General features: G+C 26.3%; 41 protein-coding genes and 1 non-coding gene across 42 annotated transcripts; 20 read left to right on the top strand and 22 right to left on the bottom strand.

Annotated features, from left to right (window-relative positions):
• Positions 1 to 35,727: 35,727 nt before the first annotated feature.
• VNE69_02297 (putative SP-containing protein) lies at positions 35,728 to 36,105 on the bottom strand (the record flags this gene model as incomplete). The annotated part of the gene is made up of 1 exon (XM_065472851.1): positions 35,728 to 36,105. The coding sequence occupies one exon, from the start codon at positions 36,103 to 36,105 to the stop codon at positions 35,728 to 35,730; it is 378 nt and encodes a 125-aa protein (XP_065328923.1).
• Positions 36,106 to 42,669: 6,564 nt separating this feature from the next.
• Positions 42,670 to 43,527, top strand: VNE69_02296 (uncharacterized protein; the record flags this gene model as incomplete). The annotated part of the gene is made up of 1 exon (XM_065472850.1): positions 42,670 to 43,527. The coding sequence occupies one exon, from the start codon at positions 42,670 to 42,672 to the stop codon at positions 43,525 to 43,527; it is 858 nt and encodes a 285-aa protein (XP_065328922.1).
• Positions 43,528 to 46,802: 3,275 nt separating this feature from the next.
• On the top strand, positions 46,803 to 47,546 carry VNE69_02295 (uncharacterized protein; the record flags this gene model as incomplete). The annotated part of the gene is made up of 1 exon (XM_065472849.1): positions 46,803 to 47,546. One exon carries the CDS (start codon positions 46,803 to 46,805, stop codon positions 47,544 to 47,546), a length of 744 nt encoding a protein of 247 aa, XP_065328921.1.
• Positions 47,547 to 51,014: 3,468 nt separating this feature from the next.
• Positions 51,015 to 51,410, bottom strand: VNE69_02294 (homeobox domain-containing protein 7; the record flags this gene model as incomplete). The annotated part of the gene is made up of 1 exon (XM_065472848.1): positions 51,015 to 51,410. The coding sequence occupies one exon, from the start codon at positions 51,408 to 51,410 to the stop codon at positions 51,015 to 51,017; it is 396 nt and encodes a 131-aa protein (XP_065328920.1).
• A 1,154-nt stretch (positions 51,411 to 52,564) lies between these two features.
• On the top strand, positions 52,565 to 53,047 carry VNE69_02293 (repressor of RNA polymerase III transcription MAF1-like protein; the record flags this gene model as incomplete). The annotated part of the gene is made up of 2 exons (XM_065472847.1): positions 52,565 to 52,827; positions 52,891 to 53,047. 2 exons carry the CDS (start codon positions 52,565 to 52,567, stop codon positions 53,045 to 53,047), a joined length of 420 nt encoding a protein of 139 aa, XP_065328919.1.
• Positions 53,048 to 53,304: 257 nt separating this feature from the next.
• Positions 53,305 to 53,733, top strand: VNE69_02292 (calmodulin; the record flags this gene model as incomplete). Its single annotated transcript, XM_065472846.1, has 1 exon — positions 53,305 to 53,733. The coding sequence occupies one exon, from the start codon at positions 53,305 to 53,307 to the stop codon at positions 53,731 to 53,733; it is 429 nt and encodes a 142-aa protein (XP_065328918.1).
• A 187-nt stretch (positions 53,734 to 53,920) lies between these two features.
• On the top strand, positions 53,921 to 55,201 carry VNE69_02291 (cysteine desulfurase (NFS1); the record flags this gene model as incomplete). Its single annotated transcript, XM_065472845.1, has 1 exon — positions 53,921 to 55,201. One exon carries the CDS (start codon positions 53,921 to 53,923, stop codon positions 55,199 to 55,201), a length of 1,281 nt encoding a protein of 426 aa, XP_065328917.1.
• Positions 55,202 to 55,742: 541 nt separating this feature from the next.
• Positions 55,743 to 57,278, top strand: VNE69_02290 (importin subunit alpha-1; the record flags this gene model as incomplete). Its single annotated transcript, XM_065472844.1, has 1 exon — positions 55,743 to 57,278. One exon carries the CDS (start codon positions 55,743 to 55,745, stop codon positions 57,276 to 57,278), a length of 1,536 nt encoding a protein of 511 aa, XP_065328916.1.
• Positions 57,279 to 57,502: 224 nt separating this feature from the next.
• Positions 57,503 to 58,462, bottom strand: VNE69_02289 (septin; the record flags this gene model as incomplete). Its single annotated transcript, XM_065472843.1, has 1 exon — positions 57,503 to 58,462. One exon carries the CDS (start codon positions 58,460 to 58,462, stop codon positions 57,503 to 57,505), a length of 960 nt encoding a protein of 319 aa, XP_065328915.1.
• Positions 58,463 to 59,078: 616 nt separating this feature from the next.
• On the top strand, positions 59,079 to 59,336 carry VNE69_02288 (uncharacterized protein; the record flags this gene model as incomplete). Its single annotated transcript, XM_065472842.1, has 1 exon — positions 59,079 to 59,336. One exon carries the CDS (start codon positions 59,079 to 59,081, stop codon positions 59,334 to 59,336), a length of 258 nt encoding a protein of 85 aa, XP_065328914.1.
• A 243-nt stretch (positions 59,337 to 59,579) lies between these two features.
• On the bottom strand, positions 59,580 to 59,936 carry VNE69_02287 (DNA-directed RNA polymerase II 16 kDa polypeptide; the record flags this gene model as incomplete). Its single annotated transcript, XM_065472841.1, has 1 exon — positions 59,580 to 59,936. One exon carries the CDS (start codon positions 59,934 to 59,936, stop codon positions 59,580 to 59,582), a length of 357 nt encoding a protein of 118 aa, XP_065328913.1.
• A 462-nt stretch (positions 59,937 to 60,398) lies between these two features.
• Positions 60,399 to 61,904, bottom strand: VNE69_02286 (putative heat repeat protein; the record flags this gene model as incomplete). Its single annotated transcript, XM_065472840.1, has 1 exon — positions 60,399 to 61,904. One exon carries the CDS (start codon positions 61,902 to 61,904, stop codon positions 60,399 to 60,401), a length of 1,506 nt encoding a protein of 501 aa, XP_065328912.1.
• Positions 61,905 to 62,960: 1,056 nt separating this feature from the next.
• VNE69_02285 (homeobox domain-containing protein 6) lies at positions 62,961 to 63,395 on the bottom strand (the record flags this gene model as incomplete). The annotated part of the gene is made up of 1 exon (XM_065472839.1): positions 62,961 to 63,395. One exon carries the CDS (start codon positions 63,393 to 63,395, stop codon positions 62,961 to 62,963), a length of 435 nt encoding a protein of 144 aa, XP_065328911.1.
• Positions 63,396 to 63,680: 285 nt separating this feature from the next.
• On the bottom strand, positions 63,681 to 65,219 carry VNE69_02284 (T-complex protein 1 subunit zeta (CCT6); the record flags this gene model as incomplete). Its single annotated transcript, XM_065472838.1, has 1 exon — positions 63,681 to 65,219. The coding sequence occupies one exon, from the start codon at positions 65,217 to 65,219 to the stop codon at positions 63,681 to 63,683; it is 1,539 nt and encodes a 512-aa protein (XP_065328910.1).
• A 322-nt stretch (positions 65,220 to 65,541) lies between these two features.
• VNE69_02283 (uncharacterized protein) lies at positions 65,542 to 65,853 on the bottom strand (the record flags this gene model as incomplete). The annotated part of the gene is made up of 1 exon (XM_065472837.1): positions 65,542 to 65,853. The coding sequence occupies one exon, from the start codon at positions 65,851 to 65,853 to the stop codon at positions 65,542 to 65,544; it is 312 nt and encodes a 103-aa protein (XP_065328909.1).
• Positions 65,854 to 65,884: 31 nt separating this feature from the next.
• VNE69_02282 (ribosomal protein uS7) lies at positions 65,885 to 66,454 on the top strand (the record flags this gene model as incomplete). The annotated part of the gene is made up of 1 exon (XM_065472836.1): positions 65,885 to 66,454. One exon carries the CDS (start codon positions 65,885 to 65,887, stop codon positions 66,452 to 66,454), a length of 570 nt encoding a protein of 189 aa, XP_065328908.1.
• Positions 66,455 to 66,574: 120 nt separating this feature from the next.
• On the top strand, positions 66,575 to 67,243 carry VNE69_02281 (uncharacterized protein; the record flags this gene model as incomplete). The annotated part of the gene is made up of 1 exon (XM_065472835.1): positions 66,575 to 67,243. The coding sequence occupies one exon, from the start codon at positions 66,575 to 66,577 to the stop codon at positions 67,241 to 67,243; it is 669 nt and encodes a 222-aa protein (XP_065328907.1).
• Positions 67,244 to 67,275: 32 nt separating this feature from the next.
• VNE69_02280 (ribosomal protein uS14) lies at positions 67,276 to 67,482 on the bottom strand (the record flags this gene model as incomplete). Its single annotated transcript, XM_065472834.1, has 1 exon — positions 67,276 to 67,482. The coding sequence occupies one exon, from the start codon at positions 67,480 to 67,482 to the stop codon at positions 67,276 to 67,278; it is 207 nt and encodes a 68-aa protein (XP_065328906.1).
• A 539-nt stretch (positions 67,483 to 68,021) lies between these two features.
• On the top strand, positions 68,022 to 69,149 carry VNE69_02279 (uncharacterized protein; the record flags this gene model as incomplete). The annotated part of the gene is made up of 1 exon (XM_065472833.1): positions 68,022 to 69,149. One exon carries the CDS (start codon positions 68,022 to 68,024, stop codon positions 69,147 to 69,149), a length of 1,128 nt encoding a protein of 375 aa, XP_065328905.1.
• Positions 69,150 to 69,166: 17 nt separating this feature from the next.
• VNE69_02278 (saccharopine dehydrogenase (SCCPDH)) lies at positions 69,167 to 70,285 on the bottom strand (the record flags this gene model as incomplete). Its single annotated transcript, XM_065472832.1, has 1 exon — positions 69,167 to 70,285. The coding sequence occupies one exon, from the start codon at positions 70,283 to 70,285 to the stop codon at positions 69,167 to 69,169; it is 1,119 nt and encodes a 372-aa protein (XP_065328904.1).
• Positions 70,286 to 70,867: 582 nt separating this feature from the next.
• Positions 70,868 to 73,330, top strand: VNE69_02277 (uncharacterized protein; the record flags this gene model as incomplete). The annotated part of the gene is made up of 1 exon (XM_065472831.1): positions 70,868 to 73,330. The coding sequence occupies one exon, from the start codon at positions 70,868 to 70,870 to the stop codon at positions 73,328 to 73,330; it is 2,463 nt and encodes an 820-aa protein (XP_065328903.1).
• Positions 73,331 to 73,359: 29 nt separating this feature from the next.
• Positions 73,360 to 73,947, bottom strand: VNE69_02276 (zinc finger C3H domain-containing protein; the record flags this gene model as incomplete). Its single annotated transcript, XM_065472830.1, has 1 exon — positions 73,360 to 73,947. One exon carries the CDS (start codon positions 73,945 to 73,947, stop codon positions 73,360 to 73,362), a length of 588 nt encoding a protein of 195 aa, XP_065328902.1.
• Positions 73,948 to 75,360: 1,413 nt separating this feature from the next.
• VNE69_02275 (uncharacterized protein) lies at positions 75,361 to 76,113 on the top strand (the record flags this gene model as incomplete). The annotated part of the gene is made up of 1 exon (XM_065472829.1): positions 75,361 to 76,113. The coding sequence occupies one exon, from the start codon at positions 75,361 to 75,363 to the stop codon at positions 76,111 to 76,113; it is 753 nt and encodes a 250-aa protein (XP_065328901.1).
• Positions 76,114 to 76,228: 115 nt separating this feature from the next.
• On the top strand, positions 76,229 to 76,576 carry VNE69_02274 (pre-mRNA-splicing factor (BUD31); the record flags this gene model as incomplete). Its single annotated transcript, XM_065472828.1, has 1 exon — positions 76,229 to 76,576. The coding sequence occupies one exon, from the start codon at positions 76,229 to 76,231 to the stop codon at positions 76,574 to 76,576; it is 348 nt and encodes a 115-aa protein (XP_065328900.1).
• Positions 76,577 to 76,813: 237 nt separating this feature from the next.
• Positions 76,814 to 77,539, top strand: VNE69_02273 (Golgi snap receptor complex member; the record flags this gene model as incomplete). Its single annotated transcript, XM_065472827.1, has 1 exon — positions 76,814 to 77,539. The coding sequence occupies one exon, from the start codon at positions 76,814 to 76,816 to the stop codon at positions 77,537 to 77,539; it is 726 nt and encodes a 241-aa protein (XP_065328899.1).
• Positions 77,540 to 77,695: 156 nt separating this feature from the next.
• On the top strand, positions 77,696 to 78,910 carry VNE69_02272 (DNA primase large subunit; the record flags this gene model as incomplete). Its single annotated transcript, XM_065472826.1, has 1 exon — positions 77,696 to 78,910. The coding sequence occupies one exon, from the start codon at positions 77,696 to 77,698 to the stop codon at positions 78,908 to 78,910; it is 1,215 nt and encodes a 404-aa protein (XP_065328898.1).
• Positions 78,911 to 79,399: 489 nt separating this feature from the next.
• On the top strand, positions 79,400 to 80,788 carry VNE69_02271 (DnaJ subfamily C member; the record flags this gene model as incomplete). The annotated part of the gene is made up of 1 exon (XM_065472825.1): positions 79,400 to 80,788. The coding sequence occupies one exon, from the start codon at positions 79,400 to 79,402 to the stop codon at positions 80,786 to 80,788; it is 1,389 nt and encodes a 462-aa protein (XP_065328897.1).
• Positions 80,789 to 81,267: 479 nt separating this feature from the next.
• VNE69_02270 (mevalonate kinase) lies at positions 81,268 to 82,236 on the top strand (the record flags this gene model as incomplete). The annotated part of the gene is made up of 1 exon (XM_065472824.1): positions 81,268 to 82,236. The coding sequence occupies one exon, from the start codon at positions 81,268 to 81,270 to the stop codon at positions 82,234 to 82,236; it is 969 nt and encodes a 322-aa protein (XP_065328896.1).
• Positions 82,237 to 84,032: 1,796 nt separating this feature from the next.
• On the top strand, positions 84,033 to 85,058 carry VNE69_02269 (mevalonate kinase; the record flags this gene model as incomplete). Its single annotated transcript, XM_065472823.1, has 1 exon — positions 84,033 to 85,058. One exon carries the CDS (start codon positions 84,033 to 84,035, stop codon positions 85,056 to 85,058), a length of 1,026 nt encoding a protein of 341 aa, XP_065328895.1.
• Positions 85,059 to 87,208: 2,150 nt separating this feature from the next.
• Positions 87,209 to 87,280, bottom strand: VNE69_02907. Its single transcript has one exon. It is a non-coding gene; the product is annotated as a tRNA-Lys (tRNA).
• Positions 87,281 to 88,402: 1,122 nt separating this feature from the next.
• On the bottom strand, positions 88,403 to 89,218 carry VNE69_02268 (uncharacterized protein; the record flags this gene model as incomplete). The annotated part of the gene is made up of 1 exon (XM_065472822.1): positions 88,403 to 89,218. One exon carries the CDS (start codon positions 89,216 to 89,218, stop codon positions 88,403 to 88,405), a length of 816 nt encoding a protein of 271 aa, XP_065328894.1.
• Positions 89,219 to 90,276: 1,058 nt separating this feature from the next.
• VNE69_02267 (H/ACA ribonucleoprotein complex subunit GAR1) lies at positions 90,277 to 90,831 on the bottom strand (the record flags this gene model as incomplete). The annotated part of the gene is made up of 1 exon (XM_065472821.1): positions 90,277 to 90,831. One exon carries the CDS (start codon positions 90,829 to 90,831, stop codon positions 90,277 to 90,279), a length of 555 nt encoding a protein of 184 aa, XP_065328893.1.
• Positions 90,832 to 91,334: 503 nt separating this feature from the next.
• VNE69_02266 (structural maintenance of chromosomes protein (SMC)) lies at positions 91,335 to 94,400 on the top strand (the record flags this gene model as incomplete). The annotated part of the gene is made up of 1 exon (XM_065472820.1): positions 91,335 to 94,400. One exon carries the CDS (start codon positions 91,335 to 91,337, stop codon positions 94,398 to 94,400), a length of 3,066 nt encoding a protein of 1,021 aa, XP_065328892.1.
• A 1,581-nt stretch (positions 94,401 to 95,981) lies between these two features.
• Positions 95,982 to 97,622, bottom strand: VNE69_02265 (uncharacterized protein; the record flags this gene model as incomplete). Its single annotated transcript, XM_065472819.1, has 1 exon — positions 95,982 to 97,622. The coding sequence occupies one exon, from the start codon at positions 97,620 to 97,622 to the stop codon at positions 95,982 to 95,984; it is 1,641 nt and encodes a 546-aa protein (XP_065328891.1).
• A 1,070-nt stretch (positions 97,623 to 98,692) lies between these two features.
• Positions 98,693 to 99,355, bottom strand: VNE69_02264 (putative SP-containing protein; the record flags this gene model as incomplete). The annotated part of the gene is made up of 1 exon (XM_065472818.1): positions 98,693 to 99,355. One exon carries the CDS (start codon positions 99,353 to 99,355, stop codon positions 98,693 to 98,695), a length of 663 nt encoding a protein of 220 aa, XP_065328890.1.
• Positions 99,356 to 102,392: 3,037 nt separating this feature from the next.
• VNE69_02263 (uncharacterized protein) lies at positions 102,393 to 103,064 on the bottom strand (the record flags this gene model as incomplete). The annotated part of the gene is made up of 1 exon (XM_065472817.1): positions 102,393 to 103,064. The coding sequence occupies one exon, from the start codon at positions 103,062 to 103,064 to the stop codon at positions 102,393 to 102,395; it is 672 nt and encodes a 223-aa protein (XP_065328889.1).
• A 2,990-nt stretch (positions 103,065 to 106,054) lies between these two features.
• Positions 106,055 to 106,738, bottom strand: VNE69_02262 (putative SP-containing protein; the record flags this gene model as incomplete). The annotated part of the gene is made up of 1 exon (XM_065472816.1): positions 106,055 to 106,738. The coding sequence occupies one exon, from the start codon at positions 106,736 to 106,738 to the stop codon at positions 106,055 to 106,057; it is 684 nt and encodes a 227-aa protein (XP_065328888.1).
• A 4,959-nt stretch (positions 106,739 to 111,697) lies between these two features.
• On the bottom strand, positions 111,698 to 112,336 carry VNE69_02261 (uncharacterized protein; the record flags this gene model as incomplete). The annotated part of the gene is made up of 1 exon (XM_065472815.1): positions 111,698 to 112,336. One exon carries the CDS (start codon positions 112,334 to 112,336, stop codon positions 111,698 to 111,700), a length of 639 nt encoding a protein of 212 aa, XP_065328887.1.
• Positions 112,337 to 114,625: 2,289 nt separating this feature from the next.
• VNE69_02260 (putative SP-containing protein) lies at positions 114,626 to 115,314 on the top strand (the record flags this gene model as incomplete). The annotated part of the gene is made up of 2 exons (XM_065472814.1): positions 114,626 to 115,015; positions 115,075 to 115,314. 2 exons carry the CDS (start codon positions 114,626 to 114,628, stop codon positions 115,312 to 115,314), a joined length of 630 nt encoding a protein of 209 aa, XP_065328886.1.
• A 5,171-nt stretch (positions 115,315 to 120,485) lies between these two features.
• On the bottom strand, positions 120,486 to 121,169 carry VNE69_02259 (uncharacterized protein; the record flags this gene model as incomplete). The annotated part of the gene is made up of 1 exon (XM_065472813.1): positions 120,486 to 121,169. One exon carries the CDS (start codon positions 121,167 to 121,169, stop codon positions 120,486 to 120,488), a length of 684 nt encoding a protein of 227 aa, XP_065328885.1.
• An 11,865-nt stretch (positions 121,170 to 133,034) lies between these two features.
• On the bottom strand, positions 133,035 to 133,715 carry VNE69_02258 (uncharacterized protein; the record flags this gene model as incomplete). Its single annotated transcript, XM_065472812.1, has 1 exon — positions 133,035 to 133,715. One exon carries the CDS (start codon positions 133,713 to 133,715, stop codon positions 133,035 to 133,037), a length of 681 nt encoding a protein of 226 aa, XP_065328884.1.
• A 4,610-nt stretch (positions 133,716 to 138,325) lies between these two features.
• On the bottom strand, positions 138,326 to 139,006 carry VNE69_02257 (uncharacterized protein; the record flags this gene model as incomplete). Its single annotated transcript, XM_065472811.1, has 1 exon — positions 138,326 to 139,006. One exon carries the CDS (start codon positions 139,004 to 139,006, stop codon positions 138,326 to 138,328), a length of 681 nt encoding a protein of 226 aa, XP_065328883.1.
• Between the last annotated feature and the right edge of the window lie 5,173 nt (positions 139,007 to 144,179).

Genomic DNA, 144,179 nt, shown 5'->3' with positions numbered 1-144,179 from the left:
ATATTTCGCTATTAATAACTTTATGATTGTGTACTTGCTTCATAAATATTCTTTGCCCTTCATATACAAACTTCTTATTAAAATTCTATTTTTATTGTAATTATTTTTTAGCCACGTAAGTTATAGGTTAATTATTTTGCATGGATAAACATATTGAATTTTTTGTTTTTTGTTGTATTATTGGTGTGTTGAAACGTGGTTGGTGAATATTTGAATGTAAACTCTGACAAATGTTCTTATGATGTAATCGTTAATACACACTTTCATGAACCTTTGTGTTTAGTTTATCAAGTTTTCGTTTTTTAACATTTATTTAAATGCTATAATGCATATACATAAATTATTTTAAATAGATTTATAATCTTATTTCTTGTATATAAATATGTCCTAATTCTTTCAACAAATATATTGTTAGACTAAATTATATGTCTTAAATGATTGTTATATAGTGTCAGACATTTCTTGTAATTAAATCACTCAATGATTGTGTTTTAATTTCTTTTTGAAAGAATCTAATTTACTTGTTTTGAAAAATATGTTTTTACCTTGCAAAAAGAAGTAAATATTGCGTTTAATTAACGTATTTGTCCAAAGCCGAATTAATATGTTTAACTTTACTTCAATTTTTTATTTTTATGTCGATTCTGCACATAATGCGTTTCATAATTATTTTATATACAGCAAATTATATACTTACGTACTCATATGAAAAGACAAATAAATCTAAATTTCTTAAAATATTAATTATACAGATACATACGTTGGCAACCTCTAAAAAAATGTACTAAATAGTGCAAGAAATAATTTTCAAAATAACAATATTAATATTTTCTTCAGATGTGTGAGGCTGCAGACCTGCACTGACGAATCTTGTTTATAATTATACAATGATTATTGGTACTGTCAAACGTCTAAGAGTATTGTAAATAAACATTAGACATGTTTGACATTCACAAACTAAAAGTAAGACAAGTGCATGTCACATGAAGTACTACTAATTCAGTAGAACTTCGGTTTCATGTTTGTTTGATTACATCTCAAAGAGTTTGACAGTTAATCTGATTGACTATTTAAACGGAATTTACCCCTGACCTACAATTCCGATGAGCAGCAAAACAAACAAATAATATAAATCAATATGTAAATTTAGACTCATCACTTCAACTTCGGATCAGGCTTCATGCCGGATATAAGATGTGTAGATACTCCCTAAAGAAAAAAAAATTATTAATTTGTCATATATTTATTTCTTGTTTTTATGTTTAATTCTTAGGTATTACCCGGGAGTTGGCCATTCCTCAGATAGCATTCTATAATGCTTCTCCCGGGTATTAAAGTTTTATTATAATGCAAGTTGTATTATTAAATCTGCCTCCTTGGGCTTTATCTTTCCTCTTCTAAGGATGCATTGATTGATACTGCTTATTTCTAGACTCCTCTGTTCTTATTGACATATTTTGGTGGGGGTAAAAATAAAAAGAAAATATTTATAGAAAAATAAATTCTAAAAATTCATTTGGAGGGAAAATATAATAATGTGGCAAATAATACCACATACTACCTCCTGCAAAAAATCAGCAAATTAGAATACGGATTCCTCCGAAATCATCAAATAGTTCTTTTCGCCGTTTCTAAGAAATAGCTGGGTTGGATATTCTAAACCTCGAATCAAGGTATGAGTTTAACTTATCACATTTGAGCTTCTCAGATTCGCCCTTTACTCCATATCTACATATGCTAAATTGCATCTGCTGCATTTTATTTTTGAGGCAATGTTTTCTGAAAGTTCCAAGATTTTTTTTTTATTCTGATAACTATCATATTTAGATGTTGCCAAATCTTTTACCTGTTGATGGTTATCTTTAATTTTATCAGGAGGCTTGCTTCTTCCTTTGTTATTTATTTTAATATTTTTGAATATATATCATCTGATGGTATCGTATTCCCTGTCCTTTTCACAAAGTCAACTATATTAGTTAAGACTTTAGCTAGAAGATTGTCTATTTTTTATTCAAATTCCTTTTAATACAATTATCTATATTATTTATTCTTTCATTTATACATTTCTGTTTATTGATGATTTTATTTTCTTTTTGTTTCTGAATTAATAGGCAGTCGGTTTTTTTATTTTTTTATCCAATTCATCGTTAGGAATTTTTTTTATCATTAACGATTTTCCTTCTTTTTTTATTTCTCTATCGTTGGCTTTTGGTTTTTGTAGACGACAATCTCGTGTATCATGTGATCTTGCTCGATGTATAGAGCACCACTTATCACTTTTAAAGTATCTTCCTGTTTCTTCAGGTCTTTCATAATTCTCTTTCTTAGATATAAATTGAGATAAAGTCTCCCTTCCAGTTTCACCTGTAAAATAATCATTTCTTCCAGATCCTGTGAATATTTTAATAGCTCGTCCATTACCTTGTTTTTCATTCCTGATTTTAAAACTTCAATGGCAGTTGATCTGCCTAATCCTTTTTCAAAAATCTGTTTCAATCTAACATCAGATTCCTTTTTCGATAGGTTTATAGATAGTCCGTATATTTTAATCATCGACTTTATTTTCTCGAAGTAATCTGCTATACTTCTATAATTTACCTGTTTTACAGTTTCCATCTCTGTTAATAATAAAGCTACATCATTTTTTGGATATCTGAATTCTAGTAGTTCTTTTTTTTGTTTTTTAAAGCTTTTCTTATTTAGCTTATCTTTCACCTTAGAATCTTCAATCAAAGAATGGTAGATGAGTCCCATCTGCTCATTTGTCCATTTATTGGCCGTTCCTAGCTCTTCAAACAGCTCGAGATGATTTATGGTGCAGTCACGTTTTACATTTTTCAATTTTTTCTTTAAACACTATTGTAGTTCCTTCTATGGTTTTATCAAATGTGGTATATGCTTCATCATCATTTTATTTCTCAGTATTATTACTTTTTTCTAATACTAATGAGCTCATTGAGGTATTACCCGGGAGTTGGCCGTTCCTCAGATAGCATTCTATAATGCTTCTGACGGGTATTAAAGTTTTATTATAATTAAAGTTGTATTATTAAATCTGCCTCCTTGGGCTTTATCTTCCCTTTTCTGGGGATGCAGTGATTGATACTGCTGATTTCTAGACTCCTCTGTTCTTCTTGACATATTTTGGTGGGGGTAAAAATAAAAAGAAAATATTTATATAAAAATAAATTCTAGAAAATTCATTTGGAGGAAAATATAATAATGTGGTAAATAATACCACAAATTCATATTTAATATGGAAAAATATAGTTTATTCCAGAAAATAACATAATAAATACCATTGTTATAATATATATAAATAATCTTTATAAATATATAAAACATAATTATTATTATTATTCTAATAAAAATGAATTAATACGGGATATGCTAATGGTGTTTTATATTCTAGTATATTCTTAATAGGTTCCGCATTAGCATCTCCTGTTTGTAGGCAGCTTCACGGCTCTTAGTCCTTTTTAAATCGGAACCTTCACACCTCTTTTGTAGTCTATTGGAATGCTTTAGTTTGTCTTCTGTTAATCATCTTGATGTACGCTATTAAATTCTTAGAGTATTTGATAGTTTAACCTATTTTTTATATTATATAACACAACAATATTACTATTAGATTATTTTTTTATTCAAATATAAAATAAAAGATTTATTGAGTTAATTTTCAATTATGTTTAGATATTCATAGCACAGCTTTCCCCGGTATCGCTCATGGGATTCAGCTCTTCACAGACTTTGGTTTCTGTGGAATTATTAATGTTTTCCAACTTCACTTTAGCAGCTTCATTCCCCTTTGCCGACACCACTTCTTTAACAGTCGCCATATTCGCTAGTGCGCTTACAGCTCTAGCCACTTCTTCTTCTCCTGCATCCTCCTGATCGTATCCTCGTCGTCGTTCCAAAGAGATGGACTCTAGAGTCTTCTTCATCACAATAGACTGGATATATGCTTCCAGGTAGGGTTGGATTTCTAGCTCCCTGATGTACTTTCTGTGATATTTGGTCACCACTCCATCCCATGTCATTACATAAGGAACTATTCTTGTCCGGGATTTATGTATTAGTCCCAGTTCATTTGCAAGAAGGTCATATTTTCTTAGTTTTTCATTCTCAACTATAGTAAGTCGATCCTGGTTGGTTATACCAACTTCAACTATTAAAATTTCTTTCTTCTTCTTGTCAAACACAAGAATATCAGGCTTATTATGGGTTACCTTTATATTAGTGGATATTCTCGTATCTACTCTTATTTCTGCACGATCATTTTCCATGATCTCTTGTACTGAGTGTCCACGTATTTTCTTTGTCTTCTTAAACCCATATTTAATACATAGTAAGAGATGAATGCATCTAACTACCTCGTTGTGTCTTTTCATATAATCAAAACCCAACATTCGATCACACTTGGTAGCTAAATGATCCACGGTCTTCCTATGAGATCCACAATGGGGACATTGTCCCTCTTGTCCACAGAAGATGAGTGGGCACACTAGTGTGTTCTGGCCCCTGTTCTTTCTCTTCTGTGTCTACTTTGTCTATGTTTGCTATAGAGGTTTGTTTTGTAATTTTTTCGGTTTCTTCCTCCTGCTCTGTCCTTACCCTCATTTTTTCAAATATATATATATATATCTTTTTATTATACTCTATAAGTTATCTTATTTAAATTTTTAATATATCATTTTTGTTTAATCATAATATATTTAAAATATTTTTTTTAAATATTTTCCTTAAATGAAGATAATTTCAGATCCCAAAATATATAAATTAAATATTACAAAAAGATTAGGTTCATTAAATATAATAGACAAGATTAATATGAACCTTACATCGATAAAAAATACTAGAATTCTACAAGGCTTGATCTGATGATTTATCCTTCATTTAGTATTTATTGTAATATAATCCGTTGTTTTAATTATCTTAATAAAAAAAAATCAAAATTCATTACCGACAACCAAATTACTACTCACCTTCTTTTACATGGCCAACATGTTTTTTCTAAATATATTTTTTTGGTACATGACCGTTTGGAACCCGCTTTGGGAAAATGAACCCGCATTGAAAAATTAAAGGACCCCCCCCTTTCAAAAAATGGCAAGATTGACAAAAACAAATTTTGTTATAGAAGATGAGCTTTTAAGTGATGAAATGTTTTTAAACATGGAAATAAATGAAAATTTTATTTTGGAAACATTTTATGATGCTGAGACAGCGTGTATGTTTCTGGCACGCAGTTCATTAATACAAAACAACTTTTTTTGTACTGTATGCAGCTCTGAAAGGCCAATGAAATTGATTAGAAGAATAAGATTATTAGACAAATATGTTTGGAATTCACGAAACCTTGTACTACTTCTAAATCTGTCAGAAAAGACTCTATTTTTGAAAATACCAAATTAAGTTTTTATAAAATTATAAGAATGATATATAAGTATATCAAAAGAGTTTCCTTTCTCGATATAGCAAATGATCTTGAGCTAGACAGAAAAACCGTAAGTACATATGGTATGCTCTGCAGAGATCGCATAATCGAGGAAGTGACCAATAATAGCCAGAGGTTAGGAGGTCGTGATGAGTTAGGCATTCCTAAAGTAGTGGAGATCGACGAGAGTCTATTCTTTCGTGCCAAATATAATCGTGGCAATCATACCACAGGTCAGTGGTATGTAGGAGGAGTTGAAAGAGGTTCTAGAAAGGCCTTTCTCGTCCCTGTAGCTAGTAGAAATATTGCTACGCTTCTTAAGTTAATACAAGATAATGTATTGCCTGGTTATATTGTGATCACTGATCAATGGAGAGCATATGGTGCTGCATTTAGACAAATCACAGGGATGGAGCATAGGACTGTCAATCACTCTATCAATTTTGTAAATCCTAACGATCCCGAGACACTTACTCAACAAATTGAAGGATTTTGGTCTCTTTCGAAGAGAGATATTCGGTCTATACATGGAATAAACCAGGACGAGCACTATGAGTATCTTTTACAGTTTCTATGGTCTTATCAAATAGCAAAAAACCAAAGAATTAATCGACTTCTTTCATTATTCAAAATAAATCGTTAAGTCTCTTTTTTTATAATTTTTTTTATTTTTCCCTTTTTTTGAATTTTTCAATGCGGGTTCATTTTCCCAAAGCGGGTGACAAACGGTCATGTACCATTTTTTTATACTAAATCTAGATTTTTACTGATATATATATATATATATATATATATATATAAAATAATCATTCTTATTTATTTATAAAAATTTTTATCATATATTCGTTTTTATGATATTTTTATTTATTACACTCATTAAAATTATTCATTATAATAGAATGACAGTCTTTAATTTGGTATTTATATAATGTTCTAATCATTTATAACTTTACATTTGAAATATTTTGTTCTACTGATTCATCTTAATTATAACTGTAAACAGTTTATATGATAATTTGCTATCTATTTATTACTAATATATTATCTAAAGTTGAATGTTAACTAATAAAGACTTTCAAAGCTAATTTTAAACTTTGTCTGAATCAGTGTCAATATATACTTTATATGACAGATATGTAATTGCAATCAATTACCGTATGCCCAAACTTTCAAATTTTATTATATGCTAAATTTCTTATCTGATAAATTTCGCTTTTCGATTGTTTTAAAATTTTCGTAAATGTTAATGATCCTTCATAAAATAATATTTCTAGACATTCTCTTCTTTTCTCATAAAATTACACTCTTCCTAATTTTTATTTTTTTTCCATGTAAGATAAGAGAGAACCATTACATAGAATTTTGTTAACAATGAATTTGTTCTCATACGTTTAGTGTAGGAAGTTTATTCATAAATACCAATTTGAATTCTCAAAAAAAACTACAGAAAGTACATATTGTGTAATTTTTTCGTTTCAGAACATATGTTTTTGTCTATCTTTATATTACATCGTCAAGATTCACTGCTAATGAGAAACAAAGCTTTAATTAAATTCTAAATTGCAAAATAATGTACATAATTAACTTACACAAATGTCACTTATCATTACATAAATCTTTTACTCGACATTTAACATTACTAAAATTTGATCCTGCTTTCTACGGACTTCTTTGACTACCAGTTATTCGAATTTTGAAAAATGGGGATATATAATCGTATAAAAGAAAAAAAGATGATCCTAGATAAATTCTTTAGACGTTAATTCGATATTAACAAAATTCATTAAACACTGCATCAGTAATGTTTTTTTTTAAACCTGGCCTCTTTTTGAAAACACGGTCGATGTATCCATCAATTTTATTTCTAGTTGTAAGTGAAGTTGTTCATTAATAGTAAAGTTCTATTTTTTCATTTTTTAAAGCTCATTTTTACATAAAATTTTTTAATGATTTCCAAAATACACTTCGTCGTTTAAGGATCAAAAAAATTTTCAAAAAAAGTAAATCTTAATAGTCATTATGGAAAAGGCTTGGTTACAATGTTTTTTTCTAGTGACGTTAATCTTAAAGATAAAGGACTGGATATTCATTTTATATCTCATAAGTATTTTCAAAATGTTCTAAATATTCAGTGTCTACCACAAAAATATAACATTTAAAAATAGTTATTAAAAGCTACTTTATACAATATTACTTATTATTTTTTATACAATAATCAACTCTAATTTATATATAGAACATTAGTTTTCAGTTATTTTATACTCTATATGTAAATTTTTCTTATATTACACTATTGATTATAAAATTGTATTAAAAACGGTTTGTTATTTTGTTTTAAACTTAATATTTTTTTTATCCACTCTATATATATTGCTGATGCAAGTTTTATATTCATATTTATTAACTTAAAAATTTCTACATACATAGTTTTATGTCTAAAATGCAAGTTGTCTTGATTTTTAAAGAGTGTATTAGATTCACATCATTTTAACGCTTGTATTATCTTTTTAATATAGGTACGTTTCTTGTCATTTAAAAATAATAATTGAAAAATATAAATATTTCAAATTATTATATTTTATATAATTTATTTTTTGAGTAAGAATTTATCTTATTTTTGATTTTACACAGATACATTGAATCATGTTGCTTGACAAAATATTCTTAATTTATAACAAGTTGATTATATTAATTCGACATGAATTGTACGTATTAAGCGTATTTCATCTTTGTTTTATAAGGTAATTTTCATATTAATTTCTTGTCTAAATTTTATCAACAACTGATATTTTAAAAAAAAAACAATACATCTCTATTAAGGAAACAGTACTAAATTACAATCTAAAAATTCATAAAGATTATCAAATGTGTAACCTTATGTTTTGTTATACGATAGAGGATTTGGTTCGGATTTACGGAACAAACAAATAATAATGACAGTATTTCTATTTTAATAATGATATATATGATCCTTGTCCTTTATACGAGGAATGAAAGCTATTGATTCATCTAAAATAAATATTGAACTGTTTTTTAAAGAAATTGTTTGTTTAATTTTGTAAATATTAATTTCTCGCATATATATATTTTCGTTTTTAATATTATAAATGGCTTGAACATAACATCAAAATTTTTATTGTAAGAAATGACATTTCGATAATCTTTCATCTAGGGATTTGTTTTTCTGCCAAATTAAAATTGTGTACGGAATTTGGTTTTAGAAATTAGAAATAAGGATGAAACGAGTTAATTTGTTTCATGCATACTTTATTTTTTGTCTAATTATTTTTAAAGTAACTTATAATGTGAATATAATGTCCTTTTACTTTTTTTTATAGAACATAAATAAAATATGTGCATTTTTTATAAAAATTTAATTTGCAACCAAATCAATCCCAGAAAGGTTCAGTCAAAATTTATGTCTGCAATTATTTAATCCATGGTATAATTTCTAATGTGAACAATAAATTTGATTTAGTGTACAGTTTTATAACTATTGTTAGATATGTAATCTTTTTATTTGTTTTCTTTTCTATTTATATATCGTTCTCTTCTCTATTTGAATTGTCTATGATTTAGATAGTCTAATTATATGAAAACAAAAAGTATATCTATTAGGGGTGTAATTCAAAAATATATCAATTTAATTATTTTTTAGAAATGTTATATTTAAATGATCATTCACCCCATATTTGAAAAATATTTTCATCTCTGGAATATTCAAAAAATATAGTATCATAAAATATAAATTTTTCATTGTTAAGATTATATAATTTAAAAAAAAATGTTAACGTAATGAAATCTAAACATATCAAATATGAATTTGCAGATTTCTTTTATTTTATTGTATGTATGGCGTAAAAAAATATTTTTTCTTGTAATTAAAATCAAAAAATAATAATAATCTCGTTATTCCCAATGTATATTTCTTTTATTTTTCAACTTTTGTTCATTTTACCCTTTAATAAAAATATTATTTCTCTTATATCATTTATTGTAGGTCAAAATCTCTATAATCAGTCTACAGAATATTAATAATAGTACATTTACACTGACATTATATTTTAAAATATATAAGATACGTAAAATTTTTTTTTAATTTGTCTTTTATTTAATTTTTGGGGGTTTGGGCTATCTGTCTTGCCAAAAAGAACAATAGTTTGAATGTTTACAATACTTAATTTTCATCGATTGGGTTCTTTAATATAATTTGTTTATTCTTTTTACATACGGAATATTTTTTTTTTATTAATTTGTCGAAATTATCATAACTCAGAAACTCAAAATTATCTTATGTTATATTATTAAAATACGTTTTTGTTCATTATGTCAAGTCTGTACGAATAAAATATATGATGTAATTGATTCTGGGGTATTTCATTCTTTTATACATAGATACATCTGAATGTTGCAATAAATATGCTCTTATTAATACGATTTTTATTTCTTAGTATATTTATGTATATTTATATTAAGCACTTGCCATGTTTATTATATCTACACATATCTTAGTGTAAATTTATAAATTTTGTTGGCATTTTGAATTTCTAGTATTATATAATTTTTATTTTATTTTATATATAGATTTCATGGTTGATTTACGCCCTAAAGAGGGAATATTGTTGTTTTCTTTAATGTTCTAATTTTTTCTGTGCTTTTCGATCCTTAATAAGTAATCTTTCCTAGTCTTTCCCCAAAAGTGTCTTATTTAAGTAAAATGCTAATGAATAATTGGAGATATTTAAAACACAAGAAACATTTGTTATATAAATCTTTATATGTCAACATTACAGATATATACCTGCTCATTTTGCCATCTAAAGTCAATCATTTCTTTTGTCTATCGATGTGCCAGTCAATAATAGCTAATCCTCAGGGCAGGCCACGTCTCAGTGTGCAAATAATTTATCACACATAGATTATTCAATTATGTAGTATTAATTGGAATCTGTTCGAAATAAAAATTTCTTAAATCATCTAGTTCGGTTGTTAAGATAAATAGCTCCAAAACAATGTATTTAACAGTGTTTGTTGAAAAAATGATTAAACTAATTTTTAATGTTTCTCTAGTATGTATACTAACTTTACTTTGTTTGCAAGCTATAGATAGAATTAGAATTTTTTAATCGCAAAGAATATTAAGTCTACTTTTGAAGTTTGGTACTTACAATACTGTTTATTCCGAATTTTAATATCAGATTATTTTTGTCTTGTCAATATTATTATCTCTTCTTAAATATATATATACATATACAAGTGCATCTCTTCTTAATAATTAGTTGATCGTTTAAAATGTCAAGAATAGTTACTTTTAAACATTCATGATATAGCTGAGTTCTTTTGTAATGAATTATTTTGGGGTGATTATTTTCATCAATTAATTATCATGATTTTCTTCTCTTTCTTTTTACATTTGTATATATATTGTCAAGTTTGGAAAATCTAAAATTTAAATCTCTTAAATTAGAAATTATTGCATTTTAGACTAATTATTTTTTCATGATTTTCTTTTCAGTCTTATTGTATATATATATGTATATAGAATTTTCCTCATTTAAAAAATGAAACTTTCAAAACTCTAAAATTAGAATTATTGCATTTTAGACAAAATTTTTTTATGATTTTTATCAACTTCTTATTTTTTATAAATGTGTATAAATTCTTTTCATCAATGAAAAAAACAAATCAAAATTATGTCATTTTAGATAATTTTTTTTTTATGATTTTATTCTTATTCTTGGTGTTTGAATATATATACTTGTCATCTTTGAATAATTAAAAATTTAAAAGTTCAAAAAACATAATTTTGACTTATAGCCTTTATTTAATTTAAAATTTCGTATTCTCGGCGAGTAGAAGACAAGATGAAATCTTATACATGAACTCAAAAAAAATTAAGTTAACAATCCAATTGATATAGGGTATTTCTACTCACTTAACTATTACCGAATACTTGCGCTTCACTATCTCCGACGCAACCATTTTTTTTTAATTAAGAATATTTTTATATACAAGCCTCTAATCGCATCATTAAATCAATAAATATATTAAAATAAAGGTTTTAAAACCTCTGTATAGATTTATCAGATTAATATAATGTCTATATAAAAATAAAACATCTAGAATTCAGATGGCCCTTTCTCTTACACAGAACACTAAAAGCAAACTTATTAAACTTCTTTGTCTTTAATAAAATAATTGAACAGATCTCCATCTTATACTATATCTTGTTTGTATAATAATCAACTTCATAAATTTCTACATCAAGAGGGCCATAATCAGCTTTTAGATCCCTATAGAATATACAGCCATGGTATTTTGAAACACAGAAAAACAAATTATATGTAATAAGAATTTAAAGTGTGAATATATTTCAGAAATTACTAATCAATTCATTTCAAGAATTATTTTCATAATATTTGTTTAGTCTATCAATTTTGAAATATTATATTTAGAGACGTCTGTATGCCCAACAGCATCTATTTCTACACAGTGAATATAAATTTTAATTTTATTGCCATTGGGAATCGAACCTTGGACCTTCAATATCCCAAATCAAGGTGCAACCATTCTGCCAAGCACACGTATTTTAATTTTGGTTATCGTTTAAGAAAACCAATTATATTTTTAACTTCCTTTAATTTTAGTTTTCTTTCTATGCACAAAGAAACATTTCATATTAGTCATATTGAAAGATCATTAAATCGAATGAAACAAATAATAGAACAATTTACAATATTAGTTCTATGCTTTCTTTTGGAAAATAAATTATATAAGATTTTCTTTGATCCAAATATACATTTCTATATATATATACATGTTATACTAAAAAATAGTAAACATTTTACACTGCAAAAACAAGTATATGTCCTATATTATATACAAAATACTTTCATATGTGACCGCACAATTTAAGATTTCTTGGCTTCTTATTTCAATTTCTCTATTATATCTGGCAATTTTGTTATTCTTATTTTCCATACCCTCTAAAGTAAATTTTTTTAAATAATTTTTTCAACAAGTTAAAACTGTCATTTGTAAGAATATGATTAATATATATTTGATCTGCTACAACTATATATGAACTACATTCTTTTAATAATTTCGAATACAAAATTATAAAAACATATTTATGTGATTTAACTAATATTCTTTATTGAGATTTTGTTTTTCTTAGATACTGTGATGTACATTACTACAACACATGGACAGATGTCAAAAATATGTCAACCGTTTTGAAAGGCATGTCAAGTTGGGTCACACAATCAAACGAAAGTTCCATGGTCGTTACTACATTCGTAAGTACGCCAATGTTTGTGTTTAGTGTTGACAACATATAAAAGATTTATTGAGTTAATTTATCATTAAAGTTAGATTAGCACAGTTTACTTTGGTATCGCTCACTAGATTCGGCTCTTCATAGACTTTGGTTTCTGTGGAATTATTTATGTTTTTCAACTCCAAATTTTTAGCTTCATTCTCCTATACCGACATCACTTGTTCAACATTCTTCATATATGCAATTGCGCTTAAAGCTCTAGTTACTTCTTTCTCTCCTGCATAATCTTTATCGTATCTTGTTCGTCGTTCCAAAGAGATGGACTCTGGAGTTTTCTTCATCACATTAGACTGAATGTATGCTTCCAGAAATGTTTAGATTTCTGCAGAATGCAAATAAGATTTTAAAATATTAATATATATTTACACAATAATTATATAGTTTAGAAATAATGAATTCCTAAACTTTTAAAATTTTACAACTGTAACTATTATTTTGGAAAAAATATTTTAGTTTGACATTACGATTGATTTTTAGTAAAAATTTAATTAAATTTTGAATTTCTTCAAAAATGCCAGAGAATTTAAAAAATTTAAAGGCCGTATTTTATTTAAAAAATACCATCTGATCATCTTTTTAATTGAGTTGTTACTCTATAGACAAAGAAAAATTAATAATAAATTTCAAATAAAGATCATTGAATAAAGAGTAATTAACATATTTGTTTAGTTTTTGATTGTATATTTTTTAATTAATTTATAAAGTAAAATTTGTTTTGTTTTTGCTATTAAATCCTTTAAATTCAAAATCTACGCTCTTTTAAATTTTTGTTTATTTTAAATTTCCCTCCTAAAATATTAAATAAAATTTTTTTGTTTATGGGCAATGAGAAATCAAAGATTGGATTGGTGCAATAAAGAGATAAGACAAGTTTGGAATGACAATGAAGTTTTGTGAAATTAATACTACTATAAATAGAGTATTATACAATATCACATCACAAGACAGTCAATTTTTTTTCTGATAGTGTAATAATCTCTATAGTTTATGCTCATGATCTTCTATCAACAAATGATTTTTATACAAATTATATACTTCAGAAATTTGAGTCCCGTTAGTTATACCAACTTCAATGGACAAGACCTTATAGCGCTTGCGCATCCCACGTGTCGCGAGAAGTTGAAAAGTTGGAATACAGATGTATACTCAAATTTCCGAAGTATTAAATTGTATAAAAATCATTAGCTGATAAATAAGATCATGAGCATAAAGTAAAAAAAAATTACATTAACAGTGAAAAAATACGGGCTGTCACAAGAATTGTAATCGCAGCTTTTTACTATAATTATAAAAAAGCTCTTCCGCTACATGTGCTTTACTTAAATTTAGTCATATAATCTATTGATAAACATAAGGTTTCTCCGGTCATATATTTTTAGTCCGTAGAAAATAATGATTTTAATAATCGCATTTATACCTAATTATTGCCAATCAAACATAAGTATGATTATTACATAATCATTGTGATGAATGTATGCGAAAACTTCTATAGATATAAGTTTAGCATTATCTGAATAAATAATTCAATTATTAAAAGGGATATTAGAATTAAGATCAAATTATAAATATTAGACTATTTAGAAACAGTTTTACGTAGAATAAAGGTGCAATTTTAGACATTTCGAGTATTTTAATAATCCTACTTACTAATATTATTCATAGAACATCAGTCTGATGAATTTGATACATAACATTGAATTGTGTGATATGTAAAAACAAGAATATTTTGATGATTATTCTAGTATTTAATTAATGATTATAAGAATTTAAAAAGATAATTTATGAAAACTTTTAAAATGCTTAATATTTTATGTGTCCCTTCCATATACTGATATAAATAAATGATAAAATTCAAAACGATATCATATTAAGTGTTATAACACTATACGATTAACAATGAATATTTTGAATTAAGAAGTATGCATAAATATCCCTAATTCTCAATTTGCTATTAATTTAAAACAGATGTATAAGGATAAAATTTTAGAAATATCGAAAACAAAATATTAAACAAAAAAGTATTTTATATATACAATAGAAATTGTTATTAATGAGGTTTCTATATAAAATATATACAAAAAATATCAGTTCAAAATGTTGAATCCTTTTTACTTTTTTTTGATCTACTACTGATTTAACGAGTAAATATTATACGATCAGATGTAAAATATTTTCTCTAATAGAAAGATACTAACATAACAATCAGATATATTTATATATATTTCGTTTTAATTTCAGGTGGTCTACTCATCTCCTGAACAGGTTTGCCAATATTATCATATATTGAAAGTAAGTTTTTCAAAAACTATCCTTTATTAAAAGTAATTTTGATCTCGTAAAATCATGAGATATCTTAAGATCAAGATGTTTTAACTAATTTTATATCCTATATTGGGTCGCGAAATTCTATGTTATGGTACAATAAGATATCGTTGAAATATAGTTATATTTCGACATAAAAATAAATGAATCTAATTAGGATATGCTTATTGTAACTTATATTTATAGTTTAACAAGGATAGGTTCGCGTTAGCGTCTCCTGCTTGTAGGTTGCTTCTTATCTTCATAGTCTTTTCCACATCTGCTTCGTATCCTCTCCTTCACTAGTCCAGAGACCTGCTTTGTAGCGTGATCATCTGGATGTTATTTAGACATAACATATTTTTTATAAATATGACAATTCTTATTCAAGCTTATTTTTTTAGAAATTCTCATTAAATTATGCAAAAAATTATATATAATTATATAATATAAGTATCTTGATTTTATTAGATGTTATTTATTTGAAATATATCAATTTGTTCTTTTTATTTTCCATGCCATCTTTTGGAAATTATTTTAAATACTTTTTGTAGCCAATTAAATCTGTCAATTTGTGAGAATATGATTGATCAGTATTTTATTGGCTACGATAATATCTACATTTATGTATAAAAATTATAATTTTTAGATAATTTCAATGTTAAATTCATACATACGTACTTATGAGATTTTGCTATTATTCTTAATAGAAATTGTGTTTATTCTCGATACATTTATATAATCGCTCCCTCGTATTAAATAAATAAAATATAAAATCTTCATGATATTTAAATTTCGTTTTATATTATGTTAAAGTGTTGTATTTTTATAAAGTATTGTTTCCAATGGGGTATTGGTTGTTTTTTATCCACGATTATATTCTTTCTAATGTACCTCGATGTATTCCAAATAAAGAATTCATCTATAGATTCAAAAAATCTTTGTTATTGATTTATACACAAATTATATTCTGATTTGTTTAATTCAAAATCTATTTATTCTATGTGTTGATACCGGCAAAAATTATATAATTGAATGTTTTAATTACATAAAAATACTTATATATTATATGTTACCATATAGAAAGTTCTATTATTTCAATACAATTAATTTCACTGCACTAATATTTATGTATATTTTTCTTGATTTTTAAGTTTTCTATTTTGTACTTTTATATATATATATATATATGTGCAGATAGATACTTTTTAAAAAAATTTAAATCATGTATGTAATAAAGGTTTTAATTAGAATAAAAAACTTCACAATTTACTTACATATACTACATATGTTATTTTTACTAGTTTTTATGAGATGTCAATTTCTCCTTTTTTTGTTCATTATCTCTCTCATGTAAAATATACATAGATACTTTCCATTTGCCAAAAAAATTAGAAATATTGCTGATACTTAAAGATTTGTATATATATTTAGATGTAATTGTAATTAAAATATAGGTTGTTTCTGGGAGTTTTTAAAATATTTAATCATTATAATAAAAATTTTTACCAATTAGTATACATTTATTAATTTTATTCTTATGTTAGAATGTTAAATCGTAAAACGCCCACGGTTACATTAGAAACTTTTAGAATCATTCTGTTTTAAAATCTTCATAATAAGGACATACTTTGATTTACTTAAAGAAAAGATGAAACAATAAACTAAAAAGTACGCATATATATACACACATTCCTTGTTATCACATAAGATCGTACAATTATATGCATTTTCAGCTCTTCTTAATTTTTTCATATTTTTCTATATTTGTCTTCTTATATATATATATATATATATATATACAAGAAAGAGATGGAAAAATGGCAAATTTCTAAATGCTTAAAAAACAAATAAAGACACACAAAAAGTCCTTGTATAACAATATGTAAATTTATATGCCTTTTTAGCTGTTCAAATTTTTTTCATATTTTTCAAGATCTGTCTTCTTATATATATATACAGGAAGGAGATGAAAAAATAACAAATCTTTTAAATGGCTCAAAAACAAAAAAAGACACACAAAGTTCACTTATATACCAATAATATAGATTTATATGTAGTCTTAGATGTTCTAAATTTTACGACATTGTTATTTCCTTCTTATATGTTTATAAAGTTATAGTTACTTATCTATAAAAATTAACTAAAATTATTTTCTCTTAAAAATATCATCAAGAAAACCCATAGTTCTTAACTCTTTATACATATACTATACATGTTAATTTTTTTTGTTTAGAAGTAAAGTTAATTTTCTTCTTCTTTCAAGTTCATTATCCTTCTTATATATACATATACATATTTACAATTAGTTTTATAAAAAGAGTATAAGTTCTGTTTTTCTTAGTACCCCAATGATTTGATTATATTAACCAATATTTCGATACAGTATGTTTCTGTTTGTTGTTAAAATACGTTATGTTAAAGCTTTTTTAATAATTTGGCTTCATAGTGTATATAGTATATTATTGTTTTATAATTACAATTTAAAAGGTTGAATTCCTATATTTAACTATTAAAAATATGGTTAATTCTTTGGCACAACTTCTTCATACATCGGTCATCTAAAAATTTAAAGGGCCTAACAAACCATAATTGATCATCTAAATATACAAAAATATAAATAAATAGAAAATACTTTGCATTGCTTTGTTTTGCGGACTTTAATTATTTCAAAAGTTATAAATTAGTTTTTTTCTAGATAGTAAATACCTAACCTATCTAAACTACCCTGTCTATCACCTACTAAACTAAATTAGCCGTATTTCTTATAATGCATTCTCGTTTGAGTTTTAAAAAAAATTCAAAATTAAATTTGTCCTGAAATACGTACTTATATTATAAACAATTTGTTATTTAAAGTATCGTCTATAATTCGATCAATTATAATTATTAACATTCTAAAAGTAAGATTTAGTGTTTAATGCATAATAATAATAAAAAAATAATTTTCATCATAAAGCTGTATTCATTAATAATGACATTATATCATTCATTGCAATATAATTTTATGTTAGAAGTGTCTATTGTAGCGTTTTAATCTAATTCATTTAGATAAACTATTTGAATTATAACAAAATAATGTATATTTTAAGTATATATGCAATAGACCCAAGCTAAATTTTGTACTAAGTCATCTATATAGAACAGAGATTTAAAAAATTACAAAAAGTTCTACATTACTATCCTTCGATAATAAAACTTTAATAAGAACTAATTCGGTAAGGCGAAGCGCAAATAAAATAGAATCTTTTTGAAGTCCATTGTAAGATTTGTTAGGAACTCCCAGTATACGATTTTAAAGACAAGCAGATATGACATATGTAAAATATTAAATCTATTAATGTATAAATGTAAAATATCGACATATCAGATTGAATTATTATATTTATGAGTTTTATAGTCGTAAAATAATGTATTATTATATTTTTAAATAAATGTATAGTTTTATTTTTCCGGTAAACACAATGATTTTTAGTACATAATTTTTTTTACTTTCTATAACCTGTATCTATCAAATTAAAAGTCATTTTGATAATTCAAATTCTTAAAAAAAAATTTCATTATAATAGATAGCAAAATTTGAGATTTTTAATATTATGATTATTTGTATATGCACAGCAACGAAAAAAGAAGGTAAGATGTATATAAATGTAAATTGTATTATCTCTTTATTTTTTTATAAATTGTATGGATAACAAAAATAATTTGTAAACTGAATTTTATGGTATTAATATTGCATTTTATTTTAAATTTTGCTGGATACATTAAATTATCTAATAAAAAGTAGATATCTTAAATATTCTTCTATAGCAATCATTTACTTATCTAAACATTTAACCAACTCTCAAAACATTATCTACAAAGGATCTTTTTTTGTTCTTGAATATCTTCTTAACAAATATTAACAATTTTAATAAAATGTATGTTACACATACTAAAGATAAATTTAATGCACTTCCTTGTTCTCTAGATTACTCTAGATTTAATCAGATATTTTTTCTATCTTTAAATGAGTCTTGAATTCATATATCTTTAATATAAGGTTTATGTTCACTATACAATATTCATCAATAATTTAGTCCATTACAAATTTTCAATTAACATTAATATATAAATATCTACAATTTTTAAAGAATTGCAGCTTTTATTTTCATATTTGAACTAGTTCTTTTCGTAAAAAATACCACTTACATGTATGGCTTAACGCTATTGTATTTGCGATTTTGGATTTTTTTGATTCATTTGGATCTAGTATTTACTGAACCCAAATCAGGGGATCATAAAGCCGTGAATACAGTTATATAATTGATAGGATTTTGGAAAGCCTAGGATGTGTCAGTCCTCATAGTACAAAAAAATGTTTCGGTCATATAAGAGGGAGATAAATGTAGAGATTAGAATTTTAATTGAACTTTAGTATAAGGTTTGTTAAATATGATCGAATTGTTACAAAAATACAATCCATTACATCTAATTAAATTTGTTAAATCTTTAAACTTACATTTCTAATATTTTTCTTGATATCATAATTAAGAAAATAAATTTCTTTTCTGAGTAACAATTTAATTTTGTTTTGTCTTGTTATTAAATTTATAAAAAATGAAATGTTTCTTTTATTATAGATTTTCTTGTTTTATATATAATTTATAGAATTATAATGGGTTTTATATAATATTTTATAAATTTGAATCAAATAAATTTAATATAATATATAAGAGGGGGTTTGTAATTTACATTTTAGTAGCAGATTCATTTTTTGGATAAAAAATATGCACAAGAAGGCGAATAAAGATTAATAGGGAAAAAATTCAAGAAATAGTTGTGTGTTAATGTGATATTTATAAAAAATTATTTAAACAAGAAAAAATAACATAATTTAAGGCTTATTGTTAAAGAAAATTGTATGTGAAGGGTATAATTTATAAATATATATTTTCAACATCCCGCGCTGAATCTACAACTAAGTATTTTATATATTTTTTTCTACTAACTCGCTCACTACTTGGCTCTCATAAAAGAAGTGCATTATTATGTTAACAGACCATATGCTGTGCTTTACTCTTTTGCATCTTAATATCTTTTCTTGTTTTGGTCTTTACGGTTCTTTCTTTTCCGCGTAAAAAAAATTTCATCGATGGGCATGGGATTATTTTTAACATGTCTTCTTAACATTGGAACCATGATTTTATCTATCTATTTCATTATTTATTTACAACACAATTTTTTTGTTGTTTTTCTTCTGTTTTTAATTCTCTCTGGATTTCGAATACTGGTGGTTCAGCTATCTTCCCACGATAGCTTTAATATTAATGGTGATTACCACTACCCTCAATATCGACAACTTTTATGTCAGATCTTACAAGATCAAAACTGTTTCAAATAACAATCCATAGCTACTCTAAGTCTTCACATATGCAAGACATCACCTTCTCTTCTGTTAGACATCCAACACCCCAATCTGTCATATACTGCATTTTTTTTACGTCTCATGCCTCGGCGGAACTTACAACCTTTTCTTTTGTTTATGTTTGGGTTCGATCATTTTTTTTATTGTCCACCATGTTAAAGATAATTGTAAGTTAAGGGTTAAATTTATTAAATATATATTCTCAACAAAAAAATGATAAAATTTTTAATATTAGCAGTTCAAAAACAATAAGTAATATCTATAAGCGATGTTAGTTATCACTAAATTAATAAAAGTTAAATTTGTATGTTTAAATGATTCATTTATCGTATTATTATTGTATAAGTTTATTTTTTAAATTCATTCTGCAGTCATAATGTCTTATCTTAAAAAACATTAAAATCATATATTTAAATGACAGATGTTCTGGACGAATTAGATTATCCTCTTGACATCTTTAGCATAATAATTCCGAAACAATGGGTTTGAATTAAATATGAATACATTTGAATTTACGAATATGTGCATTAATAAAAAGAAGACTTTAAAAACGCATTTTTATATAAAGCAAACATATAAAATCAAGAAATGTAATATAAAAATAAACATTATTTGTTCTATATTATTATTAGATATGTATAATATATTTTTCTATTAATTTTCAATTTCCATCTCATATGATTTTTAGATTTTCCTATAGTATTTGGGGCATTTACTTTATTATTTCTTTATGTTTTTAATTAAACTTTAAATGTGTACAAGAACAGGTATTTCGATTATACGCATGTTTTACTTATCATATATATGATGTAAAATTTTTCATCGTTGGTCTTGCTATTTTGGTTAAAAACAATATAAGTAATATTTTTTAACGTCAAAACAATTGTACTCATTTTGTTTTTACTTAATTAGTTTATTTTTCATAGATAAATCTTTTTATCGTATATATATTGTTTACATAACTCATATATATTTTAAACAAAAAAATTCTGTGCACTTTGCAGACTTTTGATCAGAAAAAAGAAAATACATACGGACCAACAAACACGAAAATACAAAAAAAAAAAGGTTTCTCATAAAGATAAACTTTTTAAAGCCAATTTACAGAAGAAAAAAAATTTCATTACAAAGTTCTAGTAAAATTATTATATACTATTACTATTATGATCGTTCATATTTGTTTTTTATAAAAAGTCTTTTTTGATAATCTTTATATACTTTTTTTTTTCCGTAAATGAAGATAATATAAACCACAATTTTTAATATTTAAATGTCTTTCAGTTTATACTTTTCTTTTCATGTTGCTTTAAGATAAATACAAAAGTTTTAAATACTGTGAATTTGAAAAATATTAAACTGTCAATAATGGAGCTCGCAGTTTTTAAGCTACAACGACTATTTTAAGACAAGTTCTAGTAACAAAAGAAATAATTTAATATATATTTTTTTGTAATTATATTAATTTCTATTTTATTTTTTTAACAATTCCTTTTGTATATAATATTTCGATTTTTTTAAATTTACTTCTTCCCTTTTTTATTCAAAAAAAATTAATTACTTCAATATAACTTGACGAATTCAAATATTTGAATGAAAATTTTGAGATCTTTAAACATCACAAATTACTTATTCGATAACAATATCTTTATCTATTCTTTGTCCATACAAGAACTTTTGAATGCTTTATTGTCTATGAGGATTTATTTTCATTGTTAAAAAATTTTAGATTCAAAAAATTCATTTTGTTTAAATATCATATTGTTTTGTTACTAATAAATTTTTTCTCTGTTTATAAACTCTTTTTTATTTGTGTTATTAAATTTATTCAATCTTACACCACTCGTAAAGGCAATATAATCTAAATACATTTAATTAGGTAATACCTAACTTTTAAACATATTGTACCATAATTTGAATATTTAAATCATAATTATACAGCGTAATTTTTAATATCTTTTATTAACTTTAATCAGAAAATTTGATTTTTATTCATGTATATTTATATTGATGTATTATATGACTTAATGAAGATATATTTGCCATAAAATAAATTGATTTGCAAGATTTTAAAGAATTTATAGCTTCTAGTAATTTGTTTATTTAAATATGAATTTAAGTTAAATAAATTTACCATAGATATTTGAAACAATTTATCTTATGTTTTTTTATGTACTGTAGTATGTGTATAATTTATACCAGTCGACTCGTATGCATATTCTTTTCGTTTCAGTATCAAATAATATTAAATCTTTTATTCGGTTAATTTTTTAGCGTGATATCTATAACGACTATCTGATGTGTTCTAATTCTCTTTATCATTGTTGCTGAATATAAGTTTTGTTTTATAATACTCGATATTATTTTATTGTATAGGCTTCTTTTAAAATCTAAAATAGTTCAGACTAATGTACTCAAGTTTACATTATGAATAGTCGATTCTAAAAAGTATAAACCAATTCGTATTGTGAATGTGCTCTTATATGTTTTAAAGTTTATATTTCAAAAATCACTCTATATTTAGAACTTTATATTTTACTGCATACTAAATTATTCATAAAAAACGGCTACTATCAACATTATACTTAGTCTTCTAATTGGTACTTATATAGATGTATTTTTAGTTAATTTACTAAACTTTTAAAATCTATTTTTGATATTTATTTAAAAATGCGACATATTTATTATTTATTTTTAAATTTTTATTGTTTTTATTTTCAATGATAAAATTAGTATTTTAATTTATTAATTTTTTAGGTTTTCTGTCTTTTTTATATTGACAATACATATTGTAAATATTTGATTATAATTTTACTTTGAAGTGTATAAAATGTTCATTGTTTAGGGTATAAGTCATATGAGCATTGTTATTCTATTACTTTGTGTTTATATATATATATGAGATAATCATATTTTATCATATGAAATATATAATTGAAATAAAAAAGAATTAGTAGTACATTAAGTTGAGAAAAAAATTAATAATAAGTTGTTCAGTAAAACATGTGTTTTAAATCTGAAAATTCATAATAAACACCGTTTGTATGTAAAATATTTCTTGACTTAGAAATTCTAAGTATATGTTTTAAAAAAAATTAATATAACGAAATTTTTTTTTATATGAAATGTAGTAATCTATTCATTGTGTTTCTAAAGTTTCAACTTATAAAATTTTATTTAATTTCTGATACATTAATTTCTTAAATAACAAAAGAAAGTAATTGAGAAGATTATTCATATAAATTTTCCTGAATCAAAATACAAAAATAACAACTTATAGGTTTTTCTAGAAAAGTCCCAACGTATTTCAAATTAATTTGTAAGAAAGTTTTTTTTATACAAAGAAAATATGCATAATAAAATTAATTTGTGTATACTAGTGTTAATACTTCTAATTAAACAAGAATATGATTTGAGTTGGCGTCTTCTGCTTGTAGGAAGCATCCGCTCTATGGTCCTTTCAACATCAGCTTCGTCTCCTCGAATTAGTAATTTCAGAGATACACATTCTTTCATCTTCTTTAGCTTGATAGTCTAGATATAAGCTTGTACTGTCTTAGGGATTCTAAGTCACTTGTAAAAGATTTGTAAAACTTAGTCACTATACCGTCGCAGGTGATTATGTAGGGAATTATTTCTGTTTTAAAACCATACTAAGCACAGTTCGTTTGTAAAAACATCGTATTTCTATACTTATCGGTTTAAAGGAGATATTAAATATATATATAAATTATATTTTTAAAACAAGAAAATATAATTTAAGTATTTTTATAACCGCGATAATAAGAAAAATTATCTGATTTTTCCTTTTCTCGTTTAAAATTTTTTTCATACAGTTAAAAAGCTAATGTTGTTTGTTAATTATGTGTTGTGTCAATATATCATGTTTAAGCTAATTTAGATAGATAAAATATATAGTGTAGTGGAAAACTCAAAAATATTCATGCAATATTTATAAAAAAATTTTACCTCAGTACTATTATTATAAATGATGCACCAAATTTTCTAATATCAATAGAAATATAAAAATTTATTAAATCATTTGTACAAGCGTGGTAGGTGTAATTTTAAAGTAACTAAAAAAGCCTTAAGCAAGTCTTAAGACAATACAAAAAAGTTATTCCGATGTAATGACAAGTTAAATATAGCAAAACAAACACGATATATATATATATTGATTCTATTTATCGTGGCATTTTTTTTAAATTCAATCAAAAACACAATAATATCTTTGTTTTAATGATTTAATTATTATGAAAACGAGTTATGACATGGGCTGTTTTCGTTAGTGTCGAAATTAGAGTTAACAATACTTATAAAGTTAACGAAAACATAGTATATTAGATTTTACTATATATATGACGTTCTTATAAACACTTTGATTTTTATAATATAAACATGTTTTGAAATAAAGTAGCTTTAATATCATTTTTTTGTAATTACGGATTATACGCATTTATAATTCAATCTTTACTTTATATGTTCATGATTGTGTTATATTAAATTTACTTGTGCATTACAATGGCTTTTTTGGTAGATTTGTTATGACCTTTATTTAAGTATAATTTTTTCTGTTTTAATACAAATACTAGGTCTTTTCTGTAAAAAATAACCTGCAAATAGTAATAGAGTCATAAAAGATTATGTACAATTTTTTATTTTAAAAATTTTATAAAATATTTGCTATCTCTGATATTTAAATAATTTAGCCTACACAAATATATAAATAGCCGTTTAAACCTATACTTCTTAATTGTATCTATATAAAGAATCAAATTTTACATAAAAACATAATAGTAAAACAAATTTGGAGAAATCCTTGTGCAATATTATTGATATAATTTAAAAAAATCATTGTATTATTAACAAACTATTAAGTTAACATAATTTTAAAAATTCGATCTATATATTTTTTCATTCTAAGAGGATCCTGAACGAATTTTTTAAATTACGGCTTTTTTATAATAAACTGTGGCTACATAATGTTTGTTTTGTTGTATTAAAGGCAATTTACATTTTCATCAGATACTGTAACAACCAGTCCTTTCAATATGTACAGAGTTACAATTTATACAATTAAAATTTTGTTTTCAAATTTGTTTAGAGCGATATAATAGTAAATACAGATTATATTATAAATACTATGTTAATTATAAATCAACTCACGTGACATGTCAATATTTTTTTTCACATCTATGTCTAATACATTATATATTGTATTAATATTGCAATAAAACGCATGTATACTAATTCTTAAAGTTTATTTTTTTTAATCTTTACCCTTAATTCTAGTTAAATATAAGAAGAGAAATACAAGGCTTTGTGAAAATTAAAAAGAAATATGTAAATATATATGTTTAGAGTGTTCGATTTTATATAACAGTAAAAATTTGATTATATAAAAACTTTTATTTTCTTACAAATGAAAATTTATTTTGACAGCACAATTGATATTTAGTAAAAATTTAATTAAAATCATTTGCAGTAGTGAGGTATTACCCGGGAGTTAGCCGTTCCTCAGATAGCATTCTATGATGCTTCTCCCGGGTATTAAAGTTTGGTTATAATTAATGTTGTATTTATTTAATCTGCCTCCTTGATCATTGTCTTCCCTCTTCTGGGGATGCAGTGATTGATACTGCTGTTCTCTAGACTCCTCTGTTCTTCTCGACATATTTTTTGTGTGTTAAAAATAAAAAGAAAATATTTTTAAAAAATAAATTCTAGAAAATTCATTTGGAGGGAAAATATAATAATGTGGTAAATAATACCACAAGTAGTATCTTACTAAAGTCCAAAGTGCTTGAAAAATTTCCATAATTTTAGAATGTTGATATGTAAGAAAATAAAACGTAATTTATATGCTAAAATTCATATAATATTTATAGGCATATAAAAATAAATATTTCTTTTTATCTTTAAATGATTTGTATTTTATAAAATATTTTACAGCTGAAATTTTTTCGTTTTAAATATAAAAACGATTAGACATAATTATTTATTTTATATTTGTTTGTTTTTATTTTACTTTTCAAGCGTAAATATATTTTTCTAGTTTGAATTTAACATAAATAATTATATATTGTTAGAATAAAATTTAAAAGTAATAGACAAGATGTTTTTTGATACTTTAACTACAAGATTATCAATTTGGTTAATAAATGGTTATTTTATATAAATTTATACTGATGAAGGAATTTTTATGCATTCCATATCTATAATTATTATAATAGTCTTAAATGTTTTTTACACATTTCAGGATTTATACGCGAATTTCCATTTGTTTATTTATGGCAATAAATAAGAGCCCTTATAATATCGTGAGATCACACATAGAAATAAGTTAGAAAAATAGATTAATAATAGGAAAGTATATAATAAGTATTAAAATATTAAATAGGATTTTTACATAAATTTTAAATATATAAAGACCTTTTGTTTGCTTGTATGTGTGTTTAATGATCAAGCAATTAAGTTTTTCTAATATTTCGAAAGATTTTAACGTAAGACTAAGAATTTTTCGTAATCAATTAGATAAATTTATTAATGACCTATTAATTATAGAAATACTGAACTTACTCTGGTTAAGAATCTTGTATAGTTGTTTATAAAATATGCACAATTTTACAAATTTGTAATTTTATTAATAAAAAAATATATGGTAGAATATAAGAAAGAAATAATATATATTTCGGCATATTTGTATTGACTTTGAGCATTTTTAAGTAAGTGTTATGATATATAATATATGCTTTTGAATTTTGATTACGAAAAAGTCCTGCTTAAATTAATCAATAGATAAATAATTATACACAACCAATATAAATTAGGGAGTATATTTATAAAAGACTACTCATAATGTAAAATATGTACTGGCATAAGGGTTGGTATGTATGATTGCTAAATTAAATTTTGATGATTAACAAAAGATATTTAAATTTGTTACAATACTATTTTTTCGAGACATTAGATCATTTATTTCTCAATATAGTAAAATATACTGTTAAAAGATTGTGCAATATGATATTTAAGCGTTTCATACTTTTGTAAGTATTGACGATCATTAAGATGAATAATTTCCTCTATAATTCAGATGTGCTTCATTAAATTATTGAATTAGTTTAAAAAAACATTTGTTTTGTTAATACAAATGCAAAAATAATGAACAGATTAAATAATTTAATAATAGTGAAATTATGAATATAAAAAAGTTCGTAAATTTTTATTTAAAATCGAACAAAGTGTTGTTTGCGATTTTAAATTTGGTAATTTTAATATCTCCTTCAGCAACTTAAAATATTGTATAATTGAAAAAATTTATCCTATCTATACACAATGAACTCTATGATTATCTACTAATATTTCAAAATATATTAAAAGCGTATAGATTATCATCGTTAAATCTTTTATTCACTTTGTATTATCTGCTAGGAAGATGGTACTCGAAATAGTATTTAGTGCATTGAATCCTCTTATTATATGTAATAGTATTTTCATCTCTGTTATTAAATTTTTTACAAAACACATAATGGTAAGCGCAATCTATTAATTTTTTCTATTTAAGGATCGTTCTTATACATTAAAACTTCTATCATTTACATTTGCATTTTGCTTTTTAAAATCTTATAATTAAAATTTTTGACTTATAATATCGTTACACATTATATAATATAATTAAATGATTCTACAAACAATTTATACGCATGTTAGATATTAGATTTACAACAAACTTAAGTGGTTAACAGCTTTATTGGTCGTATAGATGTTAATAAATCCATAAAATTACGAAAGCAATTCATCTTTCCATATTACATAATTCTATAAATTTTTTTATGACTAATTATAATATAATCAGCTATATGTAATACGCTATTAATATTGATTAAAATTAAATATTATATATCTGGAAATTACGAATGTACTAGAACCTAGGCTTTTAAAAATATTGTATGTACAAAAATTATTTAATTTGTAAGAAAGAAATTTTCGATTTCTAATTAATTTGACTTCGAAAAGTTTTGCACTAGAATTCATTAAGTGTTTCTATAATATAAGTGCATCACAACAAAAAAAATTTAATTAAAAAAAGTAAAGTCATATTTTGTTTAAGATACTTTTTTCTGATTAACTTATTTTATTAGCATTAATTAAAGATTTTATAAGCATCGATTAATAGCTATCATTTTTTATTACCATATTAATATATACCATTTTAAAATATATTATATTTTTTTCTTTCCCTATTATTTAATCAAAGCAGTATGATCAATTTGTGTATAATATCATATTACTGATTACCTTCACAAAATGCACTCAAAATCTCTTCATCTGTTCCCGAGATGGTTTCTAAAATTCTCTTATTGGGCTTAAAACACGCTTTCCTGCTCAGAATCTGCCCATGTCTGATTGACAAGTTAAATTTTTCTAAGTCGTTAAGGACTCTCATTTTTATCATGCTTTTGTCAAATCAGAATATGTAGTGTCACAGTCCGGAGCGGACGCCCGTCCGCAGCGGACGCAAGGGGTAAAAAATTAAAAAAAATCTCTTCAGTGAGGATCGAACCAAAAAATAAGAAAAAATAAATTTTCTCTTAAATGACTGCCCAAATTTTGTCACGAGTTTTTAGGGGTATATTTTTGTTTTATTTTTATAATAATGGGAAGGAATAATGAAAAAAAGAGAAAAAAAAATAAACAAAATTTTTAGTACTTTATTCATTTCCAAGCAACCTAAGATCCCTAGTACTTATTTCATCTAAAATAATTCCATTATCATCTTCTCTGCATAATTTCACTTTATTAAATTGTATTATGTCGGCTACAACATAGATTTCCGCATCTAAATGTTCATAAAGCGAATGTCTTCTGGTATTGACATTGTTGTCCAGATAAGGTCTTATAAAAACTCTATCACCAATTTTAAATTCTAAAAAATCATTTCTCCACATACTTCTTTGCACCATTCTATCTGCAGCAGTTTGTGTATGAATTCTAGCTGCATCATGATAAATTTCATTTAAAAAAAGATTTGTGTTATTAAGAGCATAGAGTTGCTGTATTTCTTCATTGGTATTGCCATCTAGAACATCTGATAAACTTTCTCCAGTGCGTTCTTCGTCCTCTAACTCTTGTTCATGATTTTCGCTATTAATCGAATCTAGAATGCCTGTGATTCTAGACTCGTCCATTATTTCCCTAATGGGCCTATCAAACATTAAAGAGAATGGTGTTTGTCTCGTAGTAGAGTGTCTTAAATTATTATATGACCAGGTAACTTCTTCTCTTACCTTGGTCCATTGCACCATAATATTTTTTGTCCTGAGAGTGGATGCAATCATCCACTTTATTGTTTGATTGCATCGTTCTATCTGTCCTTGTATCCATGGACATCTAGCTCTCCCCCTTACGTGTCTTATTTCATATTTCTGACATAAATCGACAAGTACTTGATTTACAAATTCTCTGCCGTTATCAGTATGAAGTATAAAACAAGGGCCAAACGTCCTAAACAATGTTTCAAAAGCATTCCCTACGCTAATACCTGTTTTGTCAAGCAGTGGTACCGTCCAACAAAATTTGGTAAAAGAATCTACAACATTTAATAACCATTTATATCCTTCATTGAGTTCGTGATATAGCCGGAGATCAATCAAGTCTGCAACATATCTTTCCCTTGGATATTTTGATACAATTGGTCTAATAACTGGTCTAGTTACTAGATTTCTCTTTGATTGACATATTTCACAGCTATTCAAAACTCTTTGGATATCGTTTTTGGTTGCGTCGTAGACTTTTGTTTGCAATAATGGAAACAATCTGTCCCGTCCCGCATGCCCATTTGAGACGTGGATCAATTTTAAAACGTTGCTCGTTGGTGGTAAAGAATCTTAACGATTTATATAGACCTACTTTAAATCTCACCGTGAGCTCTGTGATACCATCAATTACTTCCTCAAAAAAAATAAATTTTTTTGCTTTTTTTCCTAAAAGCGTCTCTTGCTTGTCTTTCAACCAACCTTGTTGGAACGATACCAGTCTGTAAAAAGACAAAAACTTCTTGTCTTTCATTGTTATCCAATTTTATTTTCATGCCCCTAAAATTAAATAATTTTTATATACAAATTACAAAGAAAAACCAACGATTTTTTTACTTAATTTTTTACCCTTCTCAAATAAGCATTTTCCCCTGCGTCCGCTCCGGACGGATATTTTTTTACTTAATTTTTTACCCTTCTCAAGTAAGCATTTTCCCTTGCGTCCGCTCCGGACGGTGACATGTAGTAATTAGCAATTTTATTAAAAATTTAATAAGACAAAAAATTTTTAAACTGATTGAATATTCATCCCTAAAAATTAAATTTTAAAAATCACTGAAGAATCTTATTTCATTATTATTTTTTGTTATATATCCTTATTATTTTTACCCCTCATTATGGAAAATAAACACATGGGGGCGATACCAGAAAATGGGTCTACAAAGGAGGACCGTGGCCAAGAGGCTAGAATATTATTAAAAGAGGTTAAAAGGATTGTTTATGAGTTGTTTTTAGAGAAAATTGATGAGTGTGGATTTAAATTAGAAATTTTTAGGAGAGGTTCTATTTTATTGAGAAATTTTATTGTTGAGAGGATCTCGCAAGAGGGTAGTTGGAAGGAAATTGAGGAAAAATTAGAGTTGCTAGCTATTCAGGAGGAAAAGGAACAAGCGAGAAAAAAAGAATTTGAAGAGTTGTCCCTAGCGTTATGGGCTAAATTTTGTAGAAGAATAAGTTGTCTCGTGAGGAAAATAAAAAGAATATGCGTTGCTACAATTGTGGGAAGTTAGGCCATAGTGTTAGATTTTGTAGGGGAATGAGGCGAGATTCTGAAGACAGAAGAAATAAAAGTAGTTTTAATTATGTTGGTAAATGTAAAGTGCAATTAGACTTAGAGGGTAAATGTGATGACGATTCCAATTCGGACAAATGTGATTATTATAATGTTGATGGTGGGAAACGTAAGAAGAAAAATTTAGGGGATATACAAGATTATAGCAAAAGGGACAATAATAAGAGAGTTCTGTTGAGAAGGGATGTAAGAGGCATCGCGTATTTAGAGGAGATTATTGTACGGGTAGGGGGAAGAGAGGATGAAGATATTAGTTTTTGTAAGGTTGAAAAATGTATTATCAAGACTCAAGAAGGCAAGAAAGTTGTTAAAAAAGGGCAGGCTATAGCTCAGGCTTTGTTGAAGAAGACGGAAGATTATATTAATAGTTTGGAAAGAAGAAAGATAATTAGAAGGTCGACATCTGACTGGAGAAATCCCATTAGAGCGATTGAGAAACCGAATGGTGATATAAGATTAGTAAGTAATTTAATTGCTCTTAATGACATTGTAGAGAAGGATCCTTATGAGTTAACTAGGATAAGAGATGTTATTAGAAGTACACAGGGATCTGAATTTTTTACCGTGATAGATCTAAAGGAGGGGTTTTATAGTATTGAGATTGAAGAGAAGGATAGGTTTAAGACGGCTTTTGAGTTTAATAAAAAGGTATACGAGTGGAATTCGATGGTCATGGGGATTAAAAACTCACCGCAGATATTACAAAGAATAATGAATGGGATTTTTGAAAAATTTATTGGTAAGGGAATCGAAATTTATATGGACGATATTGTGATTCATAGTAAGACAAGAGAGGGTCATGACAAATTGTTGAAAGAGGCTGTGGATATAATAGAGGAGAATAGTATGAAAATTAATTTGGCTAAGGTTCAATTATGTAAACGAGAGGTGATGTTGTTAGGAGTAACAGTTAATGGCAAGGAGATACTGCCATCTGAAATAAAGCAAAATGAAGCGTTAGAATTTCCCAAACCGGAGTGTGTATCAGATGTTAGGAAGTTTCTTGGGCTGGCTGGATGGTTTAGAAATCATATTGATAATTATGCAAAACGTACATTGGCGTTGACGGATTCTCTTAAAGGACGAGGAAGTAATTGGAAATGGACAGAAGAAATGGAAAAAGAATATATTAGTTTAAGGGAAGTGATTAGGGATTTAAAAGGTTTAGCAATTGTTAATTATAATAAGGAATTTTTGTTACGCACGGATGCGAGTAATGTTGGAATGGGTGCTGTTTTAATGCAGGAAGATGATCAAGGTAATTGGGTACCAGTACAGTGGGCATCAAAAAAGTTTACGCCTACGGAAACGAGATATGGAATCAGTGAGAAGGAGATGTATGCAGTCTTTTGGGGAATTAAAAAGTTTGAATATGAACTACGCGGAAGAAGATTTAGGGTAGAAACTGATCATAAGGCATTGATCGAGATTAGAAATAAACCAGCATTTAACAATAATAGAATTAACAGGTGGATTGAAAAGATTCAAGAGTTCGACTTTAGCATTGAATATAGAGAGCCTAGTACCATGGTTGTAGCAGATGCACTGAGTAGGGTACATGAAAATGAGAAAACGCTAATGAATAAGGAGAGAAGTATTAAACAGGCACAGGGTAAATGGGACAAGCATGTTAAAGTTGTTGATGGGAAGGAAATTTGGGTATTTGACTCTGGTAGAGAAGCGGAGATTCCAAAGAAAGAATTGCGTGAAGGTTTAATTGTCAATGCTCATGAAAATTTGGGACATAGAAGTTTAGGATCAGTGTACTATGCAATGAAGTTTGAATTTTATTGGCCGGGTATGAAGAAGGATATCGAGGATGTTTTAAAGAAGTGTGAAGTTTGCCAAATATATAATAGGAAAAAGAGTGGTGGTTGTGATTTTGTTAGTTCAAGATTTTATTTGGAAAAGGTTGCTTTGGATTTGTCTGAGTTTAGAGATTTAGGGAAATATGTGTTGGTCGTGATTGATTATTATACTAGGATCGTTTGGGGAAAAGTAATAGAGGACAAACGCGGAAGCTCGGTTGTAGGATTTTTAAAACAGTTGTGTGGATCAGGAATGAAACCGGTAGAAATAATTACTGACAACGGTAAAGAATTTAATAATGAATATATGAGGAATTGGTGTTCAGAGGAAAATGTATTACATAGGAAAGTAAGCGTAGAAAGTCATAGAAGTAATGGAAGAGTGGAAAGGGTAATAGGAACCATAAGAGAAGGAATATTGAAAGATAATGCTGTGGATTTTGAAGCCAAGGTTAATAGATGTATATGGCGTTATAATAACAGCTATCATGAAGGGTTGAGATGTACACCGTTTGAGGCCTCAAGAGACGAAACGGGCCATGTTATGATCGAGAATGGACCTGAAGGATTTTATAGTAGGAGGTTTGTGGCTCGCAAAAGAGAGAAATTCTATAAAAGTCAGAGAGTTAGGGTAGCGAAGAAAGAGAACTTATCGGGTTGTAGTAAGTATGAGAAAGGAAGGTTTTTAGGATATGGTGTTATTAAGGAAGTTTGCGGAGGTGACTCGTACTTAGTTAGTTTGGAAAATGGTAGGATCGTGAAAAAGCGGCATTATGATTTAAAAGGTCTGCTTGGGATTAATGAGTTCTAGTATGAGACTACCGTCTTGGAGGGGGGATGTTATATATCCTTATTATTTTTACCCCTCATTGTGGAAAATAAACACATATTATAGAAAAAAGAAGCTAAAAGTTATGACATCTTTGACAATGGAGGTATTCAATGTCTCCATATTGTAAAATTTTTAAGTAGACTTACATGTAGAATTTGGTATTATTTGCAATTGTATAAAGCAATAAATGGCTTAGGTTATAAAATTTAAGGCAATTCCGAACTGGTTTCAGAGTAAAAACCCATTAATGGTTATATTTATTGTTGAGAATATATGTATTTACGAAATTTATCCCTTAACTTACTATTTTCTTTAACATTAATAAAAATTGAATACTAGAAACAACACTTAATGAATCTTATAGGTTCTACAATTATTGAAAAAAAATATCAAGATTGCAAGTAAGGCTATGACATAAAAATTAGAATGTCTTATTTGAAACGATTTAACAAAGAAATATTAGTGAATCTAATTGTATAATTTAAGAAGTTTACAAACAATTAAAGCCCTGATATCTTCATAAAATTCAAATATCGAATTTCATACTACTAACTAGCGTATTGATACAATAAAAAATCTTTGCAAGGCCAAACACAAAAAAAAATTATATTTCTAGCGTTTATTCCATTGGTAGTTGAAAATTTTTTTTAGAATGAAATTTTTAGATATTTTGAAGTTTTTTGATCTTTTGTCTTTGATATTTGCATTGTTTTATTGTTTTTTATTGAACTCCCTAAAATTTTGCAAACATTCTATGTAGGCTTTATTTATATTATTGATTACGGTTTCAAATCAAGATACTAAAGATGTTTCTGCTAGTAAATATTCAATTTATATGTGTAGATAATGCTTCGATTATAATGCGCCGTTTGTTTTGATAAAATATACTTGATTTTTACATACTTCGCGAAGTAAATTAAAAAAAGTCTTTTTAGATTCTAGAAACATGTAAAGTGTAATGAGTGCTTTATGAAATCAAAATTGAATTTTAGAAATACATCGTGCTACATAATTAGATAATTTATTTACAAACAATTCCCATTCATTCTTTGATCAAGCTTATAATAAATTGTAATACATTCGATTGTTCTTTTATATAAATTATCTAATTTCTTATTAAGCAGGCACAAAAAGATTTTAACTTTTTTTTTATAGATAATATTGGGGTACTTTACAAAGTTCAATTCTTTTTCGACATATTCAAAAATTTCAATTATTGGTATTAGTTTAAATGCATACATTGTTTCTAAATTATAATTATTCAGTTGTTTTTTTGTTATTGTTGAATAATTTTTTAAATTCACATAGTTTATCTTAATTTTAAAAATTGAAGTAAAATAAACAAACACATCTAACAATTCCTGAATTACATTGTAAATATATTTAGTCCCATTCAAAGACTTAATTTTCTTATATAATTTAGGAATCTGTAAATTGTTTAAATTATAAAGAAAATTATAAAATTTATATATTTGCTTATAGTGTGCGCTAATCTCTTTTTCTTCATTATTATTTTTTTCAAATGTTTTATAAGAATATGTTATTGAGTTAATTGTTAGACTTTTATGGTTGATAAATCCTGCAATTTTTTTTCTACACTCGACTAATTTTTCTTGTAGTGTTGAAATTATTTGTTGGCTTTCTAGATTGAAGGATTCAAAGTCTGATATTACATTGTTCTGTTTTTGTTTCTCTGCAAATTTATTTTTCTCTTTATTTTTAATAAGATAAAATCAATTCAATATCATTATTTTTTTCAGTATTTTTATTATCTAAATAAATATTCGTATCCTGTGTAGAATTGTGATAAGTATCATAATTGTATATATCTTCAAAAATAATATTATCAAATGAGAAAACATCAGAACAACCTGAATTCATCAGATTCGTTTCAATAAGCTCATAATCAAATGAAAGAACTGATGTATTATCTGCCGAGGAAAGAAAATTTTCAAGCTCTTCATATGGAGATATAATGTCAAGATTATATACCCCTTGATCTTCAGTTTTTTTAAATGTTCCAATAAAGTTATAATTTTCGGTATCTCCTTTTTTTGACACTTGTGTGCAACAAATTATACTAAACAGTGTAATCATTTGGGGGTTGATTTAATTTATTCAAAAAAAAATATTTTTTATACATATAGAAAAACAGAAGGCACTTAAATTATACAAATATCATCGAACATTATATTATAATATGCGTTACAAAATATTTATGTCCAAGTCAATACAATTTTATCGTAAATACTATAGGTGTATTTTTTGATCAGATTTTATTAAATATAGTACACGCAATGTGCTTAGCATTATTGTCGCTTTTAGATATTAAATTTGAAACTCTGGAATAAATTTTGAGAATTTTATTTTACTATAATAAAAAATTCGTACTAAATATCTAAAAAATGTAAAGCTATATATTTTTAAGTTTTAAAGTTTTTTCAACCACGCTTAAAGCCTTTGTCAAAACAAAACGCTGAACAGAGCGTAAATAATGTATTTCTGAGAAAATAAGTTTTTAATTACATTCATGTTTTAATATACTGCCTTTTTTCTGAAAATATAGAATTTTATAATATAAAAATATAAATACAAATGGAAAAGTTTTGGTAATTTTTACTTATAAAAAGAATTTTTGGTTAGACATATAAATACATCATATATTTATAATTCTAACATTATTTAATCTAAGGAAATTTATCACTAAAATATTAATTTCTTGGCCATGGAAGCATTTTACACTTTAAATAAAGCAATAAAGTAAAAATAAACAAGAAAGACATTGTAATAAAAACATGTATCCCCAATAGGACTCTGTAAATGCTAATTTTTAAAAATAGAAAAATCTTCTAATTCTTGGGTTATATTCTCTTGGTTTAATGTTTTTCTTTAAAAATTTACACTTTGTATCATAATAATATTAAATATTTCTTATGCCTAATCTACTATTTAATATTCTAATGAAAATCGCCAAATAATATTTTCTATGACGACGTTTGAGTCTATATTATTTCAATATCGTTTCGTAGATTTCTTGTTCTACGTTTAAAAATATAGAATTTCTAGTCTGTGGTAAAATTATAGTTTCGATGCAATATAGATGAAATGTCTTTACAATATTTTCTCTCATACATCCATTCTTCAATTCGTATCGACCAATCTCATGTAAAATAGTGATGTTCAGGATACCGTACTGCCTCGGCTTTTTAATGAGAAAGAAGTTTTGATAAAGCTTTTTATATTTGACATAGATAATCCCCCGAGCTTGAATTGAATTAAATAATTAGAAATCAAAGCATCATGTATGAATTTATTTTTTAGCAAATTAAACCTTCTCTTGTAATATAATTTATTGATGTATGCAGAAAAGACAATTTACATAAAATTCTTATATTTTGTTCATCAAAAAATGAATTTTTTGACTTTAAATTCATTAGTATTTGTCATAATTATGATCAATTTAACGGAGCAGATAATAAGAAGCCCTTATTGGGGGAATCGGAAAATGTGTTGATACTAGTGGAAGAGCTATAAATATATATGGCAATCTAAATTTTATTCGTTGGTTATATATGTGCATTATTGTTAATGTATCGTAGCGCAGGAGGCGATGAATAATGTATGTTTTAAAAAAAATACCTTTCCCTTTATTTTATGTAAGATACATTCCTCTTTTTATTGCACTGGATTGAAAACGAAAATAAAGAGAAATATTTTTTAGAATATTAAATTGGAAAAAAAAATAATGTGTATGGAAACACAAAAATTTAAAGCGTTATCTATAATGGCAGCACAATACTTGTTCCGATTTTACAACGTATTTTATTTTAGTTTTGAACAAACATAAGATATAAGCATAAAACACTTTATAATAAATTTATACATTACTAAAGAGTCTGTTGTCTAGTCATATCTATCTACAGAAAAAAAAAGTAATTTTATTTTCACAATATAACTTCATTAAATTGTAATTAATCTGTTCTAATAAAGATTTGATAACCTCAAATTTCCGGTAAACCTTTTAGTATTAATTAGTTCGTCTAAAAAAGCCTTTTATGTTGACATTCTCCATTTAATATAATATAAACATTTATATACATACTTGACATGTCCCAATCCGAAGTATGTCTCTAAGATATTTTTATGTACAATAGTTTTATTGATGGTTTTTAGTATCTAGTTCTTCCCTCTAGTGCTCGTCTTTTTATAATTTCTGAAGTTCATCTTTGTATTGGTTGTGTATGGGTAAGGACTGAAATTATATTTATAGTTTTATGTGTTTGTTGTGTAAAAAACAAACAATTCTTCTTGTGGATCTTTGATGCACAAAGATAACACAATACTTAATTGTATAAAAGCTATCTTCAACCGTTTGTATGGTACCTTTGCTGCGTCATAGTAAATATTATTCAAAGAATACAATAAAAATATGGGGGCATATAAGTAAGTATTTGATACTAGCTTCCCACTTTGAGATGACGCATTTACTTTTCAAAGTTCTTTCTTTGTCACCGTTTAAATTCTCTCTTTCAATCATTTCAAAAAAAAAACAGCAAATTTGATTGTCCATAAACTATGCAAAGGCTAACAAACAGTTTAAATATGTAACTTCAATCTGTAAGGTCGCTACATTTGTTTTTCTGAAGTTTATCTTACTCTGGTATATTGCTTCTTATTTACTTTGTCTAAAGTGTAAGTGTAAATTGCTTTAAGCTAAAGTGCACCATAGGAATATTTTTTGAACCAGGGGTTTTTTATTTTTTTCCCCTTTTTATAAATGGAGGAAGAAAGAAAATTAACAAGTAGAATAAAAGATTTATAAGCAGCAAAGACTCAAGTAGAAGATTTTCTTTGGAGTATATTGTGGTGTTTCCACCAGGGAGATGGCCATAATGTAAATAGCATTCAAGAATGCTTCTCCCTGCACCTAAATTTGTTTTAGTAAAATGGTTTTTATTAATGCTATTCCCATGTGGGTAATTAGCTGTCCTCTTGTGAGGGGGTAGGTATCTTTGTGTCCTCCCGTAGTTATTCATATTCTCTTGATTGTTCATCTTTTTTTTGTTGGGGTAAAATAAAGAGAAAATATTTATAGTAAAATATTTTCTAAAATATTCGTTTGGAGGGAATATAAAATAAAAATAAGTAATGTGGTAAATAATACCACATATATACCTAAACAAATATAGTTTTGCACTATTGGCTGATCTGTTTCTATTAGGTATAGAATTTTTTAGAGAACGCCAAATACAATCTATGCAATTGGAATGAACTCCCGCGATTGGGTCTTTATAGTGTAATGTATGGTTAATCATATGGTGTTGGTTAAATAAAGTACCTAAAGAATTATAGGCTCTCCACATATCACTATGTATGATACTTTTTGTGTTTACATATTTTAATAAAAGTTTTGTTAGAGTTTCTTTATCTCTTTTTTATGTGATCTAGTATTATTGTACGTTTGGTCATTCCAAAACATCAAAATCCTTTCACTAGCTTGCCTAGGTAGTTTTTATTTTTTCCTATCTTTGTCTCATCAAATTCTACTATTATGTCTTCTTCGCCGTATAATGGTCATTGATGACAAATACTCATCGTAAATGTACATTTCTTTAGTTTTTTTAATACTGTAGATATAGTTTTTTCAAATAACGTAAAATTTGACAAATATACGTATTGGGATTCCAAGAAAACACAGAATAAGTATTTGTAATGTTAGTAAATGACATAGTTTAGAATTACTAAAGAAAGTTTCATGTCAAATAGAAATTGTATTTCGACATCCCTTCCAAGCACAAGTTGGTAAATGCTCTTTTTTACTTACTTTACGTATTTTACCTCCACATTGATCACAAATATTAATTGTTTTATCTCTTATCAGTTCATTATATATAATTATTAATACTTCCTCTCCATCTTTCTTCCTCCATTTTTCAAAAAAAGGGCAAAAAAATAAAAAAAACCTAGTTCAAAAAATATTCCTATAGTGCACTTTAGCCTTGCTTAATTTTTGATAAAGTCGTTCTATCTGCACTGAAATCGAAAGATGTATAGCTCTCCAAATACATATCTTATTTCATATTTTCAACATAATTCAATTTTTTTGTTTAGCAAATTTGAAACATATCGGATATGAAATTTAAAATAAGAATTTTACTAAAGAACAACATTTCATAATATTTGCGTAATGTGTTGATGCAGCAAAACTTGAGAATGTTTTACAAATTTGTTAGACGGACACTTAGTAATGAGTTCATAAAATAATCGAATATCTTAAAATAAGCAGCATAGTATCACTATGAATTAGAAATAATTTGTCTTCAAACTATTTGTTTTTTTTATTGACATATTTCACACCAAATTATAGCTCTTTTTATTATTGTTCCAATACGTCTTAATTTTTGATACCAATAATAAAGATATTTCTCTCGTATTGCATAGCGTTTAGATATGCATCAATTTAAAAACTATTTACGTTGTTGGTATTTTAATTTAGCGATTGGAAAACTTGATTTTAACCCGCCTATGAGTTTTTGTGATTGCTTTGATTTTTTTTGCAAACAATCTAAATTTTAGCGCTACTTCATCTTCTTGCCTCCCCTAAAAAATAATTTATACAAACTAACATACAAAGTTCTAGAATTTTGATAAAAGAGAGCCCATATCCTCGTTATTTGATTATTTGATATTTCTTTTTTTTCCATGTAAATTGCTTTTAGAAATAAATTAATGCTATGCCTTATTAACCCACCTTGATCTATATTCGTTCTTCAAATGGGACCACAAATTTTCTATATGATTTGTATTGCCTCCATCAGCGTGTATAAAGCCAAGCGTTGTTTTTTGTATAGTGTTCGCTTCCAAAATTTCCAGAGGCTGAAGAAAAAGATAAACCATCGGTAATTATTATAGGGCCAGATTTATTTTGCGTATAAAATATCTTCAAATGCTGCTTCGTTGTTCTAAAGCACACATCTACAATATATTCATTTCCTGAATAGTCTTCTTAAGATTCAACATATGGAGATTTAAAAATTAAAATTTTGTAACCCCTTTATGTTGAATCTTAAAAAGACAATTAAAAATTCTAAAATCGTCAAAAAATACCTTAACTTTATTTTCTTGCCCTCTTTTAAACAAAAAAATGTTTAGATTTGAAAAATAACAAGATTTTTTTGTATTAATGTTTTTTTAGGGGGCAAAAAATGAAGTAGCGCCTAAAGTTTTATCTTTAGCTCTAAAGATGATTATTTCTGGTTTTGCTATCGTTCTTCAAAGGATTAATCCCTTCTTTAAGCGAACCCCTCTTGGTGCTCATCTTTATTCGTTGGTATTTACATAGCCTAAAATATTAAAAATATATATATCATGAAAATTTGAATAATGCCAACGGACCTTGTTGTAATATTTATAACATTTGTCAGTATTCTTTTTTCTTTTAATTGATGCTATATTGAAATAGATATTTGATTAAATAAATTTAAAATTGTGATAAATTAGATATTAAAAGTTCACCTAACTAGATTTAATGGAAAATAGAAGTTTAATATGACTAGAGTGGTTATATGAGTGATATGCTTCAGTTTAAAATTAGATTGTGATTCCTAATTTTGCAATTTGTAATATATAAAAAAAGGAAAATCACAAACAAAGTATATATATATGTCACAAAGGATATTTTGCTGATTTTAAAACAATAACTCCCCTCGAAGTAATGTATTTTTGCAAGAACGTATGGTTAAATTTTGTGGGTTATTTATGTAATTAAAAACCCCACTAAAAAAACGTCGAATTAATATTTTACTATGATTAAAGTGCTTGTTGGAGTTATATATGACAACACGAACAGAAAACAAATTGCCTTCTTGAAGAACTTTTTTTTCAAATTTTTCGTCATTAATTTTATTCTTTATTATGAATGAAAGTAATTTTATTTATGGGGTCATTTTGCCAAAAAATCATATACATACCTAAAATCAATCGAATGAGGTACTTTAGCCTGTGCATTACAAAAAAAATATTATTAAATAGGTCCTTTGGTTTATTTGTATTATATATAAAAATGATTAGTTTTCTCTATATAATATGTTAATATACATATCATGTTGTTTAATGCTAATTATACTATTTATTTTTATTTAAATATCATAAAAGTATTTTTCGAAAAAATAAATAATAAATTTAGACACCCCAGAAAACGAAAATATCTATAATATGTTTTTTGGCTGTGGCTTTACTTTTGCATACATTGTTTTATGTTCGTTTCAACTTTAAAATATGAATTCAAATAAAAATAAAAAGAAGATATGTTTGAGAGGTTTATGAATTCATTTTAAAGGTCAAGTTTAATGTTTTTGATTATTATCAAATTTGCGAGTTTGTTTTTTTTAATTAAGTTGTAGGAATTGATAAATTAAATTTAAGGCGATAGACTTCATAGATTTTTAGAAAAAATCAAACTACACATTTTAATCGTTGAGTTTATACATGAATATAGCTTTATATTTAGTACGTCACCGCAACAAATATGAAAAGTATGATATAAATTTTACATTTTATAAAAAATTATTTGGGCTAAAAAAAGTCAAAAAATTAATATTGTGATAATTACATTTTTGTAAGTTTTCTTTTACTTATGAAATGTTTGATAATTATACCCATATGAATTGTCTTTGTTTTTTGTTTCAGTTAAAATGTTCATTATTTCAAGAATCTATAGATGATTTCGATTTGTCTTTATTTGAAGATGGAATGTGTGAAGTGGAAAAAAATAATCAACAAAGTAGTTCTTCAAATGTTTTTGTGAAACCGCAATTATTTTTTGCAGAAACAAAATCTAATTTATATAATATTAACAGTTTTTCAAATTTATATCATGATATAAACGATTACAATAAAGGGATTAATAAAAATATCAAAAATGAGAAGTCTTCAGATGAATTATATGTGGAGTATAGAACAAGTGTAAATATTTTAGATGATTTTGAAAATCAATATATTAATATTGTACCTATACGAAATCCACATTCAATTATTTGTCCATCCCTTCTTAAGTGTAATATATATGCAAAGTACGTGGGCCCACTAAATCATATGTTTATACATTTAGATAATCTTAAACGTAATATTGCACTCATTTTGAATAGATTTATTAAAAAAGGCGAAAATAATGATGTTTTTTTGTGGTTAGATTTGCTCCAAAAAATATTTATTTTCCTCAACAGATTCGATAACATTGATAAAGATTCATATAAAAATCCTGTAGAGTCATTACTCATAGTTAATAGAAACAAGAAAGTTTTAGAATTATTGGAAATTGTTAATATACAATGCGTAATCAATAAAATAATATTAATGAATAATAATGATACAAATGAACTCATTACTAAGTCAATATATAGCATAAAATGCAAGATTGGTAACATATATTTTAATCTAAATTTATGTAAAGAACGATTAAATCTAATATACATTATTTTGACCAAGCAATTGGTTTATGAAATAGTGATAAATGATTAGTTTAAATAGATTTTTTTGACTGAAGATATAATATCACATGTAGAGATATATTTTTTATTACATGGTTATTAAAATATGCACAAACCAAAATATATATCAAAACTATATCATGATTTTATTCTAAAAACTTTACATAAAAAAGACTTAATTCAAACAAGCTATATGTTTCTTTTAAAATGTAGGTATTATTTAATTAATATTTTTTTATTCGAAAATAGCAATTTGACAATTACCACATTTCTTATTTAATTTCTTATATACTATCAAATACATTAAAATACAAAATACAGAATTTTTATTCTACTTGGTGGTGCTTTATCACCAAAAAATATTCCGTCGCACATTTAATCCTCCAAATTAACTTGATATTATTCATTAAAAAAATATTCAATACATGTCAATTAATTTAAATCAATACTCTGAGTCAGATGTGTATAAACTCTTTTTTGACACCTTATATAATGTTTGAAGTAGAATACGAAGTTGAGATATAACATAACTGTCCATAAGATGTGCAACTTAAACAATGTACGAAAAGGAAAAATTATTTAAAAATAGAATTACATTATCATCAGATGAAAAAATAAAGCTACAAAGTACGACATAATATTTAAATATAATATGTTGATGAAGGGTACTAAAAAAATATTTTAATTTTATAAAAATTTTTGATTTCTTATTGAATCATACCTAAAAATATGAAATACTATGAAGTGATCATATAAAAAAGATAAGTGAACATCACAAATAATCTTTGTGTATCATAACTTACAAATAATATTAGATTGAAAAATCCATTTTCTAATGATTTGTGCACGCAAACGCTTTTTTTTCTATATCAAGATATTTTACCGATTTAAATCGTCATTTCTTTAGTTGATTTCACCCAAATAATATTCTAATATAGTAGTTGACTCAATATAACTATCAAGGTCTTGAAAAAATTATAAATTTAACAAAACTCACGTAAAGACTGGGCCCTAAAATCACATTTTTTAGGTTTCTAATCCGGGCTTGGTCCGTAAAGGGTGGAAAGTTTTTATATAGAAATAGGGCAGAAGTCGAAATTTTACAGATTTTTTTAAAATTTAACAAAAAGATAACTCTTTTTTTATGAACCTTTTTTCTTTTTGAATGAATTTTTAAATTTATTTTTTTTACAAACACGTCTGTGGCGTAAAAAGATCAAAAATCATCTAAGATATGCACAAGCAATATCATGTCTAATAAAAGTCATTAAAAAACTAAATTATATCAATAATATGCAAAAAAAAAAGGAATTGTATTAACACAAAAACTTCGTACATTTAATGATATAGGCTTGGATACAGTGAGAAGATGAGTTGTAAAAGTTCAATTGGGCATTTTGACAAAACTTTATTTTCATATATAATTACTAAAGGTAATAATTCTTATATTATATGTTTTTTCGACGAAAGGCAGTTCAGATATAAAACAAACAAGAATTTTCATATGTAGTTTCAGTGTTATTAGGGCTAATAAAATCAAATCGGAGCATTGGGAAAAAGAAAATAATAAATATCAAAGATATTAAAACAGTTAGAGTTGTAACACAACGACCAAATGAAAATGCTGAAGCAAAATACATTTAATCTCAATATAAATATACAAGATTTATAGAAATTTGATGCTTGTAGTACTATAAACTACGGACCACGGAATTTAGACCCATACTTGTACCAACTCACGGCTCCTAGTAGGACATTATTTCAAAAATTAAATCAAAAATAAACCCACTCGTATAACTAATGCCGTGTATTTGTCTCATGTCAATCTTACATTCCGTTTTGATTAAGTATAGAGGTTTAGAATTGAAGCGAGGATACTAACAATATAATAGAAAATGCCTAGTCACGTCGAATGTGATAACATTTCTAAAAAAGCTATAAAAAACAGTGCGACCCCGAAGATTTGCAGAACTCAAATGTCAAAGAATAAGTAGAGTAATTCTAAAAATATAAAAAAATTTGTTATTGATAAAATTGATTTTAATGTTATTTGTTTTCTTTTTTTTTGAGGAGTCTCGAAAATAAAAAAAACCGGCCTCGGGCTGGTGCATCGCAACAATTATTGAACAAAAAATTGAAAAATACTTGTTTTTTATCTGGACGCACATATTTTGTGTTGATAACACAATAATTTTGTCGGAATTAGTGCAACAATTCAATGAATAAAAATCAAAAGACAATCTTAAAATATTCAGTTTTGTACTAGAATCAAAATCAATCTTGTAAATTACAAAAATTTTCATCACTGACCAACGATTTTATTATCATATGTTTATTTTTAAATTAAGGTCGGAGGTTGTTTTCAAAATATTGTAAATTCTATGTCAATTGCTTTAAGAAATTTCCATCTCCTCTTTTAAAAATGATTTTAAATAGTTTAAAAGCCAATCAAATACGTCAATTTGTCAAAAGGTGATTTGCTACGATATCCTATATTAGTATTACATATGTATCGTCAAATTAAGCCTATATAAAGACATTTGTAAAAAAAAATTTAGGTGGTTCTTTCCAAGTATGAAATTCATACTGAGGGTTATATAATTATCAAAGATATATCTATTAGCAATTTTTTATATAATTTAATTTTATTTACAACTAAGCCAATATTATCTCTCAGTAATATCAGTATTAATTTTTTTTCCAAGATAGCTTAAGCTATTAAATCAATCTGTAAATATTAAATTTCTACTAATATACTTATATGATATACTCTTGTTGCATTTAATGTATTCATAAATTTTATTATACTTTTATAATACAAGCACTAAAGTAAATCAAATATCTAGAAAATTGAATTTTTAAAACAAATATCATCAAGTAATTTAAAAAGGAAAACTATATTGTACTATAGGACTTATTATGAGCTAATATAGTCAAATATTTCATATGGACAGAGGTTTCGGTATATAAATCAATTTTTAACTCGAATTCAAAATTTAGATGTATTATTGCCGTTATGGAACGGCATATATCATTTCTTTTTGTTCATTTGTTTTGTTAATATGACACGTCATATTAACTCTATATAATTGTAAATACATAATTATATTACTAAAGGACGATTTTTTTCGATGAGTTTACAAAGTCAAAAACTTAACTTTTTAGTTTAAGCTTTAGTGCTTTTTTTACTAAGTGTTATTATGATAAAACTACATTAGTTTAATAATTATTACAGAGGTCATATGACTAAATATAACGTTTTAATAGTTGTTTTAAAATATTAAAATTTCAATTGCCCTAATTATGATGCTATTTGTTGTAATAAATCAAATCATAACTTCAGGCCAGTTAGAAAATGATTCTAATTCACATGAAGTTTATGCAACAGCCAAAAACATGACTATTTTTTTTGAAGAAAATATTAACAGATCCAAATGTTTGAAACATATCATTAAAAATGCAAACATAATTCGATACGATTCCATTGACATTGATAAGCTGTCCAAAGTATCGCATATTGTATTTAAAATATTAATGCATGATACCTCTGTCAACGAAACTTTAAATACGGTTTTTGAAATAAAAAATTATATTGAGAATGTCGAAATGAAACAATATGAAAAAAAATTTCAACTTGAAGTTGTCTTATTTTTAATAAGTCGAAAAAATAAGCTAAAATTAAGAAAAATTAATAAGTTTTTCCAAGCGTTAGCATTTAGAAGTTATAAATTAATATACTATTTGAGTCTATATTATAAAATTGAAAATAAGGCGGATGAAGCAATACTGAAATACAGTTTAAGAAATAATATCGAGATGAAGATAAATACGGAATGCACCGAAAAAATTATACAAGTATTTAAAAACGACATTCTTGGAGAAATATTTAGTAATAAAAAAGTGTTTTATGAAAGTAGTGTGGATGAAACTAACAATTTAATGAATCATGATAATTTTAGCTCTAATGATATACCATTATCGTTCCAGGGTGTTGAAGATGGATTTAATAACAATTCAATTGAGGTTTGTACAAGGCCAATTTGCGAATAATTTCAAAATTAAAAAAAAATTTTATGTTTTTTTTTGTTTTCTGGACGAATTTAGTCCACTTGCGTTTTTTTATCGTACAATAAAATAATAATTTTGAGTTTAAATTTTTCAAATTTTATACCTTGATCCAATAATACTTTGACAAAACTATGCATATATGTAGTCGCCTAAAATATATAGTAAGAGACTAACAGTTTTTTTTTTGCAGTAATCTAATTTATATTGCACAAAAAGATTTGCTGAGGAACTTTTTTAAGAATCTGGCAAACTTAAATCGCATTTTCATATGACGCATTTGTGCTCTACGATAAATGAAATAATTTTATATCAAGAATAACGCGTTGTATTTAATTTTAAATAAATTTGTATCATAATTGTACTTCAATATTTTTTATTGTGCATCTAAATGCGTTTCATACATAATAAAATTATCTTTTTCTGGGTTATTATATGATGTTTCGTCTTTTTAATATTAAACATACCAATTTTTTTATTCGAATCTAAATTTTTAAAAAACAAGGTATTTTTTACTTTGACAATATATTTGACCGTTCACGATTCTAAATAGGCATTGCTAATCTATTAATATAAAATAATTTTTTCAAATATGCTGCGCAAAATTTTACTTACTAGTCTATATTTTATAACATGGTCGTTTTCAAAAAAACACTAAAATTTTTATGTATTTAAATATTGTGGAATCATTTAGAATCCTTTTTATATGCTTTATCAATTGTTAAAATATTTTTTTGTATTTTGTTCTTTGAAATCATTAATAAGAATAATATACAAAAATGAGGCTGAAATATAGTTTATATGTGCAAAATTTAGTTTTAGGACAATAATTATAGTAGTTAACGCTACAATAATTTATTTAAAAAAGGATTCGTAAGCCCCGTTATAATCTCTTGTAGAAAATAAGCTTCAAATTGATATGGTATTTACCAAATAAATGTTTCATTTTGTAATTATATTTAAATCTTGAACAAAGCAGACAAATTTTTTAGCGACTGCACTAGAAGGGTAACGCCATATACACTTATAAATAATTCTTGGACATTATGTAATTATATTAATATGGGAGAATTTGGTAAAACTAATATTAATTAAATGTACTGGAATTTTTTTAATATTTAGGGGGGAGAAATTATTTTAATATCTAATGTTGCTATTTTTATAACTAAAAATAGGCCTATAGATATATATATACTGAGTCTTTAATATGTACAAAATTAAATAAAATGTCTAATTTAAATTAAAAAAATAAATTATAAATTTGTAAAATAATTTACAATGATCTATATATAAACCAAAAATAGAACTGTATAGTATAAATGTTCATAATATAAAATAGAAAATTAATTTAGGAATACGACGAGGTAAAGAAGGGACATATTTGTGAAGAAAAATCTAAATTTACCTCAAAACAACAATAAATTTTCGGAAAGTTTGATTGATAATAACTGACTATTTAGTAATGAGCCAAGTCTCAATATTCCTCTGGATTTTAACACAACACAGGGCGCTAAAAATAGCCTAGGGTTGTTTGAGCATAGAAGTTCACAAAAGTTGGTCAAACAGTGATTTTAATAATGCAGCTGGCATGTAAAATGAAGGAACTAAAAAGTTATATATAAAGAAAGTAATTTACAATCTTGTCGATAAAATTAACATGGTCTAGTCTGAAACAATAAAGACTCAAGGTTATTTACAAACGAAAGAAATCCGATCGCACTGTGAGAAAAAAATCCACTTCATGGAAGTATATTATTTTGATCAAAAAATGATACAGAAACATCTTTACAAAAGAATTTCTCATATTGTAAGCAATATTAATCATATTGGCAATTATTTTATTCCATGATTTTTATCAAAGAGTTTGTCGAATTTTTAACTCAAAGAACATCGTAACATTTGCTAGTTGAAACAAGATAATTGTGTAAATAAGTTGTGAATACAGGCATTCAATTTTTAATTTCATATAATAAGATAATTATTTTATTTAAAATTAACAATTTCTGTTTTATTGTAATATTGAAAGTATAAACTTTAATTTGTTGAAGAGAATATTTTTTTGCTAAGACCAAACATTATCTTGTAAATGTCATGAATGCGTTATAGGACGCAAAATACTCAAAAGAAAATAATTCTACAAAATTTGAATGACGATTTTTACAAAATGAGACCATGTTATATTTGACTTGTGAGTTTTTTATGGATAAATCAAACTGCAAGGCCAAATACAAACAATATTGTTGCTTTTTTACCCCGTACTTTGATCAGGGGCAAATATCATAAGCGTTATAAAATCCACGGTATAAGTCTTGAGTAAAAGAGTAATTTTTTTTGGAAATAAAAGTATATATTTGATAAATTTTATATAATTGATGCTTAAGATTCCGAAAGCTGGTATATGTAGTGCTAGAGATGGTAACAAAAAAAAATTTTTATGCTCAAGCCACAACGAACAAAAATTAATCATAGTAATCCGAAAATAAATATTTGTTTTTTTAACTCTAATAGTTAATGTTTTTGTATAGAACAAAAAAAACCGAAATTTTTTTTGTTTTCTCCATCTTATAATCTAATAATAAAATTTTAATGCAAGAAAAAGTTGTGCTAAAAGCGATACATAACAAGCATTGGTTTAATTATAAAAAACTATGTAAATAAGAAGAATCTAGAACGAATTATTTTTTTAAATTTTTTTACTAAAATTCTCTATTTCGAAGTTCATGTCAAAAATAATTATCATACATAGACAGCAAATACTAAATGATGTGGACTTTATAAAGAAAACTGTATTTTTTTTAGAAGAAATAGATTAATATATAATGTCTTGCTTCAAAAAATTTATTATACAACTATTATTACAAAGTCGAACGGGCTACTTCTGATATTTACTAAATTCTTATCTTTTGTCTTATTCTTGTAAGTTATAGTTCAGTAAGCTACGTCCAAAATCAAATTATAAAAAAACAATTTGCTACCATTTATTCGCCTTTTTGACAGGATGTCAAATCATTCGTTCATATATTCAGAGAATCGAGTAATGATAAATCACTATAATATAAATATATGACAAATGACATGAAAAATTTTTATTTATTGGCATGTGGTGTGCGTTGCAGTTCAAATTTTTCTAAACATTGGAATATCACTAACACAAAAAATTATTTCTATATTGAAACATAACTAATTATCTATCTAAACTTTCTTACCTCAAAGTATGATAATCATTGTCTCAAAATACGATATTCATTGTATAAAAAGGCTACTTTTTATTTCCTTTAAATTTGTTTAATTTTTTGTTTATTATTTTTTCTAAAAATTTTTTAAAATGAAAAATATTTATTAAAAATAAACAAATTTATATTGATGTCAAATTTTTCATTATAACTTTCTATTACAAAAATGATACACGTCTTAAAACATAATATAATTACTGAAGCATATTTTTATTATTTTTTACATATTAACTTTAGATCTTCTCATTTTGCTTCTACCTGCCAAAGAATCTTTTACAATACACAATATTTGCATTATTATAGTAGCTGGAATATCTTCAGCTTTTTTTATAATTTTTTTATCAAAATCTTTTACAACATCAGAATTAGAATTTCTTCTCTTTAATTCTCTTATTCTTATAAACCAGTTTTTTACTATATTTATATCTTGGTGTAGTAATATACTTAAATCAAGTAAAGTGTTATATGACGGATTATCAGTCAATTCAAATACTCTATTTAATACAGCTTTGGTAATTTCTTCTTTATAAGGATTATTAAGTCTTACTATTCTGTCAATATTACGCAGTTTTATTAAACCAAGAGCAGCGTCAAAACTTTTTGAACTTGAAAACATGAGGGTATTAGAATTTTTTAGTATTAAAGTAAAAAAATTAGCTATGATGAGTCAGATAAATAAGTACTTTGACATATTTATTACGAATTTTCAAAAATAAAAAATTTTTAACATTTTTTATTGTTTTTTTTTTGATCAATAAATAATTTTTAAAAGTTTTGAAATAAAATAAACAAAAACGTAATTTTCAATTAATTATGAATAAAACAAAACATAAAATTATCAATTTTATGTTTTTTCTTGACTTTTTTTTGAGTATTATGAATTTTATATTTATGATACTAAGCTGCTAAATTTATATAAAAGGGAGAAAAGTGACATAAATTAATTTAAATAATTAGATTCGAAATTATTAGAATTAAAATTTCAATATAATTTGTTTCCTATTATATATTTGTTTGCTAGTGGTGTAAAATTTGTTTTGTTCTATGTGACTAATTGTATTAACAATTTCCATATCAATTTACCATATTTTTACTTGTTTATTTACCAGTTTTTTACTAGTTTATTTACCATATTTTTAGTAGCTTATTTACCATATTTTTACTAGCCTATTTACCATATTTTTACTAGCTTATTTACCATATTTGCTACTGCCTATTTGCCATATTTAAAGTTTTTTATTTACAATAAATCCATCTTTTCTCGGCCAAAGTGTTTGTTTGCTATGTTTTTTTTTGATATCATTTGTTTTTATCAGTTTATTTTCTCTAATCTGTTTGTCTGTGTTTAGATGTAAACAATCTCAAATGTGTATTAATTAATTTTTTCTTTTATTCCAAAAATAGCTTGAGTTTTCACAATAAAAAGGGAGCTACTAGTGGTTGTGTTTGGAATTTCGAGTTGCTACTTATTTTTAATCTAATTTTTAATATTAAATTATAAAGTTTAATTAAAATTTATTTTTGAAGAGGAAATGTTAGAGGATGTGTAATGTGCGATTGATCGAGGAGATCATTGGTTTACAATACGTTACGTGTGTTTTGCATTATAAATTACGTTGTTAATAAAAATACATTAAATTTAATATGCAAATATACTGCGTTTATTATAGATACATCGAGATTGCGTTTATTATAGACTTAATTTACTTTTAGATATGTATTTAGATCATTAGTTTGATTTTGTTTATGTTTGTTTTTTTCTATACCCTCATGAAATATTTACAAATATCTCAAATCTTAAAAACTAATGAGATTTTTAAATCAATCCAAGAGAAACATCCTTCGTTCACAATTGATCTCGAAGTCTTTTCTTGTAAATCTTCAAAAAATGATAAAATATTTAATACCCTCCCTAAGCCTTTTCGTTACCTCGTCCAGACACTAGCCCTGGCCTACCCGGACTACGATTTCGAGAATGAAAATGCTCTAAGTTTCACACTTATGCCATACCAAGATGTAGTAAATGAGCTTATGTACTCACTTATGGTTTTGTATAAATGTAAAAAGTAAGTGTCAGATTTTGTGCAATTTATAAGTTTGATTATTGACAAGACAGTTCGACTTGATAAATGCGAGATATTTTCGTATAAAAATAGAAGTGGACCATTTGAGAATTGTAAATGGTATTTCTGTTTTTTCTTTTATTGTAAAAATGAAAAGAGAATTTTAATGTTAAATTTAAGAAGTTTGTAAATTTATATGTGTTATTATTATAGAAAATGTAAATAAAATTAGATTTGTAAAAAACTTATAAATATATCTTGAAAAAAAAACTATAAATTTTTATATATTTGTAACAAAAACTAGATGTTTTTATTTGTGTAAAAATATAATAAATAAATTGTAAAGTTCTTTTCTTATATCTTGGTAAAAAAAAAATATAAATTTTTTTGTGTAAAAATATTACAAATAAATTGTAATGTTCTTTTCTTGTTCATTTTTTTATACCCATGGATTATAAAAATAGATTGTCTAAAGTTTTCCAATTATTTGTTGATTCTCCTCATGAGACTGTCCATGTTGACGATTTGTATAAATTGTTCAGTCACGCCGGCTTCTCTTTGACAGACAAGGCCTTAGAAAAGATAAGGCAAAGTTGTCCAGAGACAGGCTTGTCTTTTAGTGAATATTTAATCCACTGTGAAGAATTACAGAAAAATGAGATTTCTAAAGAAGAATTGAGACAGTGTCTTGAATCTCTGAGTTCTGATAAATCTGATACAGTTGACGCCAATACCCTGATCAATACATTGTCAACTGGCCAATATGCACTTGATGAATATGAACTGGCGGAGATATTAAGAATAATAAATCCCGATGCGAATGGTAAAGTGAGTATCATGTATCTCTTAAGCTTAATTTATAGTAAAGATCAATAAAATAAAAGATCATTAATGTTTACTTAACTTTTATTTAGACAAAATTATATCTTCTATAGATAATTATAAATACAATATTTTAATAAGACAACATCTTTAATAAAATTATTAAACACCTCTTTGGACAATTCAAAAAGCCAAAATTTGATTATTTTTTAGTGTAAAATTTTTTATTGCCCTTTTTAAGATGAGTAACTTGAACATATTTCCAGACATTTCTGTCAATAAAATTTCTCCAAATTTAGTATCAAATACTCCAAAGAGAATATATTTAGACTCTCAAGCTACTAAACCACTAGACCCGCGTGTATTAGACGCCATGCTTCCCTACTACACTTCAATTTTCGGCAACCCGCATTCCCGGACGCATTCTTTTGGCTGGAACGCAGAAAAAGGCGTAGAAATCGCCAGGAAACAAGTGGCTGATTTACTGGGCGCAAATGAAAAAGAGATAATTTTCACTAGTGGCGCCACAGAGAGTAACAATCTCGCTCTGAAAGGCGTAGCCGCCTTTCTTAAGAAAGATAATAAACCAGTACACATTATTACTACACAAATCGAGCACAAATGTGTACTAGACACATGTAGAAGACTAGAAGAAGAAGGAGCTAAGATTACTTACTTACCAGTAGATAATACTGGTATTTTAGATCCTAAACTACTAGAAGATTCTATTACTAATGACACTGCTTTAGTATCAGTCATGGCTGTTAATAATGAAATGGGGTCTATACAAAAACTTAAAGAAATAGGTAAGATTTGTAAAGATAGAAATATTTTATTCCACGTTGACGCGGCTCAGGGAGTCGGGCATATTGAGATAGATGTTAATAAAATGAATATAGATTTGTTAAGTTTGAGTGGTCATAAAATGTACGGGCCTAAAGGAATAGGCGCGCTGTATGTCCGAAGAAGACCAAGGGTGAGAATGTTACCTCTTTTTAATGGAGGAGGCCAAGAAAGAGGCTTAAGAAGTGGTACCACTCCGCCTCCCTTAGTAGTAGGCCTTGGTAAAGCGGCCGAAATATGTTCCAAAGAAATGCGTAATGATTATTTTTATATCAAAAAATTATCCAATAAATTGAAAAATTTCATTACTAGAAATATTGAAGATGTAGTTTTCAATGGAGCAGAAAACCAGACTTACCCAGGCTGTCTGAATTTATCATTTCCTTATGTAGAAGGAGAAGGTCTTATGATGAATCTTAAAGATATAGCAGTGAGTAGTGGCAGTGCTTGTACTTCTTCGTCTTTAGAGCCTTCGTATGTCCTGAGAGCACTTGGGAAAAATGACGACTTAGCCCACTCGTCGATTAGATTTGGACTTAATAAATTTACAACTAAAGAAGAAATCAAGAAAGTGGGGGAAGACACAGTGAAAGCGGTTAAGAAACTCAGGGACATGTCGCCGCTTTATGAGATGGTGAAGGAAGGAGTAGACTTGGATAAAATTAATTGGAATTCCTAATGTAAAAGAGACGTACTAGGGGATTACGAAAATAAACATTACTTTAGTAGTTTGCTCTTATTTCTTATATTATGTTTTTAAATACTTTTTGTAGCCAATCAAATATGTCCATTTGTCGAAAGATGATTAATCCATGACAGTCAAATATGACTTTTAATTATGTTCTTTATCTTTATATTTTAGCTGACATATTTACCGCGTTGATTTAAAGGATTACTGTTTTTTAATTGTACTTGGCCTCTCTTTTTACATTAAGCTTTACTGGCCTTTTTAATATCTCTTATTTATTATGCACAGAGACTTTCGGTGATATTTAGTCCCACTGGGGATTATTTTTGTTTTGATTTATGTTTTCATTTCCTTTTATATTTGTAAACATATTTTATGCACAATTTAAATTTATTAGATTTATTATAAAGTCATCTTTCTTTTTAAGTTTATATAAATAATCAATTAATTTATGATATACAATATTGTATTTTATTAAAGATATATATCTTTTTATAACTTCTTTTTAAGTTTCTTTTTTCTTTCCCCCCTAATGAGTAGATCTTATATGTTCGACGATAGAACTCAAGAAAATAGAAGAAAACAAAGAGAAGAAGCACAAGTAGAAATCAGACAACTTAAAAAAGAAGAATTACTTAATAAAAAGAGAAGTCTAAGTCTCGCCGTATCACAAATTTCTAATTTCTCAGAAATGAGAGAAAGGCTTTATTCTAATGATCTCACTGTCCTCCACCAAGGGACTTACGAGTTCCGCTCCCTCCTGAGCGTCGAAGGGAACCCGCCAGTCCAGGCTGTCATAGACTCGGGGTGTCTACCCAGATTTGTGGAAATCTTAAATAAGGAATATGTCTCAAGTTTAGGAGATAATAAAGAACTAGTAGACAAAACTAGAATAGAATCCGCCTGGGTACTCACTAATATAGCAGCAGGCACATCTGAGCAGACTCTGTCTGTTCTCAAGGCAGGCGCCTTGCCTCTGCTCGTGTCAATGCTTTATGAGCCAAATGAGACAGTAATCGACCAGAGTGTCTGGGCACTGGGAAATATAGCAGGAGACTCTGAACACGCCAGAGATTGTATAATAAAAACAGGAGCTCTAGATATTTTAATATCTCTACTTGAGAAATATTACACTAGAGAAAGTCAAATAAAATTAGTGCGGAATATGACGTGGCTTCTGAGTAATCTAAATAGAGGAAGAAATCCTCCACCAAAATTAAGTGACATGCACAAATCTCTACAAATACTTTTTAAATTAATAAATGTAAGAGACTCAGAAATAGTCTGTGACTCATTCTGGGCTCTAAGTTATATTGTAGACGTAGAAAGCGGCTGCACTGACATTGTCCTGGGCAGTAATGTCATGCCTAAGGCATACAACTGCCTTGAAGCATATTGTGCGAAACTTAAAAATGCGACACATGATCCTCAAGACGCAAATATAGCGGCCATGTCTGTGTCTCCAATAATAAGAATGCTGGGGAATATTGCCACTGGGAATGACAACCAGACGAACGCGCTAATAAAAATGGGCTTCTTAGAATTCTTCGGCGTACTTTTCTATAGAATAGAAAATAAGAAGTCGCAGAGGCTTAGGAAAGAAATATGCTGGACATTGTCAAATATCACAGCAGGCCCTGTCGAGCAAGTCTCTCAAGTCGTAGAGTGCGACTTAATTCCAATGTTAATTGACGCTATGAACTCATATGAGCCTTTTATTCGTAAAGAAGCCTGCTGGGCACTCAGTAATGCCTTGTTTCACTGTGTAAACAAGCTTGAATGGGTACAAGTCTTTATAGACAGCGGACTTATCGAGTCACTAGTGTCATATTTAGAAATAGCAGGGAACTTAGTAGACATGCAGTCTCATATTTTAGACTGTTTTCTTTATATCTTGGAAGGTGGTAGAAAATATGAGCAGAAATTTGGTAGGAATATCGTGACAGAAAGAATGTCAGAGACTGAAGCAGTGGGGTGTATAGAATATTTACAAGATAGTGAATCTATAGAAGTATCTGATAAGGCATATAAAATAATAGTAGAACATTTTGATGGAGTAGAAAATTAAAAAAAAATAATATTAAAAAAAAATTATAGTGAAAAAAAATTTTACAACATATTGATTTAATATTTATACATCGAATTGGCTCTTGGAACATTTGTAAATCGTTTTTTAATCATGTTTACACTTTTTTGTACCATTAAAATATGTTAAACATATTTATAATATGATATTTAATATTAAAAATTATTTTTTTTATCTTATAAATATAATTTTGCAAATTTAATACTTTATTCCTTTGTAATATTCAATACTTCTTTCTTTTCTAATATCCTCGCTTTCATTTCTTTAATCATCTTATACTCATCTTCAATCTCTTCACTTAACCCAAAAAGCTTTAACTCTTTATTAAGTTCTTTACTAGCTTGTGTATCAACATACTCATACAATAATGTAGCCCGAAACATATCATAAAAATCTTCTGTACGTCTTATCAACTCAATTATATTCTTATTTATCAATTGATCTCTCAATCTATATAAATCATTAGTAACAAAATTTCTTATATCAAGAACTCCCCACGGGTATTTGCGCGTGTGCTCGGAAATATCATCAGGAGAGATAATAAAAAACGGAGGTGTGAAGTTTGAAAGCTTACCTCTTTCAGGTTTCTCTTCTTCGAATAATAAAATATTATTTTCTTCAAAAATATTTCTCAAAAAATCAAATGCTTCTTGTTTCTCATTTTCATTCAACAAATCACTTTTTGATACTACAGGAACTAAATTACAATATTTAGATATCTCTTTCATTGTTAATAAATCAGCAGGTCTTATAAAATCAATATTAGGTTCCAAAAAATAAAAACATAAATGTACTCTTTTATCACTTATCAAATCTCTTACATTCTCTTGTTCTTTATTCCAGAAATCTGTATACGAATCATGAACATATTTTATTATTGGTCTCCAACAATTATCATTATTTTTTCTGTCTCCGATATTATTAATTTCAGTTATAATTATATTAGTTTTAAACTGATTCTCAACAATAGTGCATGTGGAGACATGGAAATCAGATTTTTCAGTTGTAGTGTCGAGTAGATTTATATTGAAAAGACCGTTTATAAAACTGGTCTTGCCTAGACCAGTAGACCCTACTATCATTATATTAAAATCGATACCTTTACGACATATTCTACCGTATTTGAGATTCGGCAGATTAGACATTCCTATTCCTTTGCTACTCATAGTCATAACAAAAAACAAATAAATTTATATTGTTGCTCAAACAAACAAAAACAAATTAAAAACAAGAAAAAAAAATATTTGTGTGTAGTAAAAGACTGGATATGAGTAAATACAATATAAATATAAAGTATTTGTACTTTATATATACTTTTAATATTTCACATATTTCGACCGAATTAAATGGCTTTAATGAGTATAAAACACCACATATAAAATTTCAAAATACCTATTATAAGTATAAAACACAGCGTATAAAGTACTATTTAATAGAAAAATTTATGATAAGTTATTAGACGCTACTTTTATTGGAGATAAAACACAATGTTTTAAGACTCATGTTGCCTCTATTTAGGTAAAACATAATAAACAAATGTTTTATAATGTAAATCATTTAAACAGAATAAACAAATGTTTTATATTGTAGATTTATAAGTAAAAGATAATAAACGAATGTTTTAAAAATCATGTTACCTTTATTTAGTTAAAACACAATAATCAAATGTTTTAGAATGTAAATCATTAAGGTAAAACAGAGCAAACAAATGTTTTAAAATTTTTATTGTTACTTTTAATGTCTTAAAACACCATGATTTTATAAAATATATATGTAAATATTATGAATAAATACGAGGAAACTCTTAAAGTTGCCGAATTCGCTGAACATGAACTCGAGTCACTATTATCTGATGTTCAATTACAAAGCGAGAAACTTATAAATGTCCAGAAAAAAGCAAATATGGTTAGGGAAGGAATGTATAAGTCAAATTATATTATGGACAAGATTAATAGATTAAATAAGTCGAGAATTATACTAGGAGTAGTATTTTTTGTAATATTCGGTAGTATAACTGGATATTTTTTTACAATTAAATAAATTATAAAATAATTAAAAAACTTTTTTTTGTATAAGTTTGTTGTTCACACGCAAACAAATTTCAAACCAAATAATATAATTTCATATACATTGTTAACACAAAATAAAACGTCTAAAAATTATTTTCCACTACATAGACAGTATTATATGCTGCTATATATATAATTACGTTACAAAATCATCTACGTAGAGTCAATATTCTAAATTATAAAAGAAGACGTTACCTTATAATTTTGTATACTTTTAAATATATTTAATTACTAAATCTACTATTTTACTCAAAACTGCGTTATCTTTATTTTTCAAAGACGGTATCAACATTTTCGCTTCATCCACAGACTGTGGAAAAATCGACCCCAAAAGTGCGATTTCCACTTCATTACATCCACAATTGAACAATGAAGATCTTAAATCTTCAGCCATGCTTTTTTCTTCAATTTTACAAAATTTTTCCACATAATTTAATGTTTGTTTGAGTATTTTGTAAGATGACGATCTGTTATCTAGAGAAGATCTTTCTTTTACATCTTCCAGTAAATATTTGACTTCGGCTAATGTGACAGGGTGAGCATCTCGTAAATCTTGTTCATCAATTTCCATCATACCCCAGTTTTTAATAAAAATTAATATTTTATAAAAAAGTGAAATTTGTGATTTATAAAACACTAAAACAAATAGCAAAAGCATTTTTATTGATGAATATATGTAGGACAAAATATCATAAGATGTTTGTTTATGATCTTAGAATTTTACATAATGTCGATTTTATAAAAATCTCTTAATATCCTTGTTTTAAATCTACTGTTTATATTTCCAACTGCATGTCTTTTCTAATTTGTGTTTTTTTAATTTTAATTATTTTTTCTTAAAGAGCTCTTAACTTAATAGTGGATTTTAAACCTTCAGCAAACAAGAAAAATCTAAGCTTAGTTTTCTTGGGCATTAGCCCGTAAAAAAAGACAACTTAAAAAAACAAATGAATATAACCCTATTTATATAAAATTATTACATATTTCTTAAGACATACCAATTTCATAAATGTTTTATTTTTTTTTTTATATTTCATTTTTTATTAAATATTTCTATCTTACTGATCATTGAATTCCCTATCAATCTTATATCTTCCTCCTGGCTACTACAACATTTCATAAAAAATTTTTTTATTTTTTCAAAATCTTCGACTTTTTTAATATTCTGAGAAATTAATCTCGCCACATTTCTAACATACAAATATTCCTCTTCATATTCAAAATCTGTACACTCCAAATCCATTTTACTGACCTCATAACTCGTCAAATATTTTATATTACATTTTTTTACTTCTGGTTTTAATATTACTTGATATCTCTCGTAAACATCGTCTTTAAGTTTAATATCATAATCTTCATACAAGAATATCTCATTTATGTCTTTTAACTTACTACTAGTTTTAGTAATCTCAAATAATAAGACACAACTGTACTTCTTGTTCTCTATATACAAGTCTATAAGATCTTGTAAACCAGACGAGTCTACTTCCTGATAAAACAGCTTAATAAATCTAACTAAGTTAAAATACCATCGAGAAAACGAAGAGCCAGTAATGAAACTAGACTTTTCACTAATAAATTTCAGAATATAAAACATGCAAATATCTTTAGCAATGTCTTCTAATTCGCTAATTACAGAATAAGATAATTCAATAAGAGGCGGAAATATAACAATCTGGTCGACTATTTCTTTAATAATACTTATAGTATCCACTAAATTAGACTTATATTTCTTAGATATCATTTTATAATTGCTTTTTACAAGATTTTTCAAATCTTGTCTTACAAAATTTAAAATTTTATTATCAACTTTCATTTCTGAATACATTTGATATCTCACCTTATAAGATTCATTTTTCAAAATATTCCATACGAATTTCGCATCTTTTAGTACCAGAAGATCGACAATATTAAATTTATAAAAATATTTTTTAATAAATCCATCAGAAATATGTGGGCGAATACTCGCCCACTCTTTATAAGGAAGACTAAGAATAACTAAATCTGTCAAATTTGTACCTAAAAGACTCATTAAGACTTTTTTATCATCTAATAAACTTTTATCATGTACTAATAAAAATTTTAATAAATTATAATTTTGTCTTATCAAGTCCCAAAAAGTATTAGGACTCACATATTTGACTAATTTAATAAAATTTAAATTTATTTCTCGTTTTTTAACGAGTTCCAAGACGAAAGGCGATAAATCAATAGAAAAAAAATTTCTATTAAATGACATATTAAAATCCAGTAAAAAAAGGCTATCAAATTTATCAAGATTTCGTTCATTAAGTAAATTTAAAATGTTGTATTTTATATCATAAGATCTGTAATTTATAAAATAATGGGAGGTGTTGTAAGATATTATTTGTTTTGTAATATCTTTAGTGTAAATTCCTAAGTCTTCTAAAAAATCATGACGGAGATATTTAAGAAGAAGTGGAATATTTTTAGGACGTTGTTTGATATTATTAATAGCAAGAAGTTTATCAGATTTGTAAAGTCTGTTTAAATAAATATAAAAAGATATTGTCTGCATGAGAAAAGGGTAAACACAAAAAAAAGAAATGGATTTTATTGTATCTAGAGCTAAGATTTGTAAAAACTTGCTGCAAAATTAAAAGGAAATTTTTAGAAATTTATTTTTATCAAAATTTTATAACAAAATAAAGTAAGTTACTTTGTGTGGGAATCAATTAAAAGTAAAAGACAATGATTTCTTTTTAATACATTTAAAAGCAAATGTTTGATGGTTTTGAGTAATTTATTAGGCTAATAAGTTCCTTCATTTAGTTAATACAGGAGAACAGACCAATGACATATACTTCTATGTTAAACTTCTTTTTACCTTAGCTTAGGTATAGTGTCCTACCTTGAAAGTATTTTCAAGCCGTTTAAAAAATTCTTGTTTTGATAAAGCTAAATTTCGGCATGTCATGAAAACAGGGTTCTCTTTATAAGCTGACCTTTTTTACATATCTTGTCACGAGTCATAAAATACTAAGGTTGTTTATTATTGTAGGATTCAGCAATAAATAGATGTTTTTTTTCTAAATTTTAAACTGCCATACCTCAATATTGTTTTTTTAAGCAACATTTATATCCAACAGTATAAAAATCATGAGATTATACAATGTTACTAATTTTACATTTTAAAATGCAATTTAACGTACAAATTCAATCTCAAAACCCCTAGTAAAATCTTATCAATATTTCAAGTAAATTAAAAAATTTAAGATTGACATTAAAAACGAAATTTCTAATAAATTGTTAATTGATTTTTGACGGGAGAAAGCATTTCTGTGTTTTTATAACGAACAATCCAAAATATACATACTTGTTTTTTTATAACTCATTATTAATCAAATATGACATTTTGGATGTGGTGTCAAAATAAGTCTCGGCGTTAACTAAAAAACGAGGCTTACAAAGTTTTCTAAAGCAAAATTTGATTTTTTTAACGACACATCAATCGCCATGTCAATGACGAAAAATTAATAAAGATTGAAAATAAGTTTTTATTAATTAATAACGACATTTCAAACGAAGTTATAACTTATTGTCCATTATATTAGGAAACTAAAATTACCTTCTTCTATTGAGAATCAATCGGCTTATCATCATCTTCTTTATTCATTTCTTTTTCATATAAGGTCGCAACAGCTGCAGTGGCCAAAATATTTAAACTTCTAAACGGCATTCCAGGATATTCATCTTCGTTTTTTGATAAAGCCAAATTTTTATTTTTAATTTTTTGTCTCTGATTTTGAAACCAAATCTGTATTGTTCTCGATTTTATTTTAAGTGATCGACTCAATTCATCTCGTAATTCTGTAGACGGAAACGAGTTTTTTAAAAAACTATCAATTAAAATTTTACTTTGATTCGCATCCATAACAGTACGCACTCTTTTTCTACCTGTACCTTTATTTTTACTATTAGCATTTCTTCTTGTACTTCTTTTCAATTTATCAATATTAGTACGTGGTTTTTTATAATTCTGATTTTTTTTATATTCGCTCTTCATCATTATAGGATAAATTAATCAATATTAATAATCAAAAAATATTAAAATGTTTCAAACTTTGTACAAACCAACTATGACGTGGTGTCTGGTATTTTTAGAGATTAATTGTTCAATATTTTTTGTTACAAAAAAGAAACTAATCTAATTTATAAATAATTTTTAGCAAAATGATAAATAAAAAAAATAAATAATTTATCAATAAAAAACAAACAAATCCGAAACAAACTGTGTGGTGTTTTAAATTAAATTTCGCGTCAAATTTAATTAACAATTAATAAATTAAAATGTTTAATTGGGAGTTTTCTCTTCTTTCACACATTTACCTGCTTTTATAATTTCATCGACCATTAAAAGGCTCATTGAAACTACAGCACTATTATTTAATACACCTGATACGACTGTAAATGAATCATAAACTTCTTCGTGTTTTATATCTTCTCTTAATATTTTCACTAATTCTTCATGAATATTACTACCTTTATTTCTTAATAAATATTTTATCATATTAGTATAAGCTTGTTTCAGAATTTCGTAGCCAATTACGTCTTTTTCATTAATTTCTTGTAGTCGAGAATTAAGGAATCTAACTAGTTTCTGGTACAAATTTACACCTCCTAAAATAATTCTCTTGTCTTTATAAGTGTTATGGCATACTTTAAGAGTTCCTCTTATCGCATTATTCATCTTATTCATTTCATTATCAGTATCTGCTCTAATTAAAATGGTACAAGATCCTTTATATGGAGTTCCTTCTAAGTAGGTGTATTTTTCTTCGCCAATATTTACGACTCGCACATTTGCGCAATATCCCAAGTTTCTGACATCTAATTGAGAAATTTCACTAATAATGTTTCCTCCGCACATGTACATGAGCCTTTCCATATTGCGCCTCTTGGCTCTTCTTAAAGCTAAAATGTTGTGTTTCGCTAGAATATCGAGAGAAAATGGATCTATACCTTTTTCAGAAATCAATAGTAAGCTTTTTCCCATTTCATTTTTAATTTTATCAGCGAACTCACCAATAAGTTGCGCTTTCTTCAGAATAAACTCTCTTTCGTTTTTTACAAGTTCTTCTCTTTGTTTACTGCTGCTATAAACAAATTGCGCGTTTATTTCTGGTTTTTCATATTCTAATGACATATTAGTAACCATTACTACGACGTCAGATAATTTAGTAGGCATGCCGTAGTGCCTATTTCCGTGGTCTAAAACTAGTCCATCAATATATTTGGTATCGTTCACATCTCCTTCATTCATTTTTATAACTTCTACCATATTGACATCTTGGAATTGAGACTTGGAAATATTTTTTATAGCTTTAGTTATCATTGGTGAAATAAGTTTAGAATTCTGTTTACTTAGTTTTGTATTTAGTAAATTATAAGATAACTCGTTTAACTGATCATCATTTTCTAATCCGATAGATAAACTTTCAATATATTTCGATATGTCAGTTATACAATTTTGAAGACCAGTGCAAATTGACGTTATTGACACACCATCTTGAAAATATTTATAGGCCGAATTAAATATATCAGAACAGAGGACTATAAAAGATATACTACCATCTCCATATGTACTATATAAAGAAGCCGCGGCTTTTGTAATAATTATTGATGTTGGGTTAATAAATTGTATATCTTTACATAAGACATTGCCATTCTTCGTAATTGTAAGTGTTTGTCCTGGTGTAATTATCGCTTTATAAGTTCCATTTGGGCCCAATGAAACAGAAAATAAAGATTTTAGAGATTCGCAAGTAGCATTGTTCATTTTTATAGCTTGCCCTGATTGAGTAATCTGAGCATCAGACTGTGTAGATTGCATTTTAGGGCCAAAAAATAACGGAAAAATAAGAAGATTTACTTAAAAAAATTATATTACTAATAATGAATAAAATATTTTGTAAGTATGTAAAGAACTAATGAAATTAAAAGAGACAAAATTGAATAAAAAATATCGATCACTAATTATAAGAATTAAAATACTAAAAATCTTCCCAAAATTAGTCAAGAAGGTATTAAAAACTATAAATAACTGCTAATATTATAATGTATTTTAGATTAACAATATATTATTGCATACTTGCATTTAACAAATAAGATAATAAATGAAAGGTAGAGGCACATATTAAAAACAAAAACAACTTTTATTTTAATCCTACAAACTCCCTAATTATTTTCCCTTGGCCCAAATTACTATTTCTAACAAAATTCCGCATTTTTTCTTTATCTTCTTCATTATTAAAAATGAAAATTTCTTCAAAGTTTGTTTGTCTGCCGTTAAACGACACTACAAAAGACGGATAATGCACTGGTATTGGATAGCATATTTTTTCACTTTTATTATTAAAAACAACAGTATTCTCTCCATAAACCAGTACATAGAATGTATCTCCTAGTCCGCATTCTATAAAAGGACTCTTATTTGTTTTAAATGTAAAATCTACTCTGTTTCTCAAAAATATCATTTTTAAAATTTTTTTGCCCCAAATGGCCGACATCAAATTATTCGAAAAATATTCCTATGATGATGTTAACTGCTCAGACGAATCTATTTCTTCTTATATTAATTTATCAAGAAGATTTATTATTCCTCATGAAGGATCTAGAGCTATAATAAAAAGCAAAACTAAAGCCAATTTATCTATCATCAATAGGTTTGTCAATTCCCTAATGAGAAATGGTAGAAATAGTGGTAAGAAAAGATTAGCTAATGTTTGTGTGGAAGACGCTTTTGTTATTATTAATTGTCTTACTAAAAAAAATCCACTTCAAGTTTTAGTAGATGCTATAATAAACGCAGGGCCAAGAGAAGACACTGCTAGAGTAGGAAGAGGAGGGTCAATGAAGAGGACTGCTGTAGACGTGTCTCCTTCTAAAAGAGTCAGTTTGGCTATACAACTTTTATCTAATGGAATTAGATCTTCTGCTTTTAAATCTAGAAAAAGTCTTGCCGAGTGTATCGCCGACGAGTTAAACAACGCTGCTGCTAATAGTCAAAATTCTTACGCAGTCAAAAAAAGAGAAGAAATAGAAAGGATTGCTAAATCTAATCGTTAAATTAAAAGTTTAAATTTAATTGGTACCTGTTAAAATTGTGTGTTTCATGTGTCAAACAATTTGTTTCATCCTTTTTGTTTTTGTTTTTTTTTATAAAAATTTTATTGATTGTTTTTTAATATGAGAAATTTGCTAGATATGGACGTAAAAAAACTTCTACCATTAATTACAATAGGAAATGTTTTCAACACTTTATCTAATTTACACGATCAAGGAATAGAAGCCAATGTAGAGTCAATGTTTATTCCTGGATTTATTATATCTTTTGGTGGACCACTAATAGGAAATATAATTTACAGACAATTTTCTTTCTCACCAGATTTACTTGTCGTGTTTTTTGTTACTTTATTGATCTTCTCTCAATTACACAAGTTTAAAATTCTTAAAAAAATTGGAAAAATTTTACCAATAATTGGAACTTCTTTGTTTTACGTAAGTTTAAAAAATAATACGGAAAATCTTACAAATGTCATTTCTTATTTAATCGTATCTGACGTATTTTCAAAAATATTCTCTAAAATACTTCTTAATAGTGAATTAATTTATACAAAAAAAGATTTGAGATTTTTTATTATCAATTTGGGATTAATAAGTGCATTTAAAATCCATAAAGTACCAGATTACTTTGTTTTCGCCATCATGTTTTGTTATTTATTGATTCCGCATCTTACTTTTGATTTTAAAAAAGAAAAAAAACCCGAGAAAAAAGTAAAAGACGTCCCGGTCAATCAAAGTCCAAAGAAAAATAGAAAGGTGAGAAAATCGAGCATAGTAAATTTAGGACAATAAAAAAAAATAAAACTGGTTAAAAATTAAAATATTTAATCGTAAACATTAAATCCAATATCTTTAGCGTATTCTCTAAAACATCTTCTACAAATAGTCATGTCATATTTAAAAATTATTCCTCTAAATCCACTGCAAGCTCTGCATTTTTTGGCTTCTTCATTTGTTGCTACTTTATGAGAAAATGGGCCTTTGGGTTCATTTTGTTTTATTGGGACATCGAGAATATCAGCAAGATTCATTTTAGGGGGTGAAATTTAAAAAAAATAAAAATGCATTTGGAATGTAACGGCAAAATAAAAATGCATTTTTGATAAATTTATTGGAAAATGTCAATGATTTTGTGGCTTATTTATTCGAGCACACATTTGTTAAAGTAAAATGCAAAATCTAAATTTAAAATCAAAACTTCAAATATACCATCTGAAATATAAATTATAGTTAAGCTCACAATTTATAGTGTTCTATTAAATAACAATTATCTTTTGTAATTAATTTTGTAAAAAAATTTTCATTTAAATCTTTCTCGTTAAATTAAGGCTGTTAAGTTTTCAATTGTTTACTAATGTATCAGAAATTTGGTTTTATATTTTAGGAATATACTTGTAGTATTCAAAGTTTTACATATATTTTTATGTTTATTTATAATGAAAAAAGATCTTTAATTATATTTTACGTCTGTCATTTTATGTTCATTTTTAATTATATTTGTTTTATATTGTTTTTTAGACTAAATGATTGTTTCAAGTTCAAATTATTGCGTATATAACAACAATAACAAATGAATACCATTTATCTTTTAATTACTACTTTTTTATCCTATAAACCTAATAAATCAATAAGATTGATTGAAGATACAAAAGTAAAACGAAATATCTCTTTATACACCATAGACGACATGAACATTCCTCCTGTAAAAAATTTAAGCAGAGAAATTTTATATGAAAGTTTTATAGCAATAGATTCCATCGTCTTTTTAGTATCTGTAGGCGTAATAAAAGAAAAAGAGCTAGAAAATTTTTTACAAAAAACTGTTTTACAGGCTAAAAAACTTTTAATAATTAAACCAGAAGTTAGAAAATTTTTTAATAACTTTTCTAATACCGTCAAACTTGACAATCAATACCTAAAAAACATGTTAAACTTAAGAAATAAATATTTTGAACTTGATAAATCGCAGATAGCTCAGTCAATAACAAGAGATAGAATTTTAGAATTAGACTCTAGAATACAAAATAAACTTGTTTTAGTGGAAGATAATAAAGACAAAAGTTATATACGAATGATACAAGCATTATGTAAATCGAAAGACGGAGAAGATGGTCTAGCAGTCAACTTATTAAAAGAAAGATTTGAGTTTTACAGAGAAAATATCGATTTATCAAAATCTCAAATTTATGAATCAAAGATTTCTTTAAATTTAGGTGGCGCGATTTTCAGTCCAGCACTTTTATTAAATCTTTGTAAAAAATTAACTATTTACAAAAAAAAAGATTTAGTAAAGAAAACTATCTCTAGTTTTCTTGAATCTATAAAAATTTTACATGTGAATACAATAAATAGATCATTTATGGACAAAAAGAAACAAATAATTGAATATTTAATAAGTTGTTTAGAATTGAGACAAAATATTTATAGAGAAAAAATTGATGAAGCTTTTTACCATAGGTCAATACTTATTGAACATTTTATTAGAGAAAATGGGAATGATAAAGATTTATATAAAACTCTTGATAAATTTCAAGAAGAAGAAATTAAAAAATTAATTTTTATTTTTGAGAATATGAATGAAGACAATATGCAACGAGTAATTTTACATGAGAGTAGAATTTTAGAGTATTATTTGAATTATCTATGTGACTACCAAGAATCCACAAAAAATAAGCTTTTAGACCTTTTTAATGTATAAAAAAAAAGTAAAAATTTTTATTCTTTAATATTAAAAATAATTCCCAAATTTCTAAGTTTTTCTTTCAAATTTGTTTCTCTAAATACAAATCCAGGCGTCACTACGCCACCAGGTAAATTTGATATATTTTTCCCGTCTTGTCTTGATTTGATCATTTCATGTAGTACTAATGATGCTTGACTTATACAAATACCTGTCGTGGTATACACGTCTGGACCAGATATTACTAAATGTTTAGTTTTATAATCCAAATTCTTCATACCAACACCTTCAAAAGATAAAGTAAAAGAGCCTCTTTTTACAATTTCCCTACTAGGAGATTTCTCAACTAAATTATAACTGAAAAATTTATAAAAACGAAGTAACAAGTTTTTACCAAAGTTAAACTTGCACATTAAAGAAATCAATGCAAAGTATAAGAAATATAAAAAAATATTTCCTGTTTTTAAATACGCTTCGTATTTACATGTTTTGATATTGCACTCTCTTAGAAGTTTCTGCGTGCTAGTCACCACAAAATGGTCGGAGCCTCTAAATTTAACCACGTAAGATTTTATATTTTCATCATAATAATACGATGGACACTTAACATTTCCTCTAACTTCACTAATAATAGTATTTTTCGTATATCTTGAGATTGAATTTATTAAACTTTCCCATGTTCCAAAATTTAAAATGGGATTTTCTAATTCTAACACACTTCTAACTTCTACGTCTTTATCAAATTTATTTTTAATAATTTCATTTCCAAGATCAGCGATTAACGAATCAAAACCACAGGCCTGAATTATAAAAAGACCTTCTTTTAAGGCTTCATTATGATATTTATTGTAAATATACTTGATAAAATGTACTTCGCCACACAAATCGATGTAATGAGTCTTATTTCTGATACAAGATTTAATAATTTCCTCGCCTATCAAATGATACGGGCCTGCACAATTAATCAAAATGTTTGTTTGGGATGGCGCCTCTGTTAATTCGCACTGAATCTTAGGAAGATTTGAACTTTCTAAATTAGAAATATTTCGAGAAGCCAAACCTATTTTAAGATCATAATTTTCCAAATATGGAATTATATAACCAGCAGTATAACTACTGGCTCCGTATAGAATAATGTCATACTCTTTGTCCATTCTGAGGGCACAAAAAGAAAACATTTTAAACTTAATGTCAAAAATATCAAAAAAAACAAATGAAGAAAACAAAAAAAAAATTAGCGATTTATAAAAATATGCACGGATTTTACAATATTTGACTTATTAATGGGGTGTTTAATTTTTTTTTCAACAAATTTTACTTAAAGCTTCAGAATTGCACAATATTGATCAACATTGGTATATTTTTGATCATATCAATTTGATCTAAGTTATTATAATTTGATGTTCGTGATCGTTATATAAAATTACACAAGTGTTTTTTTAATAAAACACGTTTTAATTAAAATTTTTTACATTTGTTTTTTCGAAGCGATTAACCCGTCAAATCTTTTTTAAAGAAACACCTATGAAGTCTTTTGATATGATTAAATAAAAAAGACATTTTACGAATATTTTTGCTCAATATACATTTTAACACGTTATTACAACCAATACTATAAAGGTGTAAAAATTCAAAATTTTTTTTCATTGGTAATTAACTACCCAATAAAAGATAAAGATTTTTTATTGGTTACTAATATAAAATTAAATATAAAAACAGTATTCCCCATAGTTATAATGAATAATAACAATGATGATCCTATTAAAAAAAGTATTAGTAGACTAATTGAAAAGACAAATGCTAATAAACCTAATAAAACTTTACCACTTGAAAAAGAGACGCAAGAAGATGAAAATTTGAAAAGTACTAATAAAACGACAGTTGAAAACACACAAGAGAAAAGTCTACATGAATCGCAAATTGATCTTGAAAATATCGAATCCGAAATTGAAAAAAATAAATTAGAAACCATTCAAAACGATCCATCTGTCGTATTAGGCGCTGCATGTGTATTCTCAAATGCTATACCAGAATTATTAAAAGATGTAAAAAAGAATACTACCACTGCTAGTACTTTTGATGTTTTTATAGTCAACGAAGAAGGTAAAATCAATTCATATGAGATAAATCACTACGTCGAAGATGATATTAATAATCAGATATACAGTACAATTAAATCGCCAAACGAGAAAAAAGAATCATATCAAAAAAAATTGCAAAAAATCGTTAAAGAAATAAAAAATTCTCATGTAGAACCAATAAAAGAAAACCAGCCTACTATATTAGAAATATCCCATTGTAATGATGTGAAAGACAATGTATTGGTTATTTGTTATTGTGGACATGGAATTTCAAGTGATAAATGTACATGCGCTGAACATAATTATTATGAAGATCATAACTCGGAACCTTTTTCGTCTTGTAGTATTAATTCTGATGAAGAAGGTCTTATTACTAAAAGCGCATTTGATAGTTCAAGCGAGGAAGTGACTTATGAAGCTACACATGAAGAGACAACGTTGTCAAATTCAGTAACTTACGAAGAAGAATATAAAAAAATTAAATCTTTATTAGAAGAAGAAAATATACCTTTAAATTTAGTAGTAGACAATGAAAATCGGAATATAGAATCTGCATTAGAAGAGGAAAATAAAGCACTAAATACAATGGAAGAAATCCCGCCTAATATACAGCCTTTACTAGTAGGAGGTAATATGTCAGTAAGATTAGTAAAAGACAAACCGGACGAATCTAAAGAAGATTCAGCTAAGTCGCTTCTAGAAGGAGAACATGTTTCGATAGATGTAGTAGAAAAGAAATTACCACCAAATACGACTTGTGCATCACCATGTCCCATTGAACATCATGGTAAAAACGTAATAAACCAAAAAGATATATATGGTCTAAATGAAGAATGGGAGCGAATGATAAACAACAAGGAAACAATAGATCAAGGCAGTAAAAAGATAATTGAAGAAATTGCCAAGAATGCTGGAGAAGACACTACAATTTCTATGGGAACAGAAACACTCGCAGAGGTTTTAGGTCTCGGGGAAAGCGAAATTATTGTAAATGAACTTGTTGAACACAATAGTAAGCTATTAGAAAAGGAAAACATCGTGGAAGAAGAAAAACTCATCTCTAATGAAGAAAAGGCCGAAGTTGCAATTGTAAATGAATTATTAAAAGAACAAATTAAAAACAACCCGATCAACTTGGCGCCCAATGAGTCGGACAAGTATTCTACTTTGACAAATTTTAATATTAAAACATCAAAAAATGAGAACGAAGCAGAAATGTCTGTTAAACGAACTCAGAATGACGACAAATCAACACTAAAAAATTTTGTAATCAAAGCAAATAGTTCAGTCGAAGGTTCTAGTAATAAGTCAAATATAAATGAATCAATTAAAAATCTCACTAATGCCTGTCCAATTGATAATCTATCTCATTCAAAAGTCGCTACTAAATCAAATCTTTTGCCAAAAGAACAAAGCAATAAGTCAAATATAAATGAATCAGTTAAAAATCTCACCAATGCCTGTCCAATTGATAATCTTTCTCATTCAAAAGTTGCTACAAAATCGAATCTCTCGGTCAAAGAACAAAGCAATAAGTCAAATTTAAATGAATCAGTCAAAAATCTTACCAATGCTTGTCCTGTTGATGTTGCCAGTCAATCAAAAATTGATACAAATTTGAATAAATCAGTAAAAGATCTCAGTATTAAACCAAAGGCGACTTCAACTAGTTTTAATAAATCGGAAGAAAATCTTAGTATTAGATCAATTTCCAAAACGGTACATTTAAATGAATCAGACAGGGCCTCCGTAAGAAATCTTACTAAAACTTCTCCCATTGAGCCACTTATTTCGTCCAAAGTTGATTCTTCCAAATCTACTAGATCTGAGAAAGAAGCCACTGTTCCGCTAAAAAATTCATCAGAAATATCAACTAAGCAAGAAGTACAAAACGCCGAAGGCCCAGTAAATTATGTCGAAATAGAGATAAATTTATCTGACAACAGCGAGGTTCAGTCTATTCAAAATGATTCCGATTCGAATAATTCTACTATTACTTTTATAGAAAACGACCGTGCAAATTATAGCGAGACATTACAAAACATCAGGAAAAACAAAGTAGGAAATTTAGTAAAATATTACGAAAAACTAAACAAGAAAAATAACGATAATAAATAAAATATTGTTTATTTTTATAAAATTTTTTTTTAGAAAAATGGCGAGTCTACCTTGCTTAAATTATTGTCTTCTAAACATTCGTCTAGTTTGTCGAGCGTATTTGGGTCATGAGAAAACAGACAATTTTTCCGTTTACAACTTTGTCTGACAAAATGCGCTTTACAAGGAAATTGAGATGTGTCGTGTGAATAACCACAGTCGTCACCTTTAGTACAAGCATTAACTAGAAAAAATTTGCAGAGTAAAGTTCTATAATTAAAAGGTTTTTTATCTGATGATTCTTCTACTTTATGCTTTTTATTTTTCTTTATATATTTATCTAATAGATCGTTTTTATTACTTTTGTCTTCAATTTTATTACTATTGTCTTTAATTTTATTACTATTGTCTTCAATTTTATTTCTATTGTCTTCAAAATTATTATTGCAACTAATAATATTTTTATTATCATCAATATTTTTATTTTGATAAATATTAAATTTATTATTGTCACTTTTAAGTGATAAAATAGCTTCCACACATTCATCAGAATATGTTCGATATTTTAATAAATATTTTTTATCTTGTTTTGTTGGAACATTTAACTTTTTAAACTTGTTAGAAAAATTTGTAAACATGGATTAGTTTTTAAGAGGGCGGTAAAAAAAAACAAAAAAATGTAAAATGTCTCAATTTGTAAAAATTATGTTTTTAAAAAGATAGTGTAAAAATATTAATTTAAGTTTTATTTAGCCGTTATAATAAATGAAAAAATTGACATATTAAAAAACTGAACTCTTTATAAGAGAAATAAATTATTAAATGCAAACTACACATAAATAAGTAAATTTCATTTATTGTTTACATATTTATGTACCATTTTAGACGAATGCCATAAAAAATAAACACCTTCACCACATCTTATTAATCGTCTTCTTTTATGAAATCCAATCACCAAACCTTCAGCTACTAATACGAATAAAATTAAATTCATCATATTTTTAATATAACAAAAAATATCGAATGGATCGGAAGAGTCATTTAAAAAGCACTGAGGATAAATTAAATGACTACTGTTGTAGGAAACGAGATCTGACAACGAAGACAAGCCAAGGTAAATATACCACATGTTAAGGGAGTAGAAAAATTTTTAATATAAAAAAAATAAAAAGTATTTCTCCTCGAAATTTAGTAGGAGAACGATCGTCAGTAGACGCCTGTCAAGTTTCAATTAAGGCCACGACAAGATTTGATAAATTAAAAAATCATAAAAACAAAAAGAATTTTGAATTTTAACCTTAGGCATGGTATAAAATGGAAAATTTAGTTTATACTTAAAATGAAATTGTTTTTAAGTATTTATTTTTATTTGGCAATTTGTTTGTCTTGACAAACAAATTAATTTAAGAAAATATTTAAGGAAAAAAAATATGCATAAATATTATGAAATTTTTTCAGGAAAAATTAAATGACGAGGATAAGTTTATGAATCATATTATTCAGGCATATAACAATTATCCTGTAATGATTAAGTATAGGTACATAAAGTAAGAATATGTATTTAGATATAATTTACCTATGATACTAGTTATTTTTAGATAATGCAAGGATAATGACATATCAATCTATTAAAACATGTTTACAAAATATAATAGGAAAGGATCAACGTAGATGTCGATATTGCTAAATTTGATAAAGATTGACAATGAAAATTATCTATAAGTACGATCTCCCATAATCCATACTGCTTCTGTTTATAAATCAAGTCTTTATAATCCCGTACGCGGGCGAAATGAAGTGCTTATTAACTATCAAGACAAGATAGAAAAGAGCTAGAGCTGAATTTAAACTCTCAATTTTTCCAAAGCTTAAAAGATTAAGCAAGATTATTTAGAGAAGATCCAAAAAGAAGCCCGAATGTTTTAGACATAGAAGTGAATGGCGGCCTCTGCTTTGACTCGTCTATGAGCATAATACAGAAATATTTATACATGATTTTATGTGTGAAAGGCTTAATGTTATTTTTATATTTTCTTGTTTCCTTTTTACCCATGAAGTTCAACACTAAAGATCTCCACTTGCCCCGTTTACTTGGTTTCACTGACGACCTTCCTATTTATGAAGATATTCTTGATCCACTCTCCAAGTCTTGGAATGATCTCCATTTATTAAATTCGTCCGAAGACACTCTCAGTGAGCTCAGGACTCAGTTAAATCTTTGTAAAGTCGAAGTTGACACATTAAACTCGACTTATGATTTACTGAATAAGGGAATTATAAGACAAGTCGGCGTAAAAGAAGATATTATTATGAATGATAATATTAATATTATCAGACCATGTATAGAGTACATAGACAGAGGACTAGACATATTAAATAGTAAGAATGAGACTAATAAAGAAGTAGAGTTCTATTTTTACATTAGATGCAGAGATTTCGTGTATGTAGAGAATAGAAGTACCAGTGGATATTTAGTAGAGCAAGAATTTGAGAATGAAGATTATTTTATTAAAATTAAGAGAGGCAGAATGGATAATGTAGATAGTAATATTAATATAGATGATTTAGTAGATTTCATTATTAATAATAATATAAATATTAGTAGGAATATTTATTATATTAATTTATATATTTCTAAGATTTTTATTCTGAAGTATAAAGAAGACGGGGAAGTAGTGAATTATGGGAAGATTTTAGAAGATGGATTAGGAGAGCGAGTATTTATAATTAGAGATGAGATTTATAAGATAGAGAGAAGTAAAACAGAATATAAAATATACAAAGATGAAAAGAGAATACATTAATTAATGAAGAATTATATTTATATAGTAAATATATACTATTTTACATATCTAGTGCATGTTGATATATGTCTACTATATTAATAATGTATACATTGATAAATATAACCCTTTTTGGATGGATGAACTGATAGATTTCTTAAGGGAAATAAATGAAGAAATGAGAAAAGAAGGCGCAAATATCTTTAAGCTTCACTACGAGAGAAACAGAAAGATATCAGACATGTTAAAGAACAAGACACTCAGCATGGCACACTACAAGAAACTTATAAGCCACAACTTGGCGGATAAAAACTTAATAGACAAATGGGCCACCCCAGGATATGAGAAATTATGCTGCTTGAGATGTGCCCAGCCAAGGGTCCACAAGTACAACACAGTGTGTAAATGTAGAATACCAGAGAAATATAAAGACAAGGAATTCCACTGTAAGAACTGTCAATGTACAGGGTGTGGGAGTTACTAATAAAAGCCGAGATAAAAGCATATTTATAGTGTATAAAGGATCTTATTATAATACTGCACATTGTAATTCAGTACGATGAATATAATATGCTAGTAATGTAATAGTAAAATAACCTTATTAATATGTACATTATAATCCATACAATATAATTTACAGTATTACATCATAATCTTGTGCTATTGTATTTTGTCGTGTGTCTGTTTTATAAATTATGAAATTTGTTTATTTACAAACAAAATGATAATCAACAGAACAGCAGAATATAAAAAACTGAACACACTGCCCCACAGGGGGCAGTGTGTCTCAGTCTCTAATATCAGATCTAATATAGACGAAATATCTAAAAATATCAAACTTCTAAATATTAAACAGGACAAATTAAAACTGCCTTCTTTTGAGTCCAAAAGTAAGAAGATTTTAGAAATACAGAAGATGAGTGAACTAATAAAGACCAGATTCAAAGAAATAGAGACCAGTATCATTGAAATTGACACTGGGAATATTGACCTGAATAAGTTTGTAATTAATTACTTCAGTACTAAATTGAAAACAGTCTTACTTGATTATAAACAAGTCATACAGAATGATAGATCTAATTTAGAAACATACACTGGTCTTAAAGATAATATTAAGAATAATAATATAAATTTCTATGAATTAGATACACTTACAGTGGAAAATAAAGAAGTCGCAGAAATACAGAAGAATATCTTAGAAATTACTAATGTAATTTTAGAAATGAAAATTTTAATGCATTTGGGGTCTTCAAGTATTGACAGACTAGATTTGATTTATGATGAGACAAATATGAATATTGAGAAAGTTAACAAGGAACTGAGAATCATGAAGAAGAATTATAAAGGAATTAAAGATAAAATAATGTATTTCTTGGGGATACTAGTAATAATATTGAGTATAAGTAGTATAATCAAAATGGAACTAAGAAAAAATAAATCCAAATAAAGAAAATATTATAATTAATATATATGAATATCATAATTAATATATATGAATTTTATATGTAACATATCGTAATTTTAATAAGTCATTTAAATTTCAAATAAATATTACTTTTTTCAATAACTTATCTTAGACTTATTCTCAAAATCCCCCTTAAATATGAATTTCTTGAAAACTAAAGAACTTTCTTCTTGTCCAAATTTCTACACTAAATTACCCAAGTCTTTATTCGATCATAACGAATTTACTAAATTATTCGACACAAGAATGAAGATCTTAAAAGACTTAAAACTCAAAAATACCTGCTCAGACATCTTAAACGACTTAGACGACACTCTGTCGCACTTCATAACAAAACTTATTATGGCTGGTACTGCGAAAAGTGCAAAATGGTTTATAAATCGAGAAACAAGTCTCTTAAAATACAGACTAGGCAAAAGATTCACAAATTACAACTTCACTCTGCAACTTAATTCTTGTTCTAACTCATTTCAGATTGACCCACTTTTTTTTACTAGTAAAAAATTTGATATAAATTTTAGTGATAAAAATATTTACGAATTATCAACCTACAATCAAAATACTCCTAAAAAACAAAAAAATGATTATATTTCTGTACATTTTAGTCGTATAAGTCATCTACTAGCTAATAGATCTATAAAACCAGTAAACGGGTATGTTTATTTAGACAAACAAAGTCGCGATATATTGATAATAAACCAGTATAAAATGGATTTAGAAGAACAAATGTCTAAATTATCAAACATGCTTATAAAATATCCAGATGAACGACTAGACAAATTAAGAATATCTTCTTTACAAGAAGATATTAAGATATTAACTGATTCATCAAATTTCCAAACCCATTCTCAATATTTTCCACCATGTATAAAAAAAATTTTATATTTGTTAAATACCAATAAACATATAGCAAATGGAGATCGTCAAACATTAGCACTATTCTTAAAAGACTCTAATATACCTATACAAGAAACTATAGAAATATTCAGAAAAGGGTTTAATATTGAACAAGATGTGTTTGATAAAAAATATTTGTATCATATAAGACACGCTTACGGGTTAGAAGGGAAGAAAGCTCAATATACAAGTCATGGATGTGTGAAAATGGGGAATCTAAGGAATTCAGAGAATAAAAGTATGTGTCCGTGTTTAGATGATAAAAAATTTATAAAAAACCAATATAAGTTTGATATTGAAGATATTTTTAGTGAGAAGAATGCGATAGGAAGATGTAATAAAATATTGGGGAGAGAAAGTGGACAAGAATGTAATTTAATTAGTACGCCAGTGCAGTATTTTATAACACTTAAAGAACTTAATAAAAAAAATAATCAAAATTCTGGAAGCATTTAAATAAAAATGAATCTAAGACATTCAAGTATGTTTTAATAAAATTTAAACAAATAAAAAATGAATCTATGGTAATATAGTATTAAAATGCAAAAATTTTAAATTTTTACATACTAAAATGGTAAATTGAATTATCGCAAGATAAGCTAATACTAAAAAATCGACAATATTTTTTTGAGAAATTGAATTATCGCAAAATAAGTTAACAATAAAAAATCGACAATATTTATTTGTAAATAAAGTATCATACAACAGATTAAAATGAAATATCATACAACAGATTTAAATAAAAATTGACAAATTTTAGAAGAATCTTTCAAATTTTAAATATGAAAAAAACTGGCCAATGAAATTGCAACATTTGTAAAAAAAAATCAAAATTTTTAATTGTTTAAAAATGCAAATAATTGACAAATAAAACATTTTCTCTGATATCACTTTTTTCTCTTTTTTTTTTAATAAAATAAAAAAACCGTTTTTTATTTACCCCTTATGATTCCAAGAATATTAACAATGATAGCATTTGCAAAATTAGACGTATCTGATGAAATGTACATTGCAATTCAAAATCAGAAAATGGGTAAAATACCAGAAGCCCAAAAATTTTATGATACTAACTATCATCAATACAGTAAAGCAGAAGCATTTTTTACTAAACATATCGAATTTTTATTGTGGATTGGCGACTACGATTCTATTTTAAAAAAATATGGACATCTAAACATTCCTCTAATAACTAAAACAAAAGAATGTATTTCTATAATCAACAGTAGAGATTATAGGAAGATTAGTAAATTAATTGATATTTCGCCTTTCAGTTCTGTAGTAATCAAAGCTTGTATTAAAGCGGCACTTATTGATAAAAATTTTACTAATGTTTTTAATTTAATAAATAAAGGAAAAAATTATTGGGCAGATGATAACGACTTCTTGAGATACGAAGCACAATACTTCTGTATAAATGGGAATTATGAGATAGGAGCAGAAAAACTAGAAGATTTGGGATTTTATAAATTGGCCAATGAATTAAAAAAAGCTTTTGAAAAATTTAATGAGTTGTCAAAATTAAATAATAACAAACAAAAATATAACCAACTTAGGGAATTGTACAACAAAGTCAACATGAATACATTTTCTGATAATTTTTCGCCAAGTATTTTTAGTAAATTATTAGACGAAATTTTATATAAATACGTATCATTAGGTATAACTCTCGAATTATCAGACATGGTCTCATCAGCAAAAATTTTATATAAAAATAGAAATGACGAAGAATCAAGATATTTTTATATTATGAGTTTACTAAACTCTAAACAAACAGAATCTGCTAATAATCTCCTTAATAATAAAAAATTTAGTAATCAACAATACGAACTTAGAATAAAAAATAAATTAGAAAAAATTGAAGAAGAAAAAAAACAAGAAAAAAAGAGAAAACAAGAACAAGAAAGACAAAGGAAACAGAGGTACGTACCAAGTACAAACAAAGCGGGAACAGACTTCCTTGGGTATTATAAATTAATAGGTGTTAATAAAAATATGGACCAAAAACAAATAAAAAAAACTTATGTAAAACTTATAGCCAAGAATGAGAGAGCTGCTAAGACAGAAAAACAAAAGGAAGAATGGGAGGAGAAACATGCAAAAATTAATAAAGCGTATCAAGTACTTTCAAATGCTAATAAAAAAGAAATGTATGATAAAGGAGTAGATCCAGATTCCCCGGAAGCCCAACAAGGAGCACATTATCAACATCATGAACAACAAGAATTTAAAGGGTTTGACGATTTTGGACCATTTGCAGAATTTTTTGGAGGTTTTGGTGGACACAGGGGACCCTTCAGACAAAGCAGACGTACTCAATATTTTTATTACAATTAAAAATTTATAAAATTTAATATATGAAAAAAATGTAATTTGCTTAAAATTTATACGAATTGATTTTAAAGGCCTTAATTTTTGACCATCAGTAAGGGTGTGTTGGGGTACCGACATCAATACTAAGTAAAAATACTTGTTAAAGGCACTTACCTTAAGTGCCTCGTTAATAATCATATACGTTAATCTGCGGCGTGTCTTAAAGAAGTTTATTCTAAATCCAGATTAAATTTTAACTCGGGTTTTATTTTAAGTTTAGTACCTTAATTAAAATAATAAACGTGATGCATATGCATTGTACCTTCAAAAATTACAATAAAAAACTAGGGGCCTGTCAAGAATCAATATATTTTTTAATCACTGTAAACAAAAAATTTTAAAATTTTTTGTTAAACAATACTATGCAGAATTTGCTAATAAAATTCGCAAATACATTAATTTAATATTTTCCGTTATTCATTTAATTTTATTTTTCCCCCAAAATGACTACTTCTCTTCAATCTTTCACTATGAAAATCCCCGGTAAAATTGTTATAAACGGTTCATACATCGTTTTACTAGACGAAATAGCCACTGTCGTAACACTTGATAAATATTTAAACACCACAATAACTTACGAACATTCAGACACTTTTAATATTTTTTTAGATATAAAAAATAATGAAAAATTTTCATTTTTACACTCCGACCCAAATTATTGGCTTCATGAGCTTGTTAGTACAACTTTAAAATTTTTAGAAACACAAAATATTAGTATAAAAATAACAGGATATTTTGATGACGGATTCTTTTTAGAAAATAATGTCAAGACGGGATTAGGTTCTTCATCGTGTTTGACTATTTGTGTAGTTTATTCTTTATTTAGAATATTAAAGTTAAAAAATGTGTTAACTGAAATGCCGTCAAATGATGCTAAAAAATTTTCAAAATTTTTGTATACTGTGAATAAAATGGTTTCGCCCAAGTCATCTGGGTGCGATGTGATGACATCATGCCTTGGTCCCATTAATTACACGAGAGAAAAAACAATACCACTAAAAATAGATAATTTTAATATCATTTTAGGTACATTCGGGCGTGCTACTTCGACCCGGAAAATGTTAGATCTAATACCTAAGATTAATTGGGATAAATTAAAAGTTATTAATAAACAAATAACTGAGAAACCAATCATATTATCATACACGGAACGGATAAAATGTTTATATAGAGAATATTTGGAGGAAATGCGTAGTCTTAGTCACGATATTGTCCCAGATAAACAGTATGAGATATTAAATAATACGTTCAATTATGACATTTTCGGATGTGGAATTTCAGGAGCAGGCGGGGAAGATGCAGTGTGGTGCATAACAAAAGATATTGAAACAGTAAAAGAGTATTGGGAAAGGAAATTTCCTTATGTTATGACGTGTAAATTGACAGATCATGGAATGATAATTAAAGATTAAATAAATAATTAATCACTTGAAAAGACCAAATGTTATACAATGTAAATATTTTTATCGGAGAAGCTTATTTTATTTAGATGTTATTGATGAACATATTTTTATGTATCTAATGATGTTTACACTGTTTTTTATTATACTATTGTATTTTTTATGCCTTTGCTTTTTAAATTACTAATCTCTTACTATGCACCGCCATTTCTTCGGTAAGAAAGCATTCTAAACAGTGTCATTTCATGTCTTTATTACAGCGTCTTCTGATCGTGACCTATCTTTGATTCTAAAAATAGACTGTTAAATATAAGTTTTGAACAATAGACTAGATACATGATTCGTGAAATATTTAAATTTTTGGTATTAAACTTGCTTTACGTGATACTAGACATCACATATTGATAGTTTTGTCTATGTTTTATGTCTTAATTTAAGGACTCATATCTTTTTTTTCTATAATATAATAAGTCGATACTGGTGGGTATATCAACTTCAAGAGTAGTTATTTTTTATTTCTTCTAATCAAATACAGAATAAAGGTCGAAGTTTTTTATTTGTACTTATCGTCGTATCTAATTTTACAGTAATTGAAAATGAACAAGTATTTTTTTTATAATTAAATATTTCCGCCCATATATAATTTAATTTAGACTATTTTTACATCACAATCAATGTATAATAAAGAACAGACTATTAATCATTCTATAATACGATTTTTATGAGTATATTACAATTTTACAGTGGTTTCTTAATTTAAATGACCTTTTATACTATAAGATGCAATTCTGTATTGGAAACGTTAGTGTGTTTTAATTTTATATTACATGTTGAAAATACCATAAAAAGGTCTACAAGAATATCCTCGTAAATTCCTTTTTTCATGTGCCTATAAAAGACAATAACTATTAAAGTTAACAAATTTAATCAATTTTAATTGTCAATTACATGATTTAAAAAGTTATTTAAACATTTAAAATAGACAAAAAGATGTTTTTATACGATAAAAAATTAATATTTAATGATACATTAAAAGACTCATATGTTTATTACAAACATAGACAGCCATTTCAACTGAATTAAGATATCAACCTCAAAAAGGTTGTTGTTAAGTTTTTATAATTTATAAAAAGTATTTATCATGAAATCATTTATGCACTATGTAAGTTTTTATTTGCCTCTCTACACTTTTCAGCTTAAATTAAAAAAAATTCGGGTTAAAAAAGATTTTCTACTATATTGGCAAGTAAGCAGATAAAATGAAAAATTTGTCTTTCTAGAAAACAACAATAACATACGCATAGTGCTTAATGTATTTTACTTGTTTTAGCTTTTTTTAATTGTACTTGCTTTGTAGTATGAAGAAATTGGATATATGACAGAAAAAAAAATTATTCTATAACTATTGTATAAAATTAAACTTATTTGATTAATAGACGATGCAGAAAGTTTCTTGACAAGATTGCATGATCTTCGTATAATAAAAATAGTTAAATAATTCATAATGCTATTATTCAAAAGCTTTAAAAAAACTCTAATTTCGAGGGGAACTACGAGCAAACAAACATTGTTGAAATATGTGTAAATCACAAATTAGGAAATTTTTTGTTTTTATTTTTTAAAATGTCAATATCACATTTGTTTCCAAACGAATGTCAAAATTCTTTATTTATTTATTTTTTTAATGTAGGTTTACCTCATGAAAGTAACTATACAATATTTATCAAAAACTCTAAAATGTAAAAAATATATGTCATAATTATTAATTTTTTGTTTTTATAAAAGTTTAATTTTGCTTTCCTCCCAAAATGAGCTCTTCACCTCAAGCTTTCACATTAAAAATCCCAGCCAATCGTGTTTTAAACGCCGCAGGAATCGTTTTACAAGACGAAAAGGCGTCTGTCATAACACTCGATAAATTTTTACTTGCAAATGTCACTTACGAATATTCAGACGCTTTTGATATTTCTTTAGATATAAAAAACATTGAAAATTATTCGTTTTTAGGCACCGATCTTTATTCTTGGACTCGACATATTGTTAGTACAACTTTAGAATTTTTAGAGGTAGAAAATATTAGTATTAATATTTTAGCACAATTCGATGACGGTTTCTTTTTAGAAAACATGGTTGAAACAGGACTAGGTGCTACTTCATGTTTAACTATTTGTGTAATTTATTCTTTATATGAAATACTGAAGTTAAATGGAGTGTTGACAGACATGCCTATACAGGATTTTAGATATTTTACAAGATTTTTGTTTACAGTGCATCAATACGTACTCCCAGAGAAATCTGGGTGCAATGTAATGTCGTCGTGTATAGGGCCTATGAATTTTTTTATTATGGGGTTTACAACATTATTATTAACCGATTATTATATTTTATTGGGCACATTCGGACATGCCAGTTCAACTCAAAAAATTTTAGATTTGTCTTCTATGATCAATTCTGATAAATTAAAGTCTATCAACATACTTATAACAGAGAAACTTAACATGTTAGCACAAAATCAAAATTCAAATGAACTAAGTGATGATGCATTACATGAAAGAAAAATAGTTATAAAGAGGTTATATGAGGATTATTTAGATGAATTGCGCAATCTAAGTCACAATATTGTCCCAGATAGACAATATGAAATATTAAAAAATACTTCTAAATTTGATATATTAGGATGTGGAGTTTCATTAGCAGGCGGAGAAGATACAGTGTGGTGTTTAACAAAGGACATTGAAGCAGTAAAAGATTATTGGGACAAGGAATTTCCTTATGTGATAACAAGTAAATTACTGCCACACGGAACGAGCAAGATTTTTACTTCGGAAAATTAAATATTTGAATACTATTAAAAACGTACTTTTAAGTTATTTTTGTCGTGTACGGACGTAATTTGTCTCTCTAAGGGAGCCTTCAGAGAGAAATAATAAAGAAAATCAGTTTACTCTACTAAATTATATTATTTTTACTATAAAATTTCCGTAGCTAAGATATTTTTTTTAAATTGCACATCTTATTCGACATTTAAATATTCCAAAATATCTTAGATTCCACTTTACAAATATAATATCATATTTAAGACGAACAAAATCGCTCCATTAAATTGGGCGTCTCCTTTTCCTCATTTATAAAACCTTTATCATGAAAAACAACGCTATTTTGACGTTAAAAGATACAACTGCTTGGAATACTATAAATGCTCGTAAGTTGTACGTATCTTTTCATTTTGTATATATTATCTAAAGAATTACGTTATTGTAGATAAACTACGATTATGTACTATTTAGATTTAGAAGTTCGATGTTCGTACATCTGTCCTAATGTATCAAGTACAGTTTTTAAATGAGTCATATTTTCCGATGGGGATTTGACAAATTTACCATTATAAAAAACTATTTCGTCGGTCTGTGTTACTTTTTCAAATTTTTATAAAAGTTAGAAGTTCCATTCTCGACGCCATATATTTTATAAGAAGCATCAAATACATTAAAAGCCGACATACGAAATTTTGTTTTCTTAGTGTAAACTGTTTTCAATTAAATTAATAATGAACATGCAAATATTATGTATAGGTATTGAGTAGCTAATGATGTTTTATCAAAAAATTCCGATTGAATTTTCAGACACTGTATTTCCCAAAATTTTGTATCTTTGAAGGTCGATGTAGGAATTATCCGAATTAGTAACATATATATGAACAATCTGCATATTTTATTGTTGTTTTTAGTAAATTTCCATCCACTTGCTAGCATATTGCTTTATGTAGGTCTTTAAATATTTTAAATCTACTGCCGAGAAGCCTTAGACATTCCATAAGGGTAAAAATATTTTTAAAATAAAAGTCTTTCAACTCAGGAAATATAATCGGATAAATTTACAACAAATCTATAAAATCGGCTTCTGGGTGTATGATTCGCAGAAAAAAATTTGCATTTTTCAGCCAGTGCCTGAATTTTTATCGCTAAAAATTTTGGAAGTCCAGCCTCAGGCCAACATTTTCCTTAATAATTATTGAAGAGTTAAATAATACATGTTTCGGTGTATCTTATGATATTTACACTTCCCTTCATAATACAATTGTGTTTATGCTTTTGCATCAGTAAATAAAGACCTTCACTTTATACACTATTTCTTACAGCAATAGATCTTCCGAATAGAGCTCTTTTAAATATTTATTTCGTTTTTTCCAGCATCTCCTCGACGATATCTTCGTCTCTTATCCATAGAGATAGGTTCTGACGTTTCTTCTGTATAATAGAATCATAATGATTGATAAAAAGATTAAATCCAAAAACCACAGTATACATTCCGTAATTTTTAGACACAATCACACGATTTAATCACATACAATACTATTCTTGGTTTTATGTTGCGAATTCAAGCAGCTTATATTTTTTTATTTTTAATTAAAATAAATCGTCCTGTTTTGTTATGCCAAATTTGACTCTAATCTTTTTTATTTCAAATAAATAAATATCAGGCAAATTTAAGATAACTTTATATTCAAAGATATTCTCATGTTTTTTCTTATTAAAGCTCAATATTACCATGCTATTCTGTACTAGTGTTCATGTATCTTTTTTGACCAATATAATTAAATACATAAAAAGAAGTGAAATATTCAACTACTTCGTTGTATTTTCATATAAACAAGGCGAACATACGGACACTACAGCTAAGTGACCATTGGCCTTTTATGAGATATACAGTAAGGACATTCTATATTTTTCACAGAGTGTACTTTTTTTTCGTAGGACCGAATATAATTATATAGATCTAGCTCTATTAGACATAATGCTTACTAAATGAATTCCCATAATTTTAAACTACTTTACATTTTATTTATACATTTTTAACAGCTTTCTTTTTAAAGCAAGAAGCCTCAATAATCATTTATTCAATTAAGGGAGGTTTACTCTCAACTCCTAATGTCAAAAAATTAAATTTAGACTTAATAATATTTTCCACAATCAAAAAGATGTTTCACCCTGTGCGGGACTCGAACCCGCGACCCTTAGGTTAAAAGCCTAATGCTCTACCACTGAGCTAACAGGGCTTGATTATGTGTTTCATCTTTTATTATATAAAACATATTGTAAATAACAGTATGACATTAATCAAGGACACTAAGAAGATACCAGAAATGAAGGACATAGGTCGATACCTCATAATATTTACTATAGTATTGGGGATATTTTCTATTTATAATTATACGAGAAGTAAGCTTAAGAATCTCCTGCCCAGTTACAAAAAACTAAATAAATAATATTGAAATATCTCATATCTAATATACATTATTGATATTACATATGTTAAATGTTTGAATTTCTATATTCCCATGTTTGAATTTTATATAGTCATATTTCTATATGCCACGGTATTTAATAAATGTTTTTTTAAATTTGGTTTATCTTGCAATATTTCTTAAAAGGCTACTTACAACTACAATATTCTAGAAACTCTTTTAAACCAGTAAAATTCCGCAAAGTATAAAACAAATGTAGAAATATTCTCAATTTCCTCTAGATAGAAATAATAATGAGATTGATACCTAGATTATTTAATTTTTATAAAACTCCACGCTACTGACTAAGGCTGGCATTATTCAGAATATAATTCATCCCAATTAATTGAGGTTAATCAGAACATTAAACTATAAGAGGGGTAAAGCTACGTTCCAAATTTCAATGCAATCACATTGCCTTGATTTTCTAAAATGCAGCCAATATTATGGACTTGGTTTTCTTGCGCATTTTCGTGGGCCTAAATATTCTCCTCTGAATATAAAATCGTATATGCATCAATTCATTTTTTATCAATTCACCCACAGGGTTCCTACTAATTTTGGTACAAGTTACGCCTTTTAATATAGTTCAGTGAAATAGTCCCGGCTGATTTAAAATTAGCCTTTTTTCACTAAGCCTTTCGATTTACATTATTAGTTTTAAATAAAATTCTTTATGACCCAATCAATTTATTTTTGATCACTTGGTCCGTGTTTAAATGTTTTGGTAAATATGAATTCTTCTAATTATGAGCTTTACAAATCATAATAAAAATGCGTAATGTTTATATTTCTGGTATGTTATAATACTCCTTTATTAATTATACATAGTGCTATATATAATGTAGTAAGTACTAAATTTATATTATAAAATATATTTTTATTATTATTTGCTTATACAAATTTATATACTTTCTTGATCATTGTCTTAGGTATCTTCTGGAAATCCAGTCTAGAAATATCAACCAGTACACTTTCCACATCATGAAGCATATCCAGAGATGTAAAACATTTACTGTCAAACAAGACGAGGCTGAAAAGTCTCAGGAGCCCGGACATGGTCATGTGTGTGTATTCCTTGTTTTTATCTATCAAGTGGAATATTTCTAAGAGTCTCGTCAGGAGACGGGACTCTTCTTCACTCAAGATAAAAGGAATATAAGAGAGTAAAATGGCGTACTTAAGTTTGTTATATCTGAAATTTCTTAGTAACTTTTTACTTACTAAGTTGCTAAAGAGGCCATCCATGGAAGTGAGGATGTATTTCTTGACTAGAGTGCACAATTGAGACAACTTCTTATTAGAGAAGTCAGTGTCCGATATTTCCAGACCTTTATCATCTAAACGAAAGAGATTTTTAAGGGAATCCAAACTACCATCAATATTATTAGATAATATTCCATAAATTTTATTCTCAATTGTGTCCAAAACTACAAAAATATTCTTGTCTATTTTCTTGTGCTCAATCTTCTCGCTTTTACTTCTCAAACAAGTAAAATAAGACGAGGGCGACTTGCTCTCAAACTGCGTCTTACAAAAAGACTTGACTTGTTCCTGGTCATGTTTATTTAGTTTTAAATAAGGAGTCTCCTTATCATTTGCATTATTCTGTCTCATTATGCCATTGTAAAAGACTGAGAGATTCTTCCTTTTGAAGAAGTTCTCTGTTTTGATGTCAATTTCTATTGGGATTTTTGAGTCTGAAGTCATTTTGAGGGGTAAACAAAAAAGAAAAAAAACAAAGAAGAAAATAATGACGAAAAAAAACATAATTTAAAAAAAGATTCAATAAATTATGTATAAATAATATATACAAAACTATATTACATATATACAAAACTATAAATAATATATTAACATATATAAAATAAATATATACAAAACTTTAAATAATATATAAAAATATATAAAATAATAATTAGGTTTATTTAGTAAAAGGGTATGTAACATGGTAAATTATTATCATCTATTTCTCTGTCTCTAATCTTAAAAATATAATTAACTTTAATCTGATGCATAAAATAAACTAAAGTAAAAAAACATCTACAATAAATCAACCCAAATATACCAAAATATATCAAATATGTAGATCGGGGATATTTGACACAGGCGAGATCAACTACATAAAAAACACAGAAAACTATTAGGCATAAAAAAAGAAACAAATTTAAAAACTGGAAATTTGTAAAATGCATAAATAAGAAGAAGGAGAAAATGTACTCAATGGAAAAATAGAGACAAAGAAAATATAAATCAGGAAAGGAGAGGAATGAAGAAGAAGTAAATAAATATAAGAGAGATGATAAAGAAAAGAAGTGGATGAAGTAAGAAGAAGTGGAGAGAGATAAAGTGAAAAATGAGCCGAGAGTGAAAAATAAAAGATGAGAGGGATTTGGGAATTTAATCATGGAGGGGGTAGAGAATAAAATATTAAGCGAATCTGGTATTAAAGCACGGAGTAAAAACGTAATTTCGATATAACAAAATATTAAACAACTCTATGAAAGCACGGAGATGTAATGACAAATTGGACAGGATTAAAGTCAAACAATTTACAGAAAATTGTAAACAACTTCATCATGTGGTTTTTATCTAAAAATATGTTTTAGATAACTATGTGCATTTAAGAGGTCATATTATCTGCAAGTTAAGTTGTCATGTTTCCTTAGGCTCATAGTCGTCTTCTTGTCATTCTGATTGGAGTTTGATGATTTGGATCTTTTCTAATCTGATCTTAAGATGTTAAATTAAACAAAACATGAATAAATTTATCTTTTTTTATTGAATTTTCTAAATCCACCATCTCTGTTATCTCTTCCTTTGTTATCTCCTCCTCTAAAGCCTCCATCTCTGTTATCTCTTCCTCTAAAGCCTCCATCTCTGTTATCTCTTCCTCTATTATCCCTTCCTTTGTTATCTCTTCCTCTAAATCCACCATCTCTTTTATTATTATCTCCTTTTTTACTGCCTTCTTCTTTTCTCGCTTTTTTCTTTTTATCGTCTTGCTCTTTTTTCTTTTCTGTCTCACTTCTTATTAAAAATCTACTCTTAGGTATCAACTTGTTACTGTAAATATAATACTCCTCATTATCTTTATCTACATTAATAGCCACAAATACATCATTTTGTGGTCCAAATATCTCATCTACTTTTCCTATCTGTTTCTTGTTTTTATCAAATACAAATGCATTTGGGAAAGGAATATCAGTAGTGTCTAGTTTTAAGACGCTGAGTGGGCCACATTTGTGGGTAAATGTGCCTAGTTTTAGAAGAGTGGCCGATTGATCAAATTGTTTTCTATCTTTGAAATTCCTTCTATTCATTTGGGGGATAAAAGATAAAATAAAATGTTGGGCTGAAGTAAGCATTAGCTACAAAAAAAACCCTATATCGATTTTTTGTAGCTAATGCTTACTTCAGCCCAATATTGTACTGTGACTATTGTAACTAATTCTCACAGTGCGGATACCAAAGAGCTTTGATTAGAACTTAAGCATTTTACAAACAAGAGTTCTTAAAATGACTTTAGAAAAGCCAACTATGTCAGCCAGACATGGGCTTGATACTCACCTAAGGGATATTCAAAAGTCCATTGTGTGGATTTCAGGGGGAACTGTCAGAAGAGACAGTAGGCTTATCTCGTGAAAAGTAATCAGTAAGTTATATAATTATATCCAAATAAAGTATTTTTAATTATATCTAATGAATTATATAAACTAATATGCATATTTTAAAAGACTATCTATAGAGATAATGTGATATTGTTTTAAAGTAAATCTTGTTCTTATTTTTTTACTATTTAAGTTTCTGTTTTCCAAAATTCCCCATGTTCTTGCAAAAGATAGAAATCGAAAATTTCAAATCTTTCAAATCTTTCACTTCCATCGACTTCAGTCCCGAAAAATCAATAATAATCGGAAAAAATGGCAGTGGTAAAAGTAACATAATCCACGCCATCAACACTATAATTTCTTGTAAGAAATTATCAAAAGAAGACAGAATAGACCTTATCAACGAGAATAAACTCGACCTCACTGCTTCTATCTCCCTTTTTATCGACAACTCTGATCTCAGGCTTGACACTCAAAAACAAGTAAAAATAACACGAAAAATAAGTCCAGAAAAAGATGAATATTTCTTAAATGACAAATTAATAACCCGTAAAGATTTACTCAATACACTTGAAAATGGTGGTATAAGTTCACTAGGCTATTTTATAGTCCAACAAGGTAAAATTAATGAACTAATAAATATTTCTGATATAAACAGATACGAGTTAATAAGAAATCTGTCTGGTGCACAGAAATATGAACAAGAAAGAGAACATTGTATTAAAATGTTAAATGAGGCTGAAATAACAAAGAAGAAGTTTAGTAATAATATGAAGATTATTAATGATAAATTGGGTATATTAGAAAAAGAGAAAGAGAAGATGACGATATATAAAAATTTAGAGAGAGAAAAAAGAAGATATGAGATAGCGTATAATCAGAAAGAATTAGAGAAGATTAATAAGAAATTGGGAGAGATAGAAGAAGAAGAAGAAGAAGGAGGTGATGAAGATGTAGAATATGAAATAAGAAAGATTAATGAAAAGATACAAGAATTAGAAAATGAGAAGATGACAATAGATTTATATTTTAAGAATCAATTAACAAGAAATAACTATATAAATAATAATGAAACAAACTTTAATGAAAATGAATTAAATAATAATGAAAATGAACCAAATAATATTCAAAATAATAAAGATAATATTCAAATTAATAAAGATAATGAATTTAATAATATTCAATACAGTAAAGATAATAATGAAAATGAATTAAATAACAAGAATATTAATAAAGATAATATAAACTATGATAAGATCATAGAAGAAAAGAAATCCAAATTTGAAAAGAAATTGACAAATTTAAAAGAAGAAATAAATAAAAACGAAAAGATTCTACAGAAATATAAAAATGAAGAAAAAGACGTCTTTATAAACAAAATGTACTTGAAAAATGTAATAAACTACCTAAAAGAAAACAAAGAAATAAATAAAGAAGAAGAAATAAAACACACTCAGGAATTATTAGAAGAAAAAAGGAAATTTATAAAAGAAAATAAATCAACAGGCGACATCTTCAACTTTGAGACACTAAACAAAATGATAGAAAAAAGAAAGGAATTGTGGCGAGAAGAGAAAAAACTAAATCAAAATCATAAAAATTTAGAAGAAAATATTCAAAATAATGAGAACAAACTAATTACAACAGGGAATTATTCTTATAAAATATGTAAAGACATGATAAATAAAGGAATAATAGGCTGTGTCTTCGATATCTTCGACATCCCTGACGAATTAATTCCCGCATTTGAAGCAGTTTCAGGGAAATTCTTATTTAATTTGGTAGTAAAAGAAGATTCAATAATTCCAGAACTAATAAAAAAAGTACCTGGATCTGTGACATTTATACCTTTAAACAAAATGATAAATGAAGAAAATAAAGAAATAAAAGATGAAGAAATGTACTTATTATCTAGTAAAATCACAATTTCAGAAACAGACGCCACTTTACAAGAAGAATTAAATTTATTGTGTAAATTTATAACTAAAAACTTCTACGTAGTAAAAAATTTAGAAAAAGCTGAAAAATTATCAAAAAAATATAAAATAAATACAGTCACTTTAGAAGGAGATTTAATAAGGAAAAATGGTATAATAACAGGAGGATACGACAACAAATCATCAATAATACGAGAATTTAAAAAAATAAAAAAACAGAAAAACGAAAATAAAAAAAAATTGGAAAATTTAAAAAGTAAAATTTCAAAATTAAATTTTGAAATTGAAACTTTGGAAAAAATCCAAAAACAAAATGAAATTTCATTTTCAGAATTAGATTTAATGATTTCTATAAAAAATTTTTTAGAAGAAAAAATTTTAATTTTAAAAAATAAAGGAAAAAAAATTCAACATTACGAATCAAAATTAGAAAACATTTCTTTTAAATATTTAGGTATAAAAAGTGAACTAATAAAAATTGAAAATTTATTGGAAGATTTAAAAAAAGAAAAAGAAGAAATTGATCAAGAATTACAAAATTTGAAAAATTTTGTAATTATAATAAAAAATTATAAAAATATTGAAAATTTAAGAAATCAAGAAGATTTGTTAAAAAGAAAATTTAAAAAATATAAAAAAAATAATTTAATTTTAAAAAGAGAAAAATTGATAAATCAAATAGGTATAAATACAGAAATATTGTATAATGATTTATCAGAAATAGAAATAACAGAAAAATTGAAAAATATTAACGAAGAATTAAAAAAATATATTTTTGTTAATAAAAGAAATTTAGAACAATGGAATATTTTTATTGATCAGAAAAATGATATTTTGAAAAGATTTAAAGAATTAGAAGAAAATTATGAAACTATAAACAAATTTATAAGAAATATTGATGAAAAGAAAAATGTGAAAATGAATTTAACATTTGAAAGTGTAAAAGAAAATTTTGAATTTTTTAGTAAAAAATTGTGTAATTTTGAAGTTAGATTGGAAAATAATACGACAGAATTAAAAATAAATGTAAATGAAGGAGATGATAAAAATTTAAGTGGTGGGCAAAAGACAATGGTGGCTATAGCATTGATTTTTAGTATACAGAAAGTTGATCCTTCGCCATTTTATATTTTTGATGAAGTTGATGCGAATTTAGACGAGGAAGGGCGTATGAAATTGGCGGCCTTGTTTCAGTCTTTGAATGATGTGCAATTTATTATGACGACTTTTAGGTCTGAATTATTGAGTGTAGGGAATAAATTTATAGGGGTAAGTTATAGTGAGAAAACAAGCTATGCTAGTGAAGTAGAAAAAGAGATAGCAGGGAATTTCTTAATGAATTAAAAGTTATAAGTTTAATTAGTAATTTACAAAATCATATATATATTAAATTTTAAAAAGGAGCGATTAGTTGTGTACGTAATTCTACCACAAGCTTTTGTTGATCTCAGTTCGCAATAAATCATTTTTGTCAAATTTTTTTTTATATGCATTTGTCTGATTTTTAGGTCATTAAAATGTCAAAGATAAATCCGAGACTTACGTATTAAGTTGATCATCAAAATATTGTTGAAATATGCATTGTAAATTAGTAGTATGATACACTTTTCTGAATTAAAAGGCTCTTCTTTTGAATCGTCTTCAATTTCATATTACAAGAAAAACTTTCGAGGTTTTGATAAAGGCCATATATTATTATAATGCATAATAGAATTATACAGTTAATACATTTCCATATGGTTAAATTTTTTAAAAATTTTTTTAAGGCTTGAAACTAAATTGATTAATATGGGCGAAATGGTTATAAAAAGAAACATATATGCAGACTTATTACGATTTTTTAATCGCCTCTTCTTATCCCTTTTAGGAATTTTTTACGTTCTTTTCGTTTTTGCTCTCAAAAGACATTATAATTATATCGTACCTGGCATGATATAAAGGCAAACACATGAAGCACATGTTATAAACCTTAAGACCATCATCGCTTTTTTTTTTCTGTCGAAATTCCACAATACATACCCAGGACACAATAAAAAGTTCCTAAGTTCTCTTATACCTTTCGATATTTGGCTAACGCGTAATATTAGAATTAGAAGGCACCGCGTGAACTCTAAGAGACTGTTAGCTTAACTTTTATGTTAATTCAAAAATTTAACACAAATTTTGCTAAAAAGTCCTCTATTGACCACATATAGCGATATTTTTACGGAAAAAGGCGCAAAAGCTGATTATTTTCTTATTGGGACGCGTTTTTTACTAAATGTAAATCTTTGTACCAGAATTTGGACTAGTTAAAAACAACTTTTAATTATCATGGATACAATTATCATTTCCTAAGGTTTAACACATTGTGCCATGTAAATGAATTTAGGTTTTTTACGTGTCAACAACGTGTTTTCGATCATCACTTTAAGAGAAATTATTATTATTCAATGGTAAGAAATCATTATTGGGAGATTGTCATTCCAAATTTATACAGTAACATTCTTATTCACTCATATATGATATTTTTGCTATTTAGTGAAAATTTTATTTATAATGTACGTATGACATTTTTTATCATCATGTTAGTCAATATAGATAAATTAAATAAAAAAACATGTTCTTTTTTTTACATAAAAGAAATAAGTACGAGGGATCAATGCTTTTTTATAACGAAAAAGGCACCTTCAAGAGTTTTTATAGATTCTATAAAATTTCTCTACGAATTTATTTTATATATTACTATTTTTGAAAGGTATACATATGGGAACAGTAGCATTCAAGGCAGTCTATTTGTTTGTACAGGTTGATATTAACTTTAGCTCTTATAAGTTTTCCTATTAAAATCTATAACGTACAAAAATTAATATTACAATTAAACCACAAAAAATATATAATGTATGGATTTTTTTAAAGGAGTTATAATATTGTTTAAATGTTTTATTAGTGAATTTTACTTTCTAAAGCTGTCATCAATTCTTCATTTATTTCTCGTATCTTTTTACTGTCGTATCCTAAATTAATCATAATTTCATCTTTTATGATTCTAAATACTTCATTGTATTTATTACTATCATTATTTAATCTTTCAAATAATGACATGGTTTTTATAATGCCAGTCCATATAAACTTATTGAATCTTTTAATATCTGCTTTAAAACTTATTATTCTCCCAAATATTTTTAATAGATTAATATAAAGATTTTCATTATTTTTAAAAAATAAATTTGATCTGCATTTTTTGTTAAAAATATTTCCGATATCTTTCAACTGTTTTAATATTGGATCATTAAGCTCTTTATTTTCATTTATAAGTTCTTCTGCTTTTATAAATATTAGAATTTTCATCATATAATCAAACTCTATGCAATTAGTTTCAAAAATTTTCATGATTGTTTTTGTGTTTCTATTCTTTTGTTTAATCCCAAATGATTCACAAAGATGTATAAAAAATATATTTAAAGCGTATCCCTTTTTGGTAAACAGCTTGTCGACCAACATTTCTACTTTGTTATTAGTTTTCAATAATTGATAAAACATTTCTATTTCTTCAAAATCCGTTAAATTAATTTCGTAAAAAATTTTACAAATTTTTTTAAAATCATCTGCAAATTCCTTTGAATCACGAATATCATAAACATTTTGGTTTTGAAAGATTATTTCGTTTTTATTAATTGTAGCTGAAAAATTAATACTTTTACACTCAACGTGATCAAGCGTACAAAATATGAGTTTTGACATATTGCACGCTTTAATATTTGTGACTTCTGTCAATTTGTATAAATATAAAATATTTGATACTGATTCATCATCATATGAAACTTGTAAAAACGCAATTAAGACAATCATGGTGTTGTAAACTAATTTTTCCTCGTAAATCATGTCCAATATATTTTCATTTAAACCATTATCACTAATAATTTTTGTTATATTATTGTCTGATTGATTTAGTTTCTGTAAGTATTTATTTGTTATTTCTTTTACGTTAATATCAAAATAATAAAGCACTGCTTTTCTCCTAATAGTTAATCTGAGAAAAAATTCATTATCTTTTTTTATATCAAAGACTTTTTTATAATGTTTACTTTCTGCTTCTTCTCTTGATAAATAAGTTTCCGATTTATAATTTTCTTCTAAATACTCTTTCTCAATAATATTTTCAAAACAAAACACGTTTGGTTTACTTTGTTTTGCTCTCTCACTATTTATTTTTTTTATTATTTCAATCATCCTATTAGATTCGTCTTTATTATACACTAAGATCATCTTTTTATGACCTTTATATCCATTTGAGAAAATGCTTTTTTTAAAAATTTTATTAATCTCATCGTCAGTGTTAGTTGCAAGAGACAGTCTAATTTTTTCATTTCCATTATTTTTGACGCTTTTATCATATATTTGCTGCGTTAGACAATCAGTATCAAAAGAAAATTTAATAAACATTTTACAATAATTCTTTTTTAAATTAAAGATTTCGAATTCTCTCTTTTCTATTTTCTCTAGTACAATTTCACCGATAATATTGTATATAAATTGACTAGCTTGAGTTAAAAAGAATAGTGAAAAAAATTTTAAACAAATCATATGGGGTATATGAAAAAAAAACATAAATGATCTACTAAAATTAAACAAACATTAAACAGTATTAAGAAGACAAGAAGCTCTTAAAATTTTAAACAATCAATTAATAAAGATATCAGAAAAAAGTACGCATATTAGTTTTTGTTTATATCGAAATAAGAAATATAGATCAATTGTACTCACATTTTTAGATAAATTTACGATCTAAACATTGAAACAACCAAAGTAGTCCAGTAAAAAACTCGGCATAATCAAAGTAATTATTAAAAACAATAATTACGTATTGATTAGCAACCCATGTCAAATGTGTCAGTGACGTCAATTGATACATTTGACATGCAATGAAAGAAAAAAAAATAAAGCTAAATCATTTAAGTCGGCATGCAAAACACAAGACAAGAATTTTCGCATTTTAGAACATAAACATGCAATAAAAAACAAAAATAGTAGATGCTTGATTTGATACTTAAACCGTTATAAAAAAATCGAGTCGGAACATAGAAATTTGATTTAAATACACCAAACAATAATAATAAAATACAAAAAAAAAAATAAAATGTTATATACATAGAACATAAAAAATAAATGAAACAAAAACATAAAAGCACTAAATAATCAGAAAATACTATAAAAAATAGTTAGATTTGTGTAAAATGAAAGATAGTAACGTAAAGCAATAAGCGCGACATGGAAAATAAAACTAAATAAAAAACAAAATTCGCTTAGGAGTTTGCTGTGAAATGACCAATTTACAAAGCATTATATGTATAGTAAGCCAATTTGTGAACTGAAAATGCAGCATACATAGCAGACAAGACGGCACGAAAAATCTTGTTCATACCTTCTAGGAACAGTAATTTTTGTGTAAGCCATAAAAATATTGAGATATTAAGCGAAATTTCATATACAAACGCTATCGGGATAGAAATTATTAATGATAATTATTATATATGTTTATAATACAAAATAATTATATTTAATATAAAGATTTTGATTTTAAATTTTTTACGATCCCGTTTGACATTATCAAATTTTTTTTTACAATATTAGTTAATAAAAAATTATTAATTTAATCATGGCGATGAAGTTTGTCCAATCTTTTTTTCACTGTTAGAAATAACGGCTTCTAGGGACTCAATCAAAAAATCATAAACTACCGTGTCCAAGATTTGTATTATTTGCCATTGACAATCACATTTAGTTTTTAGTACCATGCTTTCAACCATAGCATTTTTTAATTCATTTCTCTTTTGTTCCTCTAACTCAATAAACGAAAACAAATAAATTAGCTTATAACACTTAAATGCCAACGATTTAAGTAACAAATACGCATTAATTTCGTTATTTTCTTGTTGAATATTTTGAATATAATTTTTTACATACTTATGAAAATTTTTAAAATTAAAAATTTCTCGTCGTATTGTTCTGTAACTTATCATTTTCCGAATGATTTCTTTAAACGGGGTAGACTTTCCGAATATGCGATAAATATATTTAGATGCAACTCTTAGATCTTTATAATCAATTTGATTAAAGTTAAATATTTCAGCATTTGAAAAGTAGGCCGTAGCATTACAAGAAGTATAATTCAAAGGATCTTTATATGCAGGGCTATCATCAACGTATTCAACGGTATCAGTATAAATAGTTTTATTTGTTTTTACCATTGATTTTGCAATAAGATCGAATATTTCTCTTCCTGCTTCACAAATATTAAAAAGAAATAGAAACAGCATTATGGGACAAAATATTTTAATTTTATATTGTTTAAAAATATAAATGACTTTATAAAGAATTTGTTCAAATTTGATTATTTTTAGATTATCATGCCTTTCGCATTTGTATTTAACATAATTTTTATGGTAAATTAAAGTGTGACATGTTTAATACAAAACCTAACCTTCTCTTTTGGTTTATTTTACAATCTAACTTTTTTATTTATTATAACACAATTAACAGCTAGGTTGTATTACTAAATGTTAAGTTAATTTTATTAACGTGTCCTGTTTGTTTTTTGCGTGCTAATAAACTTTGATTTATATATTAAATGTGGAAACAAATGGCAAAACAATATTTTAGATAGATTGTATAAGTCTCTAACATTTCGATAATTTATATTTCTTTTCAAATAGTAACACAAACCCGTGTCTGCAATTAATTTCATCTAAGTTCATTGATTTTTTTTGCTAAATCTTTCATAGTTTATCTCGTATAGTAAATTAACTTCGTAATATTAATTTTAATTAAAACCTATGAAAAAATTTTAATCTTTTTTGCAATTAAAGTATTAAATCGCGATTTTCTTATAAGGCATGTTTAGTTTTTCAACCGAGACAATATAAGCCAATTTCATATTTTCATTGATATTTTACACATATTCATCTTCAGTAATCCATTTAATGACATCTTGATTATTTATCTACACATCTTTCAACCATGAAGTTATATTAGAATTAGTTTTATATCTACATACTCATATCTACAATTTCTAGACTCATAATTGACTAAAAAATATCATAGAGAGCACCAATTAACATTTTATTATAACACTTATAAAATTTTACATATTTTCAAGTAATAAGAGTCTGCATTTTTTTTGCCATTAAGATGCATTTCACAACTTTACCTAAACCTAAGCAGTTAAAAGTATAAGAATAAATTTTTTACCTAACGATAACATGTATCTATTTAAATTTTTAAAATAATTTGATAAATTTTACTAAAGAACCTCTTTTAGAGCTCATCATGGATGAAATCCGATATAATATGTAAAAATATTATATTGTTTCCATCAAAGTACTCAAAAAAATTAAAAATCTGATTATATAGCTTAAAAATAGAATAAATATCGGCGTAGTCAACTGATACTTTACTTGTTGAAGGTATTTTTTTTTTAGACCTAGATTATTTAGTATATGTGTCTGTTTAAGTAACGCCAGATTTTTTAAGAAATTCCTCGACGCTGAAGTTTTTTTGTTTATTTAATAAATTTTTGTATCTTATTGAATAATGCAACTTATTATACAATAACGCTTGTTTAAATAATAAACAAGTAAATAAGTGATCAATACAAATATTTAACATCATTTGGGTATTGAAAAAATGCTTTTATATTTAATCATAGAATTTCCATTAGAACAAATAAATGATAGTTGCTGCGCTAAAAATTTTTTAAAGTGTAAATTATTGAAAGTAAAAAATATTTAATTTCTAAAATTTGTTTTAAAGTAAATTATTTATCTATTGTAAAATTAGATATTAAATATGAGCTACTAATATAAAAATAATAGAATTATCTAAAAAAAATCTGTAAAAATAAAGTACATGTTGTTCAAATTCGACCGCTTTTAAATTATTAATAGCGTTCAATTATTTATGTATGAACATTTGAAAATATTGTTAATTGGATGATGCCCGCTTATTCAATAATTTAAAATTACACGAAAAAAAGTATTGTATAAGCTATAATAGAAGAAAATACATTCGATATTTACGTCTTTTTAGAAACAATAAAGCCCTCTAGAATGTTTCGTATAAGGTATGTAATGTAATTTCTTGATAATATACTAGAAATCATACGGATAAATTTTGAAAAATATGCTTGATTCTTACATATTAGATTGGCCCAAAGGCAAGCATACAATATAATATTTTTCTTTCTTGTACATTATCCTGGTAGAATTAATAGGTGCCAAAAAAATTTATTTTTAAGCTCATTCTATGTTAAATAACAATAAAGTGGAAACTAAAACGCCATGAAATTTTTTATATTTCGTCTATTATATGGATCTACTCTCTTTTTAAGCTCAATGTTATTAATGTCTATAATCAATATTACAAGATATTAGAAAAGAAATTTTTTTATTTTGTCTGTAGCCGTAGTATTTGAAGTAGTATAAAAAAACTACCGTTTCTAACATTTAAGTATTTATGATCATCGAATATGTATATTATTTGAATTATTGAATTTTCGGTTTTTATGAGAAATACGAGTTTGCCCGTTGGCTGTGCATAACGCGTTATTATACAATTAAACGACGTTATTCATACGAAAACTCGGAACTGCGAACATTTACAATATATGCTTAAATATAGACAAAATACTATTATTATAATACGAAATCTACATGTAGACACTACAAAACATATACATTTAATAGACAAAATACATGTTCATCTTCAAATAAAAAATCTACTACACGAAGAAAGAATAGAGCACATAAAGCTATTGATATGGTGTTATGATAATAACACATCACAAAAACTAAAAAACTAAAAAAATAATGGTATCTAATGTAAAAGCTAGAACTTTAAAGTCCAACAATAAAAATAAAAAAACTCAGCGTTTATACTATTAAAAAATCAGTTTAAGTTCTAAAATTAAAAATAATAGCGCAAACACTAATTATGTCGATTTCAAAAATAGTACAGTACTTTTTTCTGACATGGCGCATAAGAATTATATACAGTTTTAATTAGGTTATAACTATATGATTAATTTCCAATATAAACACACAATATCCATATCAAGCAAAACGACATTAGAAATACTTACAAGAAATATGACTCTGAACTGTACTACTTAGGTCTTCATATGACTAAAAAGCCAAGATATTTTATATGCATTTGTCTTATACATATTCAGATTTATATTTTATTATTTTTTTTATTTTGAATGAGTTTACTTATAATGAACTCTTTCATTTCACAATAAACCAGGAATATTTAATATACAATAAAACAAAACGTACCAACAGAAATACAATTAGAATTTTAATTAAATTTAGGAAGCACGAAGTGTTTTTTTTCATTTCCATCTTTATATACAACAGTTTCCAGCGCCTCAATTAAAACATCAAAAACTTCAGTTTTCAATATTTGTGTTATTTGCCATTGACAATCATCTTTAGTTTTTAATAGCATGTTTTCTACCATCACTTTTGTTAATTCTTCACTCGTTTGTTCATCTAAATCAATGAATGAAAGTAAATAAATGAGTTTATAACACTTAAATGCCAATGATTTCAAAAATAAAAACTTATGTTCATAATTATATGATTGTCTTATATTATTAATATAACTACTTACATATTTATGAAAATTTTTAAATTTAAAAATTTCTCGTCGCAATGTTTTTGAATTTTCCATTAGTCGAATTATTTCTTTAAACGATTCAGACCTTTTGAATATCCGATAAATATATCTAGACACAAATCTTAGATCTTTATCATCGATTTGCTTCGAGTTGAGCACTTCCATATGTGAAAAGTAGCCATATGTATCGCAAGCTGTATAATTAAAAGGATCGATATATACATTAGTGCTATCGACGTATTCAACAAAGTTAGTATAAATTGTTTCATTAGTTTTAATCATTTGTTTTTCAAGAAGCTCGAACATTTCTCTACCTGCTTTACAAGTATCGAAAAGAAATACAAATAGCATTATGGGTCATAAAATTTTGAACTTTATAGTTTTAAAAAACGATATTAAAGATTTTTGAGATCATTAATCTATATGTAAAAGCCTCTTCTTTTTCGGTCTTTGTATTCGCATGTTTTCTATATAAATTTAATCAAGACTGTCAAATTTTTATAAAAACCTTAATCTTACTTGGGATGGTTTATTGGGAATTTCATCATTGTAAATATATTTAAACACATATGTATTTTACTTGTAAACTAAGATTTATTTTTTATAGACATGATACATTTTTCTAAATAAAATTGATTGTGTAAGTTCAAGCACTTAAGTAAAAAATAAAGTAAGGTAAACATTTATTTTTAATGTTTTATAGACGTGTCTTACACTGAAAAATTTCATATTTTTTTACATAAATTTCAAAGATTCGCGCTGTGATTTTAATGTGGCTAATGCATCTAACTTTCTACATAACACTTGCTATTCATACTTAAACATGTAAAAGTTTGGCGTTTAAAGATCACTTGCAGGAATTTAACTTCGATTGAAGCAAAAGAGTGCAAATGGGCTTAAGATGCACCATTTCACTAGCTCTTAAACTCATAAAAAACTTGCCTTTATCATACATATATAGCATGTGGTGCATTAATGAATGCATTTGAACTATTATCTAAACACATTTGACCAATAAAAAATTCAAGATTTTTATTTTTTCATTTACTTAACTCTTATCTGCAATTCTCACAACCACAATCTTCATTCAAGCCTTTAGAGTGCAAAATGATACTTCTATGACATTTAAAATACTATAAGTACATCGAGAAGCTTATATTATATATTTTTTGATCCTAATGTGGATTCCTATTTAATCTAAGTTGCCGTGATTAAAATCTAAATACTTGAACAATTTTAACACAAAAAAAACGCTCGTTATATGAAAGAGCCAACACATATTAATATTTAAAAATGAATTTTTGGCAATAAAACTATGTTCCCTATATCAACACAATGCTTTCAGCATCTAAGGTAAAAAACAGTCGAAATATCAATGAATGTGAATTATAATATATACTAAATTTGATGTAATTGTATATTTTGTCTTTTGTTTCAAAATATATTTAATTCATAGTAGACTACCTATTAATTTTAAAAATTTTAGGTAACTTTAGATTATTCTAGAATAAAAATGTTTGTATTAATGATTTGTATTTATTTAATGAATTTTTACTTAGCTACATTACACATTAACAGTTATGTAAAATCTGGTGTACGAATAAAAAAATAATTTAATATTAATGTTTAAAGATTTTTTATATATAAAATTATGTTAAACTTCTAAACTCATTTTTTTCAGTTACATAACACAGACAGTTGAAAGAATCAATAATATGTGTTAGAAAGTGTTAAAAAGTATAGTAAGGGATATATTTATAATTTCTGAACTTTTTTCTTGATGTTAGTTAATTCACATATATAAAGGTGCGTAATATTTATGATCTACAAAAGAAATGTAGATTATTATATTTTAGAGCGGTAATTAAATAAATTCGCTCTTTGTTCCAAATTAATACTAGTTTTTTAATAATAATTGTTGTTCGACCACTGTTTTATGTAAAATCACTAGATCCCATTATTGTTATAATAATATCGCAATTAAATAGGGTATAATACTGCACCCAAACGATGCGTTGTTATCATAATAGAAAACATTGACTACATATAAGACTAATTAAAATCATACAAATATCTAAAAGGCCAAGTTAAAATTTATTACAATTTTAAAAAAACTAAATAAATCATTTCAATAAATTTTTTTACAAAATGATGATTGAAAAAAAGATTATTTTATTCCCGAGACTAAGATTAGACGGAAGTAATTACTAACTGAAAGAAGAATTTCTTGTTTATCCTGTGCGTTTTCCACTGACCTAAAAAATAAATAATTGATTACAAAAAAAATTTAAAAGCTCATTCTACGTTTAGCTATTTCCAAGACAAATTAGCAGAACTAGGTCCTAATGGATTTTAATATTCTCGTAAATTGTATCTTTTCACATAATCTTTAGGTGTATCTTTCCGTACAAGTATTTATATCGATTTAGTAAATTATCAGAAAAAAAAATTAACATCTTTTGATTTTTTTGTTGTCGGTTATAGTAGCATTAAAAAAATTTTTTACATACTTAATTGTACATAAAGCATTAAAATATTATATATTTAAGCTTGCTCTATGATTTACTATTTATATCTACGAAGATAGGGATATTAACGATCTTAGACTTTTTCTTTACTAATCAAACACACAATATTATTACATTAGTATGTCTGACATAAGCAGATAAATTCTTTGTTTGGATATAAATACTTGCAAATAGTAAAAAATATCGAGACACAAAAATTTACTATTTAACATCACAACTGAATTACTGAAATAAAATAATAATTAAAAAACGTCTTGCTTTCCCATGTTGATTTGCCACGCGAAAAAAAATTGTGCAAAAAGCTCCTTTACATTACTTTGACCAAATACGGCAATTACATTAAAAACTCTCAAATGAATTAAATTGCAAACAGAAGGGACTTAAAATATAATAAAAGAGTATATCAAAGGTATAAAATACAATAACGTGTAGATATCCATTGACACTAATGGTGTCTATTGAGTTGTATACAAAGCAATAATTTCCCTAAGGCATTATATTACTGATTAATGACAAATAAGTATGAGTGTAATTCTTATGCGACAATAAAAACGATAATCGAATACAAGGCGCCTATGGCGACATTCAAATTCCTCGTTAGAAGTAACTTCGATACCATAAAAATGTTTACTATAAAAAACAAAAGTAAACTTAAAGAATTTTTATATCAGATTAAAATTCATTTGATATATTTTGATGGCAGTTGTAATACATGCCTATAGAAAAATAAATAAGTAGAATCTACTAATAAAAATCTCATGAAAAATTAGGTTTTTATGAATACAAAAATTTATAGAAAAAATACAAGTCAAATTAATGTTTTTTATGAAATTCTTCAACTGTATATTTTCTTGATGAAATGGTATCATCGTCCATAGCTATTTCGCACGCCCTCATTAACCTTTCTAAGTTATCATTTCCCATTATTTGCAGTATTTGCCACTGGCAATCCCATTTAGTTATAAAATCTTTGGATTTGTCCATTATATTAGACACTGCCCTATACGTCTTAACGTCTAATTCGAGAAAAGAAAGTAAATAAATAAGCTTGTAATTCATAAATGCCAACGATTTTAAGAATAAATATGGATGTTCTTCATCATTTATTTGCTCTGTATTCTTAGTATAACCCAATACGTATTTATGGAAATTCTCAAAATTGTCAACTTTTCGTATTAAAGGTTTGAACACTAGCATCTTTTTAAATGTTTTCTTATAGGTTTTATCTGCTCTTAGAAGATAATAAATAAATCTAGACGCAGCTTTTAGATTGTTATAATCTATAGTTGTTAAGTCAAGCATTTCAACATTAGAAAAATATTCGGTGGCATTACAGGATGAATAATTTAGTGGATCTTTGTAAATAAATCCATTTGGAACAATTTCAAACGACTCATTATTTATTGTTTCATTTGTTTGTAATGGCATGTTTACCCACTGATTAAATAATTCTCTGTCTGATGCACTAAAAATTTGAAAGAGGAATAAAAGTAACATAAGGGAGAGAAAAAAATCAATTTTTAAAATAAAGTATTTTTGTAAAACTACTTTATTAGCATGTGAAATTAGTAGAAATAAATCTTTATAAAAAAATTTACCATTTGAGTCACTGTGTTCTCGCTATTTTATGAAAAGTAAGGTTTGACACATGTCATTTTATTAAAAATAAGATAAAATTCAAAAATGGATTGTACTTACAAAATATAAAATATTTTTATGCCGTTATCGCGGTTTTTTATTATGAAATATATTAATTATAAAGATAATTGGAAGTATATTTTTTGAAAAATTAAAACTGTACTTATAGATTCTATCTAGGCGACCTCAGTGTCTGTACGCTTTGTTTTAATATTTTATATGTTTTTAGCATTATAAATAAATCATGTCTAGTTTTTTATAATTTTACGTAGGAATTCGAATATAGTATTCTAGTTTGTTAGTATTAAACTTTTATATGTAAATTCATATTAGAAATTTGTCTTATAGAAATAGTAATTATAAAATAAGACTTTTTAAATACGGTGTGCCATTTGTTTTTGTGTTAAACATATTTAATGCAAGCATTATTAATAAAAAAGTATATCACTCGTTAATATACAAAAAAATCTATACTTCTAAAGCCTTCGCGTTTTCTTATTTCAGATAATATTATTTCGACATTTATTATAGGATAAGTTGTCACTTTATCTACATCTTACGTATGACATTTTACGTAGGTTACTTCGGAAAGCAATGGTTCAACGTTATTATATATATTGACTACGTTTGTATAATATGTTTCTTATGGATGCCTCATTAAAGGTATCTTTTACAACTTATTTAGTACTTAAGCATAATAGGCCAAAAATGTTATTAGATTTTTCATGAGTATCAGTATGTCTAAAAATTATAATATTTGTCCTCTAAGCTGCGATTATACAATTCAAGAATATAATATTAAAACATGAACATAATAAATTATAATTTTTTATTTGAAAAAGAGAATTTAAACGAAGCTTCATACTTTGTGTTAACGAGCCGCGTTTACATGTTAAAATAGAATTTAAACAATAACTAATTACTATATGCAGTTACTTGGATGTAATAAATTTTTAAAATCATAAAATGTGTTCTCGTTAATTAAAAAGATGATTATGCAACTTGTGTCGTGTCCAGCACAAAGACAATTTTCTTAAAAGATATATACTAAAGATAGAAATGATGTTATTTTCATGCTAAAATATTTTATTGCGTAACTACATGGAGGTAACCCCTGGTATTTTACTAGGGTAAGATCTCTTGAGAATACTTTGAATACCAGCCGAAACACTCAAAAAATCTTCAAACGTCTATTAATTGAGGAATTTGTAACACTTTAGTCAAAACTGGAGAAGAAAAAATTTAACGAGTCACAAATTACAGGCCCATAGAGTTCGATATAAGGCGGCTTTGGTGTTACATACGATTTCAGAAGTTCTCTACGTTGCGACTGAATGTATCAACGCGCTCTTTAGATTGTTAGCTATAAAATAATATACGTTTGTCCATTAAGAGGATATTAAGTTGATGGTAACACGTTTATTCCATAGTAAATCTAATCAAGATTGTAGTAAGGACTCGAAAAAATTTTAATCTGTTCAAATGAAAAAAAAACATCATAACACAAAAAACAACCTTCATAGTTTTAAATCCTTCGAAATCGTATGTAAGATTTAGCTATATTTAGTTCAATAAAAATGTAACTAATGTAATTCTAGTAGATATCACATTGAAAAGAACTTCTATAAACATAATAACTATAAATATAATTATTTCTATCAAGTATACAAGATCTTCAAGATAAAACAAAATAAATAAATCTTTTGTAAACAACATGACTAAAACAATGAACAATATGAGTACGTACAGCGAACTAAAAATTAACGTTTTCATGTGAATAAGAAATATATTTTCGATTTTATATATACGGGAGACTTTTTAATAAATAATATCAAACTAAATAATAGAACGCCATCGTTGACATTAGCACATTTAAACATTGTTATGGAGCATTGGATATTGAAAAATCGTAAAAGGCAAAACAAGATTTAATGACCAATATAGGAGATACAAGAACTAAAAAAGTTCCATATGAGCATCATAATATCAGGAGATCAGTTTACATGGTCGTTTGAGCTTAGAACATGTATTATTTAGAAAAATATAAAAATTAACATAAAAAAATGCAATCTTAAGTATTATAGAAAATTTAAGATATTGTTTTCTATTTTTTCGTTTATTAATATTTAAATGCTATAACACAAATATGAATATATAGCACTTGAAGTTGAGATATTAAGTTGCATGTACGGCTGTATTTACCCACTAAAACCCCCTCCATTAAATTCTAATGCAGCAAGCTCGCATTTTATTTAACTTAACCATGTATTCGAATTCTAATTATTCTTAAGCATCTAAAATGATTCACAGATGATATAATCAACGGGCATCGGTGTCATGTCAGGTAAAAATAAAATTGTTTTAACACGACAGGGATATACTTTAATCTTGGTCTTTGACGCGCTCTCTTACACACCACTTCATTTTTTTCGCATTTTAAAGACTACGTAAACGCTTTTACGCCCTTAAGGTCTTATCCGCAGCACTACAGAATTTTGTGGCATTAGACTGCGGAACATGTGCTTTACTTTTTTTTTAGATCTTTATTTGGCGATATATACTCTTTAGGTGCTCATCCAAGGTTTCTTGTAACATGTAGTTTTTGATTTATCTTATTGTGAATTTGGACCTTATTGTATCGTTTTTATTATGTGTTTTGTTATAGCATCATTCTGTTCTGACTCTAAACAGGTTTTATGAATATAGCATTATAATCGATACATTTAGTTTTTATAAAAGACCAAATGATCTTGTTGGTAAAGAAAATTCAATGCCCAAAAATGACATTCAGTCTTTAAGTATTTATACATTGGGGGGGGGCTGCACAAATTTACTATAACTAATTGAATAATCAAAAGTGGCGTAAAAATTGTAATAGCATAGAAAACTGGCAAAATAAACGAAAACAATTGTGTCGATTTTTTTTCAAAAAAAAAGCATATTATTTAAAACCCCGCTGAATGAATGTATATCTTCGTAATACGCTTTTTTTCTAAACATTTTTTATCCATATAACGTAATTTTTTTAGGGATTGCCTGACGATCAAAGCGAATAGGAACTGTAAATAAATAGAATTAGCGTTCGAAAGCAATTTTGAATATTGTTTGATCAATTTAAACTAAGTGGTTTAACTGATCAAATTCTTTATATTTGTTGGTCTATAGTCCCAATAAAAATATAAGAGAACGCGATAAAATTTGAAGTAAAAAATAAACAAAAAAAATTTTAGTTGCGATTTTATTTGAAACAAAAAAAATTTATAAATCAAGTTAGTACGTAAATATTATTTATGAATAGAAAGGGTATGTGTTTGTATAAAAAAATGTGTTATGGTCGATACAATTATTAATAATTTTTTAGCCGCTGTTTTATTATAGACCAATTTCGTTATTTCTATGTATCTAGACATACAATATTCAAAATAGACAAAAAAGAGTATTATGCTATCATATTAAAAAATTAAAAAAAACTTTGAACTATCATAAAGACCAATTCGATGTAAGAAGAATTAATATCAATTTCTTAAAAATTTTTAAGAAAATACTAAATAAATTCATTTGGTATATGAAATATATGTTAACATTTTTTTGTAAATATTAGATGTATCAGAAAATAAACATATTGAAGGTTTATTTTGCTACTATATGCTCTCTCTTTAATGTACAAATAAATTTTTGTTATAACCATTATTAATAGAGCTCGTTTTGTAATATTGTATACAGGTCCTATAAGCTGACTTGTAAAAGATTCTACCTCTTATATTCAGTCATATATATTTATATTAAACTGGAAAGGCTCTCATTACGTATTATTATAAGTAATAAAATTAATTTGGTGTATGAAAAAAATCTTTTTTTTTTTATTTGTTGTTATTGAATAAAAAAAAGTAGTAAATATTAATCATATAATTAACCATCAATCTAAAAAAAATTATAAATTCTTCAAATTATACTGTTTTAGAATAATTAGGTTATCATTTACATTTTGGATGTAAATCCAAGTTCATTTAAAATTGTTGTCCTCATATCAAGACTTAAAATACCAACATTTATCTATTTGTCATACGCATACATTTTTAACTTAACCTTTAATAGTAGAGTGCAAAAAAACCAAGAATATATATTAATATTATTGCAAAACTAGATTATTCAAGCAATAGTTGAAAAATAAAATATAATTGAAATTTTTTCGAATTAATTGGACGAAATTAAATATGAAAACACGATAAAGCTTATAATGTTATTGATATATCTAATTATTGAAATTTTGTAAGTTATATAAAGTCAAAAAAAAATAATAGTACCCAAATAAAAAGCCAAAATTCCATGGAATTATAAACTTATACTAACAAACCATAAAGACCATAGAAGGAAGATATAGTTCTGTAATATACCTGCTTAAATACGTACGCTAATAATAATTATACCGTATAACTCAACAAAATATTATTTTCATGAGGCATAATTTAGATCATAGAGGATAATAAAACATTACATAGATATTTAGAAAGAATTATAAGAACGTTTCTGCAAATTTTTAGCGAAAAAGACAACATCTTTATACTCAAATAGGCATGTTAATAATCCCATGAAAGTGTATACGATAAATTTTTTTTTAAATAACTAAGCTATTCTATGCGGTAGCCTTTGTTTTAGATATGATAAAAGAGAAATTTAATGTACATTTTTTATGTAATAAGTAAACTCAGACATATTGTACATTTTATTTACAAAAAAATTATACATAATATAATGTATAATAACATAAACTCTTTATTCTGATTATATTTAAGAGTTAAATCAAGTAAGGTTTTTTTTTCATTTTAAATCTTTATATACAACGGATTCCAATTTACCGATTAAATAATCATAAGTTTTTTTGTTATAAATTTTTGTTATTTTCCATGGACAATGATTTTTAGTTCTAATATTAACTTTCGTTTTCATTATTTCAATCAATTCCTTACTAAATGTAGTATCTAACTCAATATACGAAAGCAAATAAATTAGTTTATAACACTTAAATGCTAGTGATTTCAAGAGTAAGTACGGATATTCTTCATCGTCGTCTTGTTCAAGGTTTTTAATAAAACTATTTACATACATATAAAAATTATTCAAAGAATAAATTTCTCTTCTCATTTCCCTTGACTTAACAATTCTTCGAATCTTTGATTTAAATGCTTTTGATTTTACTAATAAAGTATAGAGAATCCAAGACACGATTCTTAATTGCGTAAAATCAAGTTGCCTCAAATCCAGTACATCTACATTAGAAAAGTAGTCAGAAGTGTTACAAATAGAACGATTCAGTGTTAGTTTCTGATTAAAACTATTAGTAAAATTTTTGACAATGTGATTGTTGATTGTTTCATTGGTTCTTATCGTTTCTTTCATTGCTAAGTCGAGGGCTTCTCTACCTGTTTTACAAAAACTATAAAACAATATAAACATCATTGGGGTTTTTTTTTCAAAATTTTTAAATAAAAAAAATTTATAAGAGACTCTATTAAAGTATTCTTAATTAAAATCTTAAAAATACAACCATTACAGTCTTCTCTTTTTGCATGTTGTGTACAATATCTTAGGCTAAAGTGTGTAATTTTAATTAATAAACGTAAAAAAATTTATTTTGACACATTTAATTACAATTTACATTTTTTTTTCATTTAACATATATTGTCATCAAGCTAGGTTATTTATTTAATTTTTTCCAACTATAACCAGAAATGTTTAACGTCAAGTATTTTTATAAAAAAAAGGTTTTGGTAATAATCTGAAGTTTTAAATGTCAAAAACAAATTTCTCTAATATATTGTATAATGTCGATCATTGTAAAGCATGTCATTTTTCCTGCTTATATAATAGAAGCAAAAGATAGTGATCGTTTTACCAATATTAGTGTTTGTTATACTTAAATCCACGTAACATAACTTAAATAATAAAGCGGATAGTATAATTATTTTAACTCCAATATTATTTTTTGTTATCCCACATACAAAACGAAAAACACAGATAAAATTATGTTTTATGTCAAGTAGATTCTGAATATACAAATAATCTATCAGAATAGTACAAGCTTTATCATCTGTAATTCGTTGATACAGTTGGTGAAGAAAAATCGCTAGCTTTTCAAAAATTAATTTATATAACACTTTGTTAAAAATTTAAGGATTAAACGATATGTAAAGAGCATAATTAACATAAAAACATAAATTTACAATAAGATTATAGCAAAAAAAGTTTTTTAATATTTTAAAACACATGTATAGCTTTTTTATATTATGAAGCGAATGTTTTAGTCTTAAAATAATTACAACTTAGTTAACGGTAAAAAACAATTTATTAAAAGGGGAAAATCAAGACATCTAAAAAAAAGTGCTATCGAAATCCAAAATAAACCTATGAAGCAGTATAAGCGTTAAAATAAAAAAAATTATACCGTCAATTTATCTTTAAACTATTATTGTTATTTAAATACTTGCGAGAACGGTAAAAGTATTTATTTAACATTGATTAATTATGTATATACACAGGATCTTGTCGTTTAGATTTATTATTCAAAAATTAATAGTTTTTACATAGAAGATATAAAATAGATTGTATACGCACGGAAACTAAATGGGATCATGCTTAGTGTCAACTCAATCTATATGATTTAAAAAGTCAATGTCTGAATTACATAAGTATATAGGAAAAAAATAGATATTTAAGGATTTATGACCAAAACCCTTGATAATTATACTGTTGTCAAAAGTTATTGATAGCAAAATTTGTTACCCAATTCAGATCCTATGACAATTCCTTTAGCAATAAATATAGAATAAAAGTGTGCGGGTCTAATAAAAATGTAAATATTGATTTATAATTTTTGATAGATATGTGTGTTATTTTACTTTTTATTCGGTTCTATGTCTAATATATGAGATAATTAGACAATATTCCATTTATTCCCTCTGCTTATTTTAATGAAAAACTAAATGAAAGCAAAATAAATGTTAAAACATTTAAATTATTTTCATAATAATGCAAAATTTACAAATGAAAAATATAAAAGCATCTTGTGTTTAAAATGTTGATATAAGGAAACTTGATACATTTTAATATACCTTTAACTGAGGATTATTGGTTTTCTTAAAAAAAAGTTTTAAAGTCCCATTTATAATTAAACTAGTATTATTTATTTTTAAAATCGTGTTTATAAACAATTAGATGTTTTATAACATAAAAAATATACAAAAAAAAACGATAAATCTGCATCATTACCAAGAAAATAAAATTTAGATAAAAAGTATGTTATTAGTATTTATATAAAAAACTTTTCGTTAATACTACTATAAATAAGACGTAATTTTAGTTTCAACATTTGATTTTAGTTAAAAAGTTTTTTTTTATTTTTTTTATACGTTTCGGACTTTATACTCGCCTTAAAATCTTGGACAAAAGTATTATGAAATTTATTTGCTAAAATAGAAAAACAAAAGCAAAATAAATTATGAATATCATTTTTTTCCGATGAGACTAAAACGGTATAGTGTGTTTAATTTATTATGACCTATGTATAAAAGGATTATTAAACAGGTTTAGCTATTTATTTACTAAAAATAAAGTATCAATCATTGCCTTACATAAATTATGTCGAATACATTGTTTAAAATGGTAATTTTTATCTGTCAAATTGTAATATAAGATACATATAAAGGCATTCATAAATTTTGTTATTCTAATAAAAATTATTTCTCCCTTATGTTATTTCTACTCGTTTCAAAGATTTTTTGTACATCGGGCAGAGAATTATTTCATAAATGGATAAACTCGACGTTGCAAACAAAAGAAACAATAAATACCGAGTCGTTAAAAATAGTTCCAAGCGGTGTTATTTACAAAGATCCCTTAAATTATTCATCTTGTAATTCCACTGAATACTTTTCTAATGTCGAGTCACTTGACTTAGCTCAAATTAATTATGATGATCTAAAGGCCGCGTCTAAATTGATTTATTTGCTACTTAGAGAAGATAAAAATTACAAAAAAACATTAAAAAAGATGCTTGTAATTGATAATTTGATACAGAAAGTTGACAATTTTGAAAATTTTCATAAATACGTCTTATGTTTTATCAGAAATATTAAATTAGTAATGACGAAGAACATTCATATTTATTCTTAAAATCATTAGCTTTTATGAATTACAAGCTTATTTATACACTTTCGTTTATAGAATTAAATGACAAGACGTGTAGACAACTTTCTATTATAATTAAAAAGTCAATGAGATTTATAACGAAATGGAATTGTCAATGGCAAATACTGCAAATATTTAAAAATGACATGGATGAACTTTTAATAAGATTATGCGAAATCGCTAAATACAATGATTCAGATTCATCAAGAGAATATAAAGTAGGGGAGTTTCGTAAAAAAACATATAAATGATTTTAATTTTTATCTTTCTAGAATTTTTTATACACTCAATTAATTGATTATTTTAAAATTTTTATTTATCAAAATTGTACCTATTTATTAGCAAATAAAAATATAAAAAACCAAATTTAAAAGCTTTAAAATATAATAAAGTCTAATATAATAAACATCGCACAGATTTGCAATTGTTTTTCACCGTTTATATTTTACAGTTCGAGATCACAAATTTAATCTTAGAAATTATATCCAACTTCATATCAAATTTGAATTTTAAGAGAATATTTTAGATTTGTTAACTAATTATTTTTAATTTATGGTACCATGTGAAGATTTTCTTGCTTTAAATTATAAATGAACTACTCAAAGTATATCAGGAACAAGCTAATGTGCTATAGTCTATAAAAAGCATTTAGATTTTAAATTATTATTATTATTACTTGATTCTACTTATTATTTTTTGACTTGTTTATTTGGATTTATTTTGTGAATATTATTTTACATCTATGTCGTATCTGGGTCAAAACAGCGTTAAAGTCTTTTATGCTAATTTGCATTTTCATGTTGAAAATCCTTATATCTAAGATAAATACGGGGATTTTCAATGTATTTGTTTTGTGATATCTGTACTAATTTTTTAGATCCTTTTTTTTTGTTGTGTCTAATATATATATATATATATATATATATATATATATTTAAAATTCGCGTTTCCGCATACCTTGGATGTACCGTCTTGTAAATTGTATGATTGACACGTTGTTATTAAATGAAGAAACTTAATTTCAAACAAGAACATGAAAAAAAAACAAAATGTCTTGATATTTGCAATTTCCCTCATAAATTTAAATACATGATTTACAGTTTTTATAATAGTTTAATCGACCACAAATAAAAAAATAGTTATTGTTTTATTTTATAGAAAGATAAATAAATGATGATCATAAAAGAGTATGTAAAGACTATTTATAGAACTAAATTCAAAACCAGTATATGGCCACAAACACTTATTTAACTTTGAATATTTTAGAAAAAATGATATTCATAATTTAAATTTTTTATAAACACCTATAAGCACAAAAAAAACGAGAATGCATAGTACAAAAAGAAACATTTTCTTTCTTTTCTATCGCAGTAATCTTTAAAATAAGACTATGTAAAATTATCGTTTATATTTGACTTTTACTAAATGAATCTTAAAAATGGGTTTTAAGATATTTAATTGAAAAAAATAAGCCTTAAAAACAAATTCGTGCTTAAATAAAAAAAATTTTTGCTTGTTTATCTTCTTTGAGAGTATTAGAATGCTTTTTTTGTAATATTATACAATATTGAATAAGTGTACAATTACAATCATGAAATCAATCAAAAGTAAAATATAATCATAAGAAACAATACAATTATTTCCATTGAAAAGGTTAAAAACAATAAAAAAATCACCATTTAAATTGGAAAATGTTTTTTAGAATAAAAAATTACAATTCTATTTTTAAATCATATTTAGTTACAGAGCTTAATAATTGTGGTCTATCAGTTTCCCACCAGACCGAGAAGAATGTTTTAAACAATGTTTTTAATATCCTCTATATCCTTTTGGGCATGTATTTCTTTTATTTTTTTCTGAGGAAAAATATTTAAATTTTTTCCTTTTAAAAACATTGTTGGAAAACTCAAGAGAATACTTATAGACTAGTATTCTCTGTTTTTAGGCAAATATTAAGACCACTGGAGATCTGTTCCCTGACAATAAATATAAAAATTTTATTGAAAAGAAAACGATCATGCCCAAAAATTTTATTATTAAAGTTTTTACTTGCAATATTATAACATACAACTGTCTTATAGTCACAGTAAAAAAAATTTTATTTCATCATAAAACTGATTAATATGGTCATAACAAGGAGTAATCATTTGATTCGAGTATTCTTTTTTATGTTTATTTAATGTACAAGGTCATTTTATAATTAGCTTAAAACGAAAAAACATAAAATATTTTATTAAAAATAAAAAAGTAGTCTAAACCAACATAATCTAAAAATAACGATCCTAAATACGGCAAATTTTCAAAAAAATACTATGATCTTATTAACAATATTTTTACGTTTTTTTATACAATTAATAAAGACAATACTTTTTAAAATTTATTTTCTAATAATTCATTGTTTTGTAAAGCAAGAGTTTATGCCTTGTTAAAAAAGCATTGTTTTGTTACAATAAGATCTAGAATATTTCCCGACTAGCACCGAAAATCTTTTTTTATGTAGATTTGCAAAATTATTTCGCTTCATAAATTGTATTAAAGTAATTGCTAAGTCTTTTAGCAGAACTTTTTAACTTGTCTCTGGGATAATGTATAGTTTAAAAAACATTTTAATGCTAATTACAACTGGTATGTGCTATTTTTTAGGAGCAAAATATTATATGCTTCGAAATAACCCCATGTTTGATCGTCTCTATGTAATTATTAAGACAAGCTTACAATATAGAAAATGTCGTTAAAATATTTTTGTTTATTTCTTTAAACTTGCTGATCGAAAAAAAGAAGATCTGGGTCAGCGCTATATAAAAAGTAACATTGGAAATATGTATGTCTACAATGTAAATAATATTTTGAATCGCATTTGTTAAAGTATATTACATCTTCTAACTCTCTCAAAATGTTCAATAAATTTATCGTTTTATGATAATTTCGTATGCCATCGAGTAAAAACAATTTTTTCATGTTAAGGTCTATTGTATATTCGATGATTTTTATTCAATCAATCAATTGTGTTTTTAGTATAAAAACACTGATATCGATTTAATAACATTGCCGCATTTTTTTAAGATATGCATGAAAAAATTTGAAGTTTTAAATGTCTAAAATGTATGTAATTTTTCAAGAAAAATTAGTATAAAATCGAAATGACATTTTTACATTAATGCCTATAAATAATATGATATTTTGAGATAAACAATCCACGTCTATAATAAAATTAAAAGTCAATAATAAAATCCAGGTAGTTGATAATATATATCAATATATAAAAAAACAAAAAATATACTGTAAATAAAAAAAAACAATAGAAAGTATTTTAAAATTTTTTTTCTAAAAGCTTACTTTTGCATTAAATGATGTAAACGACATACAAAACCTACAGACAAAAATGCTAAATATAACAAATTCTATTCGAAGACTTAGTTAAAGTCGCTCATAATTTTTTCAATGCTATATATTAGAAAGGGGTTTATTTTTTTTATCTATGTGTAAATAGACAGGATTTTTTCTATTTTGCTACAAAAAATAGTAAACCCAATATAAAAATTAACAAAACACTTCGCTTTTTGCTATTTGTTAAAAAACTTACAAAGCCACCGAGATAATATTTTCCTAGCACTAAAAACTACTTTTCTAATGTAGATGCACTTGATTTGTGTCAAATTGATAATTAAAAATTATGGATCGCGTTTAAAAAATATTTATTTTATATTGAGAAAAGAGAAGCTTTTAAATAATAATTAAATAATGGTCAAGTCAGAAAGAATGCGATGAGAAATATATATTTATAATTTTAATATGTTTGCATTGAATTTTGCAAAAAAAAAAAAAATAGAAACGAAAATGATTAAGAATATCCGTAGTTGTTGATGAAATCTACAGCCTTGATAATCCCAAATCCTCTTATATTTTCTCGTTTATTTTAAGACATGTATTAAATAAAGATCTATCTATCAAATGGGGGAATCTAAAAACAAAATCTTATAGCTATTGATAATGGAAAATAATACATATGAATGATCCCCATTTTGTGATCTTTAATCGGATACCAGCATATAATCTTTAAGAAAAGAATACTAAATGTAAAAATTATATTTTGAATATTCTTTTTTAGCTTAAATCTTTTATTCATTTGGTTTTTTTCCGTAATTAAAAAGACAAATCGTTTATTCTACAATAAAAAATATATGATAAACATACTATATAGTGTAAAATAAAAATACTAAGCTATAAATTACATTTAACCATCGTTCAGCATTGATCCCGATTTGAAAAGCGAGTCCTCAAAAAATTCAAAAAAAAAGAGAAAAGTGTATTTATAAAATTTTTGAAAAATCTTAACACAACAACATATATTTAAGTGCAATTCAGTTTACTACTATTTTAGCAAAATAATAATTCGTCAAATTTTCATGAAAAGTGTAAAAAAATCGAAAAATCAGGTCCAATATTAGTTCCAGAAAAGTTTTACGATATAAATTTCCGTTGCATTTTTGATAGGATTTTTTTGAAATTATATTCGATGAATTGATACAAGATATGGCGCAAATCTAGTATTTTTTACATTAAAAAACACTTTGAGAGAGTGTTTTTAAAACACAATTCCAAGCATACCATCTCTTACAAAATAAAAAAGTTCGAAGGGAGAAATACACATCTTTTAAAAAGATTATGAAATAAATTTTTTTTTAAAATATACTCATATGTTTATTTAGCATTAATATAAGAAGTTACTAGTATTATAATGTTTTTATTACGCTTTTTGAAAAATTATTTTTGAGGTTAAAAATTTTTGCCAACGGGATTAAATGTGGATGTATTGTAACTCATAATCTAATAAACATCAAACTAATAATACTCATTTTGAAAGTCGTTAGACTAATATATTTTAATACATACTTATTTTAATATAATCTAATGCCTTTTCAACTCAATCACGTATGAAAAATAAATAGACTTTTCTATAAAACAAAAATTCAGTGTGCAATAACATAAAAAAATGCAAAAAATGATAAATAGAAAAATTTAAGCAAGTACTATATAAAACATCAAAAACAAAAGAAAAATAAAGTAAGTCATTAATGTCGTCTTTGCTTAAAATAAAATTCAAATCGATCAGAGCCTTATAATTACATATTATTCGATTAGAAAGGCAAAGAATAGACATTCATTAGTCTACGAATATGAGCATTATAAAATTAGAGTTACTTGGTGCGCAAAGAAATGTTTACAGTAAAAGTTTTATATAAATTAGTGTATTTTGCAACAATTGAAAATCTGAGAAATGACTTAATATAGAATCTAATTGTTTTTTATAACAATGTTTTTACATATATTTTTTAAATAAATGGGCATAAATAATTTAACTTTGTAATGATTATGTCATCTTTAGTAATTACAAATTTAGCAATACAAGTAAAAGACAAGTTTATTGTTTTTTATGGAAATAACTTCCCCAAGGCCAACCATAACCACCATGTTCACGATTAATAGCCCCTTCAATTGATAAACATAATGGGTAATAGCTAAAAACTCTCATTAGCTGATATAATTGCCATTTACATGTTTTTTCAGTCTTGATCTCAAGGCTTCTTTTTATCAATTTGGACACAAAATTTTTCGCCTGTTCATCTAATTCGATATACGAAAGTAAATAAATTAACTTATAACTCCTATATGCCATTGATTTTACAAGCAAGTACGGTTCCCATATTTCTTCGTCTATATCTGATTTAATAAAACTTAATACGTACATGTGAAAATTCTCAAAATTATCAGTAATATTTATCATAGGCTCAGTTTTTAACATTTCTTTAAGTGTTTTTCTGTAAAGCTTGTCCTGTCTTAATTCAAGATAAATAAATTTAGAGGCTATTCTTAGATCTTTATAGTTAAGTCTACTTATGTCAAGAGGCTCAATGTAAGAAAAGTATTTGTCAGCATTACAAGATGAATAATCTAAAGAATCTTCGCGGACATAACGACTATTTGGTACAAGTTCCATGGTATCTGTATAAATTGTCGTATTGGTACGTACTAAATTTTTTGTCCATGAATCAAATATTTCTCTGCCAGACATTGTAAAAATTTTATAAAGAAATAGAAATATCATTGGGGGAAAAAATAAATTTTGAATTTAAATTGATATTTTATATAAACCTTATTTATATTGTTTTTAGAAATTTACAATTTATGATTTGGTATGTTTTTATGTAATATAAAGTTTGGGATGAAAACTTATGATGAGCAAATAGTAAATTTGGAAAACATAAGTGTCATGCTGTAAAATTACGCAGACCATCAGAATTACCACCCATAATAAATTCTGTTTTTGTCTGGTGCAAATGATGTATTTGACACTTTGAGTAATTCAAACAATTATGTTACAAATATGCGTTTTACGCATTTTCGTACAACTTTTGTTTTACTTTTATTTGCCGCACAAAATGCTACATTTTGGATGGAGGCGTTTACGAAAAGTATTTAAGACAATTGAACAATAAAGGGCATAATGAGCAATAAACAATTATCAAATAAACCTTTATCTTCTAGAAAGCCCACTTTTACTTGTCTCGTGACCAACTCGACAACAATAAGCTTTATTAATATTTATTTATAATAATTTCATCATATTGCACACACGTTCCACTCGTTCGATATACGAAATTTTAAAAAATTATACATAGTCTTGATGGCATTTTAAAGAACAAAACACAACTTTTTTGACATTTTATTGCGCTAAATTAACATATTTTATTTTGTAAATAAATATAAAAAAGGCATTTTAATCATTTGCTTATAAACATCTGTGATATTTTACTTTTTTATTAAGATTTCTTTTGCCTTTTTACCTACTGATATGACTCTCCGGAATAGCAAGCGCTGTAAAATTTTCATATTTACAAAAAAAAGAATTTCAATCATACAGAATTGTACGGGCGAAGGTTTTGTCGTTATTTTTATTTTCTGTTTGTTAAATTCGTCGATAAAATGTTTTAGCGAATCTTGATTTCAATAAGCACGTAAAACCAATCAAAAAAGCTGATAATACTTTTCATGCCAATTTCACTTTAGTCCGCCCTTACCATTTTTTATAAAAAATTTTTATGTTTGGGCCCTTATAAAATTGAAACATAAAGCGAAAATTAACAGAAAAATCTCATATTGTGCATAAATGGTCTTAAAAAGATCTATTTTTATTTTATGTATATAAGAATAATCATAATTATTCTTTTTAAAAAGTGTTCCATTAATGTGTGTTTAAAGAAGTCGAAATTTGTAAAATTTTTTTTTTATATATATGATTGCAATTGTTTTTGTACTGATTAAACAGATTTTAAGTTTAATTTTTATTTTAGCAGTACAAATATTTATTCGGTATTTTTTTTTAGTTAAATTATTATTTACATACAAACTGAGAATATAAATTGTAATCATATATATGCTTTTTGGCATTCGTAAATACTTGTACCATAAATTTAGAAGAAACAACAAATGTTTTTTCAGAGTAAAATATCATGTATTTATATGATTGTTTTATTCTAAAGAATCTAGAGAAGATCCACGAGTCCAATTCTTAGGACCGACGACAAGAAAAATATCAAAATGATATAGGAAAAGAAGTGGCTAGAGCCGTAACCGACTAACAAATATGGCGACTTGAAAGAAGTAGTGTAGTTGAAGGGAAAGTTGTGCAATTGTTGGGTTCGAATTACAAAGCGCCAAAATTGTTTCTACTTTCTATGATGAAATTGTAACAATTCAGACGTTAACAAATTCCATTGTAATCATTAAGTTATTCAATGAAACTTGTTTCCTCCTGCCATAAGTAAATTAACATCTAGTGTATAACGACTTAAATGCAAAAAAAAGTATTTTTTTTTAATGACTTAATGATATATAAAAGTTTAGATGTGGATGGTCTAATTGAAGCCCATGCCTGGTGCTCTCTAGAGATTAAATCTTTGGTTAGCTAAAAGACTAGACTATGTAGAGCAATAGAAGATCTCGTGAAGTGCACCCTACGAGAATCTGTATCAGGTTGGACAAATTTAGAAGGAGACTTGTGGTCAACGAAGTTTAATAAAAATCTCCGGCTGGTTTGTTGTCGTGTAAGGAGCCGTGTGTGCGTTACAGATGTTTGTGAAAACCTTATAATGTACGATGATGTTCGAACTCAATTTATAAAAAACCATGGCCGCCAAGTATATCCGCTGTGAGGTTTTTCTGAACGGAGAAAAGTATAAATGGAAAGTGTCTTCCTAAGACAAGGTACAATGATACGGCAGAGCTTGCTACACCGGCGAGTTACATGGAAGGAGTTTCAGTAAGTAGAAACATCACAGGTCCAGTTAGATAAGCATCAACCCAATTTCCTTAGGTCCTTATTTGGGGGTTCTCCCTAATCTTACTTATAGTAGAAAAAAAATAAATCAAACTAGGTAATGGCGGCTAAGAAGACATATGAACCTTTCTGCCTGACACACATTCGAAAACGTAAAATTGTCTACTAAAAAATGAGAATTCATTCGATATTATTAATATCGACCTTGTAATAATTCTAGAATTTTTTTTTTGTTTTAAAGTTGTAATTTATGACTATTAAAAAAAATAGGTATAAACTATAATGAAAAAACTGTAAAAAAAATTAAAAAAATTTTAGCATACAAAAAATTTATAAAATTAAATAAATATAATATCAATTATGGTTTTACAAGAAATTTTCCATTTTATGCATCTTGAAAATATAGAAATTTTTCGTAACATGTTCGACGCTATCATTAACCTTTATAGAATATCATTTTCCATTGTTTGAGTATTGACCTCTGGCAAGACCAAGTAATTTTAAAAACCTTTAAGTTTACCATTATAATAGACACTGCGTTATACGTCTTTAAGTCTAATTTTAGAAAAGATAGGAAATAAAAAAGCTTATAATTCATGAATTCTAATCATTTAAATAATGTATATGAATGTTCTTTTATTATTTTAGAATTGGAAATATATAATAAAAATAATACTAATTTATCGAAAATTATCAAAATGTCAACATTTCGTATTAAAGGTTTAAATACCAGCATCCTTTTTTTGTTTTCTTATAATTTAAATCTCATCTCAGAAGTAAGTAAATTAATCTTGATGAGGCTTTTAGATCCTAATAATAAATTGTGTCATGTCAAGTGGCTTAACATTAGCAAAATATTTGGACGCATTGCAAGATAAATAATTTAGTGATTTTTCTTGAAAAAACCATTTTAAACGATTTTTAAAAAGGTGTTTATTGCTTTATTTTTTAAACGTAATTTATTTGGTGATTAAATTATTTCTTTTAGGTGACATATACAATTTTGAGCGAAATAAAAAACATAAGGAAAAAATCGCTTTTTACAATAAATTAAATATTCGAAAAATGACAATTCTAGCAGCAATATTTTACCTTACAATTTTACAAAAAATAATCATTTAGTCACTGCATTTCTTTTAGAATATTAAAAATAATTTGTCATGTGTCACTTATTGAAAATTTGAAAATTTTATAATTAAGCCCAAGTATATGAATAATATATTACAGCACATTCACGTTTTTTCGCGCTATATATATTAATTATTATTATATATATTTACTAGTATGTTTAGATACGAGTCGACAGTAGGATACATTCAAGTAACAAAATAATGTATGCAAGTCTGATATACTGTTTTTGAACAAGTTGAGAAATGAAGTGAATGATGTCGAGCTTGTAATCTAGTTTTAACAATATCCATGCTTTAGGAACAATAAACAAAATTTAAATACGACTTTTTTTACAAATTATGTGTCATCTCTCTGCGAAAAAGTTGAAATTATCCCTTACGTAACGACTATGAAGGAATAGTAGCTAATTTTCAACGCGCCAATATCGTAGACCATCTATTATAACCAATAACGAAAGCATATATACAGACAAGAGTCCAATAAATATTTAGAAATACTAATTATGTTAATCAGACATGGGCTTGATACTGATCAAGAAAGGGCATGCGAGTGCTACTACTGAGATTTCAAATGGAACTCCGGAAACTGTCAGAAGAGATTGTGAGTGTATCTTGTGAAAAGTAATTAGTATGCAAGATATTATGCCTAAATAAATTATATCATTTTGAATATAATTGCAATTATATTTTCAAAAAAAAAACTAGACTTAATAATATATTTGAGTATATTTGGTCCTTCCCACTATGTCTAAATTATTTAATATGTCTCTAGAATTAAACATATATTTTTTTTACATTAACAAAGAACTCGAGAATGATATTCTAAATCTGTAAATACTTTAAATTTTTAAATTAGAAATAATAAATTAAAATTGTGAAAAATTAAATTATAAAAGGGAATCATTTCCAAGATACGTGTGTTTTTCATTTTCGCTTTCAAATGAAAAAAGGCAGAAAGTATCTTTTAAAATATTATATTTCCAGAGGAGATCAATAAGAACATTATAAAACTTTTTAATTTTCTGCATAATATATATACATATCTTGAAATTTCTCTTTGGTGTGTGCTGACATTTTCCCCACAACTTACAAAACAATTTACATAAATTCGTTTGTTCGGCCGAATCGACAACTTTATTACATCTATTGGTTACGTTTTTCTAACATGATACCCTAGATGTAACATTTGAAAGGTTTTTTTATATTTTACCTAGTACATTAAGCATGTCAAATCAAAAATGTGATTACATTCCTTATGACTTTCGGTGTATAAAATTTATATTACAATTTTCCGAGGCTTTAAAACACAATCTGAAAGGCAAATAACAAAACATAAACATATTATAACGCGTGAGAAATATTTTCAAAACAATGAAAAAACGAATACCATAGTTGAGTTTTTAAGAATTAATGATAATAAAAATCAGAGTCTATAAAAAAACACCATTATACGCAGCTACTTAGATGTAATGTTTATTCTTGAAATATAAAATGTGTTCTCATTAAATGGTAAGTTGGTTATCAAACTTATGTGGCATTTACGTCAAATGTAAACACACCTTTCGTTGAGAAAAATATTGTTTACACGCTACTTTAATTTTTTAAAGTACTACATGGCGACAAAGGCCCGGTTTTATTCTTATAGGTCGATCCTTGAGCTAAAAGATCAATCATACTTCCACATCAAAAAAAATTATCAAACTTCCTTTTTGAGTTGTTTTTTCAGCTTTGGATCAACACAAAGAAAACAAAAGTTCAACGGGTCTATAAAATTCTAGATTTATTCCCACGGGATTAGAGTCTCATTTGTTGAATAAATAAAGAGTAGTCTTCCGTGTTAGTACTTTATGTTTTAGGGCGCCACTAGAAATATGGTGTAAATATGTTTACGTAAGCTTTCAATCGCGATATAAAAAAATGTTCCTTTTTTGAACAACTCTAATTGTCAAATGTTATGGCTATCTACAGCTTATATAAAATTGTTTTAGTGAATAAACACTTATATAACACAGCTAGAACTTCTATATAGTGAAAAAACATCCTGTTTCCAAGGTAGATTTTTGATATATTCTTAGTTTAAGATTTATAAGTTTCCATGTAATTCTCGCAGATAACCCATTCAATGTATAATTTTAGACATCAAATTTTATAAATATTTTTTTACATCAAATGTGTGAGATCTTATAAGAAAAACATAAAAAATTATTTTTTTGACGCGAGATAGCAACAAAATTAAATATGAGTACGTACGATAGGTTCAAAAAGGAAAGTTATTAGGGGATTTGAAATATATTTTTGATATAATTCATATAAGAAACTTTTGAATACTACAAACCAAAAAAAATCGCGGAATTAGATTTAAGCACATTCAACACTACTATGATTTGCATCTTGATAATTTGTGTAAAATAATTAAACAAAAAAAAAATTATATGAAGAGGCACAAGAACTATAAGTGAATTATATTGAGCTTATAACATGAGAGTTTAGTCTACGGTTTGCTCGAACTTAGAACAGCTATTATTTTTAAATAACTACAAAAATTTGACTTCGATATATTAATCTAAAGGCCGTAGAAATTTAAAATATAGGTTTATATTTTTTCAATTATTAAGTAGGAAATTTAGATGTTCCAAAAGAATTTATAGTACTTGAGATTATATTTTCATCTAATTATACTCAACATCTTACACATCAAAATATTCTGAATTAAACTTCTAGCACAGTAATTTCGCGTATCTATTGAACTTTTTTTACTGGGGATTCGTATAACTATTATTCTAACCCGCCTAAACTGATTCACATTAGATATAATTAGCGGGTAAGATTTCAAATGCCAACGAGAGATATAGTCGTATTAAATATACAGCTTTACTTGCGTCCTCTTTTTGCATACGCACCCTTACCTACCATACTACCATTTTTCCCTTTAATAAATCACGTTGACCAGTTGACTCATCCGAAGTTTTTTTTTTGCAGTACTAAGTAATTTTGTGAGATAGAATGTGCTGGGCCGACCGGGTTACTTCTTCTAGATCTTTAATTGGATAGATAGTTACTCTGAGAGTTTCAAGTTAAGTTTCTTAACGCATCAAGTCTTTCTCTCATATTGTAAATCTAGACCTCTTCATATCGTTCTTAGTTTGTGTTTTTCTATTAGCAGCAGTGCTTTATTTTCTAGAGGCCATAGAAGTTTCATAACATCATAAGGAATTTTTGTTGAAACATTACATTATGAACGGAACTAAAAGATCCTCTTAAAAAGACTTCTGATGCTAATAAAGAACATTCAGTTCTTTATAATAAATACAATGATTGTTGCGCAAAGGTAATAACACTTTTTAAAATTTTGTTGTCTAAAAATTGTAATCAAAGAGAATTATAGCGAAATGAACCGTAAAAATTTATCTTAAAATGTTAAAAAAAAAATTTAGACATTAGGTCAAATTTGCTCTGCTTAAAAAATGTCAGTTATATATAATAATATTACTTTGAACTAAACATTTCTAATTCAAAACAAAATAATTTTTAGATAGAGATTGCCAGATGTTTATCTGCGCATTTTAGTTTTAAAAAATTAGTGCATACGAAATGCTGTTTGGAAGGCATACAATATTGTTTAATTCATTAAAATAGTTGTGTTACTAAACCATAAAATTTTATTTTTAATAATCCAATAAGTTGTAATTAATATATATTGTGTTTATTTTCCATAATGAGGGGTAAAAATAATAAGGATATATAACATCCCCCCTCCAAGACGGTAGTCTCATACTAGAACTCATTAATCCCAAGCAGACCTTTTAAATCATAATGCCGCTTTTTCACGATCCTACCATTTTCCAAACTAACTAAGTACGAGTCACCTCCGCAAACTTCCTTGATAACACCATATCCTAAAAACCTTCCTTTCTCATACTTACTACAACCCGATCAGTTCTTTTTCTTCGCTACCCTAACTCTCTGACCTTTATAGAATTTCTCTCTTTTGCGAGCCACAAACCTCCTACTATAAAATCCTTCAGGTCCATTCTCGATCATAACATGGCCCGTTTCGTCTCTTGAGGCCTCAAACGGTGTATATCTCAACCCTTCATGATAGCTGTTATTATAACGCCATATACATCTATTAACCTTGGCTTCAAAATCCACAGCATCATCTTTCAATATTCCTTCTCTTATGGTTCCTATTACCCTTTCCACTCTTCCATTACTTCTATGACTTTCTACGCTTACTTTCCTATGTAATACATTTTCCTCTGAACACCAATTCCTCATATATTCATTACTAAATTCTTTACCGTTGTCAGTAATTATTTCTACCGGTTTCATTCCTGATCCACACAACTGTTTTAAAAATCCTACAACCGAGCTTCCGCGTTTGTCCTCTATTACTTTTCCCCAAACGATCCTAGTATAATAATCAATCACGACCAACACATATTTCCCTAAATCTCTAAACTCAATCAAATCCAAAGCAACCTTTTCCAAATAAAATCTTGAACTAACAAAATCACAACCACCACTCTTTTTCCTATTATATATTTGGCAAACTTCACACTTCTTTAAAACATCCTCGATATCCTTCTTCATACCCGGCCAATAAAATTCAAACTTCATTGCATAGTACACTGATCCTAAACTTCTATGTCCCAAATTTTCATGAGCATTGACAATTAAACCTTCACGCAATTCTTTCTTTGGAATCTCCGCTTCTCTACCAGAGTCAAATACCCAAATTTCCTTCCCATCAACAACTTTAACATGCTTGTCCCATTTACCCTGTGCCTGTTTAATACTTCTCTCCTTATTCATTAGCGTTTTCTCATTTTCATGTACCCTACTCAGTGCATCTGCTACAACCATGGTACTAGGCTCTCTATATTCAATGCTAAAGTCGAACTCTTGAATCTTTTCAATCCACCTGTTAATTCTATTATTGTTAAATGCTGGTTTATTTCTAATCTCGATCAATGCCTTATGATCAGTTTCTACCCTAAATCTTCTTCCGCGTAGTTCATATTCAAACTTTTTAATTCCCCAAAAGACTGCATACATCTCCTTCTCACTGATTCCATATCTCGTTTCCGTAGGCGTAAACTTTTTTGATGCCCACTGTACTGGTACCCAATTACCTTGATCATCTTCCTGCATTAAAACAGCACCCATTCCAACATTACTCGCATCCGTGCGTAACAAAAATTCCTTATTATAATTAACAATTGCTAAACCTTTTAAATCCCTAATCACTTCCCTTAAACTAGTATATTCTTTTTCCATTTCTTCTGTCCATTTCCAATTACTTCCTCGTCCTTTAAGAGAATCCGTCAACGCCAATGTACGTTTTGCATAATTATCAATATGATTTCTAAACCATCCAGCCAGCCCAAGAAACTTCCTAACATCTGATACACACTCCGGTTTGGGAAATTCTAACGCTTCATTTTGCTTTATTTCAGATGGCAGTATCTGTTTGCCATTAACTGTTACTCCTAACAACATCACCTCTCGTTTACATAATTGAACCTTAGCCAAATTAATTTTCATACTATTCTCCTCTAATATATCCACAGCCTCTTTCAACAATTTGTCGTGACCCTCTATTGTCTTACTATGAATCACAATATCGTCCATATAAATTTCGATTCCCTTACCAATAAATTTTTCAAAAATCCCATTCATTATTCTTTGTAATATCTGCGGTGAGTTTTTAAACCCCATGACCATCGAATTCCACTCGTATACCTTTTTATTAAACTCAAAAGCCGTCTTAAACCTATCCTTCTCTTCAATCTCAATACTATAAAACCCCTCCTTTAGATCTATCACGGTAAAAAATTCAGATACCTTGTACTTCTAATAACATCTCTTATCCTAGTTAACTCATAAGGATCCTTCTCTACAATGTCATTAAGAGCAATTAAATTACTTACTAATCTTATATCACCATTCGGTTTCTCAATCGCTCTAATGGGATTTCTCCAGTCAGATGTCGACCTTCTAATTATCTTTCTTCTTTCCAAACTATTAATATAATCTTCCGTCTTCTTCAACAAAGCCTGAGCTATAGCCTGCCCTTTTTTAACAACTTTCTTGCCTTCTTGAGTCTTGATAATACATTTTTCAACCTTACAAAAACTAATATCTTCATCCTCTCTTCCTCCTACCCGTGAAATAATCTCCTCTAAATACGCGATGCCTCTTACATCCCTTCTCAACAGAACTCTCTTATTATTGTCCCTTTTGCTATAATCTTGTATATCCCCTAAATTTTTCTTCTTACGTTTCCCACCATCAACATTATAATAATCACATTTGTCCGAATTGGAATCGTCATCACATTTACCCTCTAAGTCTAATTGCACTTTACATTTACCAACATAATTAAAACTACTTTTATTTCTTCTGTCTTCAGAATCTCGCCTCATTCCCCTACAAAATCTAACACTATGGCCTAACTTCCCACAATTGTAGCAACGCATATTCTTTTTATTTTCCTCACGAGACAACTTATTCTTCTCCTCAAATTTAGCCCATAACGCTAGGGACAACTCTTCAAATTCTTTTTTTCTCACTTGTTCCTTTTCCTCCTGAATAGCTAGCAACTCTAATTTTTCCTCAATTTCCTTCCAACTACCCTCTTGCGAGATCCTCTCAACAATAAAATTTCTCAATAAAATAGAACCTCTCCTAAAAATTTCTAATTTAAATCCACACTCATCAATTTTCTCTAAAAACAACTCATAAACAATCCTTTTAACCTCTTTTAATAATATTCTAGCCTCTTGGCCACGGTCCTCCTTTGTAGACCCATTTTCTGGTATCGCCCCCATGTGTTTATTTTCCATAATGAGGGGTAAAAATAATAAGGATATATAACATATATAATGGAGTATTAAGAATATAAAGAAAGAAAATATAAACATTTAGCTCTAAATTTTGAACGAAATAAAACATTTTTATTAATCATGGTCAGTACGTGCTTATGATCTACGAATAAAAATATTGTGTACTTATATATAAAAAAATTTCATGCCAGTCATACCTTGCAAAGGTTTATATTAAAATTAATTATAGTTATTGAAACTGTTCTGCCATCGGTATAAAACAATATATACCGATTTCGATAATGTTGTGTATTTACCTTTCGATAATTTATAAATAGACAAAGATGCGGTATTATATTATCATAAACAAAAACAAACAATACTCTGACTATAAAAAAACTCAATCAACGTATAGAAAATTTTCTAAATCATTATTAAAAATCATCTCAAAAAAATTTATATAATATATGCTATTTCAGTACACTTTTTGTGATCATTCGATTTATGAGGTTATAAACAAATCAAGAATATTTTTTTCCGTATATGCGTCAATCTGCAAGTAATAACGTATGTTTAAGGTAAAAATTTATCTACGGGCTTATTTTATGAGATCGCTAAATAGAGATCTTATAAGTTGACTTGTTCTTTTTTACCTTTTGTATCTACTCTAATAAATATCTTAAATAATCTGTCAAGTGTGCCATTACCTATAATTGTAGATGCATAATTAAACAATGTATCAGAAAAATTTTAAGCCTTTTTTATTTGTTATATGCGAATAAAGTAAGTTATTAGATTTAAATCATAAAATTAGCATTAATTAGACAAATACAAAAGTCAACCTCTTATTGCTTTACAATATTAAGGTTTTTATTTTAAATTTCGGATATAAATATGTTATGTTTTTTATTTAACTTTCACATTAAAAATTTTAATAGAAACATAAATTTATTTTTCATAAGCAGATAATTATCACTTAGGATAATAATACGTGTTGTAAAAAAATTAACACAATATTATTTTACGAAACTAAAATATATGAACTTTAATTGAAAAACTATCAAATAAAGAAAAGGTGTGCAATATGAGGTATCGATGTGTAGCATAGAAACACACTATAACATGTAATGTTACAATATTTTTTCATACAAATACGTCCTAGTTATTGGTAGAAAGAAATAAAATGAGATAATCAAATAAAATATGCTAAAAATACAATTTGACAGTATAATAACAAGCAAATACAAAGAAATTAGAACGAATGAGGAGTACCACCACACATAACCACATATGTATTCTAAAAATGACCTTTTTGCTCAAGTATACAAAAATTATTAATGTGAATTGAAGTATAGATACTAGTCGATCAATAGATCCTATTGAAAAAGTAGACTAGAAATTTAGCATGAATTTTTTAGAAATATACAACAAATAGGACGGCATCTATAATCTACCAGTCATGTCAATAAAAACTCGTGAAAGAGTAAAAAGCAAAAGGCCTTTAAAGTAGCTTAGATATTTTAATAAAGTTGTTTTTGTTCAAATCTTTTATTTTTTTATGACATTTTAATACGTATTTATTATACAATAAGCAGGCATACATATAGTGAACATTTTAATAACAATAAAATCAAAATAATTTAATATACAGTGGGTAAAAAACTAATGAAGAATGATTAGATTTCAAGAGTAATTTTTGAAAAAGTAAATTTTTTTCTTACTTCGTCATCTTCATCGACAATGGATTCTAATGTCCAGATTAAAAGATCATAAATATTTTCGCTAAAAATATTCGTTATTTCCCATGGACAGAAGCGTTTAGTTCTTAATTTTATTTTTGTTCTCAATTTATCAAGCAATAATTTATTGTATTCATAATCTAAATCAAAAAAAGAAAGTATATAGATTAGCCTATAACACTTAAATGCTAATGATTTTAGGAACAAATACGGATATTCTTCATCATTCTCCTGTTCGAGGTTTCTTATAAAATGTAATACATAAAAATAAAAATTATCAAAATTAAAAATTTTTCGTCTCAATGTCTTTGACTGAACCATCCTTTGAATCTTTTTTTTAAATGGTCTCGCATCTCTAAAGATATGATAAACATGCCAAGACGCGATTCTTACTTTTCTAAATTCAATTAAACTTAAATCAAGTACTTCTACGTTAGAAAAGTATTCAGTAGTAAGACAAAAGGTATGATTTGAAATTTCTTCGAGATATGAACTTTTAGCATTGTATTCGACAGTTTGATTGTTTTTTGATTCATTGGTTTTTACCATTGTTTTTGTATGCAAGTCGAGTACATCTCTACTCAGTTTACAAGTACTATAAAATAATAGAAACATCATTTGGGTTAATTTTTTTTGTTATATATATAGCTATAAAAAAAATATTTAAAGTGACTTTATTTAAGTATTTTTAATTGAAATTTAGAAATACAAAGTTTACTGCCTTTGGCTTTTACATGTTGTTTTCAATCATTTTCAGTTAATATGTAAACTTTTAATTAGCATATTTAAATATTATATTTTGATGCTTTTAATTAACAATTAAAATTTTATTTTGACACTTTTAATTACAATCTACGGTTTTTTTATATTATTCAATGTATCAGCTAGCTGGCTTGTATAGTTAACTTTTAAACTAATTATGTACATTCGATTTTTTTTATTTTTGAAATCTACAGAAAGTTTAGTTTTAAAGGCAGTTCAAGGTTAAAACAAGTTTACAAGATATATTTTATACATGTCGAACAATGAAAGCTTTATATTTTTTCATGCATACTAACATAAATGTGGGTCATTTGTTGTTTAATCAGTACAAGTGATTTTCAAACGTAAAACACAATTGACTTTTTAATTAAGGATTTTTACACACTAAAATGCCTGTATCTCCAAAAATTATTTTGATTTGATAAGCATACTGAACGTAAAACAGAGATATAATTATGTTTAATGTAGAGAAAATCATAAAATGCGACCATAAATATGTTCCTTAATCTCAGCACTATTATTTTATTTCATATATACGTCAATAGAAATTTCTCTCTAACTTATATATGATATTTTTAAAATACATGCAAATTAAAACATTCATACAGAATTAAGGAAAAATTAATTAATTAATGTTGAATTAGAATAACATGATAGCAAACAAAAACTTAAAATAATACAATCAATGTTTAACCTTTTTGTACCATGAAGCTGCTGTCAAATCTGTTAATAAATTTAATTTTAGTTAACGTAATAAATAATCAATTTCAAATGAAAAACAAAATCATGTATTTAAAATATGAAAGACTAGTTGTCGAATCGAAGACAAATCTATGAATCTACATGAAAATTTTTAATAGCATAAAAACTATGCTGGTATTTCACAAAAAATTAGTGCTGTTATCTAAAGACAGGCAAAAAATGCAGATTGTTTGATTTTATATTCGATGAAATATATTTATACCAAAAAATTATCATAGAAAACTTGTGTAATTCTTCAGTTTAGATAGTTTTACATCAAGAATAAAATAGATAACATTAATAGCTGAAAACTAAATCAAAGTATAACAGTTGGTAACTCAATCTAAGTGATTAAAGAGAGTCAAAAACTTGAAAGTATTAGTATAGTACAAGGAAAATTTTTTATACGAAATTAAGACCATAATTCATATCTCTATTATTATTACCTTTCCAATGGGTTATTAATAATAATCTGTACCATATTAAAAAGCTATAACAATTTTTTTTATTGATAAAGATAGATAAACAATGTATTGATTTAATCAAAATGTAAATATATACAAATAAAACTTATACATATATAAACCGCCTGATGTTTATGACGATCTAAAATTACTTGCGGAAAATGAAACAGTATTGAAAGAGATGATAGATTAAACGCAAAGATTTTTCGATACTGTAGGCCTAGAAATTAATGCGAAAAAATCAGATACAAATAGTAAAAAGTGTAAAGTAGAGGTAAGCTGCTAGGGGGGCATGAGGGGTATAAATAGTTAGGTATCACAGAAATCCGTGATGTTACATAATGAAGAAAACGAAAAAGAATATAAAAAAATCTTATTAAGAATTGAAAAGCTGCGTAAGACAAAGCTAATAAAAAACATTTATTTAAAGCAATGAATAAACATGGAATAAGCTCAATTAACTATTTTATAGGGATAATAGATGCCGAACCAGAGAAATACAAGACCATAGACGACAACATATGAAAATTATTGACTAAAAATCATGTCCATTAACAACAGTTAATAAAGAAAGATTATATATTTTTAGAACCGAACTTAAAAGAGGGCTCCAATGCATAAAACATAGAATTGGAAGTTTGTTATTACAATTGGCCAAAGGCATTGAATGCACAAAAAAATCTTTTCTAAGCCGCAAAGCAAAATTAAACTCCGAGAAATTGGTTACACATATTTATCAACCAATGAAGGATCCATTAAAGAGAAATATAAACTTTAAAAACGTCACGGTTAAAACTTAAATAGAGTCTTAAACCAAAACTCTTTATAGCTATATAAAATAAAAAAAAACCATTCAAAGCTATCTAGACCACGAGACGATCCACTCGTTGATATAAAGAGGCTGTTATGTGGCTTACAAAAAAAAATATAGGCCCAAGAGAGGAAGGCAATTTATGTACATTAAAAGATCGTCACATATTTTTAGAAAAACAGAAAAAATGCTAAAATGCCATTAACATGCAAGGACAGTATATAGTATGGCCACCTAATGTGATCGTATACTTTCACATGATTACATGAGAGGGCACAATAAGGCACTGCAATGCATAAACCTTTAGACATGCAAGACGTATGGATTATTCCAGGCTTAAAAAATTAAGAAATCATTTAGTCCATATGTGTAGCTAATAAGTATTTTGAGATAAAAGCTGACGCTAGGATACATTCATCTATCGAAATAAATTATAACAAGCCTGATGTAATAATTGTGGTTAAGTTGAGAAAAGAATTTATCGTTTTTGAAGTTAGAAAAACAAGCTTTAATAACCTTCATGATGTAGAAACAGAAAAGAAACAATAATCGACTTGCTTGAAAATCATGTTGCTTCTCTCTATAATATATCCCGAAAATTATTTTTTATGTGATGACTTGGGATGGAATAGTAACTAATTATAACCGCTCGAATATAAAAAGCTTATATTTAAACCCAGAACACAAGCATATATACAGACAAGGGTCCTTAAAATTGCTTAAGAAAGCTCAACTATGTCAATCGAACATGGGCTTGATACTGAACAGGAAGGGTATTCGCGGACTTAATATGTGGATTTCTGAAGGAACTCCGGGAACTATTTAGAAGAAATTGTGAGTCTAGATTGTGAAAGTAATTAGTAAGTAAGATATTATACTCAAATAGATTTTCTATATCGGGTTCAGTACGTGCTTATAATCTATGAATAAAGGATTGTGACTTATTTTATTTAAGAATAATTGCCATGTAAAACATGTAAAAAATTTAAGTTAAGATTTGATTCATATTTAATTATAACTGTTCTGCCATCAAAACACAGACATTATATATCAATTGCATGTTATGTACTTACCTTTAAATTATTTATAAATAGACGAAAATGCAGTATTATGTTTTTATCAACAAAAACAAATAATTTCTAGGATTATCCAATGACGAATTCAACGTATAGAAATTTTTTAATTTTCTGTAAATAATATCGAAAACATACCAATAAAATTCGTTCATTATAGATTATATTCAGTACAATTTTTGTGATTCTTAAATTTAATGAATAATAAATAAATCTAATGTATGTTTTGGCCTTAAAATATCTTTTTGGATGTAAAAACTTATTTTTTAACATTAAAAATTAATGCATGGAGCGAATTCTTTGATATCTCCATATACTAATCTTAAAGTTAACTTGTACTATTTTCTACCCTTTGTATCTAGTCTGATAAATATCTTAATAATCTGGCAAGGCTGTCATTATGTATAATTGTAGATAGTTATTAAACGAGGTATCAGAAAAAAAAAACTATGTTTTTGTATTTGTAATGTACGTTAAGTAAAGTATACAATATAAATCATATAATTTGTATTAGGAAGAACATATACATATTCGGACTTTTATTGAAATACAATATTGAGGTTTTCATTTTCGATTTCGAATATAAATATGATATGTTTTGTAATTATTTTCCTCATATTAAACATGTAGAATAGAAACATCAACGTAATTTCATACTCGGATAATTTTTACTTTTGATATAGATACGTTCAGTACAAAAAGGTAAAAGTCTATAATATCTTACAAAACTACAATATAAGAACAAAAGATGAAAAACTAATCGAAAAAAAATTGTTTGCATTCGAAAGCCCAAAATTCAACATAGAAACACAATATAACATGTGATTTTACATATATGCCTTCATACTAATATGTACCAGCTAATAATGTAATGAAAATAAATAAGATCACGTAAATAAAATAGGTTAATAATACAATTAAAAAGTATAATAAAACTAACGACCACAAAGATCATCGCAAGAATGAATAATGGCGCAACACAAATGCCAACTTATGTATGCTAATAATAACAATACCATATAAGGATTCAAAATATTATTTGCGTGAAGCGAAGATTAGATAATTATCAATCAATAAATCCTACAGAAAAAGTAGACTAAATATCAGCATGAAGTTTCTAAAATGTATAACAAACAGGACGACATCTAAGATCTCAATCAACCTTGTCAATAAAAAATCATGAAAGCGTATACTTCACTAAGCGTTGATAGTGACTTGATATTTTATATAGTTGCTTCTGTGTAAATAATAGTTAACATTTATATTTTATACATATTTCATACGATAAGGAGCATACATATAATTAAAATTTTAAAAGCGAAAAAATAAATTAAAACATTATTTAATATACAATGGGTAAAAAAATAATTAGTATGATTAGTTTTCGAAGTTTAATTTAGATAATGTAAATTTTTTTCTTATATGTTCATCTTCGTATACAACGGATTCTAATGCTTCGATTAAATAATCATAAATTTTTTCGTTATAAAGTTTCGTTATTTTCCATGGACAGTGATCTGCAGTTCTTAATATCATTTTTTTTCTCATTATATCAAACAAGTCCCTACAATATACATCATCTATTATAACAAACGAAAATAAATAAATTAGTTTATAACTTTGTAATGCTAGTGATCTTAAGAACAAATACGGATATTCATCATCACGTACCTGTGGAAGGTTTCTAATAAAAAAGTTAACATAAAAATTAAAATTAGTAAATTCAAAAATTTTCCGTCTCATTACCTTTGACTTTACCATTCTTCGAATCTTTTTTTTAAATGGTTTTGCTTTCCTAAGAATTTTATAAACATGCCAAGACGCAACTCTTAGAAATGTATATTCGATTTGACTCAAATCGAGTTTTTCTAGATTAGAAAAGTAATCAGTAGTATTACAATAAATATAATTTGAAGTTTCTTCATGATATAAACTATTAGTACTATATTCTACAGTTGTTTTGTTAGTTGTCTCATTGGTTTTTACCATTGTTTTTGTATGCAAGTCGAGTACATCTCTACTCAGTTTACAAGTACTATAAAATAATAGAAACATCATTTGGGTATTTTTTTTGTTATATATATAGCTATAAAAAAAAAATATTTAAAGTGACTTTATTAAAGTATTTTTAATTGAAATTTAGAAATAAAACATTTGCTGCCTTTGGCTTTTACATGTTGTTTTCAATCATTTTCAGTTAATATGTAAACTTTTAATTAACATATTTACATATTATATTTTGACGCTTTTAAATACAATCTACGTTTTTTTATATTATTTAAATTATCAGCTAGCTGGCTTGTAAAGTTAACTTTTAAACCAACTATGTACATTCGATTTTTTTTTATTTTTGAATTTACAGAAAGTTTAGTTTAAAAGGCAGTTCAAGCTATAAACAAGTTTGCAAAGTATATTTTATACATGTCGAACGCTTAATAGCTTCATATTTTTTCATGCAACTAACATAAATGTGCGTCATTTGTCGTTTAATCAGTACAAGTGATTTTCAAACAAAAAACACAATTGACTTTTTAATTAAAGATTTTCACACACTAAAATGCCTGTATATCCAAAAATTATTTTGATTTGATTAGCATACTTAACGTAAAACAAAGATAAAATTTTGTTTAATGTAGGAAAATCATAAAATGTGACCATAAATATGTTCCTTAATCTCTTCACTATCATTTATATTCCATATATTCGTTGGTGAAAACCTCTTCTAACTTACATGTGATATTTTTAAATACATGAAATTAAAACAAACATACAGAATAAGGAAAAATCAATAAACCTATGATAAATTAGAATTACATGATAGTAAAAAAAACTTTAATATAATAAATCAGTGTTAAAACTTTTTGTATCATGAAGCGGCTGTATAATCTGTTAATGAATTTAATTTTGGTCAACGTTATGGAATAATCAATCGAAAATGAAAAACGAAATCACGTATTTAAAATATGAAAACGCGAGTGCTGAATCAAAGACAAATCTATGAATCTATATGAAAAGTTCTAATATCATCAAAACTATGCTGGTATTTCACAAAAAATTAGTCCTGTTTTCTAAAGACAGTCAAAAAAATGCAGATTTTTTGATTTTATATTATATGAAATATATTTATACCAATAAATTAACAAAGAAAACCTTTTAATTATCAATTTAGATAGTTTGCATTAAATATAGGTCATAGCCTGATGATATGTCAAGAATTTTTGATATTTAATTTTTATAAAAAATTCCATTAATCATATTTTACAAAAGTATTTAAATAAAAGTGAAAAAAAAAAGAAAGAAGAAAATGAGGAGAGATCAAATGCATCAAAAGAGGTCTAGACTAGGTTAAAAGCCAAAAGATGATAAAATAATTAAGATAAATAGTAAAAATATATTAAGTATAATAGAAAAATACCTTAAAGACAGGCCTTATCCCCGTGGGTATGACAATATAAAAATAGATAGTTTTATAATCTGAAAAAAATCAAATATATCTGTTGTTAACTCAATCTAGCTTATAAGAAAGGCAAATGCAGGAAAGCATAAGTATGTCAAAAGAAAATTTTTAGTTATACGAAACTTAGACCATAAATCATATACTCTATTATTATTAAATTACCAGCAAGTTATTATTAACAAAATCTTTACCACATTAAAAAGCTATGGCAATTTTTTATTAAAAAAAGATTGAGAAACAGCATGTTATTAAAATGAAAATGTTAATATACAAATATTCTTTTACATAATGTCAATTATGGACCAGAATGACGAATATAAATATCTAGGAGTTCTAGAAACTAAGGAAAACAAACCAAGTGATAGTGCAATTTAACTCATTAGGGAAAAAGCAAGTCACAAGTAAGATTAATTGCAATACAAATTTTACGCCAAGAACACCTTATTATCAATTAATGGATTTGCTATCTCAATAATAAATTATATGTCGGAGTACCAAATTTAGAACAGTAGATATTTGATGAGATAGACTCTTTTTTAGAAATCAATGAACATACATGGAGGCCACACACAACCGGAATGCAAAGAAGGGCTATATCTGCCTAATGATGCGCTCGGAAGAGGACATACTAGCGCAGTATTTAAAAGGTAAAGCTTGCTTCCTTTCTAAGGAGAGACTTTAAACAATCGATCAATATCTATCTAGAAGATGAGCTTTTTTTTAAAACAAGAAAAATAGAAAACTCACTTTTTTTTAATTAAAGCATACGACCAGAAAAATATGAACTTAAAAATGTGGAACAGAAATCATTAGAGAAGGCTCAGCATAATATTCTTTACAACAACATAAATAATAATACAGAATATAAAAAACAGTTTAGACAAAATAAAATTAAATAGTCGACATTAAAAATTCGTCACTATGGCTTAAAGTAGATAACACTAATACCGTGACAATAAGTAAGTTATGTGCACTACAAGACCGAAATATATATAATAAATCGATTGGAAACTGCCCCCATTGTAAATCAGCAAAGACCGTGGATCATCTAGCGACAAGGTTCGAAAAAATACCAGGACAAGATTATTTGAGAATGCATAATGAAATGGTTAAATGCATTCACCTACTACTGTGTAAAAATATATAAGCAGCAGAAGAAGAGATTAATAAACCACTCAGTACAACAGATAGTTGCCAACAAAGATGTTAAAAAAAAGAATAGACACGGCGGTAAAAACAGATATAAAGATCAAATAGGGTAAACCAAACATTGTCTTAGTAGATATCTAGAACAAATTGATCAGAAAAACGAACTAGGAGTCATTCACAAGAAAATCTACAGCAAGTAGAAAACAAAAAATTAAGAAAGTATAGTGTCCTTTCGAACGTACTGGATTTAATATATGACTTTAAAACAGAAATAATTTTCACGTAATCACTTGGGACGGTATAGTGACTATGTTTTACAAATCTTATACCGCAAGACTCGAAATCTTTAAGAAGGTAGAAGCGTACATCTAGATGATCACGCTATAGAAGAAGCTAGAAAGCGTCTCTCTGGACTACTGAAGGAGATAAGACGAAGCCGACGTGGAAAGGACTTTGGAGCTGGAAGCTTCCTACAAGCAGGAGACGCTAACGTGGAACCTATCCTTGTAAAATTAGAAGTATAAACTACACTAAGCATACCCTATTAAGTTTTATATTTTACAAACTTTTACATATATATATGTTTATTTTCCACTCTTTATTTGGTCTCTGTCTAACATGTGATATTTTAGACGAATACACTATTTATTCCTTCTGCTTATTTTATAAATGAATTACTGACAAGAAAACAAATATGAAAACATTTAAATAATGATGAATACACAATTAGACTAAGTTTATTATGACGATATAAAGAAAGGAGTTTTTAAACTTATTCTATTAATAAAGAGGAGAATTTGATACTTCTTAAAAAGGAGTTTTAAAGTCTTATATTTGGGCTTGACTGAAATTTAAAACGTGTTTTTGACTTCATTGTTTTAAAATGACGTGTTTGATTTGAATAACAAAAAAAAATATTTAAATAACAATAACGATAAAAAAACACTACCAAAAATATGAAAACAGATAATGCATTTGTTGTTTATAATTTCTTGAAAAATCCATATTTTTTACTTAAAGATGATATTTTATTTATATTTTATTCATTTTTTGTTTATGTTTTCGAGTTTATTTTTACAATTTTTCTTTTATAGTCAACGGACTTTTCCACTCACGTAAAAATCTTATACAAAAGTATTAAAAAATCAGTTCGTCGAAATATACAAATAAAAGTCGAATTGGTCAAAAATATTTATTTATCCGATGCGAAAATGTATTACATACGTACTCCAGGAACTAGTGGAAATAAACTTTTCATTAGCAGATAATTAGATGGGAACAAAGAGGAAAGTGCAGGGAGCTAAAGAACAGGCAATGACAAATAACATGCTGAATAGAGAATATAATTAAAAAATCAAAACGGCCTGGATAGATGTTAAGAAGGCGTACGACTCAGTAAGACATGACTATTTAATAAAATGCATTAAAGCTCTGGGACTACCAGAGTGGATATGTAAGACAATAGAAATACTGTCCAGCAAGTGGAATCTAGAAGTATTTGAAGTAGATGAGAAGATCATGAAAAAGAAGGTCCGAAGAGGAATATTACAAGGAGATAGTTTGTCCCCGTTATTGTTTGTGCTGTGTATAGACCCGCTAAGTCGTAAATTGAATAGTATATACCCCAAGTTAAGCATCCCGTTGGGAGAACAAGCTTTTGTAACTAACCATTTGTTGTTTATTGACGATTTAAACTTACTTGCGGAAAATGAGGAAGTATTGAAAGAGATGATAGATGAGACAAGAAAATTCTTTAATACTGTAGGTCTAGAAATCAACGCGGAAAATCGGCTACAAATAGTATAAAGTGTAAAGATGAAGGTAAGCTGCTAGAGGGGCATGAGGGGTATAAATATCTAGACATTACAGAAAGCCACGAAGGTAAGATAATGAAGGAAACAAAGGAAAAAATATGGAAGGCCATCTTATTAAGAATCGAAAAGTTATGTAAGACTAAGCTGAATGCGAAACATTTGTTTAAAGCAATCAATGAACATGGAATAAGCCTGATAAATTACTATATAGGAATAATAGATGCTCAACCAGAAGAATACAAGATCATAGACGACAACATCATAGAATTATTGATTAAATATCACGTCCATCAACAACCTGCAACTATAGAAAGATTATATCTCTCCAGAGCCGAACTTGGAAGAGGGCTCCAATGCGTTGAACATAAAAGTGAAGGAATGCTTTTACAACTAGCAAAAGAATTTGAAAGCACGAAAGAATCTGTTCTTTAACGCAAAGCGATTTTCCACTCCGAGAAAACTAATTACACATATCTATCCACCATAGAAGGAAATATAAAAGAGAAATATAAACTTAAGGAAAACGTAACAACTAAAATATTAATAGAGGCACAAACCGAATCTCTTTATAGCGATATAAAAATAAAAACAAGCCATTTAAAGCTATTTAGACCAAGAGACGATCCACTTATTGATATAAAATAGACTGCCACGTGGCTCACAAAAGGAAATATAAGCCCGAGAGAGGAAGGCAATTTATGTGCATTACAAGACTGAAATATTTTCTTAGAGAAACAGATAAAATGCCTACACTGCCATGAATATGCAAAGACAGTAGATCATATTGCCACCCAATGTGATCGTATGCTTT

The sequence above is a fragment of the Vairimorpha necatrix genome, chromosome 2 (genome assembly GCF_036630325.1).
Source record: "Vairimorpha necatrix chromosome 2, complete sequence".
Classification (NCBI taxonomy): domain Eukaryota; kingdom Fungi; phylum Microsporidia; family Nosematidae; genus Vairimorpha; species Vairimorpha necatrix.
The sequence above is the reverse complement of the archived record's forward strand: the minus strand, read 5'-3'. Positions and strand labels throughout refer to the sequence as shown.